Source organism: Lontra canadensis, unplaced genomic scaffold (genome assembly GCF_010015895.1).
Source record: "Lontra canadensis isolate GAN:19392208 unplaced genomic scaffold, GSC_riverotter_1.0 scaffold2, whole genome shotgun sequence".
Lineage (NCBI taxonomy): Eukaryota > Metazoa > Chordata > Mammalia > Carnivora > Mustelidae > Lontra > Lontra canadensis.
The window spans coordinates 37,912,270-38,055,576 of record NW_022630996.1 but is presented as its reverse complement, the minus strand read 5'-3'; the positions used below and the strand labels follow the sequence as shown (position 1 = coordinate 38,055,576).

Sequence of the window (143,307 nt, the reverse complement as noted above, 5' to 3'; positions counted from 1 at the left end):
AGGCAGGAGGGTAGCCAGGTCCAGAAGGGGAGGTCCTGTCTGTCTGTCCATCTGTCAAACTCTGACACAGCACCTGGCCCTCTTCTCTCTAGGGAGGTCTCACTCTTTATTGACACAGAGAAGGACTGGCATTCTCTTCCTCCAGGAAGGTTTCCTGGACTGGAAGGAAAGAGAGTCTGGGAGCTCCTTGCCTCTTTCTGGGGCCTCAGCTACTTCCTATAAGTCTCCATTATGGATTCCTCTTCTCCTCGATTGGACTGGAATCCCCAAGGAAAGACTCATCTCTTCCTCCTCCTCCTCCTCTCTCCTTGAGGCTTCCTTAACAAGGCGGCCACACCCAAGGTTTGGCCCAGGGGAGGCTGGACAATAACTTACTGAGAAAGGTCAGCCTGGTTGCAGGACTATGGATGGGGGTGTGGAGAGAGCTCTTGGGTTGCTCAGGCCTGGGGTGTGACCAGAGCAGGGGCAGGCAGGAGCCTGGGGTGAGGAGGAGTGGGGGAGGGGTTTGGGACCCTGTGAGTGGGCAGGGGTAAAGTACTTTGTCTGGGAGTGGGTAACTGTTTTCAGTTAGGCTTTGGCTCCACTATTGGCTGGCGACATGACCTTGACCAGTTCAGTTTCCCTCATTGAGCCTCATTTATCCACCTGTACTAGGAAGAGGTGGAGTAGGACTACAATAACAGTAGCAATATTAATTTATTCATTAATGAGTAAATAAAATCAGTGAAAACCTGGTATTCTTACCTAATGCTGCTGTCAAGATGGGTAGGTGTTCCCATGTACGGGTGAAGAAGCTGAGGCTCAGAGAAGTCAAGGCACTCACCCAAGCTCTCAGAGCTAGCCCTGACTCCGCGGGGACTGGAGCGCAGGCAGTCTGACTCCAGAGCAGCGTCACTGTTCAGTTGTTGTAAGCCCCCTGCCCCTTTCTAGCCATAGAGATGTTCTCCAGGGGATCATACTTGAGTTCATCCAGCCAGGCCAAAGCTGGCTGCCCTTCCCAGGCCCAGGCTATGCGGCAAAGAGTAACCCAACCACAGTCTGGACTTGCCCCGTAAGTAAGGAAGGCTTCCCGGAGGAGGAAGCACAATCTCAGACAGGGACTCCTGAGGACTCCGAAGGAAGAAGGTAGAGGGCTTTCTCACACTAGTTATCTTGGGGAGGGTGGAAAGGAGGGCAGTGTGCCCCAGGGAAGACCGGACTCTGAGCTGCGGAAGCCCGGGCGATAGAGGGGGTCGTTGCTTCCGCACCGTCCACCTAGGGGTCTCGGCCAAAGCTCTGGCTGATGTCTGTCTCCAGGCCTGGTGAACGCGGCGGGCGGGGTCCCGCTCCCCCGCACACCCCCGGCCTAACCCCTCCCCCGGGCGCCCATTGGTCTACACCCGCCCCCAACTCAGCGAAGTGCGTGGCGGAGGCGGTGGTCGGTCCCCTCCCTCCCGCCCCAGGCCGGGCTTCGCGGAGGAGGCGGCGCCTCTCCCGCAGGGCAGAACCGCCTGGGCGGCGCGCGGTGCGGGGCGGGAGAGGACAGGCGGGGGGCGCCGCGCTCGGGGGCCCGGGCGGTGACTGACGGCGGCGGCGGCGGTGGTGGCGGCTCCAGGCGAGCGCGGTCCCCGCGTGCGCACACGCACACGCCGCCGCGCAAGGACCGCGGACACCGGCCGCCGGCGGACACACGGACGCGGAGAGGCGGGCTCAGCGCGCGCTCCTCGGCGCACTCGCTCCCCATCCTCGGGCGGCGCGGGGCGCGGACTCTCCGCTGTGCACCCTCCCCGCGGAGTGTGCCCCGGGCCGCCCCGCAGCCCGTAGCCCCGCGGCGAGGCCCGGCTGTGAGCAGGTAAGGGCCGCCCAGCAGCCCCTGCACCTCCACGCCCCCCCCCCTCGCTCCCCCTCCCGATCCAGAACCCTCGTCCCCCGCCTCCTCCCACCCCAGAAGACAGCGGACCCCTTCCTCCAGCCCGGTGATCCCCGCGAGCCTCGTCCTTCACCGACGGATAGGGGGCCGGGGCCAGCGCGGGCCAACCTGCGAAATCGAAATGAAGCCCCCTCCCGCTGCTGCTCCCTTCCTGCGCGACAGTCTGACAACACTCCCTCCCCCCATCCCCCACCCCCCCCAATATCTGGGCTAGACTTGGGGCAGTCGATCCTTGCAGCCCCCAGGGAGCTATCTCTCGCCCCTCCCCGTGCCAGAGGGAGGACCAGGGGCAGGAAAGGCATTGCGGCCAGAGGGACTTGTCTCCCTACTCCCAAGGCCGGCGGACGCGCCTACGCGGATCGGGAAGGCAATCCTGGGGGGTCTCTGGGTGCTGCGGTCCTCACGGGGTATCAGGGGTGGGCAAGCGATGTGCTGGGTGGGTGGGGGTAGGGGCCAGCCTAGAATGTCCGCCTCTAGTGACATGTTCGGGATTGTTCAAGAGAGCATCGTCTCTTGGTTTCTCGCGGAGCATATGGGATGGGGTCTTGATGCCAGGGCTTAGGTGGTTTCGAAGGAAACGCCTAAGGGGACCTGTCGGAGAAGAGCTTCGGGCCCCGCAGGACCAAAGTGGGCCAGCCTGAGACCCCTGCCGGCCGCCTTAAAGGCACAGGCTCCTGCTGCAGCTGCGAGAGGTGGGGGCCACATCCTGGGCCGGTCGTTGGCGCTTTGAGCAGGTCAGAAGAGGGGGCCAGGGCTCCAGCGGATGGAGCTAGCCCCTCAGGAGGGAGCCAGGCCAGAAGCTGATTGCATTTCACACTTTGCTGGGGAATGGAACCTCACCACTGGAAGGAGTTCAAGCTCCCTTAGGAAGCTGCTGGTGGAGGGGTGGTGGACCCCTGTGACTTCTCCAGACCATTTCCATGCTTTTATTGCAGTCTCCCTGACTTTACCCCTGCCTTACAGTGTCCCATAAAGCAATGCCCTACCCCCTTAAAAAAAGAAAGACAGCGTTTAGCTTTTCTGGTGAACAGTCCTGTGTGTAGGGTGGCTGGAGAATCGGATGACAATACGCAGGGTCTTTGTGTTGGTCTTTGCCTTGGGACTGCTGTTGGGCAGAGAGAGACAAGCATCAGGTTGGGCTAGAGGCTTTTGAGTGGATGTGAACTAATGAAGGGGGTGAAAAACTATGAGCTTGGGGGGGTGGGGAGCAGCAGCACCCAGATTTTCTCAGGAGGCCCCAATCTCAGTTTGGTGCTGGCTGCAGGTGGGCTAGGCAGAGCCCACCCCCCCATGCCCTGCTGAATCTGGGGCTCCTGTTCCCCACTGACCTTGGGGAGGGCAAGCAGAGGGGCCTGTCTGGATACAAACCACTGTTGAAACAACAGCTCAGAGACAGAACATACTAGGGTGGGCCTGGGGCCAAATCTTCCAGCTAATCCATCAACAGGTGTATGGGGTTACCAGGGATGTGGACCCGGTCCCTTCCTCTGTGGATGATTCATTGGTGGGTCTGTATCTGGGCCAGGCTCCCTCTGGTCTGTTTGGCCCTGTGCGCAATGAGGATAGGTGTCTGTGGGGAGCCTCTCAAGGGACCCTTCCCTGCATACTGAGGGCTAATCAGGCTCGAGCCTCCATGGAAGTCCCCTTTGGTGTAAAGCTCAGGGTGACAGGGGGTTGATTGGAGAAATACTTTGCCCCCCCCTTTTTTTAATGTGGTCACCTCTCCCTACCATGCCTCTGCATTGGGACACTCTCTCAACTCGTGTTGACAAACCAAACACACAAAATGGGTATTTACAGATTAGTATGTACAGCTAAGAGGCCAGGAAGAACAAGAGCTCAGGCCACAGAGTGGCTTTCTTCCTGGGGAAGTGGCCTCAGACCGAGTGTCCCAGCCTCTGGCCTCCCAGGGACGAAGCCTTCACTGACCGAGGGCTGGCGCTGATTCAGTGGAGGACATTTGTGCTGTCTGCCAGAGGGCAGAACCGAGGAGTGCCAAGCACAGAGCAGGAGCTGCGCTCAGTGCCAGGAAGGCCTCGCCTCCCTGAGAGCCACCCAGGGTAGAGCCCACACTGGGAGTGACAGTGGGTTTCCTGTCTCGGGAGGTGTGTGAGCAGAGGTCTGATATCCCAAACAGGGCTGCCTGGGGGCTTTCTACACTGCTAGGGCTAAAGGCCCTGGAAACCTTAGCAGCCCCTGAACAGAGGAATCTGAGTCCGGAGACTGAACGTGCTGGGCCTAGTGGTCCAGATGCGTGGCAACATACAGGCTTGGAAACTCCTCAGCGGCGACATTTGTACTGAGCCCTGGATGCTGTCAGAGGCACATGGTGACAGCCACCCCCACAGTGACACACAAAGAGGGAGTGACACACTGCCGAGAAGGCATGGAGGTTTCCAACGACACCTGCCAGAGAGCTGGGGTGGGATCGCAACAGCAGAAAGACATAGGGACCTTGGGACACACTGTCTCACCTAGATCTGGGCACACCTGGGGACTCAGACACTTGCCTGAGGGAGACTGTGGAAGTCTCCTGTAATGAAAGTCTAGAGGCACACGGACTTGCACGGAGGAAGTGCATGCGTGGCATGAGATTCGATGGAGGGCTGACGTACTTTCTCTGTAAAGGGCTAGGTAGTAAACACTTGAGCTTTGCGGGCTGTTCTGCCTGTGGCAGCTTCTCCGTTCTGCTGTCCTGGTGGGAAAGAACCATAGATGATACGAAAACAAGTGAGCACACCTAGTTCTGATAAACTGCTTAGGGACACTGCCGTTTGAATTTCATATAGTTTTTATGTGGCATGAAACATGAGTATTTTAATTTTTTTCTGACCATTTAAAAATGTAGAAATGATTCTTAGCTCACTGGCTGGCCAGAAGTAGGTGACAGGCTGGGTCTGACCTGCTCGAAGTGTTTGCCAAACTCTAGGCCGGAAGGTTAGAGAAGAAAAGTGGTTTAACATTTGAAGGGAGGGAGGCCTTGGTCCTGGGAGCCCGAGCTGCCCTAGGGAGCCTTGGATGCTTCCCTGCACTCTGCCCGGAGCTCGGAGTGCCCATCTGTTTAGTGGGTCAGTGCCAGGAGAGGCTCCCTGCTTGGCCTCAGCACCCCACCCAGACAGGCCTTCTCTGTGTCTGTGTGGTAAATCTGCTCTATGGACACCTGGAGATAACATTCACGAACATGAAATGACATCATGTCCCTTCAGCTCACCAAATAGGTCCTGTGTCCCCTTTCCCATTCAGCCTGTGTCCAGGTCCGTGCCCTCCCGAGGAGGGAGATGCAGGGACCCCTGGACATGTCTCATGTTTCCAGCAAGATTTGAAACTCACAGTGAGCAGAACGGGACCCAAAACGACCCCAGCAGGAGGGCGGGTCTCCTTTTCTGGGGCTGGTGGCTCTCAGACAAGGGCGAGATCAGTGGAGGCAGATCTCTAGGTGGGCTTCCTAGAGATGGTGGTAGGAGATGGCTTTGACCTTGAGGAATAGCTGGATGTTCTCATCCCAGGGCAATGCATTGCCTTCACTGTCCTCAACCTCCCCCCATATCTCCTCACCCCCACCCTGCCCTAACAAATGGGCACCGCAGAGGCTTGGCTGAGAAAAAAAAAAAAAAATACGTAGCTCCTTTGTAAGCTTCTCCACATTTCCCAGCTTCTGATTTAAAGCTGTGCGGTGAACCAGGTCTTGCCTTTGTTTTCTTCCTCCCTCTCCTGTTCCCTTTTGACATTTCCTTCCTGCCGTTCCCCCCCCCCCCCCCCCCCCCCGCCCCCCCCCCATTTTTTTTTCCCCCCCCGGTGCCCCCCGCTTTTCCCTCTTTTTTTTCCTCCCCCCCCCCCTCTCCCCTTTTTCCTTTTCCCCCCCCCCCCCCCCCCCCCCCCCCCCGCCAGGTGGGCCAAGGAGAATTTCCTTTCCCATTTTCCCTGTGTTTTTAGGTTCTGTTCCCTTATTTCCATTCCAGCTGCCCTTCCTTGCCCAAGCCACCATCACCTCTACCCTGAATCCAGAAAATGGCCTCTCATTCTTGAGGGGTGGAGGCGGGCGGGTCTCTCCCTGGCATTGAACTCCCCGCACCCCTTCCAGGTCAGCTAAGCTGCCTGGACCAGTCAGCTGGAAGGCCTCTGCAGCATGACCTTGGGAAAGCCTCCTGGTTTCTCAGGACCTCAGACCCTCACAGGGAAGATGGGGTAACCCCGCCAGCATGCACTCTTGAGTTCCGGCCCAGCCCTTCCCTGCCCTGAGCTCCAGTTTCCCACATGTCCCAATGGAGGTTGTGGGTGGAATCATGAGGGATCCTTCCAGGGACCTGGGTTTTGTCACCCACTGTGCACAGGACCCCAGTGGCCAGGCTCTGGCAGGGGAAGGTTTGAACACCCAGAGGCCCATCAGTGTTAATGATTAATCCTGCCACTGACAGGATGCCTTTTACCTAGGCATTAGGCCCTGTCCCTCATCAGCTCTGACCCTGTTGAGGAGGAAAGAGGTTCTAGAGGTTTCCCTGTTCCTTCCCCCCCAAAAAAAGTGTAGTTCCCTTCCTTTGAGGAGTAAACTTGGCGGGGGTGGGGTGGGTGGGTAACGTTTTATCTTTCCGTCTCCCTTCCTGGTTTCCTGCCCTGGGAGGGAGAGGAGGAAGTGGGGGACAAGCCTGCTTAGGTGCATTAAAAAGGAGTATGTGGTGAGCAAGGGAAGCTGGTGATCCATTTCTCATGGGTCATCTGTCTCGTGTTAGGCTTGGCACTGCCTGGTGACAGGGAGTGATGCCGGGTAGCCTGAGGAGCTCAGTAGGGGGTAGCCTGGCTGGCCTCAGCCCCATGAGGGCAGAAGAAGCACCTAGAGCTATGTGGCCCAAGGGAAAGGGAAGGTGGAGTGCTATCCTCTCACTGCAGGGGCATCCAGCAAAAGCTGGCCCGGAAGGACATGGTGGAAAGATATCAGAGCTTTCCCTTGAGGGCCCTGGACCAGCCACCAGAGGGGGGTGACACCCCATCCCAGGGGCGGGACCATCCCTAGCTGGGGTGCAGCAGAAAGTGTCCTGCAGGTTGTGGAGCCTGGGGAGTGACTGGAAGGTGTCAGAGTCCCTTCCCACTCCATGGGGAAAGTTGGGAGCCCAGTGAGTCACCGCTGGCTCCGGTGTGCTGACTGATGATGCTGTCTTCCTGTCTGCTTGGTGCAGTGGCTCACAGGAGCACACGGCTGCTCTTTTCTCTTCCTGCTGCCATCAGGCACTGGGCTGGTGGGGCCCAAAGAGGACCTCCCGAGTGTCAACGGGGGAGCAGACTCCCCTCTAGACCAAGTATCTGTCACACATCCCTTCCTGCCAGGCAGGGCTCCAGTCCTTTGGGCTGTGTGACCTTGGGATCTATCTTCCCCTCTCTGGCATCAGTCTCCCCACAGGCAACTCAGTAGTAATAATGGAAGATGGCCTTGAAAGTCTATCTCAGGTTTAAAATGGTGTGTCTATAATGAACTCTTTCCAAGGAAGATATTTCAGATGTAGAAGTATGGGCAGGGGGTACCAGAAGGTCTGACCAATCCCCAAAGGTGTGAGAAGGATCACTAATAACATACAATGAGTTCTGAGCTGATCTTCCTTTTATGAGAGACAGAGAATGGCAGGAGTGTAAGGATGGAGTGTATAAGCTTTGGAGCCAGCCTGCTTGGGTTCCCTTCCCAGCTCTACCACATATTTGCTGTGTGACCTTGGAGAAGTAACTTGGGCTCTCTGTGCCTTAGTTACCTTAGCTATAGAATGAGGATAATGCTAGTAACTGCTTCAAGGTTTTGGGCAGGTGAAAGGAGTTAATGCAAATTGGTCGCTTGGAAGAGTGCCTGGCATATACTGAGTGTCTAATAAATGTTAGTCCTGAGCAAATAAAGGTGCAGCGGTCCTGCTGCTGCCATTTTGAAAGGGATACAGGGCTATGGGGATAGAGGTGATAGCAAGAGGTACAAAAACCTGAACATAGTAGTAAGAATCATAACAGTTAATCCCCACACGGCCCTACTGGGAACCAGGCTGTGCTGTGTACTCCGTAGTTTACTTCCACGACATAGACGTTCCTGTTATTTCCATTTTACAGACAGTCAAATTGAGGCACAGGAAAAACTGGCTTGTCTGAAGGGCTAAGACTTAAAACTCCAGCAGAATGGTCTCCATGCCCATCACTGTAAATGCCGGGGAGTCGAGTTTAATTGTTCTCAGATCAGTTGTAAAAGCCAGTTGCCCCAGCAGAGCCTGGACCCAAGACAGTGTGCCTAAGAATATTGGTGACAGGTCGTCCTGCGCCAGCTGCGTGGCTAGGCTGAAAGGGCCGGGCAGGCAAGAGCCCAACCACAGGCTTCAGTGGCCATGCCTAGCCTTGTCCTATGCGAGGGCCATTGGCCGTTTCGGGGGAGTGCTGAGGAGGAAGGCAGCCAGGACAAGGGGGACGAGGAGCCTCTGGCTGGGCTGCAGGCGGCAGGCCCAGGGGGCGCATTCAGGGCACTTGCCTGTAGTTCACAAGGGGAGCAGGTTCGAGGGCAGGTGGTCTCCAGCCATAAACTCTGAGCGCTGTGCAACTAGGATGGGGCCGGGAGGTGTCAGAGCATGGACAGCAGGGCGGGCAGAAATGCCAGAAGGGGCTGAGGAGACTATCGTCTTGGAGAAGCTAGAGAAGGTGACCCCTTGAGGTCCCCAGCTAGGGCGGGGGTGTGGAAAGATCAAGGCCCCAGAGCTCCCGCGCTCTCTCTCGCGGGTGAGTCCAGTGGGCCGGGGAGTGGTGGGGAGAGCAGACAAGAGGCAAGAGTGGGTTAAGGGACTAGATCTTAAGAGTTCTCATGTTGATAATCACGTTACCGTGTGGGGACGATGTTAACTTGACTTATTGTGATGATAATATATACAAATACCAAATCCTTACATTGTGTGCTTGGAACTAAGATAATGTTATATGTCAATTATATCTTAATTAAAAAAAAGGGGGGGCAGCGGTGGGCATGGGGAGCCCGGGTCTAGCTCCAGATGAGACCCTGAGCTGAGCCTACCCCAGCCCCTCCACCTGCGTCATTGGGCTGCTTCCCCTCATGGCCCAAGCAGCCTAGTGACAAAGCAGAGCTGGGGGATGGTCAGGCGGGGGCCTCTGTTTCGGCTTGTTTTTCATCAGAGCAGCGGGCCTGCTGGGAGCAGGCAGGGGCATCCCTCGAGTCTGGCGTCCCCGTGCCAGTGCGTGAGCGTGTACGTGCTCGCGTGGGTATGTGGGTATGTGTGTGTGTGCGCCCGGGCCTGAGTCCAGACGTATCTCATTGCCTCTGTGTGTCTGAATGCCTTTGCAGCTTCGGGTGTGTGTTACTACATAGATCGGGGATCGGACGAACGCAGGTGAACCCCGGCACCGCCGTCTGATTGCATCTGTACGTGTCTTTATTCTGTGTTTTGCGTGTGCGTTTGTGCTTCCGTGAAGGGCGGTGTGTGTGAGTGTGTGCGGAGTTGTCTGTCGGCCCCTGAAGGGGTCTCTACCTTTGTGTCTTCCATGCCTGTCAGGGCACTGATGCACCCTGGGGATAAATGTCTCTCTTTGACTCTGTGGGGTTGACGTTTGTTTGTGCTCTTCTCTGTGGACCTGTTTCTATGTATTTGTGTATTTGTGTGTGTGTGTGTGTGTGTGTGTGTGTATGAGAGAGAGAGAGAGAGAGGAGATAATCAGAAATCAGCCAGCTCTCAAACACAGATTCATTCTCTGCCTGCTTGCTGCTGCCACTTGCCCCTAGAGCAACCAGAGGCATGAAAGCTGCTTGCTCTCCCAGGCCAGCTCTCTGAGTTCTAATAAAGGTCAAAATGGGGATTTTAAAATCCCACTCTCCGTGAGAGTTAACTGGAGAGCCAAAACCAGCATTGATATCCGGGCCCCCACCCCAGAGGTAGTGGTTCAGTTGGGCGGGGGTATCTTTAAATGCTCCTCAGTGGTTCTGATGGGTGGTCCGGGCTGAGTGTGGGCTAAGAGGGGCCAGAGAGGGGGCGGCAAGTCTCCATTTGCGGGATCCCCGTCCTAAAGGAGGCAGGTAGTGCCATTGCCATCTCAGGGTGTTGCTGAGAGCAGGGAGCCCCGATTTCATGGCTGAGTGCTCTTGCCACATGTCCTCTCCAGGAACCTTGCTCTGTGCCCCAGGGCAGAGGTCTCCCCCAAGGGACAGAGACAGCCACTGGCCCTATTTCTGGTGGCACCTTGCTGGGAGCACAAGAGAGGTGGCCCCTGAGGAAAGAGCACTGTGTCCACTTGGTGACACAGGCTGTGTACCCATTTTCCTTCTCTGGCTCTTGTTTGGGCCCTGCTGGCCAGAAGGGAGCTGAGAGGAGGAGTCACCTTCCTCCTGGCTAAGACTGCTGAGACCCACACAAGTCAAGGGTCTAGACTGTGGCTGGGTGCCGGGGCCGGAGCCCAGGTGTCGCCCGCGGGCTGAGGCTGCTGGTGGCCCTGCCAGATGGGCTGACAAAGGTTCCAGAGCCACCCGGCATGGTCGTGGGTGGGGGCCCACCTGACTTCACATCTCACCAGCCTTTGGCCTGATATTGTCCCAGGTAGGGAGGAGTCAGCTGCCGATCTCAGGCTTTCAATGCCTTGCAGTGGCTTCTCTAAGCCCTCCGTTGGCCAAGAGAGACAGCCTGCAGGTTCTGCTGTGGGCAGGGGGCCGGGCATTCCTCTGCCCCAGCCAGGTGGGTCAGAGGGTCAGCTCCAGCCTCAGCACACAGGGCTTTAGGCTCCTCAGGGAGAGTGGGGTTGACCGAGCCCCCTGGGGACCAGCAGTGCCTGGTCATGCCAGAAGCAGCCCATGACCAGTAGAGTTGTGGAGGGTCCTGTATAGAAACCCAGGCTTGAGAGTCTGGCACAGCTGGTGCCTCGGGGTGCCGGGATGCTGGGGCCAGAGCTCCCCCAGCCTGCCCATCCTTCCTGACCCGCAGGGGAAAGCCTGCATCAGCATCCTCAGGGACCCCTGGGCTTCTCAGAGCATTTCTTGGGGACCCCCAAGGCCTTCCTCAGCATCTCTGAGTGGACCCTGAGGAGTAGAGCAACAGGTACGTAAGACAGGGTCCCCCTTTGGTGGAGCTATCCTGTGGCTCGTTTGCTTTCTCCTTTTTGGGTACTTGCTGGTCACCAAAGTGAGCTTGGAGACGCTAGGGGAGAGGGAGGGAGGACACATGGGTGGCAAAAAGCCAGGGGCACAAAAGGAATGAGGGCCACAGCAGCTCTGCCCAGGGAGTGGGGGGCATGTAGAGACTAATGGCTGGGGTGCACCCCCTGCCATGGGTCTCTGAGCCCAAGGCACCTGTGGTGGGGGCTCTGACACCGGCCGACTGAATCCTTTTAATAATAATTTAATAGGAATGCGAATAATAATTTTTAAATTACTGTGTGGAGTTCCCTTGCATAGCTGCTGGGGCCTGTTAACAGGGTCTGCTTGATGGATGCTGGGTTGCTTCTTTTTCTGCTGTGGATGCTATTTTAAGTGATGCTGCAGTGACTGCCGTTGCACGTGCTTTTTTTCGGACAAGTGCAAGTATTTCTCGATAAATACTCAGATGCGGAATTGCTGGGGTGAAGGGAATGTGTGCTAACAATCGATTTTAGAAGCAGACCAGACTCTCCCCCTCGGGAATGTGCCAGGGCCCCCACACCCTCCCCGCTGGATTCCGGTCCCCTGTCCGGTCCCCACCGGCAGCCCCCGTCCTCAGGGACCTACCCTTCTTGGAGCACGCTCTTCAGCAACCACTGCTTTCTCCTGGAGGCCCAGTGGGCCAAGGCAGAGTGGAAGGAGGTTACGTCTAAGCAGCCCTGGCCCGGCAGCTGGAATGAAGCAATGCTCTGTGGTGGGCACGGGAGTCAAGGAGCAGTTCTTTTTCACATGGCAGTTGGGAGCTAGGGTGGTCTCCCAGGCTGGTGGGGCGCTCACGGTGATCCCGTTCCTCTCAGTGTGGGGCTTCCCACAGCCCAGGGATTGGCTCTGGCATTCAGGCAGGGCAAAAGAGCAGAAGTGGAGAACGGGTGCTGCCTCGTGGACCGGGGGTCTGCGGGTGGCACCTGTCCCTCCCACCTGTATTCCGTAGGTGGGGCCTGTGTCACAATCCGGCACCTGTGAGCGGGAAGGAATGAGTTATGGTCTCTCTAGGTCTCTCTAGGTCTCTCTTTCGAATGCTGGCGAAAACTCTGTCACAGTGGAGGGAGCTGGGGGAGACAGTTGTCTGCTACAGAGAAGAAAGCCACGCAGACCCTTCTGATGGCCTGATGGGGTCCTGAGCCCTTGTGCCCTGCATTGTATCCCCAGTGCCAAGCGCTGCGTAGGTGTTCAGTGGATATTTGTTTGCTAGAGGAGTAAGGAACGCATATACCAAGGCAGGGAGGGGCTTACCTGATAGGCCGAGAGCCTTGCTGTAGATAAGGGGGGGTGTCAGGAGGAAGACCTGTCCCTGCCAGGGGACCCACAGGACTCATGGCTTCCTTTCTCTCCAGCCCATAGACACCGTGGGGCTGGCGAGTGGCTGCTCTGAGCGGGAGGCAAGCATAGCTGGCCTGAGTCTCCGTCCGGACTGAGAAGAATCATGGCCAGCATCTTGCAAGCCTCCCTGGCTGCTTTCCTCCTGCTGCCTATGGTAAGGGCCCAGGACTCTCCCCTCCAGGCATGCTTACAGACGTCCCCTCGAGGAACCGTCCCTGCCCTAGCACGAGAACACAGCTCTCATGGACTTTGAAGTTACTTGGTCCTACGCTTAAATCCAGTGCCCACCACTAACCAGCCGTGTGACCTTGGGCAGGAACGTGTGATTTTTCTGAGTCTTGGTTTCCACTTTTGTAAAATGGGGGCAGGAGGGAATGAGAGCAGCTCGTAGGTCTCGCTGAATGCAACCAGTGCTCCTCTGCCCGCAGCACCTGGGGGTGCACGCCTCCTGAGCCCCAGGAGGGGAGAGAGGATGAGCTCCCTTAGCCCCTTCTCTCTCCCACCCTTGCTTGCTCTCCTGAAGTACAGTGCTAGTCCCCTGGTCTCTGGAGCCAGACTGCCTAGGTTCTGGTCCTCGCTGCACAATCTGCTAAGCTAAGTGATCTTGAGAAAGTTACCTAACGTCTTTGTGCTTAGGGTTCACATCTGTTGAATGGAGAATGATGAAAAGCACCTACTTTGTAGAGCTCCTGAGCTATATGTATGTATATATGTGTGTGTGTGTGTGTAAGACAGAATAATGCACACGCACAGGACGGAGCTGCATGTGTGTTTGTTAATATTATTATAACACATGGAAACTGAGACCCAAGGAAGGCTGGAAGCCACTGATGACCACATGTTGAATTGGTGAAGAAGAGCCCTCATGATATTTGGGGCCTCTGTTGGCCCCGAAATCTCTCTGGCTCTATCCTCTCCCTGCTTCTGCCCCACCCCCACCCCCCACATTGCTCCGGGGCTTAGGTAGCAGGGTTTGTCTGTGAACCTCCTGCCTGCTCCTCCCATCCATCCCATGTGTCCCGCGTGTCCCTCGCAGGCCACCGCCATGCACTCTGACTGCATCTTCAAGAAGGAGCAAGCCATGTGCCTGGAGAAGATCCAGAGGGCGAATGACCTGATGGGCTTGAACGACTCCTCCCCAGGTGAGTGGGGTGCTGAGGATGTCAGCGAGTTCCCAGCACAGCCTGGCCAGGCTTTCGAAACTGGCGTCCGGGCCTCTGGCCATTTTGTAGAGAGTGGTGGAGGGTACAGGTACCTGGGTCCTTCTGGAAACCTTGCAGGGTGATGGAGTCCTGGATCTGCTCTGGGCAGTGACCTTGGGGTTGCCCTCCTCAGGGACATCCTACCCCAGATGCCTCATTCTGGAGGAGGCTGTTCTGGGCGGCTGGACATGGCCGCCTCTGATCCCCTGGGGGCTGGGAGCGGGCTGGTGTCTGGGCTGGGGAGTGGCTATTAGAGAGCTTGTTAGCAAGCAGCCTGGGCCTGGTGGCAACAGGGACACAGCTGTCGCCAGTGGCTGAGTTGGAGAGCACCTGGTTAACCCAGGGCAGGCACTGCGGGGTCATTTCCCTTTTCCTGTGCTCACCCCACCAGAAGCCAGAGAACAAGGCTGCAGCAGGGACCCCATTCCTAAGCCTGCTAGGTGCAATGTTCTCCTGGGGCTGCTGTTAGCACTCGGAGAGGGGAGGATACTGCTTCCTGGAGCTGGATGGGGCCATGCACGACAGCACACTTAGCAATCATAGCTCTCCCCATTAGATGCCCAGAACACCCCCAATCCCACTGATGACCTCAAATCCTCCGCACATTTTCCAAGTGTCCCAAGGACATGGCAGGGACCCTGGCTGAGAAGCAGAGTTCTGTGTAAGGCCTCTCCTGCAGACTCAGGCCCACAGAGTGGGGTGTGTGGGAGCTTGCAGAGTTGGGGCCGGGGCCTCCCTGGTGGCCTTGCCAACCTCAACTGTGCCTGAGTTGCTGGAGGGTGGGGCTCCCTTCCCTGACTGGAGGGCTTGATTTTTCCCTCTGGATCCTCCCCATTTCTGAGGAGCTCTTCTGAGCGCCATCTGTTTAAATACTTGATTAATCGGCAGCCCAGTTAAATGTAATGGTCCCTGCGGGCTGAGCTCCCCGTACAGTCAGTGAGCATTAACTGGTAATGAAGCTCCTGGTCATGCTGGCCTCTCCCTCTGGGCCGAGCTCTCGCTCGGTCTTAACTGAGGCCGAAAGTGGATTCTAGGTCCCACCACCCAGAGAAGCTGAAGCAGGGGGCCCAGATGGGCACACAGTGGCAGGAGACCAAAAGGGTACCTGGTCCAAACCTCTAGTCGAGGGGATGGGAAGAGGGGAGGATGAAGGAAGATCCTTCATCACGGGTCTCAGATACACTTGGGGTTGTGTAGTGAGAAGCATCCAGAAAGGAAGGGTAGAGGTGGGGTGGGGACCAGACCTGGGGAGCTGCGTGTTGGTTAATTGCACAGCAGTTTGGGGAGCCCTGGGTTGGGAGAGGACACAAGGGCCTGGCCACAGGGGTGTCCTCTCAGAGGCATGAGTGAGATGGATTTAAGGTTGGACACCCTCCCAGGAGGGGGCAGGACAGTGCGAGGTGGGAGGGGGTCCTCACCACCAGGTAATGCTCAGAAGAGGAAGAAAGGAGTTCTCTTTGGGGAAGGTGGGCAAGGATTCATGGAAAAGGTGGTATTTAAATCAGATCCTTGGTTCTCAAACCTGGCTGCGCATTAGAATCACCAGGAGCTTTTAGAAAAATGTGCTGAAGCCACAATCCAAACCCATTAAATCAGCACCACTGTCCGTTGTAGTCAGGATCTTTTAAGTCTCCCCAGGCCATTCCAATGAGAAGCTAGGCTGAAACGCTTGAGCGAAGCTTAGGGATAAGCAGGCACTTGCTGGCAGATGAGAGCTGAAGGATGGACAAGCAGGGAGAACATTCTAGGCTGAGGGAACCCCAGCAGTAAGAGGTGGGGAGGGGAAAGGGTACCTCCCTGTGTCTGGAACCCTGAATTAGGGTGGGTTGTGGTGGGCTATCAGGAGGGTCTGGCTGAGGGTCCCAGGGGCCCTGTGAGTCAAGGCTGACCACAGGTGCCCCTCAGACCTGGATTTGGGTGAGGGACCCCAGGCCTATGGAACAAATTCACTCATCTACTGACATACTCATTCATTCACTCATTCATTCATTCACTCATTCACCCACTCATTCATTCATTCCTTCACTCACTCACTCATTCATTCACCCATTTATTCATTCATTCACTCACGCATTCATTCATTCACTCACCCATCCACTCATTTACTTATTCACTCACTTAGTCACTCATCCACTTACCCACTCATTCACTCATTCACTCAGTCACTCTCATTCATTCACTCACCCACTCATTTGCTCACTCACTCATATGACACGTTGGAATCTTAGTGTCTCGCCTGGGTAGAATGGGGCAAGGCCACAGGCAGGGGACGGTAGAGACAGAGGTTTGCACCCTGCCAGCCCTGGCTACTTCAGAGACGTCATGCCCGTGGCAGAGGTGGAGCTGATGCTGTGGGAATTCAGGAGAAAGTACTTTGCGCTGGGTAGGGTGAGTGGACGTGGTGGAATCAGGGAGGGCTTCAAAGAGGAAGGGGCATTCAGGCTGGGCATGCAAGAGGCAGGGTATGGAGGGGTCTCCTGGAAGCAAGCTTTCCTCTAACTCTGAGTGCCCCAAGGAGAGAGGAGTCTACACCCTCCCATGGTCTGCCTAAAGAGGGGTTCTCCTACCTCTCCCTATCTTCCTCCTCTGAGTCATAGGGTGGGGCTCTATAGGACAAAGCTGAGATGTGATCTCTGTAGGACAAAGCCCAGCCAAAAGGCAACCAGCAGGTGGAAAAGAAGAGGAGACTGAGGGCTTAGCTGGATTGTCACCTCCATGGCCCTTTCTTTCTCTGTGCCTCAGAATCTTCTCTATTAATTAAGTGGGTGAGATGGATCATATTAATAGTCAATATTTATATAGACTTACTATGTGCCAGGCATTGTGCTAGTGCTTTTTTCTCCCACTGCAGCTCCTTAGGTGTGGGTTCTATTATCACCCCTATTTTGTAGATAAGGAAACTGCTGCCCACAGAGGTTATGCCCCTTGCTTAGAGACAGTTAAATAATATGCAGAGGTGAAACTTGTATTCGGGTACTCTGTACCCTCAACTCCTGGGATCCACTGCCTTGGAAGAAGGATATGAGACACTGAGCCCCTAGCCCCCCTCACCTGCTATATGACCTTGCAAAGGGCACTTAATCCCTTCATTTATTCTGTCTGCAAAATGGAGGATTAAAAAATAATATCTACCATGTAGGATTATTGCATTAAATTCCAGTCGTGGGAAAGGCTAAGGGTGTTATGTGGCATTTGCTAAGTACTCAACAAAGTTGTTAGAGTAACTTAGAGTTGTCGTGTTAGGGCGTGGAGTGCCTCTAGGGTCTCCGTCTTCCATTAGATCAGAACTCTGGGGACCTGTGGAGTTCTCTGCAGGAAACTGCAGTTTGGGACAATCTGGAAGGGCTTTCTGGAAGACCCGAGGAGGGGCTGGGAACCAGATCCAGGCTGCAGAGGGCAGATGGAGAAGCATGGGAAGGGGAGCAAGAGCTCCAGGTGGGAGACAACCTGATAGAGGGAGGAAGGGAGCCGTGAGTATGGGAGACGGGGACTGTAGCAGCTCACTACGGACAGTTTCTGAATCTTCCCCTCCATGGAGCTGCCCAGGGTGGCTCATGAAACCGCACTGACCTACAGGCTAGGCAGAGTTTTCCCTTCCGTCTTATAGCTGCTGCTTCTCAGACTCACAGAAATCGGGTTGCGAGCCGGTTACCTGGTAAGTCACACAGCCAGGGAGGGAGGAGCTGGGACATGCGTTTGGTGGTTCCGTAGCCCTTGCTGTTGACCACTGCACTGTGGCTCAGAGGAGGAGCAGAGCGAGACCATCCACTGCACCCTTCCCCCTTGTGCAGTGAAATATCACTTGGCAGAGGAAGTTGCAATGAGGCTGGAGAGATAAGTAGGAGCGGGGGGGGGGGGCTTCAGTGCACCCCCCAGAAGCCTGCACTTCACTTGGCTACAGAAAGGCTAAAGGGCATCTGTGTTTCTAAGGGTGTGAGGCCCCAGCTCCAGTGCTGTGGAAGGAGGCAGGGCTGGGCAGGGGGGAGGCCTGGGAGTGTCCAGTGGTCACCAGGGGCTTTTCTGTACAAGCTGAGGTTAGAAGAACCCCTTGGGGGTCTCTGAGGAGGTGGCCTCTGGGCATCTTTCCAGTGCCAAGTTCTGGGGGAGCACTGATCTTGCTGTCAGCAGACAGGGGAGAGTTTGCTAGGGCCTTTGTTTTCCCCACATGCTCCATATGAGCCTCAGGTCCTTGGGGTCATCCTTGTCATTGCAGTTGAGCCAGGCTTCTTGGCTTCGTATTAAACCTGCTTGTGAAATCCAGGCAACAGTTGAATCTCCTTGCTCTGCGAAGCATCTTAGAACCCCCAGGAGCACTTAAAGATGCTGATAGCCAGGTCCTTCCCAGACGAATGCAATCAGCATTTGGTGGGGAGGTCTGTGATAAAAGCCTTCAGATGATTCTAAAGTATATCCAAGTTTGAGAGCCATTGTTGTGGCCAGAGGACAGCAGCCACTGATGCTCATGCCATCTTGGACAAGAGAGCAGCCCCCAGCGTTCAGGTAAGCCAGGCTGGGGGCTCATTCCTAGCCAAGAGTCAAACATGAATGTCACAGAGAATTGGCGACTGGCATGGTGTTGCCGGTCTGCGCTGGGGTGACCTGGGAGATCAGCCATCCCCCTGCACCCCTTCTTTACCCCTCTCCTGCCCCTTCTGCCCTTAAGCACATGCACCACTCATGGAACTCTGGCCAGAGGTCGACTGATGCCCCCGAAGTGCACTTGAAAGAGAAAAAAGGAAAACTCTCTTCTTGCTCTAGTAACCATGAGTTATGAACCCACAGTCATGCTTTGCTGTATTTGAAAAATGTATTTCTATGTATTTCGTGTATTTCCTATAATCTTTTAAATCCAGTGAAGCAAGTGCATTGGAATGGGGACACCGATCTGCGGGGTTGAGGTGTGTCCACGCTACAGTGTGTGTGGCAGGGGCAGGCTGGTGGGGAGGGCTCCCAGGACGGTAACTGTTTCCTCCCCAACTCTTGTCTGTCACTGGAACACCCCAAAGAGAACATGGGATGATAATGCCCAGAGTGGCCTTTGGGGTGGAAGCCAAGGGGCAGGGAGATGCCGGATGGGGGCGGGGAGTGGGGCCAGCGCTCGGCAGCCAGCTGAAGAGGGTAGAAAACCCAGGTGAGGCCGGCAGAGTGAAAGCAGGCTTGCTGACTTCGGGGTTTGTTCACAACATCCTGGGTGTGTTTTAAAGCTGTTTCTCGGGACCGTTACTGAGGCAACCTGTTTGGCGGTTTTGAACCTCATCCCAAGCCCCTGAATGCTAAATGGGACTTGAGACAACACCGAGTCCAGCTCTGTCATGTGACCCAGAGAGAGATTGAGGCTGGAGGTGGCTGTCACTGGCTCAGTCACATGGAGCGCGGGAGCCAGCTCTGGGACAGGACCCAGGTCTGCCATCCCAGCCGGGGGGTGCTTTTGTGTGGCAGTGCTCTTGTGCCCAGAGAGGAGAAAGGAGTCCTGTGCGTGGGAACGGGATCTCCACTCTGAAGAGGTGCCGGGCTCACAAGTCACAGGCACGGCCCGCTTTGTTCCCTGTGCTCAGCCTGAGGGGCCTGCCTGTGCGAGGTGGGTCCGGTCAGCACCTCCGCTTTGCGGGGCTGCGGGCTTCTGTCAGCCTGGAGGTCTTCCCTGCGTTTCAGTGGGGCTGCTTGGGTGTGGTCTCCTTGGGGCTCCCCCTATTCTGGAGAAGATGAAAGAGGCCTGCGGTGGCTTTGGCTGGGGCAGGAGGGAGATTTGGCAGGAAGATGAGGAAGCCTGCTCATTGCTATTCTGCTCCAGCCTGTGAGGCCTGTCCGGGGTGCCGAGTGCTTCGCCCCAGCTCCCACCTCCACTCTCACCACACAAGGAGAGGCCTGGAGGAGGGCCGGGCCCAGGCTCCCCAGCCCTTCTTGACCACATCTCCCAGCTGCTCTGAGACAGAACAGGCATTCAACATGGGATGGGGAGAGGGTCCACGAGGACCCTCGCTTCTGACAAAAGGTTCCATTTCTGTCCGAACTGGTTTTCCTTTAGCCCTGTAGTTCTCAGACTCCAGCCTGCCTCAGAACCTCCTGGAAGGCTGTTAAAATGCAGAATTACTGGACCCAGCCCCAGAGTTTCTGACTCAGTGGGTCTGGTGGGGCCTGAACAGCTGCATCTCTGGCAAGTTCCCTGTGGTGTTCCTGGTCCGGGGTCCCCGCTTTGAGGGCCGCTGACTTCCAGAGGGGAGTCATCTTCTTCTTTCATGCATCTTCTTCCTTCCCCAACAACCTCCCCACCACCCAGCACTGAGCCCACAGCTGGTTCCCATTTTATGGATCAGAAATATTGGCTGGAAAGTCAATTACAGTAAATGGAATCATTTTTTTTTTTTTTTTACCCTTGAATTGTGCTAAAATGAGGGCTTGTTCTAACACTACCCGAGCATCCTCACAGGGAGGACTGCGTCTTTGTCTGAGTCCCTTTGGTGCCCCTGGTCTCATGGGTTTTGAACACTGTGTGGAACTGGACAAAATCATCACCATGACAACCTGCGATTAGCTTCTTATTTTGTTCCAGTCGAGGCTAATGGTCCTTGTATTCTCTCGCTGTTCAGTGTGCCCAAATGGTCTTTTCCCCTCCTGCTGTCGCAAGGCACTGCGTCTCCTTGGCTGCTTTGTGTCTTAGTGTCTTGGTATGAGCAGCAGCCCTGAAGCACCTGGATTCCTTGGACCAGGTTCCATAGAGCCTTTCAGGTTTTCGGGGGGTGGGGGTGGGGCTGGGGAACAGACTGAGCCAGGAGGGCAGAGACAGTCCTCATGTAGAACTGGGGAACTAGAGGAGAGGTGCTTGGGGATGTCCAAGCAGAGAGTTCTCCCAGAGGAGAGAGGCCATTCTGATTTTTGACTTGAAGAGAGGAGGGGAACAGGGACTGATGTACTTGACCATGTCTTCCTTGAAGCATGCTTTCCTGTCTGCTGTGTTGCTAACCTGGCCTGGGTGTCCCCGGTTTCCAGCCACCCCTCCTCAGCCTTCTTTGCCAGCCCCTCTTCTGATGTTGCATTCCTTCTTCTGTCAGGAACAGGCCGTATCCTCTTCTCTTCTCTTTGGCACACACCCTCTCACTAGACCCGTTGTCCAGGTCCGTGGCCCTACCTAGCATCCCTATGCTGGGCACTTCTTGTTCCCGGTGCTGACCACTCCTGTTCTCCTGCCCCAGTTTCCCACTCTCCGTCTGCACTCCGGACTTTTATCTAACTGCCTGTGGGAAATCCATCTCCACTTGGCTCTTGGCACCATCTCAAACTGAACATACTCCAGACGAAACCCTTGAGCTCCAGCCTGCCTCGTGCCCACTACCATTTGCTTCTCATCCAGGTTCTTTCCACTGTGGGGAATGGCTGACCCTTCCAGCCATACCAACATTTCAAGCCAGAAACCCAGGTGCCATCTCTGGTACCCGCCTCCCTTTCACTGCATCAGTCAGGTAGCTTAGATTTTGCTGCAGTAACAACAACAACAAAAGACCTTAAAGTTTCAGAGACGCAGGCCAGCAGCCCTTATTGCTTACGCGGGTCACAGGGCGGCGTGGTTGGCAGACGAGGGACTCAGAGCTTGACTCTGCACCATCATTCAGAGCCCTGGGTTCCTTCCATCTTAGAACACTGCCAGCCTCAACCTGGCGCATCCAAGGATGCTGCAGAGAGGGGAGAGGGAGAGAAAGGGCATGGAGCCTGTGAGGGATGCCTCTGAGAGCAGTCCATAACCTCCACTTACCTTTGTGCGAACTCAGTCATGTGATATCGGTGAGCCTCCGACAATCGCGGGCAGGCTTGCCGGCCACAGCTGGTCTGTCACAGGGCCCTTCAGTCCTGCCTCCAGACCTCCCTACGTGACATACCTTTCCTTCCTGGCTGTCCCGGCTCCAAATCAAGCCCCTCCGCCCTCCCCTGCACTTCTGCCTTCTGCCCTATCCTAACAGATATGTCTCCATGTTTGATTGACTGTTCTTGAAATGTTCTACCTTCCCACACGTGATCTGATTCCCATGGAATTCCTATGGAATCAGATCAGGGGACTCCTGGTCTTTTTTTTTTTTAATTATTTTTATTAACATATAATGTATTTTTTGCCCCAGGGATACAGGTCTGTGAATTGTCAGGCTTACACAATTCACAGCACTCACCATATCGCATATCCTCCCCAATGTCTATAACCCAACCACCCTATCCCTACCCCCTATCCCCCAACAATCCTCAGTTTGTTTCATGAGATTAAGAGTCTCTTATGGTTTGTCTCCCTCCCGATCCCATCTTGTTTCATTTTTTCCTTCCCTACCCCCCAAGCCCACCACCCTGCCTCTCAAATTCCTCATATCAGAGAGATCATATGATAATTATCTTTCTCTGATTGACTTACTTTGCTTAACATAATACCCTCTAGTTCCATCCACATCATTACAAATGGCAAGATTTCATTTCTTTTGATGGCTGCGTAATATTCCATTGTATATATATACCACATCTTCCTTATCCATTCATCTGTCGATGAACATCTAGTTTCTTTCCATAGTTTGGCTATTGTGGACATTGCTGCTATAAACATTCGGGTGCAAGCGCCCCTTCAGATCACTTACATTTGTATCTTTAGGGTAAATACCCAGTAGTGCAATTGCTGGCTCATAGGGTAGCTCTATTTTCAACTTTTTGAGGAACCTCCATACTGTTTTCCAGAGTGGCTGCCTCAGCTTGCATTCCCACCAACAGTGTAGGAGGATTAGGGGACACCTTGTCTTGAAACACATCTAAGGGAGGCAAAGCAGTGGTGGCCCCATCCTCATCCCCCAAACCCGAGAATATGTTACCTTACATGGCAAAATGTTCTTGGCAGGTGTAATTGGGTTAAAGATCTTGAGATGGAGAGGATCCTTGATTATTCAGGTGAATCCAGTGTAATCACAAGGGTCCTCATAAGGGAAGGATGGAGGCAGGAGGGTCAGAGAAGGAGAGAGTTGAGGATGCTGTGCTCTTGGCTTTGAAGGTGGTGAAAGGGGCCACTGGCAAAGAGTGTCTTGAATCTGGAAGAGATAAGGAAATGGATTCACGCTAGATCCTCCAGAAGAAATGCGGCCAGCAAACGTCTGGATTTAAGCCCAGGGAGGTCAGTTTCAGACTTTCTGACCTCCGGAACTGCAAAATAAGACATTGTGGCATTTAAGCCACTGAGTTGGCTTTGTTGCAATAGCAATAGGAAGGTAATTCATCATCTAAGGGCTTCTCTTAGCATTTAGCCTAAAGAGCAAGATCTTTCCCTAGACCACTGGGCTGTAAGCGCTGTACAGGCAGAGACTGGGGCTGTTTTCTTCACTCCTGTATTGCTCAGCAGCATTGGACTCATAACTGACACAGTTTCTTGAATAAATGTGTGAATAAGAAGGAGGGGAAGGGAGAGTGAGAAAAATAGGGTAAAAGGAGGAGGGGGAGGAGAAGGAGAAAAGGCGTCTTGAAATCCTCCAGTCCCAACAACACTAAGCTTTGTTGGGACTAGAGTCTGAAACAGATGGAGATAGAGGACTGGATGTGTTCTGTGGGAGTGGAAGGAAAATGAGTTGCTGTCCTCAGTTAGAGAAACCCAAGGCTCTTCCCTGTCCTTCTCATCTTCCTGGAAGGAGTTTCTGGGGGGGATTCAGAGCAGGCCCCATCAAGGAGGGGAGACAAGCTAGAGCCCATGCCACCTCTGAGAGGTGGAGCATCCTGGGAACCCCCAAGGTGGCCCTCTCGGTCTCCTGCAAACCCTGTGATGCAGGGCAGGAGGGTGGGCAGAGGGCTGTGAGCTCCCAGTGGGGTCAGGGACATTGTCCCCTAAAGGAAAGCTATTTTTCTACTCACAGCATTTCTGACATCGAACGTGTGGGTTTTCCAGGCTTCTGTGAATACTCGACTGGTGTCACTACAATTTCATTCACTTCTGACACTGTCTGCAGTTAGCACAGACCCTTTGGCTAAGAGCTCGGTCTGAAGACTCTCCCCTTAGCCACTTTAGATGCCAATTGCAAATCATGGGTCCCCATGTTATCCACGCTTCTGTCTGACTTGACTACAAATTGGAGGCTCCCATGTCCTACCTTCTCCTCAGTTTCAATAATTTGCAGTAATGGCTCCCAGAATTCAGGGAAACACGTTCACCAGTTTACTATAAAGGATATAATGAACAGCCAGATGAAGGGGGTCATAGAGTGAGGTCCAGAAGGAGCACAGGAGCTTCTGTCCTTGTGCAGTTCGGGGTTCACCTCTTTGCTAGTATGTGGATGTGTTCATCCACCTAGAAGCTCTTTGAACCCCATTGTTTAGGGTTTTTATGGAAGTTCTGTTATGTAGGTATGATCCCCTAAATCCTTAGCCTTTGGTGATTAGCCCAATTTCTAGCTCCCCGCCCATGTGGGTGGGTTTAGCTGAAAGTACCCGCTGGCAACCAGCCATCTTTGCCCCAGAGTCACCTCATTAGCATGAATTCAGGTGTGGTCGGAAGAGCCTTATGAATAACTGAAGACACTCCCCTTACCTTTATTAGGAAATTCCACAGGTTTACGTGCTTTGCCTGGAAGCTGGGACTAAGACCAAATACGTAATTCTTACCATGCGGTTCCCTAAACCCAGACACTGGGATTGGACCCTCGAGTTATGGATTTCCATTCTAGTCTTTCCACCTGCCCTAGTGCTGTAGGAATTGCCCCTGGGAACCTTAGTCCCTGGAAGGGAACCAGGCCAGGAACCTAAGGAGGGCACCAGGAAGGCTTCGATAGTGTGGCAGGCCATGGGGTAGGGTGGGGCACCATGGCGGGTAGGTCCTGGCAGATGCTTGCCCTGGTAGTGGGGCCCTGGAGGGCAGCCCCGGCCTCCCCGGCCACCCTTCTGGACACCAGCAGGTCATGAGTGAACCTCTGTTCCTAATTTGAGATCTGGTCATCCAGAGTTGGGCATACGCTCAGAGACTCTCCGCCCTGGCAGTGCACACAGGGAAATTGAGTCAGGTGGAGTGGGTAGAGACTTGCCAGCGTCATGAAGGGAGCCCTTGGCAGAAGTCAACCAAATTCGAGTCTTAAGGCTGCCTTGCAGGGGCCTTTTTGCTTCCTCTGCTCTCCCATGCAACCTTCTCAAATTTGTTTCCTGCTCCGCTGTGGCCCTGGGCCTGGTGGGTGTGAGAGGTGGGGCAGGACGAATTCCCAAACCAGGCTTCTAGGCCTCCGACCTCCAACCTGGGAGCCCCCACTGCCCCTCATGGCGTTGCTGCCTGGGGCTCTGCATCTTTCCCTGCTCTTCAACCCTCGGGAGCATGCTCTATTTATCTGAAGGGCCCTGAGATCTCAGGAGCATCAGCTGGCTGTCGCAGCTGGCTGGGCCAGGGCCTAATGTTCCACATTAAGGGAACATCTGTTGGCTGGGGCTGCTAGGGCATGGGCCAGACACAGCCGTGCTCCACGGCCGTTCCGTGATCCGCGTGGGCCATGGCAGCCAAAGATACGCCGCTGGGTCTCTTTCAAGGACATGATGTCATAACCAGCCATGTGCCGGCTGGTTTCCTGCTGTGAAGGGTGGGCAGGAATCAGCAATAACTGGCTACTGTTGTGAGACCTGGGATCCTGCTCCCCTCACATGGCCCCAGTGATCTAGTCTTTCTGGTTTGTTTCCCTCAGAATTTTCTGTGGGGCTTCCAGCTCCCAAACTTGGTCATCCCAGGAGCCAGGAGACCACAGGCCAATGTGACTGGGTGTGAATTCCAAAGTGGCCGGGTTTGGATTCTGAGAGACCAGGTTTTCTGCATTTGGAAGCTCTGGGTGCCTTCTTGTCCAAAGGCTAAGTCCGTTGTGGACCCCAACAGAGAGGCCGGGAGCCCATGAGGCCTGCCCTAGGCCCCCTTGCCCGGCCTAGTGCCTGCCCAGGTGTCCTCTGTGACACTCCACTGGAATTTCTCCTCACCTTGCGGGGCTCTGCTTCATCTCCTTGCCTGGGCCTCTCCCAGGGGAATGCTTCTCAGGGACGCCTAATTGAAATAATGAAATTAATGCCAGTAATAGCAATGAACATGCATTGAGTGGTCCTGGAGCTCCGAGAGCTTTACATGGATGAATTCATTAATCCTCACGACAGCTCCGGGCGGTGGGACACTGTCGGTCACCCTCTGACTGTCCTTGATCTGGTAAAGAAGCCCTCTCCAAAGCCCATATTTTTAGACCCCCTCAGCAGGATATGGGTCCCTTCCTGAAATTGCACTCTGCTGTCAGACCCTCAATGTGGCCGCTTCCCTCCTCCACCTTTGCTCCCCTTCTTGGGAATTACGTCACCACTCGCACTTCCTCTGCCCACCTGATAAATGTGTGGTTCCCTGGGGCTCCCTTCTTCATGCCCTTCATATTTCACCCCCTTTCCCTGGGGGAACTGCCATCCCAGGGCCTCACCCTCTCCCTGTGTGCCAGAGGGGGAAGCAAGGGCTGTGCCTTGGGGACCATGCTGAGGACTTGAGGTGGGAGGTCCTCTGAAAGGACCTCTGCGGGTGGGCTGGATGTCCTGACCAGATCTTCCTTTCAAAAAGGTCACTGTCACAGCCTTGTGGTGTCAAGTGAGGAGAACACAGTGTCAGTCAAAGGTAGCTTACCCCTTAACTCAGTGGGCTGAGAGGATGGAGAATAGGACACGAGTGTCCACATATATTTGTCAGTCAGCCCAACCGGACATGGTGGCCCTCTGGATATGGCACAAGAAGGAGGAGGAGACATAGCAAGGGCAGTCTGTTACTGAAACCCAACTTCGGCTGCCCTTTGTTTGAATAGCCAACCCTTGAGAGATGAGTTTTGATTGGAAAGCAATAGGAGCTTTATTCAGGATACCTGCCACTTGGGAAGATGGCAGTCTTGTCCAAAAGCCAACTCCGAGGTTACTGCTTGGCCCAGAGATTTATTTAAAGGGGTTTAGGGCAGTTACGGGAGGGCAGTGGTCTGTAACATTTCTTGATTGCATGCAGAAGCCAGCTGCAGACATTATCGGGGTGCCCACAGGCCATACAGCAGGGTCTGATGACTGGTGCAGAAGGGCTGCATTCTAGGAAAGAATGCATCATCTCTAGGTGTACAAAGAAAGGTTTAGTTAATCACGTGGGTTAAGGGTGCTTGCTAAAGTCTGAAGATGACTAGGTTGGCCAGACAGGCGGAAGTGGCTTCAAGTCTGTCTAGCTGGGGCTGAGACAGGAATCAGGGCTGTAGTGGGAGATGCTGAGTGGAGTCTTGGGCAGGCTGGGTTTGGATTACCTGGGGCCTTTCATGGTGGGGATATCCAACCTGTTTTCAGGGAGTGCAGGTCTCAGGATCCGGGGTTGTCTGTGTGTAGCTCTGTCCCTAAGTCCATGAGCCAGTGATCTTGTCCCAGGTGGGAGGAGTGAGGCTCCGGGGGCAGGATGGCCACCAGTATATCTGCCTTCAGTTAAGGTGGGCAAGGCGGACCCCATCAGGAGGGTGAAGACGTGGGCAGCTGGTGGCCAGAGGCACCTCATCGAAGAGGAGGGATAGCGTCAGAGGAAGGGGTGGAGCGTGAAGGGAGGTGAGGGAGCAGCCATGGGGTTGCCCAGACCTCCCAGGAAAGGCTGGCAGGGGTGGAAGGAGAGAGAGACAGAGGGTACAGGGTGGGCAGAGGGGCAGGAGGGTCCGCTGAGCTCCCAAATTAGTACCTGGTCATCAACCTTGCCATCTTTCTCTTGTTCCTGGCAGCATGTGTCCGGTGACGCACCAAGTCTGGGTGATTTCTAAACACCCCTTGGTCTGTCCTTGCTCCCCCTCCAGCCCTCAGCATTCGCCTGAGTTGGGCCTGTGCCACTACTGCACTGGCCTCTTCTGTCTTTGGGCTCTGAGTCCCTTCACAGTCCCAGGCCTTGGCCACGCAGACCTCTGCCTGGCCAGCTTTGCCCTCTTCCTTGTCAGACCTCTTGCCGCACCCCCTCCAAGTCTCAGAGCCTCGATCTCTGGAAGGCAGGGGCAGGCCTGGAGCAGCACCCTGAGGCCAGCCAGTTTCTGGAACTCCCTTAGAGGCAGGGAGGACCCACCAAGGAGGCTGAGCTAAAGCTGGACCCCATTGTGATGCTGGAGGCTGGGAGGACTAGAGGAGCTGGTGTGGAGAGATAGTGCGGTGCTCCAAGGACCCCCCAGCATCTCGTGCATGGTGATCCCACCCTGGCCTGCTATGGGCCTGCTTCTCCCTTCCCCATAGTCCTCCTGGCACCATGGGGCTGTGAGAGATGGAAAATCAGGTGAGACCTCCCTCTCCACCCCCAGAAGCCCCTGAAATGTCCCAGCTCCTCTTTGAGGGGTCTTCCAGGGAGGAGGCTGAGCCCTGCCTCACACAGTGAGCCTCACCTTCTCTCCCTGAAACTGTTTCCTTCCCCCGCAGGGGCCTGACTCACCATGGTATGTGTGTGTGTGCCCACCTGCATGAGTGTGGTGAGTGTGGTTGGTGTGGTGGGGCTGGGCCCCCTCTCACTATGGTTCTCTCCTCCATAGGCTGCCCTGGGATGTGGGACAACCTCACGTGTTGGAAGCCTGCCCACGTGGGTGAGATTGTCCTGGTCAGCTGCCCTGAATTCTTCCGAATCTTCAACCCAGACCAAGGTGAGTTTCCCCCTGGAGCTTCCCTAGGCCATGATTGTTCTAGCCTTCTCTCCACACTTGGCCCCAAGCCTTCCTGGGACGCAAGTACCCAGGACCTGGGACCCCCCTGCAGCCATGTTCCCCCTTCCAGAGCTCCCATGCTAGCAGGAATATGAGAGTACAGACCCTGGTCTGCACAGGGACATGGAAGCGCCCGCAGGCTCCCAGGATGCCCTGGAGATGGGGCCTTGTGAGTGAGGCCAGGCTGTGCTCTTGGATGTGGGCTCCGGCTCTTACCCAACTCAGACCTTGAGTGAGGCAGTTCACACCTCTGTCCCCTGTTCCCCATTCCCTGGTCTGTCAAATGGCAGTGTGACATAGTGACTGGGGAGTTGTGTGGAGAAATGCACATGGCAGCCCAGGCCTAGGAACATTGCAGTGGTCAGTAGTGCAGCTGGTGCTACTGTCCATAGCACACATACAGGGATGCTCAGAGGCCCAGAGAGACACCCAGAGATGGACACACAGTGAGACGCTCTCTGGCAGTTTGACACAAGACACTCCCCCATGTCCACACTCACATACCCACTTAGAAACTAGGTATGGTATCCCAAAGAGCTCTGCTTGGGACATGCCTGTGTTTGAGGTCTTGGGGGGGGTGTGGAGCACTGATGAGCTGTGGAGATATTCAGGGGCCCCAGACCCATTTGAGAGTCCTAGAGTTGGGCAGTGGCTGAGCTGTGTGACTCAGGATGTAGGGATGGAGGCACCAGAGAGGGGGGTGGTGCTCCTCAAAAAGGCACAAGGCTTTACAGACCGCATCTCCAAGGGGAGGGGTCTAAGATGGATTCATGCAGATCTCTTCTTTGGGTGTGAGTCCAATGGGCTCTCTAGGCCAGTTCCACCTTTCAGCTGGCACCTTGTAGACTCCTGAGAAAGGTTGCTCCTAGACAGGCTTCCCAAGCCCTGGGAAGGGCCTAGAGCCCTGCCCTGGTCCTCCACCCCACTCCTGTGGCTGTGGAGGGAAGCAGGACACCAAGTTAGGCAGGGCTGGGCTCTAGGCAGGAGATGTCCTGAGAACATGCCCACTGAATGCTGAGCCCAGGGATGGGGCCTTGTTTAGGGGAGGATGGAGGGCAGGGCCTCATGAGGGGGTTAGAGGCATCTGAGTCACTTGTGTGCTCATGCACATGACCTTGCCACCTGGCCCTCAGCCCCCTGAGGCTGCCTGCCTAAGGCTTAGGACAGGGTCCTTCTAGAACTGGAGAACCTCTGAGCTCCACTCCATTATGGAGTCCTGCCTACCTCCAACCTCTGACCCGTCTATCAGAGGCAGAGGCACATTCTATTTCACTTCCAGAACGCCAGCAACTGTGGCCCTGCCTGGAGGGGCAGGTGCTTGTGGGAGGTGGCAGAGAGGAGAGTGGCCGTATGCTGGGATGTGGGGCCCCATCTGAAGACCAAGGGAGGCAGGGTTTAGCTCCCCCTCCCCGTTACTTCCCTTTCTGGGGTGTTCCGCCACACCTCCCGCCTCCAGTCCCCCCAGTCCAGAAGGAGGACGCCCTGGCCTCTCCCATCCTGACAGCTGGGGGACTGGGTGTGCCCCAGAGCCAGACAGGAAGCGAATTTGGAATTAGAGGCAAAGCAGTGCAGGAGTGCAGGGTAGAGTGTGCACAGGGGACATTGGTGCGGTGGCAGCCGGTGACTCAGCCACATCGCTGCTGCATTCCTGTGGAAACTGCCTTCCTCACTTCCTTTGTTCATGTACTCCTCTCATTCATCATTTACCTGAGGTCTCTTGAACGTCTACTTTGGGTCAGGTACCATGGCGAGACGGCTGCTTTTCAACAACAAAAAGGCAGAATGAATCAGTGGTGAACTAAGATGCCAAGGAAAACTTCCCTTCACACTGTGTCCCCTCCCTCTGACGATTGCACCGTGAATGTGTTATTTACACCTGATTCTCAATGGCTCATTAAGGCAGGGCCCTTTAGCGTCTCTGTTCACAAACCTGGATTAGTGAGACTTGCTTAGAAAGTTGAAAATGACATTTCTTATTCTAGTTCATGGCTCCCAGAGTTGAATCTGCTCACTATAGTAGTTGTTGCTTCCTAGGCTACTGAAGATAGCGGGGGACGGATCTCTCCTTCTCTCAGACGCCTCGGCTCATCTCTCCTTCGCTGGGTCCCATTCTGAAGGGAGAGATAGAAGTCTCCTGTGTCTGGCCCACCCACAGCCTACAGTCCTCATGTCCCTGGGTCCCCAGCAGAGCTTGGGCATGGAGAGTGGGGGAGAGAGGAAATCAGCAGGACCCTGTGAGAGCAGACCCAACTTTAGCTCCCTGGTTCACCTATGGGTTCTCTCTCTTTCTCTGTTTCAGTGTGGAAGCTAGAAACCTTTGGTAAGAGGAACCTTGGAGAGGAGAGACTGCTGATCATCTGCCCATCTGTCCATCCAGTGGGAGCCCAGTTCTGACTGCTGGGAATGGGTGGGGGTGGAATGAGAGACTCCTCAGGGACCAGATTCCCCCGACCCCCACCCCCTGCCTTTAGCCATCCAAGGAGGTGGGGGACACAGGCACACGGAAGACACAGCCCTTGGTCTTGGGGCACTCAGCACTGATTTGGAAGGATGAGACACACTCGTGGAGGGGATAGAAAATGGGCATGGTACAGCCCTGAATGTGTGTGTGAGCCCATGTAGATGCAGACATCCTTGGTGGCCTTGATGTAGGAATGGAAGGCAAGCTTGAGAACAGGAGATACCTAGCTGTGCAGCATGTAGGCAGGATAATGAAAGGTCAGGAGAGGCTTCCTGGGGGTAGGGGGTGGAAGGTCAGCTATGTGTTGGAAATAGGGTTTTCAGAAGTGGAATGGAAACGAGGGTTCATTGCTTTCAGGGGCTTTGTCATGAGAAAAGGATGGAGGTGGAATAAAGAATCAGGAGAGAGGAGAAAAAATGTCTGTGGATGAAGTCCTGGGCCCCCTCGGATGAGACAGGTTTGGGGCTGAGATGGAGGCTTGTGGACCCGAAAAGAAACCCAAGCCCAGGACCCATGTTGCTGTTCCTGCTTTTTTCTGGAAAAGACCCAGTCATCCTTTTGCACTCCTCTCCCAGTCCGGAGGCCCTCCCACCTCCCTGACTCTATTCCGCTTCCACTTCCTGTGGCCCAGTGGGGAGAACTGAGTCATGGGCCATCCTTAGCATCACTGCAGTACAAAGCAAATGGGATTGATGCTGGAGGGCACGCTGTGTCGGAGAGGGGTGCAGCTGCTATGTGCACGGCAGCCTTTTGGCAGAGACCCCACCTCTGTCCTTCAGACGTGGGAGGGCCTTGACCTTCCAGGGTAGAGAGTGTACCACGCACAGCTCTGGCACACTGAGGGCCGCGCGTGCTGACTCATGCCCATTCTGTGCTTTGCAGGAGAGTTCGATTTCCCTGACAGTAACTCCTTGGATCTCTCAGGTGAGGGCATCAACTGGGGCCCACCACGGCCTGGCTGGAGGGAGGGCATGTGCTGGCACGGGAGCTTGAGGGTCCCAGGTCCAGGGCAGGTAGGGACTTCTGTGGCTGTGGGATCTTTAGTGGGTCCTTTTCCTTCCCTGTAGAAGGTGTGGATTTTCTCCACGGAAATTTGCACTCATGGGCCCAGACAGAGCATTGTGTGTATGATTTCTGGGAGCACAGATCTCTCAAAGCCACACTATGGACTCCAAATACAGACACCCTAGATTCAAGGGCCCCTGAAAGTTTGGAACTCCCTCAGGGGCAATGGTGGTTCTCCAACTTCTACTGTGACTTCAGTCACCTAGGGGGCTCATTAAAACTCTGATTCCTTGCCCCTAGAGTCTCTGATTTAGCTGTCCTGGGGCAAGGAGGTGCTGAGAATATGCATTTCCAGCCTGTCTTCCCAGTGCTGCTGAGGGGCCTGTCTGGGTAGGGTGCCCATTTTGAGAACCAGTGCCCTAAAATCCTGTGCTCCTATGAAATTGCTGGGGTAAAAGTCTAGTGAAGTGGGTGCAGTCACTGTAAGGTTTTGACAATCTAGAGAGTACTCCATCTTCTAGAGATTTCCATCAGAACAATAGCGTGACAAATTCGTGGAATAGTTCTGAACAAAAAGATTTATACAGTTCTGTGCCCACACTATCTTATAAAAAGACACGGAGAAGGGAGAAAAATAAAAGAAAGGAAATGGCTTCTACCTCTGGGACACTTTTAAATAATTGCTTTTTTAAAGCAGCTTCCCTTTCCTCTTCCCACCACCTTGCTGTGGGCAAAGCACAGAGGAGAGGAGGCCCATGGCCAAGGCCTTGACTCCCCTGGGGCATGAAGACTTTCAGAGGACTTGGAAGGAGGTCGCCAGTAACAGCTTGACATGGATTTGCTGGAAGAAGGAGGAATTTGGCATCAAAATGGGGGACGGAAGCAACTCGTCTCCCTGGGCCTGCCAGGCATCCTCCTTGTCCTATGTCATGGGACTTCGAATTCGAGAAGCGATGGAGACCAGTAGTCTCCCCACTCTGGGCAGAGCTGTCTTCTGTGGCAGGGTCACGCACCCTCTGCTTCTTCCCAGAGTCCCAGCAAGTGTGTTTTTGACTCTCTTGGCAAAAAAGAATTGGCCTCATTTCTTCCAACTCTACTGGCGAGGATGCAGGGTTGGAAAAGCAGAGGGGTTTCCTGTCTTGGCCTCTGCCCTTGCCTCCTTCCTGACCTCCGCAGAAGTGGCCTTGGCCCCAGCAGGGGGAACTGTCCAGCAACATGGGTGCTGGAGCCCCTCTTCTGTGAAAGTGTCTTATACACAAGTTTCTGGCCCCTGAATCCTATGAAAAAAGAACCGTTGCCACGTGTCGTAATATACCAGGTAAACTCCCAGGAAGCCAGTCTGGGAACCAGGGTTGGTCGTGGCCAGAGTCCAAGGCTGGAGGAATAGGGGGCTGCTGACCTTCTCCCCTCCACGGAACATCTGTGGCTCACCCTTGCAGACAATCGGGAGAGGGGAAGATGAGATGAGCAATCATTAAAGGCTAAAAGGCCCCAGGCGGGGCAAAAACCAATCTAAATTCCGCCCTGCAGACCGTAAATGACTCTTTCCCCTTTGGTGTCCTACAAAATGGCCTTTAAAGTCTATCAAAAGGAAATTAAAGTACATTAGTGAGAGGAAACAGACCTCTAAACCTGGGAAGACAAAGGTTGTTGTTTTTTTTTAAACCTGAATACATATCTTAATAAGATCTGGCGCTAGGTTAATGGAAGTCTGGTCCTTGTTAATCAAGCAAGCCATACATGGCTTGGTGCGGGAGCTCTGGAGCTGCTGTAAGGCACAGAGCTCCCAATGTCTGAGGGGCACTCCTGCCCCAAGGTCACTTGAGCTGATTCCTGGACCAGAATTCCTGGGTTGGAGAGTGGTGGCTGCTGGAGTCTGCAATGGTGATCTCATGTCATTCTTTTCTGTTCGCTGACGTTTGGCGAGTGCTGACCCATGGCCTGGGGAAGGGGCCAGGGGCACTTCCCAGGTCCAGAAGAGAGGGAGACTTGGTCCTCTTGGCCCTTGTTAAGAGATCAGCTGTGCCTTGTCCTCCCCAGTGTCCTTCATGTCCAGGCTGAGCTAGAGGTCACTAGCAAGCACTATGTTCCCTCAGACAGTGGAAAATTTCATGAACCTTCAACCACTGTGCTTCCCAGATGTGCATATGCGGTTTCTAGAAATTCCCACTTAAGAAGTAATTTTCAAGTAAGAATTGCAGGGTCTTCTTAATCATTCCATGCCTTGCTGAGTGTTTCTTCTGCTGCAGACATGAGGGTGGTGAGCCGGAACTGCACAGAGGATGGATGGTCAGAGCCCTTCCCTCATTACGTAGATGCTTGTGGGTTTGATGACTATGATGAGTATGAGCCCGGGGACCAGGTGAGTGGCTGTCCCTTTGTGGAGGTGGCAGGGGTCGGGCTGCGGAGGCTGGTGACCAGGTGTTCCCACCAAAGACCTTGGCTCCTGTTGGGCCTACAGGTCTCTCCCTAGGCAGCACGGGAGCACCTGCTGTATACCCACGCCAGACACACAGAGGGCAAGGCCTTTGTTCATTCATTCTGGGCCAAGAAGCATCTGCTTTTCTTCCTGAGTCCCCCCAGCCCCCACCACATGTCCCCTACCTCCCTGGCTACTCTTCCAGGCCTCTCATCCTTTCTGTGGCCCAGCAACTGAAGGGTTGAAGCTGGGCCCAGCAGGGGGCCTCCTGGACACTTCTCCAGGCCAAGGCTGATGCCTGTTCTGGTGGGTCAGTGCCCCTGCACTCAACAAGCATTTACTGAGTATTGACAGAGTAGAGACCTTGCGGAGGGGAGGAGGAAGCTTGTTGGGGAGAGGGTGGAGGACAGGGTAGTCGAGGACCTGGGGTGGGGGGAGAGAAGGAGATGAGATCAGCTAGAGGTGAAGAAAGGAAGGTGGAGCTGGGTGGTGGGCCCCCAGGGTAGGCAGGCCCTGGCCTGAGGGAGCTGAGGGCTGGGGCAGCTTCCATGCGGAGCCCTGGATGTTTTGTGCTTTGCTCCAGGATTATTACTACTTGTCCGTCAAGGCCCTGTACACAGTTGGTTACAGCACATCCCTTGTCACCCTCACCACTGCCATGGTCATCCTTTGTCGTTTCCGGTAAGACCCCACACCCCTGCCACCCACACACCAGCAGCATTCAGAGTAGCAGCACCATAGCTCAGAGCCCTGGCTCTGACCCACCCACCCCTACCCTCTCCTCTGGATATCAGCCCTGGAGGGCCCTTAGAAGGTGTTTCCCCCACTCTTACACTAACAGGTGGGAAACTCCATCCGAGAGAGGGCAACTGATATGTCCAGGGCCACGCAGCAAGGGGAACCTGAGCAGGAGACCCCCCATGTCTCACTTTTATCTTCCTGGTCCAAGGGACAGAGGCCACAGGAGGGGAAAGTCTGGTGTCTCAGAGTCATGGAGCAAGACAACAACGGCCTGGCTGTGAGGGAGGATGTAGAGATGTGGAAAGGTGGGGAGCCCCCGAGTCAGAGCCGTGGAGCTGGCCCAGAGCAGAGCTTGGAGTGGAGGAGGAGGTGCCATGGGGCTCCTCACTTCAAGGCCTCTTCTTCCCCCGGCCTGCTGGTGTAGGAAGCTGCACTGCACCCGCAATTTCATCCACATGAACCTGTTTGTGTCGTTCATGCTGAGGGCCATCTCTGTCTTCATCAAAGACTGGATCCTCTACGCAGAGCAGGACAGCAACCACTGCTTCATCTCCACCGTGAGTGTGTGGAACCCTGGCAGGAAAGCCCTTCCAGGGCTCCCTTCCCTGTGACCCCCCCCCACCCCCTCTGCCATCCAGGTGCTTTCCTGCTGGGACAGTGACTGTCCCCAGGGAACGCAGAAATCCAGGAAGGATCATGAGTTGCTAGCAACCAGCGAGACCCTAGCTCGATGTCATTTCCTGTCCCTCAGTCTGTATGTGTACTTGATACACAGTGTACTTGGCACACATGGCAGAGCTGATGTGGAGGGTCGGATGGAAACACAGAGTCTCGGTGGCCCAAGGAGAGAGGGTTTGCCTGGCCTCTGGTCATTTCACTAACTGGTGACAGAGCCGAGGGGCTGCTTGGTTGGGATCTCTCCAGACCATCTCCCCAGTTCTCATACCTTTGGAGGTAAGCAGAGCATATAGGTTTTGGTGGAATAAGATGGAAAGAACAGCCCAGGGCACAGGGGCTTGACCCAAGAGAGCACACTTGGAGGGGTCGGGGTGGGCCCCTCTTGTCCGAGATTTCTGGGGACCAGGAGTCTCCCCATTGATGTCTAAAAACTTCATTTGACTAAGAAGCCTCCTGCAGGGTCCTCTGTACTCCCCGACTGACAAGGATGCAGGGTTGGAAAAGCAGAGGGGCTGGAGAAGGAGCAGGAAAGTTGGGGGAGAATGAACCTGGGGAGAGGAGCGGGCCCGCTGCTCACCCTTCCCCCATCCTTTTCTGACACGCCTAGAGTTGTCTCTGTGGACAGCTTCAACTCACAATCATAGGATGCTGCCATTCTTAACTCTTCAAATCCAGGAACCTTGAGTCTTGCAGATCTGTGGGGTGCTTGAGCCCAAACATGCCTGAGCAGAAGGACCCCCAGGATTCTCCGTGCTCCTGCTGGGCTGGGTTTTCAGGGCTGGGTGGGAGCCTGCAGTGGGGGCTTCATGCCTCCCTCACCTTCCCCACCCTCTTTGCAGGTGGAATGCAAGGCTATAATGGTTTTCTTCCACTACTGTGTCGTGTCAAATTACTTCTGGCTGTTCATCGAGGGTCTGTACCTCTTCACCCTGCTAGTGGAGACCTTCTTTCCTGAGAGGAGATACTTCTACTGGTACACCATCATAGGCTGGGGTAGGTCACTGACTGTGGCCAGTGCTCAGGCCACATGGCTCAGGCCTCATGGCCAGGTATGTCCTTGGTCCTGCTGTCAGGGAATGTTAGGTCAGGGAAGGGAGGCGCTGCCCTGTCTGCAGCTGATGGTATCTCTGGTTCTTGGACCCTTTCTTGCTCTTCCTGCCCATTGAAAGCCCACTGTCTGAAAGACATGGTATGCACAGGAGTCCTTCTGAGAAGGGAGATAGACAAAGGTCTGAGGGATACATGGGCCTGCAGAGACAGAGGTGTGAGGAACAGTTAGGGTCCCCAAGACCCCAGGTCTGAAAGAGACACCTGCCCATTGGGTCAGACACCCCCTGGGAGCCCAAATCTGAGGGGACCCCAGGACCTGTTGGTTTTCTTGTCGTCACCAGGCTTCTTTTCTTGTTCTTCCAGGGACACCAACTGTGTGTGTGTCTGTGTGGGCTATGCTGAGGCTCTACTTCGATGACACAGGGTGAGTACGTGTCCAAGAGCCAGGGCCCAGAGCCCCGAGAATGTTCTTACAGATGGGCCTCAGTGGCTCCCCTGACTTCACGTTAATAGCCCCTGACTGCACCCCAATCCCCTGCCCCCGACTGTACCCTGATCGCACCACGGGTGGACCTACTCAGCCATATCTCAGCCGGATCCTAGTGAGAATGTGCAAGGTTTCAGAGGCCCTCTCCATGGCTGGGCCCAGCTCTGAGTGTCCTGTTTTCCTTTCAGGGAGGGGAGGAAGGCTGTTGAGGGTGGGGTCGCACCTTCACAATCCTGAAGGGGGAACATGGCCCTTGCCCAGGAGCCCACTGGTGATTCTAAGAGGGAAGGACCAGGACACTAGAAGAACCAGAGCTGGGCTCCAGTCTGCAACATGCCTGAAAACTCCCTTTCCAGCCAGCCCGTCCTCAGACAGCTGCAAGGGAAAAGGGCCACAGTGGGGCTGTCAGCGTTGGCTTGTAGGCATCCCAGCACTGAGCTTAATCTCTCATCTTTCTGTCTGTCTTTCAGCTGCTGGGATATGAATGACAACACAGCTCTGTGGTGGGTGATCAAAGGCCCTGTGGTTGGCTCCATAATGGTGAGTATCCTTGGGCAAGGATGGGGAAGAGACAGGGGCCTGGACAGAAGGCAGGAGAAGGGGCCAAATACAGAAGCCACTGCATAAGCCAGCCTTCTCCTTTTTCCTGGCTACATTATATTTGGCAACATGGAGACACTAGTTATGTAGCTAGTCCCCTAGTATTGGACATATATATTTTCTCATTTTTTCCTCATAATGAAAAAGTGCTACTAGGAGCAATTCTGTGCATAATTTTGAACATGAGTATTTCTTTAGACTAAATCTCTAGAAATGGAATTGTTGGGTGGGAAAGAGTACCTCTTATCTTTGTCAGTGCTTACAATATCAATCATTTAAATTTTTGCACAGGCTCCTGGGGAATATTGGTAGCTCATTGTTTTAATGTGAATTTCTCCATATTGCTAGCGCAGTGAGGTACTTTTCCCCAGACATTTATTGACAACTTGCTTTTATTCTGATCATTACCCGTTTATTTCTCTTGCTCATTTCTCTTTTGGTTGCTTTGCTCAGTTGTCTTCCTAATTGTTTCAAAGATAGTAACGCTTTATTTGTTAAGTATGTTGTAAGTATATTTCCAAGTCTGCATAATTTTATACAAACTGTCAAGTTTTGTCTTCATAAGTTTTGAAACTTGTATCTTTTTACGGGAGCCTTTCCCCATCCTAAGACATACAAGTATTCTTAGTTGTTTTATAACATTTTTATGGGTTGGATTTTTATATATTTGTCCCCAATCTAGCTGAATTTTTATTTCTTTGATCTGAAATGATATCTAATCGTCTTTAGTTTTTTTTTTCTCCCAGTGGATAGATAGTCTACCCTCTCATCTTTTTATTAAATAGACCATCGTTTTTCAATTATGTTGAAATATCCTTTTATCGTGAATATTCAGTATATTCTACTGGTATTCAGTGCTATGTTACTAATCTATTTGGCTGTGTCTGCAGTGAATGCCTCCTTGTGGTAGTTATTATAACCTGGTAGCAGGTTTTGATGTCTAAATCAAATATGTTATAATATCCTCTTCTTCATTCTTTTTTTCCTTCAAAATTTTCTTACACATTCACTCTTTCAGGTGAACTGTCAAATATCCTTGTCAAGCTGCAAAAAGAGTGTGTTGGAGACATTTAGAGAAATTGCATTAAATCTATAAATTAATTTGGAGAAGTGATTTTCTTAAAATATGGAGTCTTCCTCTCCAAGAACATGGCCTGATCCCTCTCCATTGATTCAGTCTTTCCCATGGAGTCATTTTGTCCAGCTTTTCCTATTGTCTTGTTCAGTTTAGCTCTGGAGTGTTTTCCAGGGGCGCCTGGGTGGCTCAGTGGGTTAAAGCCTCTGCCTTCAGCTCAGGTCATGATCCCAGGGTCCTGGGATCGAGTCCCGCATCGGGCTCTCTGCTCAGCAGGGAACCTGCTTCCCTCTCTCTCTCTCTGCCTGCCTCTCTGCCTACTTGTGATCTCTGTCAAATAAATAAATAAAATCTTAGCGTGTTTTCCAGTTTGGGTTTGTATTGTGTCTGGGACTCATTCTGTCATTGTATGTTCTAGTGGGTTACAGCTGGTGCGTAAGGAAGCAGTTCGTTTTGTGTATTTTTTCTTTTCTTGGCTACTTTTCTTTCTTTCTTTCTTTTTTTTTTTTTTTTAATATTTTATTTATTTATTTGACAGAGAGAGAGCAGGAACACAAGCAGGGTGAGTGAGAGAGGGAAAGCAGGCCTCCTGCCGAGCAAGGAGCCTGATGCAGAGCTCGATCCCAGGACCCCGAGATCATGACCTGAGCTGAAGGCAGATGCTTAACCGACTAAGCCATGCAGGCGCCCCTATTCCTTAGTCTGGACGAGGATGGTGTTTGCTATATAGTTTTGAGCAGTTATTCTTCATTGAATTAGGAAAGTTTTTATTTCTGGCTTATTTTAGTGTGTATTTTTAAAAAATCAGGGAATCAAAAGTGTTTTGGAAACATTTTTTAAAGTGGTCTCTTCCCTTAGTGATGGACTTTTACAGTATTCCAGTTTTTCTTCTTATGAACAATGCCACAATGGATATATTTGTGCATATCTGAGTGTGTGAATAAGTCTTTAGAGTAAATCTCCAGGAGTGGAATTTCTGGGACAAAGAGTATGTATGTTTAACATTTTCATAGATGGGGTGCCTGGGTGGCTCAGTGTGTTAAGCTTCTGCCTTCAGTTCAGGTCATGATCCCAGGGTCCTGGGATTGAGCACCTGCCTCTCTGCCTACTTGTGATCTCTCTCTCTCTCTCTCAAATAAATAAGTAAATAAATCTTAAAAAATTTTTTTTCATAGATATCAAATGAGCAGAATCCGAGATTGCTCATTTCTCATGTCTTTGTTGATGTTTTGATCATTGAACTATTCACTATCTTACGGGGGATAAGGGTAGCTTATTGTTTTAATCTGTTAATGTAAGAAATATTAGTATATTTTGACTTTTTTGGTTTTGTTTTTTGAGTTTTTTTGCATTTCTGGTATAAAAGCTTTAGGCCATGATCTGTTTGTTCTTCTAATGCAGTGATAAATTCTATTTGTTAGTATCTTATTTATAGTTTTTGAATTACTCTTTGTAAGTTCTCTGGGGCTTTGTGTTTGTGTGTGTGTGTGCATGTGTATTTGTATGCTTTCTTTGTTGTCTGGGATTTGTTTTTTTGTTTTTTTAATTTAATTTAATTTTTTATAAACATATTTTTATCCCCAGGGGTACAGGTCTGTGAATCGCCAGGTTTACACACTTCACAGCACTCACCATAGCACATACTCTCCCCAATGTCCATAACTCCACCCCCCCCACCCAGCCCCCCTCCCCCTATCAACCCTCAGTTTGTTTTGTGAGATTAAGAGTCACTTATGGTTTGTCTCCCTCCCAATGTTTTTTAAAGATTTTATGTATTTGATAGAAGGAGACACAGTGAGAGACGGAACACAGCAGGGAGAGTAGGATAGGGAGAAGCAGGCTTCCCGCTGAGCAGGGAGCCTGATGCGGGGCTCAATCCCGTGACCCTGAGATCATGACCTGAGCCGAAGTCAGATGCTTGACTACTGAGCCACTGAGGTGCCCTGTTGTCTGGGATTTGTAGTGGAGTTTTGTTAGCCTAATAAGCAACTTGTGAGGTTGTCTTTTTATTTGCTTTTAAACAATGACATAGTCTGTAAATGACATCTTCCCTAAAGGTGTTATGAAACTGGTCTGTAAAGTTAACTGGCCCCGAAGACTTTTAATGCTTATGTCTTTGATTACTTTTTAAAATTTCTCCTGAGGTCATTTCTCTACTCAGATTTTCTACACCTCCTTGATTTGATTTTGTTATTTTCTACTTTCCCATTTTGTTTGATTTTCTCTTATGATTCAAAATATTCTATACATCTGTTGTCTTGTTCTCCTTCTCATCCCTAAATTTGTTTACTTGCATTTTCTCCTTCTGGACTGACTAACCTCTGCAGGAAGCAGCAGGTTCTGTGCTGAATTCCCGGGACTGTTGGGGCCCTGGGCTTGGAGTGGGGGAGATGACTGGGAGAAATACCTTCGTGGAGAATGTAGAAACAAGCCAACAAAGCCAGACCCCCAAATAAAGTTTTTATTGATCAAGTCTACTTTTTCCCAGCTTTTTATAATGAATTTTTATCTTTCTTAATTTCCTTCTTGTAGAAGTTAAATGTGTGGCACTTTCCCCTTAGCTTTTGATTTGAATGCTTAATTATTTTATCTTCAGTATTTATTATTTTTAGTGTCAAGTTAGTGCTAAGATAGTGTGTCAAGCTCTACATTTTTAGTGTCAAGCTCTACATTTTTTTCCTCCGGCTGAAGCTGCTTTGGCCACTTTCAGAGGCTGTTGCCATGTGATCCTTTCTTTGCGACTTGTTTCCATTTATTTGCTCCCTGTCCGCCGCCCCGCCCCCTGCACCCCTTTTTCTCTGTTTAGAGAGATTTTTGTCCCTGATCTTTCTCTGAAGGTAAAGGCTATTATTGCTATTCCTGGGCATCCCTTTAATTAATAATGCTTATGGCCATCCATTCTGGTTCCCCATGTTCCATTCTTTGAACTTGGAGTTTCTCCAGAGGACAGTTCCCACCTCTGCGGGAGCCTCTTCTCTGTTGGGCATTGTTTTCCATCACCCCGATCCTGTTTGCTCTTTCTCTACCAGAAATTGCCTGCTTTTCTGGCTCACTCCGGATAATCTTTCCTATTCCTCACGATTCCTATGAAATTCTTGTTCTTTTCTCTTTTCTGTCATTTTAACACTAGTAAGTGGTGAGGTAAATGCGTGTTCTCCTGCCACCATCTTGAATTAGAAGTCGAGATGGGATTTTGACTGGATCGGGGAGGGTTGGGGCTGTAACAGGCCATGCAGAGGCAGGGCTGTGGAAGCCTTGGCCCGGAATCAGCTCTATTTTTCTTCGCTCTTCAGGTTAACTTTGTTCTCTTCATTGGCATCATCGTTATCCTTGTGCAAAAACTTCAGTCTCCGGACATGGGAGGCAATGAGTCCAGCATCTACTTGTAAGTACCTTCATGTGAATGCCATTGTCACTTCCAACAGCTGTGTGGGCCCTGCACTCGAGTCACAGGAGAAGGCCTAGGTTTCACTGACAGGGTATTTGCAAGGTTTCTTTCTGATTAAAGTGCCATTAAAATGTAGTTGCCTGCCTATCCTTCAGCCAACCCAGCTGCTAATCTGCGTGGTGGGAGGGAAGAAAGAGAGGATGAGATGGTCAGATCCTGTGTCACACGAGGAAAATCAAGGTGGAAAACACCAGATTCCTTAGGGTAGTTAGGGCCTTCATTGTTTAGCAGTTGGATTTCCTTTGGGGATCTTGGGTCTGTGGGAAGTTCATGAATGCCACTGGATGCACCGTTGCCTGATGTCCCCACCACCAGCCCAGTGTGTGCAAGTTGCTCAGGCCTAACTAGCAAGCCAGGCAGACATTTTTGCTGGTCTGGGTATTGGAAGGGGGGAGTCCTTTCTCTTCTCTACCTTCTTTCAGGGCAGCTTTATCTCTGGGTCTGGTCTTCCTCCTGCAGCTCCCCCTCCTCCTCCCTGAGCAGACATACACTGATATGTTTGAGATCCAGGGGGTTTGGGGGCAACCCTTACCATTGAGCATGGGTTTTCTCCACTTCCATGGCCATTTGACTTGCTTTCTACAAGTATTTTTGGAGTCACTAACAGCTTGTCCCACTTGTTCTGTCAGCCTTCCCCCAGCCTTCCACCTGTTCTGAGTCTAAGCATCTTCTATTTCACCCATCTTGCCTGATGATCCCAAGAATGACCAGCTGGTGGGTGTATGGGGTTTGGAGACATTTCTGATGCTGATGAGGAAGGTCAATCCCCTGTGGTTGGCTGGAAGGGCCAGATGGGCACAGAATATTGGAGGGCAGTCTAGTGGTCTGTCCATAGGCAAGGTAGAAAATGTGTTGCCTCCTCGGTTTTTTAAGAAGAGGGCAGGTTAGAAGGAGCCGTGGTCTTCTCATGGCATCGGTGGGGGATTGGTCCTGCCTTCATCAGCCACGCCAACCCCAGGCTCAGAACCCTGATGGCTACCAGTGGACAAGTGGGACAGCACAGAGAGACCCAGCAGAGGGTTCTCCACAGCTGACCATTGTACTGCATAGAAGGGGAGGGAGGAACTACCCAGAGACCAGCCCCAGATCCTTCCGCTCCTTGGGGCTTCCCCGGGGAGGTAGAGCTTGCCCTTGGTCTATAGGTTTAACTTGGGCACTTTGCTTGTGGAAGTCCTTCTTGTGGGGGTGGGGGCTCTGCCCAGGGCCTGGGGTGGTCAACCTTTTTTCCCTTGCATTGAGTATGATTACATTACATTAGAAAAGATCCTCTTTTTTTTTTTTTTTGCTATGCATTTACTGTCTTCTTTTTTTTCATGTTTTGGCCAACCCAAACATTGTTTCATGTTTTTGCTTATGTGTATGTGTTATGTCGTCAAAAATTATATATAAATCATAAAGTTTCTGAGGCCTTGTACTGGGGGGGGGTCATCCATGGGGTTGGCTCCCTGCAACTAAGTGCCCTTGAGGGGTCATCCCTGTCTTAGTCTCCAGAACCCCCAAAACAGGGCCTTCCTGCTTCCCTCACCTCCCCTCTGCCGTCGGCACTCATGCCCTCGTGTCTGCACCCATACGGTTATTTCAGACATAGGGGGCTAGCAGTAGTGAAGGAGCCCTTTTCTCTCCTTTGAGCTGTAGCTTTCATTCCCCCTACTCTTTGCTTCCTTGTAGGAAGTGTTTTCTCTTCTTTGGTTCCTGGGATCTCTTCTCTGGGAGGCTCTCCCCACTTCCCCTCACTCTGCCTGTGTAGGGAGGCACACAGGGACCCAGCTACAGCCTAAATAAGGACACTCCACGGACCCCAACCCCACACTTCAGCTCAGACATCTTGTCCCAGGCAGTAGGAAGCCCCAGGGTCTGGTGGAGAGAAGGGTGGGGCTGGGGGGGGGGGCTTTCAAGTTACCACAGACTGGGAGCTGTAGTCTTTGGGCCTTCCTGATGTGTAGATGACCATTTCTCAAAGTGGTTTCTACATTTAAGTGCCCATGTTGAAAGAACCAGCTGGTTGGTTTGCTTCCATTCTGGGAAAAAAAAAAAAAAATCATCTTGCTATCTGCATATATCCTCTTCTTAGAGAAAACCTGTACTTGTCTCCAGCCCCAGAGATGGAAAACTCAGATGTGGTCTGTAAGCCAGTGGGGAGGGCTGACGCGGGATAAGGGATCAGTTTGATCCTATGAAATTTAGCAACATTTCTGAGCATTTGCAGGGTCAGGGACACCCAGGGAGGGACAATCAAAGTGACGGTGCTGCTGGGGACTGCAGAGCTCCTAACAACACTTGCCACTCTGACCATGCACAGTTTGTGCTCACAGACACCCAGTGAATCTGATGGGCTGAGTTGCCAACTGTTCAGGATAATCCTCGTTTTACAGCTTAGGGAACTAGTTGTCAGTGAAGTGAAATGAATCCAGTAGGAACGAGTGGAGCCATGGCTCTGGGACAGCAGGGGCCCTTGGCTCTAAGCTTGACTGCACTGTCTTTCCTGTCCTCCAGGAAGTTACAGACGAGAGATGGTCCCTAAATAAGGGGATAAACAAGGATTCCTGGAAGAAGAGGCCCCAGTGGGATCCGGCCTTGTAGAGAACATCCCCACCTGGAGTGCTTTGGGCCCGGGAGGTGTCTGCTGTTGGGGAGCGGAGACTACGGGGGTGGTGGAAGGAGGGGAAGGGCCAGGACCTGGTGGGAGAGGAGATTTCAGGGCTGTGCCCGAGTCCCCTTGGTCCACCAGAGGTATGTGTGGGGCTGAGAAGCCCCTTCTGATCTGCCCACAACAGCTTTCTGGTTTTTTCCTCTGTTTCCAGAACAAATTTAAGCCTGAGAGTCCCCAAGAAAGCCCGAGAGGACCCCCTGCCTGTGCCCTCAGACCAGCATTCACTCCCTTTCCTGTAGGTTGGTTCCAGCTGCTCAGATGATAAGGGTTTGAGACACGGCTTCTGTTGGGGGCTTGGAGGCCTGCAGAGGGCGGCGACACTGAGCCACCCACACTCTCACCTGAGGCTTCTGATGGAATGAGGGGCTGGCCTCAGGCCTTGGGCAGTGGCCAGGCGTGGAGTGTGGGCCTGGGTCAGGTTTGGCATGTGCTCTGGTTCCCTTCGGTCTGGGGTTGGGGCTAGGGCTCAGCCTGAGGCTGGGGTCAGGGTTAGTCTGCCCTTTCCTGCCCTGAGCTCTGTGAGGCACCAGCTGCTCAGAAAGGGAAGGGTGAGGTCCCCGCACAGGCACCAGTTGTGCTGAGACCGCCTCCAGGAGCTGGCTGTCCTCCCAGCGGGCTCCCCAGGTCTGCTCCCAGCGGGTGTTGGAAGCTGCTTCTCAGGTCTGAGGTGGGGGAGGGAAACCCCACACGTACTTCGCTTGGGGACCTCACAGAGCCAGTCTGCATGGCCTCTTGGGGTAAAGGAAGGAGGTTGTCGCTAGTGATGTCGCTAGTCAGCAGGGCTGCGTCATACCCAGTGTCTGAAGGATGGCATTGACTCTAAAGACAGGCTCTGTCATGGCAGAAATGCAGCCAGGAAGCTGTCAGCCCAGGAACTCAGCCCACAGCCTAAGGCTCCTAGTTCACATGGAGGTCCATTTTCTACTTCCAAAGCACCCCTACCCTATCGGGGAGCACCCCTTCCCCATAATTCCTGTTAAGGATCAGCAGCGGGGAATGGTTACTCCCATTTTGCAGATGAAGAAACTGAGGCCTGAGACCACCCAGCAAGTCACTGTCTAGACAAAGCCTTGAGCTCAGGAGCCCTGCCCCCAAGGCTGGGGAGGGGGCACAGACCCTGAGTTTGTCCTCAGTGGTAGGGGAGGAGGTAGGAGCGGGCAGGGGAGCTCCAAGATCTGCTGAGCTGAGCTTCTGGCTGGAGTGCCGGTGTGGTGTGCAGTGCTTCCCCAGGTGCTGGGCCAGGGTTCCAGGGGGATATGGCATCTCAGGGCCACGAGGGACCCTATGGGGAGTGTTTGGCTCAGGCTGAGATGTTCCACGGGCCCACCCGGTGGCCCAGCACCACACTGCTGGCCAGGAGCAGCGTGGAGTAGACACGGTGCTGCCCTCCGGGGCGGGCGGGGTGGGGGGGCTCCAGCCTTCTGTGGGGTGTTCCCTGGGACCGCCTAGCCCAGGGCATGCCGCACACAAAGGCACCAGAGCTTCCATGGAGGTTAGCCTGTGACAAAAACAGGCCTCGAAAATCCATGTGCTGCCTCCCTGAGTTAGAGGCCAGGGCTCCCTGGTTTCCAGAAGGAGGCGTGGACCCTGTACCTGCTATGGGGCTCTTCAGCCTTCTGATCCATTCCCACCCAGCACCCTGGCCTGTCTCTTATCTCCCTTCAGGTCCAAATCAAAACTGAGCTCACCAGCCAGTCTGGGGTTACGTCTTCCTCTTGATTCCTTTCCCCTTTTTCACCAACTGTAGTAACTCCTGAGAGGTTGCGACATCTCTTCCTTTCTCACACCTGTCTCTGGCTTTTCTGCCACCCTTTCGTATGCTTTTCCGTATGTCCTTTTGTGCAGAGCCAGGGAGGTTTTGGGAGAAGTGGTGTTTGGGAAGAAAGACACTTAGTTTTGTCCCTAGGTTCTTCTTCTCCCGAGAGCCCTCCCAGGCATCAGGTCCCCCCACTTTATTCTGCTCCTCCCAGCAGAGACCCACATCTTGACCAGGGGTCTGAGCTCTCAGCTAACTTGCCACTAAGTGGCCTTTAGTGTTAGAAATCAGAGGAGAAGAAATCAGAGGAGTCTGTATTTACTGTGGCCAGGGCCCAGGAAGGGCAGGGATAACCCTTTGGGAGTTCAAGGAGGAGAAGTCTCAGAGGAGAGCAGCTGAAGCTTTAGAATTTGGGGTGAGGGCTTAAGACCGGCACGTAGGGGGCCACATCTGAGGTTTGGGCTCTCAGGCGCCTGGGCACCAACCAGGCTACTGGCTGTAGGAGAAAGTAGCCAGCTTTCCAATCTGGGCCAGGCAGAGATAAATCTGGAGATGAGGAGGGCTCCCATTCCTGAATGTGCAATTAAGCTCTTTTAAGTTGTGAGAAAAACATACCTTTGAGTGTCTATCCATCTCTTTGTATGTATACGAAGCAGACCTTTGACATTCACTGACACGTGAAGAAACTTCTCAAATACATAACTTCCTCACGACAGTGCTTCTCAGGCTTTGAGCTGTCTGTGGATCACCTCTGGGTCCTGTGAAAAGGTGGATTCTGAGCCAGCAGTGCTGGAGGTGGTGGGGGGCGGGCACCTAAGATTCTGCATCTCTAAGAAGCTTGCAGGTGGTGCTGATGCCACTGGTCTGGGCAGCACCAAGCATTGTGCCGTCCCTCACATCCCATGTCTGTCAGGTGAGCCAGTGGTGGTTCTCACCGTGCCATCTGGTGCGGACCGAGAGGTGCTGGTTATTAAATGAGAACCACGCACCTGATGGAGGCAAGGGTTCTGGAGCGACCTCGGCTTGCCTCATCTTTTAAGTATGTGACTCCGATTCTTGCCTCAGCAAAATGACATGTGTGCCCAGGTCAAGGACCTTTAGACTTCCTCTCAAAGAGCTGGAATCACAAATTATGAATCGGTGAATGCCCAAGGTCTGGTCTCATCGTGTGTCTCTGTTCTCATGTGCATCCGAGCCCCTCAGCTCAGGTCACCGGCAGGTACTAGGGGCTCTGTGCCATGTGGCGCCCGAGGAGGGTTTGTGGAGGAGGCCACTCTTTTGCTATATGATGAGGTGATACAGTGTTTGACCTGGGTCTTATATGTTTATCAGAGAAGGAAAAGAAGTGTCTAAGGCTTGTCCCCACCTAAGTGCCAGTGGGACCGTAAAGAGCTGGGACAGATGGAAATTCAGCCTGACCTCTCTGAGAAGGTGGAAATTCTGTGCCCTACCCAGCAGAATATAGAGCGAGCCTGACCCCCGGGGCTCCCCTCCTTTAAGATGACTTGTTTCTGCAGGCTGTGGGCAAGCACCCAAAAGATGCCCCTCCAGTCCCTGCCTGCGGAACTTTGATCAGGAAGCCTAGCCCAGCATTGTGCTGTGAAACCCTCAGCAGGAATGGACATGCCCTGGACCATGCTGTGCAGTATGGGAGGCGCTAGCTAATGTGTGGCTGTTGAGCTCTTGTGAGGTGGCTAGGGTAACTGAGGAAGGTGTATTTCTAGCTTGATTTAATTTTAATTCAAATAGCTGCAGATGGGTCATGGCTGTCCTGTTGGATAGTGCAGAGTTCGGTTAATTAGCCGTCTCTTCCATCCATCCCACTTCTGTTGACCCTGTACACCCACACCAAGCTGCCTGGGAGTTCAGAGAGGAGGAGGTCCCCGCAGAAGAGGGAGAGGTGTAGAGGAAGAAGACCAGTGGACACCCAAGCCCAGAACGGGCTTGATTTGGGCTGGGTCTGCCCAGGCTGGGCGGTGCGAGGTCCACGGCATGGGTTTCCAGCTGTCCATCTTGCTTCGAGACCTCTGGCAAGGCCGTGCTCCGGGCCTGGCGCTGACTCAGCAGACAGCTTCTGGGGTGGGGGGCCCTGCTTGAGACCCAGGCCCGCCCCTGCCTTCAGAACACCCGTGCCCTCCAGCTCCCCTCACCTGCTGCGGACCCGGTGTGAGTGCTCATTGTGTGCGTATGTCTCCATGCACACACCTGTCCACGTCTGGGCATGCCTTTCTATGTCCAGAGCTGACCACATCTTGGCCCCTGGCTTCCTCATTCTCTTCTGTGTCACTGCCCCCGCCCTGGCTCTGCACCTGGGCTCCTCTGCCCTCCCTTGAGCCACGCGTCGCTCTAGGTTCCCCTCAGTTCCTTCATTGCCCAATGCCCCCAGCTGACAGAAGTGCTGATCTTGTCACACCCAGCAGCTGCGTGCAGAAATGCTACTGCAAGCCACAGCGGGCTCAGCAGCACTCCTGCAAGATGTCAGAACTGTCCACCATAACTCTGTAAGTGTGCGAGGCGTGGCTGCGGCCGGGGGTCCCGGAGGGGAGGGGGCCGCATGCTGCCACTGCCGCCCGGAGCTTTGCACATGCTAGCTGGCCGAGGGTGGAGAGCGAGCCTGTACCTCCAGCCCAGCGGTTTCTCCGCTGTTGCATGTTGGTGTCTGTGTGTCTTGTGAATTCTCTGCAACCTCAAGCCATCGGGGTGGGGGGGTGGGGGGTGGGGGGCTGTGGGGACGGAGCTGTGGTCCCTGTGGGAGCAGCCTCCTTGCTGCTGCCACGGTGCATGGTTTTCCCTTGAATCCCCCACTCTTCTGGGCTTCAGTCTTTGCACCCGCCAAATTAGTTCTAAGAGTCTTAGAGCCTGAGTTCCTATACACTGGACCCTCACCCCCGAGGAACCTTGCTCACACTTCCTGTGCTAAGAGGCTTAATCCTCACAGTGACCCTATGAGGTGGGTCCTTGTAATAACCTCATTTTACAGATGAGAGAACTGAACACAGAGAGGGGAAATACTCACTCAAGGTCCCATCCCTGGCAGAGCGAGGATTTGAACCCAGGGAGTCCTCGGCACAAAGGCCCAGGGCATTTCTAACTGAAGATCAGTCTTCCTTTGGAAATCCCTTGACGTGGGGGAGCCCACCGTAATTTGGGCGGCTCGGACCATTGGAAATTCTTCCTTGTGTTTTTTTAGGGATCTTCTGTCCATCGATGCCCCCTTGGGGGCAGAAGGACAGAGGCTGAGGCTTGTGTCACAGTCTCTGTGGCTTAATCAGATAGGGTGATTCTGCGACTGTCTTCAGAGGGTTCCCTAGGCTCACACCATGTGTCCCCATTCCAAGGCCTTTGGTCCGCTCTGAAGTATATTGGTCCCAGAACTTTGGGCCCTCATGGCCTCCTCGTCTGCACCCCACTTCTCTGTCTGCCAAAGTGGTGACCGTCTGCTCTGACAGAAGTCCCCAACCATTCCAGGGGTGCTTCTGGGCCACCAATGTCACCCTTGCTGCCATTTGCCACCTGGCCAGGGACTGGGAAGGGCCTGAGCTCATGTCTGGAAGGTCCCTGCTTCTCACACATGGAACCATCCAACCACTGCCATGTGAAAGCTGAAGAGGTTTGGCCTTTTGGTTTCTAAGAACTTTCAAACTGCGGGGATGGATCCCTGCAAACAGGCCCAGGGAGGGAGGGAGGGAGGAAGAGGGCACAAACCACAGGCGCGTCTGAGTGCCACCTTTCCTCCCAAGCCCCTTCAGTTAAACTTTGCTTGTGAGGTAACCCCCACCTTTGGTCAGCGTCATAAAGGGGCCCACAAGTGTCCACATGCCTGAGTTTCCAGGCTACCTGCCACTTCTTTTCAGGCTTTCGTCCTTTAGCCATGCGTTGCCCCTTACCACGGGGGACACAGAGAAGAGCAGGACCCGAGCCCCGGGTCACATTCAGGTTTCAGAACTCTGAGGCTTTCCCATGGCCTGTGTGTTTGTTTGTCCCTTCCTGGGCAGGAACCTTCTGAGTGTGAGTCCCCAGCCTGGCACGAGCTGGCCAGGGAAGCTAACTGATAAGGGAAGCACCAAGAGCATCTTCAAGGATCCACAGTCTGAGAGAGGACAGCCCACTCGAGGACACCTGGGCTCAGGGTGGGACCTACTCCCATCCTTTTGGCGCCAGCTCTGGCCCAGGGCGCCCGGGCCCTGCAGAACTGGCTGCCTGTGGCCAGGGGTAGAAGGGTCGGGCATCTGCCCACGTGGTGCTGCTTGCTTCTGTGGCTCAGCCTTTGTCCACCTGAAGGTTTTCCCAGGGTACTCCAACCCCCTTCCTCTGTGTCTCCTTCTCTGCTTCTCTTTCTTCCCTTCTCTCTCTCTCCTTCCTTCTCTCTCAGTTGGGAAGCCAAGGGCCTCACACAGACCCCATGGATTCAACTCCTGAAATCTGGAGGCCCCACATTCAACAGAACATTTTCTCCCAGAAAGGCTAGGATGGGGAAGAGGGCAGGGCTCATGCAATATCCCCAAATCAAAGGGCTACCCTCCTCACCCCCCAATGTCCTCCCCCGTGGACAGGAACTGAGAGGGAGGGGAGCCAGACCTCCCATTTACCGCCCCCACTCTGATGGCTCAGAGGGCAGACCACACCTACAAGGGCAGGGCTGGGTCTTCCAGGAGATCCAGAGGGAGCCAGTATCCTGCGGTGGGCAAAGCTGGGGTCCCACTTGGAGACCCTCTGGGAACACCCCTTCCGACAGAATAGGACCCACAAGCACATGCAGTGTGGACCCTTTGGACGTCATATTGTGGCTTCTGTGCCCCTGCCCCTCAGAGCAGAGCCCCACCTCGCTGGGCCTAGTAACCAGTGGCAAGCAGAAGAATCCCAGAAGAGCAGCCTCAGGACGCAAGGAGGGCTCTTTGGCTCCATCTCTCTCTACCCCCACAAGTTCCAAGCAGGCAGCCTCATTTCCCTTGACTGTCCCCAGGTGATGGATTCCTCCAGCTTAGCTGGTGCTTGTTAATTCCCAGAGGCAGTCAGTCCTTCCTTGGATCCCTCCTGGGTCTCTCCTTCTGTGGTCCACCCCCCGGTGCCCCCCACCCCCTCCTTCATCAACACTTCCCTATCACTCCCCATGTGTGTGGCAACCCCAGGCTCAGAAAAGCCTGCTGCCTCCGTGGCCCCCCAGGGGCTGCTCTTTCCAATCACGTGGAGCTTCCATCCAGAGCAGGGGACAGTTTGCTTTGCTTGAGTGTCCATGACGTCACAAACCTTCCAAATCCTGCATTGGTCCCCATCTCCCTTTTGCCAAGGGTTTTGTACCTCCCACAAGGGGTGTCTGTAAACCCCACACTCACATATAGTGGTTCTACAGGACACTGACATGGCCTAGAGGAATGGGATGTCCACCCAGAATGTCCCAGGGGGTTCTGGAAGCCCTGATGGGTTGGCCACCCTCCCTCCAGCCCCCATGCCCTGGGAGAGAATCCTGAGTCTGTGGACAGGAGCCCCAGCTCTGGGGGAGAGCGGGGAGCTGGGACTTAGCCTCTCTGCCTTCCATGGCTCCAATGTCAAGACCTGGCCACCCTAAGAGCAAGCACTCTCTCACTCTCTCCCAACAGACGGCTAGCCCGGTCCACCCTGCTGCTCATCCCACTGTTTGGAATCCACTATACGGTATTCGCCTTCTCCCCGGAGAATGTCAGCAAGAGGGAGAGACTTGTGTTTGAGCTGGGGCTGGGCTCCTTCCAGGTAGGTGTGGTGGGTAGGGTAGGTGGGGGCTTGTGGGGAGCCAGGGCCCCAGTCTCTAATCTGCTGGTGGTTCTAAGTTCTGTAACCTAGATTCAGCCTTGTGTTTCCATGTCCGGAATAGCAGTAGAAAGAAGAGAGCTGGGAGAGCCCATTCTGCTGTCTACCGTGGGCTCCTGTGAGAACAGGTGCTGGTGTCTTCCCGTGGCTGCATCTGGGGGTTCTGAGCAAGGCCTCCCTTGGGTACCCCATCCCTCCCCTTCAGCCTGGGGGGGCGGGGAGCAGGGTGCTCTCTGGAGACCTCTGTGTCCACACCCTGACTCCAGCCTGTAGACCACGCCTCTTAGGAGCCCTGGAGCTCAGTCTTACCTACTCTGGTGTCCCCAGCACAGGACCTGGCCAAAGAGAACCAAAGAGGTGGATGAGCAAAGAGAGATACAGATGATCCAAAGAATAGTGGGAGAGGGACCATGACTCCATCCCTGAGGGCATAAGTGGTTGGGGTTGTCAAAGTGTGAGCGAGGGAGTGAGCGAGTGGGCATGAGGATGCCTAGTGAGTAAATTAATGGATGGCTGCCCAAGTGGGTCCGTGAAGGTGAGCCAGGGGCAAACTTGAGTGTCCCCCGGTAAAGTACCTCGCCCTAACCCAGCTGTTTGCCCCAGCTTCTTGAGGGTCAGGAGCTTACTCTGTAAGAGTAAGAGTAAGAGTAAGAGTAAGCTTACTCTTACTCTCCCTCCCCCAGTTTTGATTCAAGGTATTTTCCCTGTTAATGGTTCTTAGCCTGGCATGGCTGGGAGCTGTGTGGCTGCAGCCCCAGCCTCGGAGTCAGAGCCCAGGGTACTCGTCTTAGCGCAGGAATTCTAAATGCAAAGAGTACATGTAAAGGCCATATGCAGGGTAGCCGGCTGCCTCCTCTGTGTCAGGCAATTAGTCATGGTGTTTCGTGTGCTGTTAAGAGTATTTGGCCAAGGAAGTGTGGGATGGGGAGGGGGTGGGGATAAAGACATGGGTCCATTCTATCCTGGAGGGGTGCCACCCTCAGGGTCCTGCAGGCTGGTTAGGGAGCCCGAGAACATCCTGGGGAGCCATGAAAGGCTTTTTGCAGCACATGGGATGGAGTTGGCTGTTGGGAATGGGAAGGATCTGACCTAGGGGATGTGAGCTCCAAAGCCAGGTTGTAGCCACTTGGCCTCCTGAGCATGGCCATCATGGTGCAGCAGAACTTCTCCCATCTTACCGCAGATTCCTGGGCAAGGGCCCCCCATCCAGGTATGTTTCTGATTCCTGGGGTCATTCCACATTTCTGCTGCCTCCTACGCTCGCTGTGCCCAAGGTCCCTTGCTAGCATTCTCAGGTTATTTTTGCTTTCTCTCCATAGGGCTTTGTGGTAGCTGTTCTCTACTGTTTTCTGAATGGGGAGGTAAGATTCTGGCCCTCTGGCTTCTTAGCAATGGAGGTGGGAATTGCTGGGGAGCAGACGGGGCATAGCCTGCTGCCCACCAGAGCTGATGCTCCTGACCAGGGCCACGCCAGGCTCCCAGCACCTGGAGAAGGGGGAAGGCAGTGGTGCTAGAGTCTCCTGGAAGCCTGTCCTGGGCCAGAGTCTCTCTCACTTCACCTGCTATGCAAGGCATCATCTGGACTTGTAAAGGCATCCCCTGCTGAGCACAACCCTGCTTATAAGACACACCTTAGTAAAGAGAAACGGAAAGAGGAAGGCACAAAAAATGGTACCTATAGTTTATGAGGCTGTGCCAGGTAGGGGTGCCAAGTGGGGAGCTACCCAAAGTTCAGCACTGCCCCCACCAGGCCTGCCTGTCTGCCCAGACCCATCCCCTGTAGAGTGGGGACTCTGGAACTTGCGAGAAACCCTGGGAGAGGCCTGGCACCTTCTCATAGTGTGTCATTTCCAGAGCTAAGGTCTCAGGGCCTCCTGCTCCTGTTTGTTAAGGTGACGCTTTTGAACAGAGCCCAGAACAGAGGTGCTGGGCCAGGAGTGGGGGCTGAATGGGTGAGATGCGTGGGCGGAATGACCAGGAGTCATCGTACCTGTGCCTGGGTCTTGGCTCAGCACAGCAGGCTCCTTCCCTTTTTGCATCTGAGAAACACAAAGATTTGGTTCGGAGATTGCCAAGACAGCCTCCAGGCAAGGTCAGATAAGGAGAGGCGCCAGCGCCAAGCATCCAGCGGCTAGGCGAGGCGGGGGGGTGGGAGCACAGGGAGCTGGCCAGGAGACCGGTGGGGAAGGTGGGAGCTGGAACTGGAGGGCTGGGTGCTGGGACCACTCACTTGCAGGCGTGCAGTCTGTGCTCCACACAGAGGTGCTGAACCGGCGAAGGCGTAGAGAGGCTGAAGCTGGCCATGCCCTGTACATACCAGGCTAAGGGCAACATGGGGGTGTGTTCACTCAGACAGCACCTTAGCTAGCGGTTCTCGAGCCTGACTGCCTATTGGAATCCCTGGGGAACTTTACCACATACGGATGCCTTACCCCAGAGATTTTGATGTCTTTGTTTTGGGCTGTGGTCGCGGCATCCGGATTTGTAAAGCTCTCCAGGTAATTCTGATGCGCAGCCCACTGGTAATGGTCTGAGAGAGAGGGGCTCCTTCCCTGGTCTGCCTGCCCCAAGCGACTGCTTTTTAAGATTCCCCGAAAGATCCTGTGAGCCTGCGACGGCCTGGGGAATGCCAAGGCCCAGGACCAGAAGCCCGCAGAGAACAAGAAGCCATTCAAGCTCCTTGCTCAGGCCGTGCCTTGGGAAAGGAGCTCAAGTCAGCTCCTCAGAGACATTCCTTTCCCCACTGCTGGCCTGAAGGGCTGCAAGCCTTCGTCTGAGTCTGTGGGTATTGTGGGTGCCGGGGAGGGCCCCGGCAGAGCAGTCAGGTAGAAGAGGCTGTCTGGAAGTGACCGTCCCAGTTGCTCCCTGCAGGTGCAGGCGGAGATCAAGCGTAAGTGGCGGAGCTGGAAGGTGAACCGCTACTTCACCGTGGACTTCAAGCACCGGCACCCGTCCCTGGCCAGCAGCGGGGTGAACGGGGGCACCCAACTCTCCATCCTGAGCAAGAGCAGCTCCCAGATCCGCATGTCCGGACTCCCGGCTGACAACCTGGCCACATGAGCCCGTCCTCCCCTCCTTCTCTCCTCCATACACAGGCTGGGGCTGCAGGCGGGCGCCGGCCCACGCATGTTCAGCTTCTTTTCTCACTTCGGGCAGGCCCTGGGCTGGAGGCCGGGCTCCCCGAGGTGGGAGAAGGATGCAGGGCGGACCCGGGTATTGCCCCTCCCCATCTGACACTGTCCCCCCAACCCCATGGGCCCCTGGGCCCTGATCCCAACCTGTAAATACTCCACCAATTTTGAAAAGTCATCTTATCCCCACCCCTTGACCCCCTGTCCCTGCTCACCTCAGGCAAGTCCCCAGCTTCACCCTATCTTGTTTCCACCAGCCTTAGTGATCTCCTTGCCCTTGTGAATGAGGCCTTGTGAGCTGAGGCTGACCACCTTGTTTTGGGGGGAGGGGTTGGGGAGGGGCCTGCCCGAGAGCCCCCACAGTGTCTGACTTTCAGTGTGGACTCCTTGAGTCTGCTCACCACCTGAGGCTCTTCTCAGGCCAGGCCCAGTCCCTGAGGCCTGCCAGAGATCTGGCTTGGGTGCTCTGAGCATCCTTTAGTGGAGGTGAGAACTGAGCCGAGACTCCCCCATCCTCCGCCCCCAGCATCTTGGTGTCCAGGTGCCCAGCTCCTGGGTGTCAGGGCAGTGGACAGCTCCAGGACTCTTCCAATCAGAGACTCCATTTTGGGTGTGGGGCTCAGGGTTCCGGCATGTTCTGGTGCTCTTCATTTGGTAGAAGAAAAATTGCCAAGATCCAGCAATGTGGATGTGATCAGAAAGGAGATGGAAAGAGTTTGGGGGCTCGTGGAAGAAGACCTTCGCTGGCTCCATTACTTCACTCCCAACTCGAGGTGGGCGGGGGGGTTCCTCGAGTAGCCTCCCTTCTACGCTTCTCATCCCTAGGCATCAGCTGCGGGAGGTGAAAGACTCATGCCTCAGAGAGACTGCTCCCCACCCCTACCTACCACAAGGAGCCCCTAAGCCCTCCCCCTCCTCATTTCTTCTCAAGTCAAAGCCATGAATAGGATGAACCAGCCGCCTTCCTGTGATGTCAATGAATCCCAAATCACCTTACTCCTTGCGCCCGAGTCAGGGCCCTCATAACTCCCCTTCCCCCCACCCTCATGGACAATGAGGAGACCCGGCCACCAGCTCCTTGGGCTTGGGCTCAGCTACTGAACTATCTCTGAGACCTTTGCAAAGACTTCCCTCTGTGTATTCTTGACATTGAATCACCACAGATGCTAGAGTGGCCTAGGATGTTGGGAGGAGAACCACACCCACCATGCCTATTAGAAGCCACAGATGGAAGGCATGGCAGCTCCCCAGCTCCTGTTGTGGTTCTCCAGTTGCAAGTTGCTTGGCCACAGTCTTAAGAATTCAAAATGGCGTAGAACCAGATTTTGAGGGAAGGTGGGAGAAAGTGCTAGAGTGCCGTGGCCCATGTGGGGGGCCCATTTCATTCCATGTCAACTTTTGGTGTTGTTCCTGTCCAAGTGTGTTTGCAGACTTGTTTCGTGATCATGTTCTGGAATGCTTGGGGAACTTGGGTGGAGAGGGAATGTTGCTTAACTTGTTTTTATAAAGAGCACAGGGCCTGGGGGACCTGGGGGTCCGTGTTTGGAGAGATCCTCTAGATGACTGGAGAAGGACTTAGTTGCATGGTTTAGAGATGAGCCCTGTGTCCTTGGCCAGTGAAGCACTGTAGACCCCTGGGTCTTTGGCAAACCTAGAATCTGCCCCCCATTGGGCCTCTACTGCTCAGACTATAGACACAGAGCTCCCTGTTCGGGGTCTCAGTTGTTCCATATGTGAGATGCAGTGCCTTCGAAAGCTTCTCCAAGCTCTGCACTTCAGCAATTGTTGCTTTCAAAGCTAAGCAGATAAAAGGGCATGCATCATTGTTAATATGTATCATCTAAGGCTTTGAAGTGTATGTGTTGGTGTATATGTGGTGGGAGGGGAGAACGCCATTTATTTTCCCTTTCTTAGAAAGGAAACATCTGTCTCTTCCAGTGGGACACCATAGTGGAAGCTGGTGGGCTGGAGGGAGGGATCATGCCAGGGACAGTTTGACAGGGGCCTCGGGCATGATGTGTAGATCCAGCCATGTCCCTAGCCTGGTCAGGGTGCCAAGGCTACTTGGACAGTGGCTACCTCCAGATCCTTCTAGGACCTGGAGGTAGCCACTGAGTGGACCTTAGGACCACTGCCCTGAGTGGACCTCATTTCTTCGTCCCAGTCCCCACCAGCAGCTCTGTTTCACTGTGGAAAAAGAGACTTTGATTTTATACAGATATCCTCATAAAACAGCAAAGACATCATCAGCTTAGAATCCTATGCGCTGTGTTGCCACCTGAGCCCTGGGGTGCATCCTTGTAGAGGTTCCGGGTTCCTGTTGGTTTGTTGGTTTATTTTTCTATCTGAACGAAATATTGTCCATCTTGTGAACAGATGTACCCCATGTATTTTGAATGTTCCAGAAGGTTAAGTAGCTAGCCTGCAGGGTCATAGGCAGTTGGGGGGGGGTGGAGGGGGATGGATAGCACAAGGTCTGGACAAAACCTTTCCCTCTCTGAGTCTTTGTTTTCAAATCCGTAAAATGGGCAGTAGGACTAGGTGATCCGTAGAGCCCATTGCATCTCTGGAATTCTCTGTCTGAACACCAGCCATCTACTTACTGTGAATGGGCTCCAGGCAGAGTTACATTTGCCTCCCCAGGAAGGGCTAAGAAAGAGTTGTGAGCTGGGAGGGGTTTGAGGTCTTCGGGACCTCAAAAAGGTCATGCTGGAGAGGAACAGAGTTCTCCATCTTCATGACTCTAGAAGATCATTACCAGGAGGGTTTTTTTTCTAGTTTTATGCAATCCTAAAGGTCAACAGTCACCCAGAGGAGGCTGAGTTGTTCTTGGAATGAAGAGATTTTTCAGATTCTTTTATGAATGCTCCACCATGGGACAGGCCATGTTAGAAGAGAGTCTCCAACCCCGGGGGGAGTGGGAATCCAAGTTAGGGATGCTGAGGCTGCCAAGGAACCTGTGAGAGGGCAGAGAGTGCGATTTGGGGGTGGGAGGGGGTTCAGTAGCTTCTTGGTGGTCCCTGCACTGGGGGCTTCTTAATTCCCTACCATATGTGAGGCTAAGCCACGTTTTCTGTCTCAGTGGGTGGCCCTGTGACTCCCCTTGACCTGTCCAGTGGTCTGCAGTGATTCCTCTTCTTACCCTCAACCCTCCCCAAACCAGCTTCTTCGGGGAACAGGGCCAGGGGTCTGGAGCCAGGCCCAAGGCTTGAAATAAACATCATCACCCACCAAGTGTTCTGACTCACCTCTTCCCTCTGACCATTGCCCTTCCTAAAAGGAAAGCTAGCAGAAGCTTCCTTTGTGATTCTGTGAGTACCCTTGATCCCCTCAAGACCATTCCAAAGTGAAAGCAGTGAGTGCTTTGCCATCATAAATTCCTCCTTGAGCTCAGTGACCATGGAAGCCTGCCAGGAGGTCTCTGAGCAGGGAATGGGGAACCTGGACTTCTCTCAGCTTTGCCAGTGACCTGCTGTTTGGCCTTGACCCCTTCCCCATATTTCTTTAGGGAGACTTACAAAGCACTAGAGCTGGGAAGAAAAACAGAGATCTGCAGGTCAAACCTCCCCATTGGGCTGATGAGAAATCCCTTACTGACAGGCTTAGCACAGTGCCTGTACTGTGCTGGGATCCAAGATGCTTCACAAGCCTGAATGAGGCAAGGGGCCCACCAGCATGTGCCCAGCCCTGTATGTGAGCCCAAAGAGAGCATCCATACAGAAAACATTCAGTCACGTGCAAGAAAGTGGCTCTGGCTACCGAAGTGTTTAGGATTTCAAATCACAGGAAGAGCAATAGAGTCAGTGTGGGATGGGGAAAACCGTCTTCTAGCCTGGGGTTCTCTTTGAGTTTTATGCCCCAAGATTCAGCCTCTCTGAGCCTCTGCTTCCTAATCCGACAAATGGGAGGACATGATTTGCAGTCTGCTCCCCAGCCCAGAGATGAGGTTGAAGTGAGACATCCTTGTGTATAAAAGGGCTTTGGATACTACACAGGTATGGGCTGGTACTGGGGTGAAGACCCCTGAAAGGGACCCTGTGCTATTTGTCAACTGCTTTGAGCCATCCTGGGTTAACCTTTGCCCCATTTGTAAAACCACCAGCACTGGGGGCAAGAGGGAGGTCAGTGGGCTGTGAGGGACACACGGTTCCAGGCTTATCTCTGTCAATGGATTCAGTTTGCTCTTGGGCTTAGGATGGGGAGAATTTCACGTGGGTGGTGATTTCCCTGTCACCTCCTTGGGAATCCTTCAAGGTTCTGGGACATTCCTCAAGTGGGCTATGGGCTCTTTTATTCTTTCCCTAAATGTGAGGTCCTGGGATGTGTCTGTGCTTGGCCATTTGTGTCTTGTCTTATGTCTGTGTTGTGTGGTTTGCTCCTGCCGAGGGCTGAAGTTGGCCAGTCCCCAGCATCCCAGACGTGGCTCTAGGCTCACTTATGGAACCAGACCCCTGCTCCCATATTTCATCTCCCACAATAAAAATAAGCCCCAAAGACCTCACTGCTACCGCTGCCGCCGTTAACGCTGTGCTCACGATCTTGTCCGGGATTTTAAAGATGTCACCGTGCTGTAGATGACTCAATAAATGTCTTATCATTTTTCCTGGTGGCTGTAACTTGGCAGAAGTGGCGGGCAGGGAGTTGAGGAGGTGGAAGGGGAGGAAATCTGATCACCCCGAGTGATCCAGTCCACACAGTCCTATGGCCTTCTGGATTCCAAGGGAGAGGTGTGAGAACAAGCACAAATGAGCTTAGAACTACAGGCTTGGAAAAGCAAAGTCATGGCCTCAAAAGGACCTCTAAGTATCATGCAAACTGAGTGGAAACAAGGCCTGTTGGATATTTTGAGTTCCTAGAAATAGAAGTAGCTCATCCCAGGTTTTCGATGCCCTATGGCCTGATGTTGTTTATGAACATGGTTACTGGATATCTCGGAGCTGGTCTACAGTGAGAACTTCATCCCAGGTAAGCACAGATGCATCTTGGCTGCCAGAGTCCCACCCCATCACCTGGATATTCTGAGCCATCAGCGCACGCCAGACCAGTTAACCAATTCCAGGTAACCTCCATTTCCTCGAGTTTCTACTGATGGTCATATCCTCCAGTGCCCATTCTTGTATTTGTCGGAATTTACGGTTGCCAGCAACCGAAGGTAGTTTTGGCTGACAGAGCAAAGATGGGGTTTAGGGGAAAGATACTGGGCATCTCCTAGAATTCTCTCAGGGCTACAGAAACCAGCAAAGGTGGCTCAAGCCCGAGCATGCTGCAGAGCTGGTGACGAAGCTGTTGTCTGCTGCGGCCAGCAGCCCACACAAGTCCGTTAGGTTAACTGTGTTCCGGTTGCCAAGGAGGCTGCAAATTTCACGTTTCCAGATTCTACGCTGGGGAACTCAGGCTCCTAAATCTGGAGATGTTTGGAACTTAACAATAGTATTAGAAAGCCTTAAAATAACAAATGCCCGTCCCGGCAGGCCTGTTGCGGAGCCAGCTCCCACCAGTGATCAGTGGGCTATGAGGACAAAGTCAAGGCAATGAAAAGATACATCCCACCCAGATACCACGGGAGCCCCACAACTTGATAGACCACTTGCCAAAGGCACCAGGTATCTAGTGGGGGCTGTTCCCCAGGTGTTTCTGTTTCCTGAGATTGCCCCTTCTCTTTCCTCTCCAGGTCCACCTAAAGCCCTAAAGGCTATTACCACCTATATCACTCGACCCATTTAGCAGGTACCTTAAGCTGCTTCCAAAATGGAACCCACCCTCAACAGGGGGAAATCGATCTCTTTGCATGTCCGATGGCTGACTGCTCAGGCAGAAGACTTCTCTCGTGTCTAGAAAAATATCCTCACTGCTTTGACCCTGATACATTGAGGTTCCATAGGCTTCATTCTTAGAGGGAGGTCACATTAAAGAAGCAAAGATAAGGAGCCAAAAGCAAGCTGAAAGCCTTGAATTCTGTATTAGACTTGAACTTCTTGGCACCTGCAGCTATGAAAGTTATCAAACTACTCAGTCTAGGAACACTTACTAAATCCTATCTTATCCCTCCCGCCACATCTCTCAACTGTTCCAGTCCCCTGTTCTCCCAAGCCTCCTAAAAGAATGCCTTCCACCCTGGTTACTCCTGATGATGCTCTTTGCTGATGGTAGTGTGAGCCATCCCTCTTGGGTTCCCTTGTGGTTCGCAAGCATTAGGATGCGTGAGAGTCACCAGAGGTGTGGTTAAAACACAGATGGCTGGACCAGAATTTCTGGTCCAGTAGGTCTGAGGTAAGGCCTGCCTGATCATTTGCATTTCTAAAAAGTTCCCAGGCGCTGCTGCTATGGCTGTTTTTGGTCCGGAGACAGGCCACTGTAATAAATGTGCATCAGGGTCTGGTCCTTTGTTGAGCATTTCTCATGTTTCCCGTGGAAACTGGCTGGCTTCTAGGATTCCACTGCCTTCCAGATCACGATTCCCACAGCAGCATCCAAATGCTTAGGGGGCCCAGTCTCAGCAGGTGAAGCTGGATGAAATCCATTGAGGAAGGCAAGACATTGACCTCCTTTCATTCGCCAAATAACCCCAGAATCCAAAGACACGGAGTCTCCTTTCCAAAGCAGAAGCAAAGGCAAACTGAAAAAATATTCTGAGAGTCAGCTGCACATACTCATGGATGCCAGAAGACTTGTACAAAACCGTCACTTACATCTATTCCAACTCCTACAGACCTTCACAAGGGGATTTGGGAGTGAAGTCCCAGCAGCTCATTGGGAAAGGTCTTTGTTCTGGCCTTCCGGGCTTTCTCTCAGGCCACCCCTCTCAGTCATTCTCTCTTGTTCCCCTTCCTGAGAGTCCAACCCCTGATTTATTCTATTCTCTTGACTTTTCCTTCACTTGGGGTCCCTCCTCTCTGCCGTTGATCTAGATTCCGGCATGGCTTGGTGCTCAATGTTTTCCTTGACCTGATACCCTCTTGGTGTCCCTGTCCTTTGGTCCTTTGTGTTTCCTTGACACTTGAGAGTCATCTGTGGTTTCCTCCTCAACCCTCTTATTTTTAGACAATCTCTCCGTGGGCAAAAGCACTCATTCGTGTTCATTAACCATGACCTCAGTTGATAGCCCTCATTCTTCATTTCCAGGCACAATCTATTGGCATAGGCCTGTGGGGAGCAAGGGAGGGGGGCGGGGTTTGTGCAATAAGTACCTTGGGGAAAGCTGAGTGAACCTCAGGTCCAGCACCACAGACAGTTCCAACATACTATATCTACTTGAGAGCCAAATCTTTGTGTGGCCAATTTATCCAATTTGAACGAAAGCAGATCTAGGATTTATAGGGTATGAAACACACAAATAAACACACTCTTAAATAAATAAACACACACAAATAAAACACACTCTTTAATAAAAAACGCAAAGATTTTTGATGATTCACAGACCTGTACCCCTGGGGCAAATAATACATTGTATGTTAATTTAAAAAATAAAAGAGAAAAAAAATGCAAAGATTTAAATTAAAACTGGTATAAAAATGACTTTTTCTTTTGAGAATGAGAAAAGTTGACAACTATCACAAATGTTTCAAAATCCAAAAAAATTTTATAATATGTGTATTAATTACTCTATGGCCCTTCTGTCTTTTTTTTTGGGGCGGGCAATTCACTCTTTGATTCTGCCTTTATTGGATAATTTTTCTATCATTCTCTATACAGATAATTGAAATATAATTCAGTCACGTTGGTTCATCAAAATTTGTGTTTTAGTATTGATAATTTGGACTCAGTACCAATGAGAACAAAATCTCCCACTTAAAATTTTACATACCTGATAAATTGGAAGATTACTTTCATAGACTAGTGCCTGGCTCCATATATGTCAAACTTTGTTTCTCCACAATTAATCACAATGCCAGACACTTTCATATTATGATGAGATCTTTAGTCCTCTGTTTTTGCATGTAATGCTGAATGAAATATAGGAGCATTCCTAGATGACTTAGTAATAATCTATATAATGAAGCAACAATATGCTACTTAATTGTAAGCCAAGCTGAATGTATCTCTAACTTAACTTGCCTTTAGCTAGATCCCCCAAATTCTCACGGTCTCCCCAATATGTGAGATGGTGTCAGGTTTTCAGTCTCTTGTAACATATAGTATCTTTACTGTTAGAGGCACCTGATAATAGCTAGGGGAGGGGTTTGGTAAGTAAACTTTTCCAAAAGAATTGCTCTTGAGCCCAAGTACGATGAGCAAATGGCTATGAAGGGCGGGGGGGGGGGGGAGCCATTAGAAGCAGAGAAAATAGTATTAGCAAAGACTGCTTCACTTTCTTCTGAAAAGCTTCCCATGATCCCAAATCTGGTGAAATGCCTCTCTGATGTTTTCTTATAGAATTTTGTACTGAAGTCGCACTGACTTTGAGCACCCGTGCCAGAAATATTAATGGCAAGTCTGTTAAGTTCTATGTGCTTTAGATGCCTGGGATAAAACCATGAGTGAAGAAGATTTGTTTTTTTCTTGCAGGGACTACATTCTAATCAGGAAAGCAGAAAGTATATAGGCAAACAAATAATAAAATAATTTCAGGTAGTACTCTATAGAAAACAAAAGAAGGTAATGGGATAAAGAAGATTTTAATAGGATGCTCCAGATAGGCCTCTAAAGAAGGTGACAATTGAGTTGAGACCTAAAGGAGAAGGATATGATCATTCAAAGATCAAAAGAGTAATATGCTGAAAGGTGCAAAAAATCCTGATGTAGGTGCAGACTAAGTGGTGTTTCTAGAGACAGAAAAAAGACCAGTGTGGCTAGAATGTCTGGTCAAAAAGACTGTTAAGCAAATTTCAATTTCAAATACATAGAAATTCTGAATGAATTGTGTTATACACGCGCGCATACACACACACACACACACACACACGCACGCACGCACTTATGTATATGTTTAGAAATCTAGCAGAACCAATATAAGAAAAGGAGATCTCAGATGAACCATGAGAGACTATGTACTCTGAAAAACAATCTGAGGGTTTGAAGGGGCGGGGAGTGGAAGGTTGGGGGAGCCAGGTGGTGGGTATTATGGAGAGCACATATTGCATGGAGCACTGGGTGTGGTACATAAACAATAAATTCTGTTATGCTGAAAAGAAATTAAAAAAAAAAGAAAAAGAAAAGGAGATCTCCAGGTGATGGAAATAAGGAGAGATCTAAAAGATAAAGCAATGAGTGCAGCAAGTGAGGAGGAGGGTCATGCCGTTTGAGAAGCAGGCAGTGACCATGTCAAGTAGCATCTTATAGGCCATGATAAAAAAAAAAAATCTGGAATATTTCTCAAGTGCAATGGAGTGTCTTGAGAGAGTTTTAAACTGGAGAGTTAGGTTGTGCAGTTTATATGTTCAAATCACTCTGGATGCCTTGTAGAGAACAGAACGTAGGGTAATCCAGAGTCTTGCTGCCATTGTCCAGATGCAAAAGATGATCTTGTAGCTTGGAGTGGAGCTGTAGCACCGGACATGGTGAGAAATGACTGAATCGGGGGCATTCCGAGCTCAAATCGACGGGAGTTGCTTTGGGGTTGGGCATGATAAGGGAAAGACAATGATTAGGTTCTCTGCTGGAGCAATGGCTGGAGTGGGGGTGACATTCATGGAGATGAGGACAGGTGGGCAGACTGGGGAGGAGTCTTGGAAGAGTTCTTATACAGAAGGGTCAACTTTTAATGTTACTGGCCATCATTAGGGAGTCAGGAAAAGAGAAGCTATTGTGGGTATTCCAAGCATGAGGAGTTTTAACAGGGGGCATTAGAGGCTCACAGAACCATTGGAAAGGCTGGAAGAGTGAGATCCAGGCTGGACTGAGCCCTCCCAGCAACAACAGAATCCAAGACTGGGCGCTGTCCCACAGAGCGGGCAACATGGAAGCACAGAGCACAGAAGATAGGTGTCCTGGGCTCTGCAAATGACCCGGTGGGTGGCCCTCCCTCCTCATATGTCTGCATCTCGAGTAGAGAAATACTTAAAACAAGTCATGACCCAACCTGTCATTTCCTGAATGAGCAGGTGAGGCAACAGCAAATATAAAAAGTCCAGGCACTGAGAACCAACTCTTCCAGCCAAAATGGCGAGGAAAATCAGTGCGTGGGTCTGCACTGCCCTCTGCTGGTCACTCAATTATCAACAAGGCAGCACAGTGCTCCCTTTTGGAACTTGCAGGAACCCTTCCTTCCCAGCGCCTATTTCTCAGCCATCCGGGCTTGTTTCCACACAGTGACTCATAAATGAGATAATGAGGGGCAAGAGCAAGCTAAAATATTTACTATAATTAACATCAGGAGGAAAAACTTACATCTTAAATCCGCCTGTGGACAGAATGTAGCCCAAAGAAGATTTGGCAGTGGGTTTCACCCTTTGCATTTTCAGTTGTGAAGTATTAGCTTACTCCCCACGCCCCCGTCTACCCCCCCAACTCCCCGCCCACTCCCCATCATACAGAAAGTTTATTTCTGAAAACCACATAAATATAAGAAACATATGTTTGGTGTCCCTTAGGAAGTGAATATGGTCCTGAGGGTTTTCACAATCGTAAACATGAATGTACTCATTTACTCATTCATCCGTTCCTCAGATTGCCACTTGAGGTGTTTGCTACGTCCTCCCTCAAGGACACCAATGTGAAAGCGATACGGACTGACTGCTAGGAGCTTGCTAGTTGTGAGGAAGTTAATAAATCTGCCGGAGGAAGGCGCGCAGGGAGACGTGCCCTGGCGGGTGTTATTTCTGCCTACCCAGGTTCAGCGGCTGCACGTGTTGGGTACTCATGGCCCTCCTCTGTCCCCTTCCCCAGATGATCGCTGAGGGATACCCGACGGGTAACACCACCCTCCCTCCACACTGCCCATCTGGGGTGGTCTACGGTAGGAGAGCTCGGGCCCCTAACCTCTGGGTGGGACAAGCTCCGTGGGGTGAGGTACATGCCAGAGCTCCCTGCAGGGCTGGGAGGAGACCAATTTAGCTGAAAAGACATCTCTCCCCAGCCCCTTCCTCTGCTGCTCCCTGCTTTCCTCATTCCCCTACGATTTCTCCGAGGGTACCCCCTTGATAAGTTACTTGCTCCAGATTCTCCATTTTAAGTTTTTTTTTGTTTTGTTTTTTGTTTTTTGACAGAGAGAGATCACAAGTAGGCAGAGAGGCAGGCAGAGAGAGAGAGAGGAGGAAGCAGGCTCCCCCCCCAGGAGAGCCCGCTGTGGGGCTCCATCCCAGGACCCTGGGATCATGATCCCAGCAGAAGGCAGAGGCTTTAACCCACTGAGCCACCCAGGCGCCCCCAGATTCTCCATTTTAGGCTCTGCTTTTATAGACTGCAGACAAAAACAGAGGCCATCATAAAGACTCAGGAAAGACGATGTCTATTCTCTGGATCAGGAAAACGTGCCTGGAAGGTTAGGTTAAAGTCAAGCACGTTAGAGATGACCGTTCATTCTACAAACACATACAGACTTAGGAGCTAATATCTCCTACTGGCTTGGAAGCTCTCCCAGGCAGGGTGTGTTTCAATCATCTTTCTATGCCTGATGGGCACAAAACAAATCTTACTGCATAGGAATTAACCACTGACATTCGTGGAAATAAGTGACTTCCAGGACACTTTTTAATCCCTGCTTGCCTGCCTGACTCATGATTCCCAAAGGCCAGATTACAGTCCTTTCTCCATTTGACAAGTCCCATGGCCTTTCCAGCACGATGCCTTTGCTCAGCCTGTTCTGTTCAGTGGCTGTCTGGGGAATTACCTCTGGCCTGCTCTGGAATCCCAGAGCTTGTGACTTAGGGCAAATGGCTTCTACATAGGAATCTTACATAGAGTGTCCCACTATTGTCTGTATGGAGTAGATCTTGACATATTTCTTTCTCCAGCTCCCATCTTCCACCCAGTCTGCTTTTGAAATATTCTCCTCTGTTCCCAATAACCAAGAGGCACCCACCTTTCCAGTGTCCCCTCTTTCACAGAGGTTCTCATGGTCGTTGGGATGGCTGACTGATCTTAGAACTAATTGTTTTCTCGTCTTCTGTAATTTGCATGGGATAGAATCTCCCTAATGCAGCGGTTACCAATCCTATGAAATCCAACATTCTTTTCTCGTCATGCTTTGGGGGGGCTATTACGGCTTTCCTAAATAATTATTGATCCTTCTCTTTATGGAAAAGAAATTGGATGGCTTTCACCCCAGTCCTTGATGTCAGGCATGGCCATGTGACACACACTAGCCAACAATCCATGAACACAACTGAGCCGGGCCACTTTGCTGCTGAAGCATTCAAGAGCCGTGGGAGATTTGCCATGTTCTTGTTCCCTCTGCTGGAGCAAAGATCAATGTGGAAACACCCTTTGTGCCAGCCAGAAAGAAACCTTGGTTATTTTAAATCACAGAGATTGGCACAGCATTGTTGATTTCTGTGGCCTAATAAGTGCATTATGACTGATGGATGCAGTTTATTTTCCTAAAATGAAATCCATAGTATGTATGTGTCTAAAAATATATGCATCTATATTTACTTACATTTTTAAGAAGCAATAGAATGGTCTAACTGCTATATAAAGAAGAAAGAAAGGGGCATTGAAGTGTAATGATATATATTCAATAAGCAAATGCCCTTAGCTGACAACATTAGCAGTTGTACAAAAGTAGAATACAGCCATTGCAAGATTATCTAAGATTAGGAACGCATCTCAGTAGGGTTTTTGTTTTGTTTTGTTTTGTTTTAGAGAGAGATTGTGTGCTTGACAAGCACAAGCAGCGGAAGGGGCAGAGGAAGAGAAATCATCAAGCAGACTCCCAGCTGAGCACAGAGCCCGACTGGGGGCTCCTTCCCAGGGCCCCAAGATTGTGAACTGAGCTGAAATCAAGAGTCAGATGCTTAAATGACTGAGCCACCCAGGCGCCCCAGTCTCAGGAGAGTTTTTGACAAGGGTTTATTTACTTCTCCCTTGATTAAAAAAGTTTCCAGGAAATACAACGTATTTTAAAACTATACCCCTAATACTTTTCATTTAAGTATAAGTATAAACAGGTTTAGATGTCAAACTCTTTTGGCCCAGGTTTTAAGTAAAAACCTGGATGTTTTGCCTACACAAAGGTCTGTTAGGATGTTGGAAAGCTCTGCAGGGTGTGGGGCAGGGTTTCAGGGTGTGGACCGGCCCTGTATATCCCAGGATGTCCGCTGTTCTTGGCTCCTGCCCAAGGGATGCCGGTTGTACTCCAGCTCTCATCATCGTGATGATCAAAAATGTCCCCCGAAATTTCCAAAGTAGACTTGAAGACTGGGTTTTTCCTTCCTTGAAAGCTCTCCTGTCTTTCTAAAGAAGGATCCTGCTCTACACTTCTTCAGGTTACCTAATACCACCCAGCACTGAGCTATATCAAGGGTAGCTTGCTGACTCCGTTGAGTTGATTTTCTAAAGCTGATTCTGTTCAACTGAGTTTTTCTTATTAGCGCATACTGTAGGACTGCTCCTAGGGCCAGATCTTCCAGGACTCTGTCTCTGATGGCAGCACTAGGAACGGGGTCATAGGGCAGCACACTGCTGCCCAGAGGGCTGAGTACGCCATAACTTCCTGGCCAGCACCGCCAAATGCCAGGGACGTTTCTGGAACATCCGCACCTTTTACTCATTTGGTTGTTAGAGTTCATCATACAAGTCATTTCCACACCTCCCAGGAGGCTGTCTGGCATTTTTACCCCATTCCAGTGCCTTCCCAGTATTGAATGGTTCAGCCTTGGTGCAGGAGATAGTAGTACTTGGGTGGGACCGGCTGAACGGAAACTAGCTGTTCACATCCACCGCAGGCAGCACATCCTCTCAGCTCTTCTGGAAATTATGGTGCTCCCAGATTCTTGTGGTTCTCTGTGCCCTCCTTTCCCGACCCACCATTCACCATTCCCAGCTGTCCTCATCTTCACCCTGGAGGGATTTCCCTCCTGCCTTGCCTTCCATAGCTACCTTGGAAAGCAAGCTCCAGGAGCATTCTCCTCTGCCAGGGCTGCTGGGTGTCAGGAGCAAGAGAGGGAGCCAAAAGAAGGAAAGGGGGAATAGGAGATGCACCTTTTTCCCTTTCACTGTAATTAGATAGTAAATGCTTAGTCTGATGGTCTTGGGGATTAGTAATCCTTGACCCCCATTTACCAGTTTTGGGGAATTGATAAAAGGCTGATTGACCATCTGATTCTTGGAAAGGCTGTACTCTGCTCTCCAATGTCCTAAATCATGGACAATGGCCCCCACTCAGGATCTTGTGGCGTTCCTGTCTCGCAGCAAAAGCTCTCGCTCTGTGTTAGGTCTCAGCTTGGTGGCTACTTTCCTGACCTCTGTATCCAAAGGTTAGGAAATAGGTTTGTGTGTTGTAGGGGAGAGTAGAACCCATCCGTTCTAGCCTCCAGACCCCATTTCCAGCGGGTGCTCCCAGATGGCAACACGCATTACCTCAGGCGGACAAGCAGGGGGCAGGAGGGGACTGAGAATATCCTGTCCCCCATTTCTTGGATTCTTCCCTGGCCTGAATCTTTCCTTCTGCCACATTTCAACTTTCTGCCTCTGTTCAAACAGGATTTAGTACACACATGGCAAACATTTAGCTTTTGCGGTTCTACAAGGTGTGTGATTCTCTGATTCCTCTTAAAAAGGCTGAATCCTGCTTCCATTCTTATTCAGATAGGCCAGCTTGAACCAAAGTGTATAGCTTTCAAGAAGAAACTTACCAGATGAAAAGAAATAAAAGCTAAACTATAGTATCTGTGGATATACATTGGTGTAATAAAACTTTAAAGAAGTCAGGGAAACGATTATTATAAAAGTCAGGATAGTCATTCATTTGGGGAGTGGGGACAAGACCGTGATTGGAATGCCACATGGCGGTGGGGGGGCTTCTGAAGCAGCTAAGGAAAGTTCTGGGTGCTGGCAATGAGAGTTTTCACCTTATAATTTGTACATTTTTGTATCATTTCTGTATCTGTATTTATCTTAAAATAAAAAAGTTAGAATAAACCATTCCATCAAAAGGCAGAGATTATCAGATTGGATTAAAAAACATGATCCAGCTCTATTCTGCCTCCAGGAGACACTTCAGAATCTAGCAATAAGTAGATGGGAAGTAAACGATTAGCAAAGGGACATCATGTGAGCAGCTACCATGGGAAAGCTGGAGTGGCTCTGTTGATATCAGAAAACATAGACATAAAGGTTTTATAATGATACAAGGGTCTATCGATCAAGAAGATGTGCATCTAACAGTAGAGCACTAAAGGGACTGAAGTAGAATGGACTGAAATGCAGAGAGAAATATTTCAACAACAATAGTTGGAGACGTCAATACCCCTACTTTCTTTCTTTCTTTTTTTTTTTTAAAGATTTTATTTATTTATTTGACAGAGAGAGAGGTCACAAGTAGGCAGAGTGGCAGGCAGAGAGAGAGGAGGAAGCAGGCTCCCTGCTGAGCAGAAAGCCGGGATCCCGGGACTCTGGGATAATGACCCGAGTCGAAGGCAGAGGCTTTAGCCCACTGAGCCACTAAGGTGCCGAATACCCCTACTTTCAACAATGGACAGAGCAACTAGACAAGATCAATAATGGAATGGAAGCCTTGAATGACACAAGAAACCAAACTAGACCTAATATGTATAGAACCCTCCACTCCGCAAGAGAATATACATTCTCTTCAAGTGCACAGGACACCATCTTTTAGGCCATCAAATACACCTCAATAAATGTAAAAGGAGAGAAATAGTACAAGTGTGCTCTCCAGCCACTGCTGGAATGAAATTGGAAATCAATAGCCGGAAAACAATTGGGAAACTCACAGATTTGTGGAAATTTGACAGCGCACTCCTAGATAACCTATGGGTCAAAGAAGAAATCAAAGGAAGTCAGAAATTACTTCGAGATGAATGAAAACGAGGATACAAAATACCAAAAACTTATATTATGCAGCTAAACCAAGGCTTAGAGAATTTATCATTATAAATTTCTATATTGAGAAAGAACTAAGATTTAAAAAGCCTTATACAGGTATCATGCTTAGCAAAATAAGTCAATCGGAGAAAGACAACTATCATATGACCTCCCTGATATGAGGGAGAGGAGATGCAACATGGGGAGTTAAGGGGGTAGGAGAAGAGTAAATGAAGCAAGTTGGGATTGGGAGGGAGACAAACCATAAGTGACTCTTAATCTCAGAAAACAAACTGAGGGAGGATATGTGCTATGGTGAGTGCTGTGAAGTGTGTAAACCTGGCGATTCACAGACCTGTACCCCTGGGGATAAAAATATATTATATGTTTATTAAAAAAAAAGCCTTATACATGATTGTTTCTAGCAACGTTATCTACAATCACAAAAAGATGGACATCCCCCCCCAAATGTTCAGCAACTGATGAATAGGTAAACAAAATGTGGTATAGCCATATAATGGGATCTTATTTGACCTTAGAAAGGAATGAAGTACTGATACATGCTACAATGTGGATGGACCTTGAAAATATGCTCAGTGAAAGAAGCCAATCACAAAAGGCCCGGATTACCTGGCTCCATTCATATGAAATGTCCGGAACACAGAAATCTATGGAGACATAAAGGAGATGATGCTTACTTTTGGGGCTGGGGGAGGATTGCGAGCACAGAGGGACGATAGTGATAACACTTGGATGTGTCTGTTTGTTTGTTTGAAATGAGACAAATGTTCTAAAACTGTAGTGATAGTTGGAAATGTCTGTCAATACACTAAAAAAAAAATCACTGAATGGTACACTTTAAATAGGTGAATTGCTTGGTATATGCCTTACGTCTCAATAAAACTTTTTTTTTAAGTTAAAAAATGAAACACCACTAATAAAAGAGAAACATTGCTCTAAGTAGCTTCGACTACATTTGACCAGACATATTTGGGTGGATCTGTAAATTCAGGCTTAACTACTACTACTACCAATAAACGTAAATAGTAGAAAAGCTGTACTTGTTCTGTGTAAATAAATATCATCATAGATTTTTATGCTTGATCTGTCTTTAGCATTTTAAAAAAATTATTTCATATTAGCTTTCGTGATTTGTTTTTTTAAAAAGCTGTGTGCAATTTTGAGGTGCAAATATGCTGAAGGTTAGGTCATAATTCTTCCTACCCTTTGTAAGAAATCATGAAACTGTTTTCCAAAGGCTCTGTGCTCTTTTGCATAGCCAGTGGGAACTGATGGGAGTTCTAGTTGCCCTCCATCCTCACCAGCACGTGATAGGTTTTTTTCTTTTTTAAGCCTTTCTAATAGGCACGTAGGGCAACTAAAGTTGCAGTTTTAATCTGTATTTTCCTAATGAGTTATGCTGATGAATATTTTTTCATGTGTTTATTTGCCACTCGTATCATTGCTTCGGTTAAATGTCTGCTCATGTAACCCAATTTTCAAAAACAATTGGTTGATTTTTTTCCTTCCTATTGAGTTCTGAGAGTTTCTTGAAAAGTTCTTCACCAGATGTGTGTTTGACACGTATTTTCTTCTAGTCTGCAGCTCGTCTTCATTTTCTTAACAGCGTCATTAGAAGAACAGACCTTTAAAAATTTTTATAAGGTTCGATTTACCATTTTTTTAAATTTTTCAAAATTTATTTTGCTACTTCTGTTTTCAGAGACTTTATGCAATAAGAAACAAATATTTTTGAAGCATTTCAAGCAGGGGAGCGACATATAGAAAAAGATGAAAAAAACCACTTGATCTGATTGAAGACAACAATATGAATTGGAGTAGAAATAAATTTAGAGTAAGAAAAATCAGCTGTTATAATAAATTAGGTGTGAAATAAATGAGGACTTAAGCAATACGATAACAACAGGAATTGCAGTTTATTAAAATTTCACTGCTGCTTAACTAGAATGTACTAATGATGGAACAGAGTTAGTCTCAGTCCGGGTTAGATCGTCCAGGTCAGGAAGGAGATCAAGAGTCCTCTGCCTGGCAACATGAGAAGGATCAACGTCCTTAATTCCATCAGACTTGTCCCTCAAATGTACTCCCCCTCCTCCCCTTTTTTTGTATCGTGATTTCCTATGCAGTCAGGAAATATATTTTCTATATGTGTTTTAACCATGATGTTTATATCAGTTACCTATTACTGTATCACAAACCAACCCAAAACTTAGATTTTATTTAGCTCATGGTTGGGAAGACCAGCAATATGGGCTGGGATCAGCTGGGTGGTTCTTGCGGTACCTGCTGGGTCCTCTCACACCTCTGTGGCTGGCTTTGCTCATCTCGGTTGGGCTCTCCCTCATCTCTCAGTGCCTTGCTACAATGGTGTCTCTGCTCCATATGTCCTTGCATGTTCCACAAGGCTGGTTTGGGGTTGTTTGCTTAGGGTTGTTGGCAGCTGGCAGTGTTCCAAGAGACTGAGCTGAAGTATGCAAGGTCTCTTGGGATCCAGGCTCAGAATTGGTGTTTTCCATTGTGTTTTATTAGGGAAAAAACAAAAAACAAAACAAAAAAGAAAAGTCAAACCCAGGCCGGATTCAAGGAGTAAATGCAAGGAGGAGAGTAATTGTAGCCGTTTTTACAAGCTATTTCAGGGTCTGTCTTCTGACCTGGCCTAAGGTCATTTTGTGAATTTTTTTTGGAAAGAAAAGCATTTCTAGAGACCCTTTCTCTGAGAGTTGATGGTGAAGGGATTATTTCTAAGACCAACTTTCATTGGATTCATTATTGCAAAATCTGGGGCCCTTAAAAATGAGCCAGAATTACAATCTAATGTGGAAATCCCAATTCTTGTTATTTGCCTCCCATAAGGATAAGAAACAGCCGCATTATTAAGTGCTGTACTTTGCTACAAATATTAACTAACAACAATTGACCCTCTCTGGGATTTTCCATTTAGTTATTTACTGGAAGCTGTTCCTGTAATTTTCAGTAGTGCTGTTATCTATGAGATTGTCTTTCTTTTAACTGTGCTGGGTTTTCAGATGCATTAATACAGCTTAATATCTCTTCCTGTTGCTTCTCTAATTAAAAGCTTGTTGGATTTCCAAATAAGAAATACTATATCCCAGCACTAGCAATAAAGACTGCTAATAATTAGGAGAAAAACGTCAGCAAGGGACGACATTAACCAGACGTGAGGGATCTTCTGGTCAGTCCAAGAAAAGGGGCCAGGGATCGGGAGAGGATTGTAGGGGGAATGGTGTGGTTCTGAGAAGCCAGCCTCCCAGAAGAGGGGCTGCTGCACATGGAGGACCGCCAACGGGCAGCCTGAGTGTAGTTCAGATGCCCTGTTCCAAGCCGGATTTGTGATTCCTGGGTCCCAGACGGACAGCTTGCATGTGCCTTTTCAATCATTATCTCTCTCCTTCCCTTGCTTCCCTAACTCCCTCACTCCCCTCTGTCTGCCAGTGCTGGCTTCGGTCCTCACCGCAGACCATAGTTCCACACGTTATAAGAATCAGCCACTAGATGGCGCCAGCTGCTTAGATTCCAGTGCTTTCCTTCGCTAGCTCCGCCGGTCCTCGCTGAGAACGCAAGGTCTGAGGGTGGCTTCTCCGCTCTGCCACTGTCCTTCTCAGTCTCCCACTTCCCTCTCTCTCCACCTCCTCACCTATTTCCCCACCCCATGGAGAAAATTCTTTCTCCCGGCGGCAGCTTGTGCACGCGTGATTTCGAAGCAGAGGAAACGAGTGCGTGCGCGCGTGCGCGCGTGCGAGTTTGGTGTGGAATGGCGCTGAGTGGGGAGGGAGAGGGGATTTGCGGGGACCAGATCTTTGGACCGCCTCTCTGAAGGCACAGCTTTAACTCTGGGCGAGAAAGAAGGTACGGCAACTGCTTCCTCTTCTCTCTCGAGTGTCCCCCCGGGGCTGCCCCGCAGGCACCTGAGCCTACTACCATTTCAAAGTCTGAACCCATTCCTTCCTTCTCTCCCTCCTGTCGCACCCCAGCCTACTCTTTCTTTGTGGAGCCCCCTCCCCCTTCTTTACAGCCCTGTAACCCAGTCATTGCCCCGAAAAGCCGTCCAGCGGCCTCTCTAGCTTTCCCGGTCCCATCCAACCTGCCCCCGGTTAATGCGGCCCCACTTGACCGCTACCTGTGCGGTCCCAACCTTCTCGTCCCTGTGCCCTGAACAAGGCGGTGTGTTGGAACATAGCAGTGGTGTTGACACTGGGGCCACAGCAGCGACGTTTAACCCGAAATCTTAAGGGTGGGCGCCTGGATGGCTTAGCCTTTGGCTCAGGTCATGGTCCCAGGGTCCTGGGATGGAGCCCCACATCAGGCTCTCCGCTCAGCAGGAAGCCTTCTTCTCCCTCTTCCACTTCCCCCACTTGTGTTCCCTCTCTTACTGGTCTTTCTCTGTCAAATAAATAAATGAAATCTTAAAAAAAAAAAAAAAGAAAGAAAGAAAGAAAAAATAAAAAATCTTGAGGGCGAGTTGGAAGTTAGCCAGGTAAAAACCTCCATAGAACAGTGGTTCCTAACCCGGCGCCCCTGGATTTTGCCCCGCAGGGACTTTTGGCAATGTCTGTAGACATTTTTGGTTGTTACAGCCAGGGGTAGGTGTACTGGGATCCAGTGGGTAGAGTCCAGGAAGGCTGCTAAATATCCCATAACACCCAGGACAACCCCCACAATGAATTATTCAGGCCCCAAATGGCAATAGTGCTGGGCTGAGGAACTCCCAGAGGAAGCAGCACAGGGATGTGTTCTGAGGAACTAGATAGTCTTGTTATGGTGGAAAGGCATGGTGGGGAGATATGGCTAGTGACCTGAGTGTGCAGAGTTGCACTCAGGAGTGTAGACTCTGTCCTCAGGCCACCAGAGACTCCCTACAGCTACTGGAGCCACACACTTTATTCTAAGGGTCATTGAGAGCCACTGGAGCCTTGCAAATAGTGAATGAAAAGGCACAGTTTCAGTCACTGGTGTCAACAAGGCATCCTTGTCCAGACCTCTGTAGAATAAATGTTGGAATGCCATGATACTTCTGAAGAAACTGGAAGTAATTATATTCATTTATTTCACTAAACAAACAGATGAATTGAATTTATATATTAAAGCACTGTTCTAAGTTTCATAAAGGTTTTTACCTTTTATCCTCCCAACACCCTTATACAATAGGGACCTTGTAAATTTTGCTTTTAAATCCTTGCTTTTTTTCAGATGGGGACACAGAAGCTGTGAGAGGATAAATCACCTTCCAAATGTCACATAACAGGTTGGTAGTAAGTTCAAGATTTTTCACCTAGAGCTGCAAGATACAGCTCAGGTTCTTAACCAGAAGCAATGTTGTCATTGTACGATTTTGCCATATTTCCAAAGAGAAATGAGAAGTCAGTAGTCATTCACCTTTTGTATATTTCTAGTAGTCTTGAAAAATAACACACGGGTTTCACGTCCTTTCTTGGACAACTTTGCATATGTGTATTTATTTGTAAATACTATAATCCATTAATATCTTAAAAGAATTGGGAAAACATTTCACATACCCCAAACACTTATGGTCTTCAAAAATAAATGATGAGAACAAATGACTTAAGCATTGTTTCAAAAGTTAGGAAATGGGGCACCTGGGTGGCTCAGTGGGCTAAGCCTCTGCCTTCGGCTCAGGTCATGATCTCAGGGTCCTGGGATCGAGCCCCACATTGGGCTCTCTGCTCAGCAGGGAGCCTGCTTCCCTCCCTTTCTCTCTGCCTGCCTCTCTGCCTACTAATGATATCTCTCTCTCTGTGTCAAAAAAATAAATAAAATCTTAAAACAAAAGTTAGGAAATGATAAAACCCAAGAAAAGCAGAAAAAAAAGAATTAGAAGCAATTTATTAATTGGAAAACAAAAATCTTTAGAAATTCTAAATTTTGTTATTTGAAAAACTAGAGACATAGGTAAACTATTAATCTAATTTTCAAAAAGGAGAACATAAAACCACATATTAGAAAAGATAAGGTAGTACTAATTGCAAAACCAGAGGAAATTAAAAGAATCAGAAGAATACTATTTTTGCTTAATATTATGGAATTACATTTGAGCAGTGATATGAAATTAGTTGATATTCTAGAAACATATCTAGTAACAAAGCCAAACCTAGAAGGAGAATATATAGCTCAAGTACAATAGAAGAAATAGAGACATTTCCCAAAGAGGTACTATCAGTTCCCACAAAAAGCTCCAGACCCAGATGGGTTCATGGAAATAGTTTACTGTATCTTTGAAGAAATTGAAACTCCAGTGTTGTTTAAACTTCTAGAATAGGAAACAAGAAAATCTCCACATTTATTTTATGATGTGAAAAGTTTTAGTATCAAGATAAAAGTGAAAATTATAGACCGATCTTTATTTTGACTATTAGGAAACAAAAGAGTAAACAGAATTCAGTGGAAGATTAATGCCAATAATATTCAACAACTAATACAGATTTATTCCAAAAATGTTAGGATTTCTTTTTTTTACAACTAGGAAGTGTGATGATTAATGCGTGTACATGGCTGGACCACAGTGCCCAGACAGTTGGTCGTAAGATAGGTATTATGTTAAGCTTTAGGAGATGGGGCCAAAAGCTTTTCCAAAGGTACTTACTGTAGAAGTTTATGCTTCCCCTGGCATTGTATGAAATTTAAAACTGCTTTGTTTCCTCACCAAGAGTGGGAACTATCAATCTCTTAAATTTTAGTTATTCTTGTGGATGTGGAACCGTGTATTACATTATGGTTTCAGTATTTATTCCTCTATTAAATAATGACACTGAGCATCTTATAGGTTTACTAGGACATTTGGATATTCTCTTTTGTCAAGTGCCTGCTAAAATCTCTTGTCTGTTTTTCTATTGAGTTAACAGTCTTTTTTTTTGTATTGATTTGGAAATGTTTTAAAAATATTTTCTGTATACAAATCTCTTGAGAGTTATATAGATATTTGATAATATCTTCTTCTACTACCTGATTTCTAATTTTATTCTCATGATATAATCTTTTCATGAATAGAAGTCCTTAATGTTAATGGAGCCCAACTTGCCAGTCTTTTCTCCTTTAGTTAGTTCTGTTGAGGTTCTAGTTAGGAAATCGTAGTCTTTCTCAAGTTCATGAAAATGTTTTCCTATGTTAGATTTTTGATGTTCTTTTAAAAATCATTTACATTTAAGTTTTTGATTTGTCTCAAGTTTATACTTGTGTAAAAGGTGAAGTCAAGGGCTACATTCATTTTTTTCCATATGGCTATTCAGTTGACCTGGCACCATTTATTGATAAGACCATCCTTTCCCCAGTGTTCCATGGTACTTCTGTATTCATTTCCTATGGCTACTGTAACAAATTCCCACAAACTTAATGAGTTCAGGCACCAAGACAGAAATTTATTCTCTCACAGTTCTGGAGGCCAGAAATTCAAAATCACTACTGCTGGGCTGTATGTTGTATGTATACCAATATGTTGGCAGGGCGGCCCTCCCTCCAGAGACTCCAAGGGAGAAGGATTCCTTGCCCCAGCATTCCTGTTCGTGGACATATCACTGCAGTTTTGCCTCCATCTTCACATGATCTCCTGTGTGTGTGTGTGTGTGTGTGTGTGTGTGTGTGTTAGTCTCCTTTTGCCTGTCTCATATAAAGACACTGTGATGGCTTTTAGGGCCCATCTGGATGACCCAGGATCATTTCCTCATTTCAGTGATCTTAATCACATCTCCAAAAATTTTACCATGTAAAGTAACATTCATAGGTTCTAGAGACTAAGATTTGGTATCTTTGGGGGTACATTTTCAGCCCAGTAGAGTCACCAACCATCATAAATCAGGTGTTCATATATATGTGTCTGGACTTTGTGTTTTATTCCACTGATCCATTTATCTCTCTTTGTGCTGTTATCACATTATGGTGATTTTATTTTATACTGATTTTATTATATATCTTGACATCTGATGGCATCTTATGGTAATTCTTTTTATTTTTCCAGGGTTGTCTTAGCTTCTTTTCCCCCTTTTACTTTTCTTTATTAATTCTAGAATCAGCTTATCAAAAACTGGCGCTAGGATTTTTTTGACTGAAATTCCTTTGCATCTAAAAATCCATGCAGGAGGTAACTGACATCTTCAACAGTATCAAGTCATCCAGTCAATGAACGTGGTAATGTTCATCCCTTTGTTTTTTTAAAAACATATTTAAAAAATATGTGTTATAGTTTTCTGTGAAGAAATAACATCTTCTTAAAAAGCTATTCTGGTGATTAACTTTTTGATTTTTTTGAAAAGGACATTTTATTTAAAAAAATTTATTTTCCATCTTTCATTGCATGTCTAAAGAAATAAATTTTTTGCATAAAATAATCTTGTTAAATTTATTTATTAAGCATTATACATTATCTGTATTTTAAAAACATTTCTGCACACAATCATATTGTCTGCAAATCCTGACTTAATAAAATGCAACATAAAGTGGTACTTTTACCAACTTCTGTTAATGCAAAACCCCCTAGAATTACATATTTTAATTTGACGTACCTATTAATTTCTATAAACAAATATTATTTTTATACAATCAATATCAATATTTATTTAGATTCACTGTCATACGGACCTTTCTTATTTTTGCTCTTTATCTTTTTCTGCATTACCAGGATTAATCTGGAATTATTTTCCTTATGTCTTTGGCATTCTGTTTACTCTAGATCTGCTGATGAATTTTCTGTTTTCCATGGTCTGAACTGTCTTATTTTTTTAAGGATGTTTTTTCTGGGGAAGAATTCAAGTTCAGTAATTATTTTCTTTTGGTACTTGAAGATGTCATTCCATTGTCTTCTGTATTCCATTATGGAAATTGAGAAGTAGGCTGTAATTCTTATTTTGTTTCTTTGAAGAAAATGTCTTCTTTTTTCTCTAGTTACTTTCAACACATTTTTTGTTTGTTTTCAGCAGTTTTACTGTGATAAATCTAGGTGTGGCGTTTTTTGTTTGTTTTGTTTTTTTGTATTTTCCTGGTTGGGGAATTTTCTGGTTGAGGTTCATAATATTTCTCAAACCTGTGGCTTGATGTATTTCATCAATTGAAGATAATTTCTATCTGGTATTACTTTACATATTGCTTCAGTGCCTTTTGTTCTCTACGTTCCCTCCCAGACTACATATATTTTTGCCATGTCTTACATGTCTCTTACTCCATCCTTCCTTCTTTTTCAGGCTTCACTTTTGATATTTCCTTCTTATCTACTGCCAGCTAACTAATTTTTCTCTCCCTCTCCCATCTCTGTCTCCTTCTATTTTATTTTATTTTTTTTAAAGATTTTATTTATTTATTTGACAGAGAGATCACAAGTAGTCAGAGAGGCAGACAGAGAGAGAGAGAGGAGGAAGCAGGCTCTCCACCGAGCAGAGAGCCTGATGTGGGACTCGATCCCAGGACTCTGAGATCATGACCTGAGTCGAAGGCAGAGGCTTAACCTACTGAGCCACCCAGGCGCCCTCTCCATCTATTTTAGATATAGACCTAGAGCTCTATCTATATATGTACATTGCTGTTAGACACATCAGTTGAGATTTTTAATTTCAGTTTTGCATTTTTAATTCTATTTTTCTATTGTGCAATTTATATTCTCTAATGAAATCTACCATCTTGTCATCTAAGTTCTTGAACAGCAGTAATCACTTATTTTAAAGACCATATCTGATAAACCAATATTGAATCACCTGTGACTCAGGGGTTATTATCTGTTTCTTTCTTTCTTTTTTTGATTTTTTCTTTTTTTAAAAATTTTATTTATTTATTTGACACAGAGAGAAAGATCACAAGTAGGCAGAGAGGCAGGCAGAGAGAGAGGGGGGAAGCAGCCTCCCTGCTGAGCAGAGAGCCCAAAGCTGGGCTCGATCCCAGGACCCTGAGATCATGACCTGAGCTGAAGGCAGAGGCTTAACCTACTGTGCCACCCAGGTGCCCCTCTTTTTTTTTTTTTATTTTTAAAGAAGATTTTATTTATTTTTGTGAGAGAGAGAGCAAGTGAGCACACAAGCAGTGAGGAGGGGCAGAGGGAGAAGCAGACTCCCCACTGAGGGGGGAGCCTGATGAGGGACTTGATGCCAGGACCCTGGGACCATGACCTAGGCCAAAGGCAGATGCTTAACAACTGAGCCACCCAGGCACCCTGATTTACTTTCTTTCTTTCTCATGATAGAAATCATCTGGTTTTATTTCCTGATGTAACAATAATTTTTTATAATAATTTAAATTCCTTTATTGAACACAACACTTTGGAGATGCTCTGGATGGTGTTATCTAGGCCTAGAGAGGGTTTATTTTCACCTCTGGAAGGAAATTAGAGTAAGATACAATCATTTTAATCCAATCAGATATTGAGTTAATCTGAAGTCAGGCTTCGGTCTTTGTAAGGGATGTTTTATTTCTGGTTCATCCCCATTCCTGCCATGTAGGTCGTTTAGGTCTCTCAAAGGAAATCCTCGGGAGTTTACTAGGGCTCCTCCTCCACTTATTTCCCTTAAGACTTGTAAGAATGCAGGAAATCCTTGCTAAGCTTCTCTGTATCTTCATAACCACTGGTGAATCATCAAATTCCTTGATCAGAAAAGTAGTTTGAAATTAATGCCCAGCTCACCCCTTTGTAAGTTCCTTCTCTCCAGAATCTTGTTTCTTCAAGTTCTCATTGGCTTTGTAGTTCTCCAATGTCTTCAAATACATATTTAAAAACATATTCCTGAGCATTTCTAGGTGATTTTAGTGAGATAGTTGTTCTGAAACCAGCTACTCTGTCATTACCAGAAGGATTCATTTCTGATTACTTATCTTTATAGTATGCACAGTTTTCCCAGAGGAGCGTTTATAAGAGGTAGAAGAATGGTAAGTGTTCTGTGTGAAGCGAGGTGAAATTTTTCTTATGATGCAGGGTTTGGTACATAAGCTCATTTAACTTTTATTTCTTTTCTGTGAACTGGGTAAACATGTATGGGATTTTTCTTTTTCTTCACTAAAAGAAAATGTTTATGGTTTCTGTGTTTATGTTTCCCATTCTTCCTTTTACTTTACAAAGACTTTCAGGGAAATGAAGGAAAAATTCTAACTTTATAATGCTGTCTTCACATTGGAAGTCTGATCTCATTTTCATTTTAGATGTATCACTCTGGCTATTGTCTGGAACATTATTTCAAATAGTAAAAGATTGGCATGAACCTGAATGTACATGAATGCAAGATGGTTAAATAAATTATGATAAATCCATATAATGAAATATAACCATTAAAAATAATTAGGTAGCTTTCTATGTAATGATGTGGAACTATTCCAAGAGGTATTAAGTGAGAAAACCAAGATGTGGAACAATGTGTGTGCTATTACTGCTACTATCTGTGTGGGAAAAAATGTTTATGCATTTTTTGTAAGTAATTAAATTGTCTTTGGAATAATATACAAAAATTTATAAAATTTGCTACTTTCTAGAAAAAGTTACTCCTAGGGAGTGGGATGAGGCCACTAGGAGACAGGTCTCAGATGGACATTAAATTTTCAATGCATATCACTCTTTATCTTTTGAATATTGTACTATGGGCATGTGTAACCTATTCAATAATGGAAATAAAATGTTTTTGTGAATGGAAACATTCACTTTACTATACTCTAAAATAATCTTCATTTGTGGACATTATTATAACACCTATTATGCTACCTATTACCTTCCATTATTTTTCTACTAATATACATATTTTATATAATTATAACCAGAATTTTATGTTATTATTAAATATAAATTTTCATATTTTTATAATGTTCAAAATTATCTTCAAATTTAGCATGATATTTTGTTTAGTTCATGTACCATAATTTACTAATCCTTTCCCCAGTGTTGGTCATTTATATATTTACATGTTTCCTTATTATGAGTAACATGGGGTTGAGTATCTTTGTGAATGTGTATTCATTTGGATTCTATAATTAGCTCTAAAACTTTATGGTTATTTGGTAAGGCTGAGTGAAAATAAAATAAGCACTCTATGGAGTAGAAAAAAGTTTAAGAATGATTATAGATGATACTTTGACTTACCCATGATAAGCATGGCAATTTTCATTTATTCTAACATTTGTCTATATGGACAAAATAAACAGAGTTTGTTGCTCTTTAAATATACATACAGTGCAAACTGAACTCTTAGGAAATAATGCACGTAAAGAATCATTAATTATTACCTAATTACTTGCACCACTGTGGCATGGACAGAAAAGTGCTCTGCAATGATGAAGTTGTCAATTATAGTTGATAATTAAGGGGCCAGGTGCATGTTTAACTTAACAAGATAAATATCTGCCCAGATGTTGTTTGTCTGCTGCTTCATTACCAGGTAGGTTAGAAGATTTTCATAAACTAGAAAGACTATTAAATGCATAACCTTGCTACGTCAAGAAATCTTTAACAAATCTGTTACTCTAACCAATATTCACTTAGGAAGACTGTTCATCAGATTTCCTGGAGAGCTGATGTAAGAATCACTAGGTGTCTATAATACCATATTTGCAGATTCTCAATGAAATGGCTATTTGAATATAAAATAGAGAAAAAATATAGCAGTACTAGAAGTTGGAGATGATGGCTTTCCATGCCAGAAACACGAAGGAATGTATGCAGTATTTAAATACCAGCTTGCAAGAAGATAACAAAGAATCAGTTCATGTGTGGACCCTACCAAGGAACCTAAGAGCCTAGCATGTGAGAGGTGAAGATTCTGGCAGACATATAGTAAAATAAATGACTTTTTATCTGAAAAATGGAGGTCAGACCATATCACTCCTTGTATGTCTGCTCAGAACACCAGACAGATGGTGGCTCAAACAACAGGACTGTATTTTCTCAGAGATCTGGAGGCTGGAAGTTCAAGTCTAAGGTAACTGGCAGGATTGGTTTCTCCAGAGACCTCTCTCATAGGCTTGAAGATGACTGCCTTGTGCTATGTCTTCACATGGCCTTTTCTCTGTCCATGTGTATCTCTGATGTCTCTTCTTATAAGGACACAATCATATTCTCTTAGAGCAACCAGGGTGAACAACATACAGGAACTCTTTTAGTATTTTTTTTTTTTAGCAACTGTTCTGTAATTGTGAAATGATTTCAAAATAAAAAGTTAACATTTCTAAGTCCTGTATTCTTTTTTACTTTGTTAAAGGTAAGCTCTACACAGGGCTTGAACTTACAACCCCAAGATCAAGAGTTGCATGCTCTACCAACTGAGCTAGCCAGGGGCAGGGCACTGTGTCCTCTATTCTTGAGGTCAGTTTGGCCAGATATAAAACCTTTGGTTTATATTTTATTTTCTTGAATATGTAAATTTTACTGTATTATTTTCTGGTATGTCACATTACTGACAAAAATACATGATAATTTGATTTTCTTTCCCCTATCAGGGACTTAGTCCTTTCATTTGAATATCTAAAACATGTTTTCTTTTTTTTTTAAGTTTGATAGAACTAGTAGAATATGTCTTCGTTTGGCCATTCCAGGCAAATTTTTCCAACATTTGGTATGTCCTTTCAATATGAATTATACATTTTTCAATTTAGTTAATTTTATTTTAATGTTTCTGTAAAGGTTTCCCCAACTTTTTATTTTAAAAAATTTTTAGTGTCTAGAAAAATTGAAAGAATATCAGTGCAAATATCCATATACAGTTCATCAGTTGTCAAGATTTTACCAGTTGTCAAGATTTTACACTTGCTCTATGTCTGTCTATACATGTATGTGCATTATTTATTTATATTTGCCAAACTTTTGAGAATATAAAATGCATAAAAACTGCTTGGGAGCTACTACTTATTTAATAATTGGCCCTTGTGGCAAAATAAATATGAATAAGATCCATATAAAGAGGTCTAAAAAAGTTGGGCCAGCAGTTCTTAATAGTCACTGGTTATTATTCTGAGGCTATGAAATAGCCACATTTAATATTTTTTTATAATGCCATTCTCCTCCTACTCAGTCCACATAAACTTAAGTAACGGGGCAAATTTTCAATTTCTTGACTTATCAAATAATAATAATCCAGAAATTAGTAATAGCCACCATTTATTAAGCATGTACTATTTAAGTGACATTAGATTAGGAGATTTCACAGACTGAAAGATCATTTATTTTTTACAAGATGTTTGCAAGGGAAGTAGTATTCTCCCTGTTTTTACAGTGGAACACATAGAAGCAGATAAGTTAAGGAACATACAGTTGACCACATCTTAATAAGTGATAGAAAGAGGACAGTAAGATCTGTCCGAACCCAAGCCCTGATCTTTCCACAACGGAACACAGAATATTTGGAAAACTCAATGCATGGCCTGGAAAAAATGTCTAAAGGTCTGAATGACTCACATGGGCCAATCTGTACTGGTTGAGATGAAGGGCTGTTTTCTGAAGCTCATTCCTCTTTATGAGGCTCAGATATCCCCCAGTGCCCAGTTCTGTGGGTATCAGAAAAGAGAACATTTCTCATCCAGGGTGGTTCCTGTGTGAAAGGTCTCCATGCAGCTTGACTTCCCAGAGAATTCATGTTTTGCCCCTTTGGAAGTAGGTTTGGGATTTCCCTTCTTGGTGTGTGACGTTGCTAAGCTCTTGGTGTGGCAGGCAATCAGGCCAGCGTTCCAGCACCCGTGCTCCACTTCAAGTAATGGTCCTGATTGGGTAGGAGCTTGAATCCATAGTGTGACCTCCAGGAGAAAGAATATGGCTTGGGTAATTCTAATTCTGTCCTTGTTTTTGAGATCAGCAGTTCACCTACATAGTTCCTTATTTTTTTTAAAATCAGCTTTATTGAGGATTAATTTGCCTACATATATTTTGGCATTTTCTCTTTCCCCTCCTTCTTTTCTGACTTACCATAATACATATTTATTTAAAAATGCAAATAATACAGAAACAAATGATAGAACATGAAAGTTTCTTTCATTTAAAAACACAGTTTGTTGCGTACTTATGAAGTCTATATATATATATAAATAAAATCTCCTCACTCATTTCTTTTCTTTTTTTTTCCCTTTATTAACATATAAGCTATTACTGGTTTCAGAGGTACAGATGTTTGTGATTCATTGGTCTTACATAATACCCAGTTCTAATTACAACACATTCCTTCCCCAATGTTCATTACCCAGTTACCCCATCCATCTACCTCCCTCCCTTCCAGCAATACTCAGTTTGTTTCCTATGATTAAGAGTCTCTTATGGTTTGTCTCCCTCTCTGGTTTCATCTTGTTTTATTTTCCCTCCCTTCCCCTATGATCTTCTGCCTTGTTTCTCAAATTCCACATATCAGCGAGATCATATGATAATTGTACTTCTCTGATTGAATTATTTTGCTTAGCATAATGCCCTCTGGTTCCATACATATCATTGCAAATGGCAAGATTTCATTTTTGATAGCTGCATAATATTCCTGTGTGTGTGTGTGTGTGTGTGTGTGTGTGTGTGTGTGTGTATACCATATCTTTTTTATCAATTCATGTGTCAATGGATAGCTTGGCTTTTTCCATAGTTTGACTGTTGTAGACATTGCTGCTATAAACGTTGGGGTGCAGTGTCCCTTCAGATCACTACATTTGTATCTTTGGGGTAAATATCCAGTAGTGCACTTTCTGGGTCATAGGGTAGCTCTATTTTCAACTTTTTGAGGAACCTCCATACTGCTTTCCAGAGTGGCTGCGCCAGCTTGCATTCTCACCAGCAGTGTAGGAGGGTTCCCCTTTTTCCACATCCTTACCAACATCTGTCATTTCCTGACTTGTTAATTTTAGCCATTCTGACTGGTGTGTGGTGGTATCTCATTGTGGTTTTGATTTGTATTTCCCTGATGCTGAGTGATGTTGAGCATTTTTTCATGTATCCGTTGGCCATTTGGATGTCTTCTTTAGAGAAATGTCTATTCATGTCTTCTGCCCATTTCTTGATTGGATTATTCTTTGGGTGTTGAATTTGGTAAGTTCTTTATAGATTTTAAATACTAGCCCTTTATTTGATATGTCATTTGCAAATATCTTCTTTCATTCTGTCAGTTGTCTTTTGTTTTTGTCAGCGGTTTCCTTTGCTGTGTAAAAGCTTTTTATCTTAATGAAGTCCTAACAGTTCATTTTTGCCTTAGTTTCCCTTGCCTTTGGAGACGTGCCTAGTAAGAAATTGCTGTGGCCAAGGTCAAAGAGGTTGCTGCCTGTGTTCTCCTCCAGGATTTTGATGGATTCCTATCTCACATTTAGGTCTTTCAGCCATTTTGGGTCTATTTTTGTGTGTGGTGTAAGGAAATGGTCCAGTTTCATTCTTCCACATGTGGCTGTCCAATTTTCTCAAACCACTTGTTGAAGAGACTGTCCTTTTTCCATTGGATATCCTTTCCTGCTTTGTCAAAAATTAGTTGACCATAGAGTTGAAGGTCCGTTTCTGGGATCTCTATTCTGTTCCATTGATCTATGTCTGTTTTTGTGCCAGTACCATATTGTCTTGATGATTACAGCTTTGTAATAGAGCTTGAAGTCCGCAAGTGTGCCACCAGTTTTGGTTTTCTTTTTCTTTTTCAACATTACTTTGGCTATTTGGGACCTTTTCTGGTTCCGTACAAATTTTAGGATTATTTATTCCAGCTCTGTGAAAAAAGTTGATGGTATTTTGATAGGGAGTTCATTGAATGCGTAGATTGCTCTAGGTAGCATAGATATTTTAACAATATTTGTTCTTTTAATCCATGGCCATGAATGTTTTTCCAATTTTTTGTGTTCTTCTATTTCCTTCATGAGAGTTCTATAGTTTTCTGAGTACAGATCCTTTGCCTCTTGGGTTAGGTATCTTATAGTTTTGGGTATAATTGTAAATGGGATTGACTCCATAATTTCTTTGTCTTCTGTCTCATTGCTAAATTCCTGTATGAGTTCTAGTAATTTTGGAGTGGAGTCTTTTGGGTTTTCCACATAGAATATCATGTCATCTGCAAAGAGTTCTTCTTTGCCAATTCAGATAACTTTTATTTCTTTTTGTTATCTGATTGCTGAGGCTAGGACTTTTAGTACTCTGTTGAACAGCAGTGACGATAGTGGACATCCCTGCTGTGTTCTTGACCTTAAGGAAAACGTTCTCAGTTTTTCCCATTGAAAATGATATTCACTATGGGCTTTTCATAGATGGCTTTTATGAGATTGAGGTATGTTCCCTCTATCCCTACACTGTGAAGAGTTTTAATCAAGAAAGAATGCTGTACTTTGTCGAATGCTTTTTCTGTCTCTATTGAGAGGATCATATGGTTCTTATCCTTTCTTTTATTTATGTAGTGTGTCACATTGACTGATTTGCCAATGTTGAACCATCCTTGGGGCCCAGGATCAAATCCCACTTGGTCATGGTGAATAATCCTTTTAATATACTGTTGGATCCGGTTGGCTAGTATTTTGGTGATAATTTTTACATCCATGTTCATCAGGATATCACCATGGTCTGTAATTCTCCTTTTTGGTGGTGTCTTTGTCTGGTTTTGGGATTAAGGTAATTCTGGCCTCATAAAAAGAGTTTGGAAGTTTTCCTTCCATTTCTATTTTTTGAAATAGCTTCAGAAGATATATATTAATTCTTGTTTAAATGTTTGGTAGAATTCTCCTGGGAAGCCATCCAGCTCTGGTCTCTTGTTTGTTGGGAGATTTTTGATTACTGTTTCAATTTCCTTGATGGTTATGGGTCTGTTTAGGTCTTCTGTTTCCTCCTATTTCAGTTTTGATAGTTCATGCATCTCTAGGAATGCATCCATTTCTTCCACATTGCCTAACTTGTTGGCATGTAGTTGCTCATAATATGGTCTTATAATTGTTCATATTTCTTTGGTGTTGGTTGTAATCTCTCCTCTTTCATTTATGGTTGTATTTATTTGGATCCTTTCTCTTTTCTGTTGATAAGTCTGGCCAGGGGTTTATCAATCTTATTAATTCTTTCAAAGAACCAGTTCCTAGTTTTGTTGATCCATTCTACTGTTCTTTTGGTTTCTATTTCATTGATTTCTGCTCTTACCTTTATTATTTCTCTTCTCCTACTGGGTTTAGTCTTATTTCCTGTTCTTTCTCCAGCTCCTTTTGTTGTTAGGTTGTGTATTTGAGATCTTTCTTGTTTCTTGAGAAATATCCTAACTCATTTCTTGCAACAACTCTATGAACAGGCATTATTATTCCTATTTTGCAGAGAATGAAAGTGAGACACACAGATTAAGTCATCTTTCCAGAAGGCCTACCAGATAACAAAACCATCTTCTTAATCATTGCACTGAACTGCATTAATTCTTGCTTGGCTGACTCGCAAGCTTTCTCACTTCGGCTCTGTTGTGGTCTTTCTGCCACATGATCCTTTTCAGAATATTTTCTCCTCTTTGACTTCGGCGGTATCTTTTTCTGATAGCTTGTACTATGGGGAACTCACTAGCTAGTAAGCTTTTTAAGAGCAAGTAGTAGTTCTGTTTACTTACACAGCAGCAGTGCCTGTAGCACATGGAGTCCCTAAGTAGTAAATCTTCATAGAAACAGTAAGTAAACAAACAGAATTTTAACCAACAGTCCCTTTTATGCATTATCTTATTTGGTCCTATGAAAGTAAAATAAACTCTGTTTTATTTATTTATTTTTAAGATTTTATTTATTTATTTGACAGAGATCACAAGTAGGCAGAGAGGCAAGCAGAGAGAGAGAGAGAGGAGGAAGCAGGCTCCCCGCCGAGCAGAGAGCCGGATGCGGGGCTTGATCCCAGGACCCTGAGATCATGACCTGAGCCAAAGGCAGAGGCCCTAACCCACTGAGCCACGCCGGCGCCCCAATAAACTCTGTTTTAAAGGGATAATGTACACTGTTCACTGTTCAATTCAAGTCATGAATTTCATACTATCAATTGTTTATGCAAAGATTTTATAAGAATAATAACATGAAGAGTTTAGGATTTTTTACATGCTGTCTGGAGAAGTCAAATGTTCTTTTTTATATATCAATGTTGATTTGTCTTCCATCATCTTCTGTTTTTACTATTTCATGTAGGCACTTTTCTCTCGTGCCCAGGTTAAAGCTCTCTTGCCCCAGACGTCTCAGTTTGCATTCGATGCCCTCTGCCTCATGCCAGTAGTCATTGTGCCATTGGTAAATGTACTTTAAGAATCCAGTCCAGTTGGCCACTTCCCTCAGCCTCCTTTCTATTCTAAAGCCAAAACTTTCTAGGGAAAGAAAAGTTAAAATCCCACCTGAACTCTCTTCTATGTAGGTAGCCTGGCTTCATATCCCATATTTCTCCCTGCTTTGTATTTGTTTTCTGAGGAATCATGTAGGTGGGAACAGGCTGTGGGTTTGAAGAACTTTGGCAGCTTTTCCTTCAGAGGTTGCTGCGCACTTGCTGTTAGAGGACATCTTCATCTCTCTGGGGTCTTCATGTAGGCACCTTCTTTGGCCTCTGATAGATCTTCACCCAGCCCTCGGAGGTCACGCTTGCCATGCCCTATGCTCCTGTCTCACTCAGCCATGATCATCGAGGAGCCTGACTTCAAACCTGCCACTGGTTTGCAGTTTGACCTTTTAGAAGTTGGTAGACCTTCCTCAACCTCCTGGGAATCAGAACTTACTTCAGAAAGAGAATAGTGAATTGAGAGTTGTGGAATACAGGTCCTAAAAAAAATCAGTAACTAAAAAAGTTAATTATGCCGGTGTTTCTCCACCCAATTTATTGATGAAAGAGCCTCCAAAATCATTGCCTGTCAATCCCATCCTTCAGATAAAAGACTCTTCCTTTGAAAACAGTCATCACATGAAAATCTGAGAGCCAGTATCAATATTTATTAGGGGACACACACCCCTCCTGTCCTGTTGTATCATGGATTTATAGTACAACCAGTTATCCTGGGGTCCCTGAGCTCTTTCAAGGGTTGTGCTGATATTAAACCTGTCGGCTGTTCCTTGGGAGAATCACACAGTTTCAGACATTTGTGTAGCTGACTTGCCTGCAGAAGTATGAAAGTAGTTCTTTTGAATCTCTACTTGGCAAAATATTTCTTCTTTTATTTCCCCTGCCCCTGTTGTTGCTGGCACTTGGTATCTGAAGACCAAGTGCCTCTGGGAGTGGCTGACATGTTCTTCTGTGACTATATAGGTCAAAAGGGAGGTGAAGTTGTATGTTGGCCCCTGTGTGGAAAGAAGAAACAAAGATTAAAGGTCACTGAAAGATGTGCCAGAGGAATAAGAAACTTACAACTGAGAGGAAAGAAAAAATCTTTTTAAGAATTATTTTTGGAGAAAGATTAGGTCAATCAGGAATGTTAAAAAAGTTCAGTATGGAAAATAAGGAACAGCAAATGGTCCACATGAACTGAAATTAGTGCCACGAGAGATTTAGGAAGGACCCGCATGGCTCTTCCCTAGAGGTAGCTATAACCTTCCCTCAACATCAAGGGCTTTGAGTTGTGTATCGGGTATAATTCTCCTTTTTCATCTCCAAGAATTTTCTAGGAGCAAGGATCAAAGGCATTATTTGTTGAATGAGTTGATGAGGAAGTAAATGAATGAAGGGAACAAAACAAGGACAAGGATACTTCCTCTCTGACCTGGTCAGACAGCACCTGGATCATCGTGCTCAAACCGAAGGCCCGCTGAGATGGTGATGCTGTGGAAACCAGGTCAAATGAGGGATTTCAAAGAAACTGGGCAAAGTTAGCTCTCAAGAGGGGACATTTAAGGCTGTGGACATACCATAGTTGCTTCCAAGTAGTTAAAGTCTCAATGAGTTAGATTAAAAACTCAGCGGTTGCTGGGGGCCAGCACTGGGCCTGGAGCCTGGAATGTGAAGAAGATGAAGATGAATGGGTCCTGCCTTCCGGACATCTCTCGTGTGGGAAAGAAAAGGAGACTGATTCTGGCAGCTGGAAGATAAGATTTCAGTTTCATCGAAGGAAAAGGATCTTTATAAACAGACCCAAGTGACAAGGGGCTACTTACGAGACGCCAAAGCTTCCTGCTGTGGCGGTTCAGTAGCGTAGGTGATAAGGAATTGTAGATGTCCTCTGCATTCCGGTAGGGACAGGATGACCACTTACGACGGGGCTATCCTTGGACAGGATTCTCCCTTTCCTTCCATCTCTCATGAACTCTGTGTGTTTTTGAATCATAAGATTTGGGAGAGAAAAGAGGCTAAAGTAGCCAATTAATAAAGGGAGCGTAGTCTGAGTTCACAAAATCATACTGATAATAGCTAACTTCTGCTGAGAGTTTGCCAAGTCCTTGGCAGTGGTGGGCAGCACCTCTCTGATGAGGTTGAACTATTTTGTCTTCTTTTTCCAGCAGGGAAAACAGCTGAAGTAACTTGCCCAAAGAGCCACAGCAGGTCATTCGTCATGGGGACAGAGGGGACATGCTTGGACCTCCAGGCTGAGCCACCTCGCTTACTCAGACCTTGTGTCATTTCTTGACTCAAACCTGCACTTGTGTGCCTGCCAGGAATGATACCTCTAGGGATTGTGGGAGTGCGTTTAATTTTGCTACAACTTGCAGAAGCTCATGTGAGGGCACACCAACTGTATGAGACTGTGGGAATGTGAGGAGCTCTGGAAAATTACTTAGAGCGAGGGTTCTTACCTGACATTGTGTGTGTATGTGCCTGCTCACGTCCATCACTCTATGAAGAGATCTGTAGCTTTAAACATGTTCTTATAGGGATGACCCATAACCTCACAAAAGTTTAAGAAATACTAATGTAAGGCCTGCCACAGCTTCTGTGGAGAAAAGAGAGAGCCCATCGAAGTACGGACTTTTATTCACAAAAGGAGTCAGCGAGCTTGAAAAAGAAAAAACAAAACAAAACCCCAGCAATTGCAGTTATTAAACCAATTCATTCTGATTGTAGGAATCATCTAGATTTCACCTTGTGGGATTCGCTTTACTAGGTCTTTCAGACTCTGTGAGGAGGCATTTAATGGATGCTGCTCTTTCCCTAAAGGAAGTTGGGAGCGCAGGAAGAACACAGGAACTAACTGGGCTGGGGAAATGAGGATTGCTCACTGGCTTTACTTCACCACCCCTCCCCTAGGGTTTTGCAATATTCAACAGTAGAGTCTCTGAATGATCATTTTGTTTCCACAAAACTTCATTTCTCCCACCTTCGATCCTTGCCTGACACCATCAAGCATCGCATGGCAATGAAAACAAAGGCAACAAAATGGAAACCGGATAGATCAAAGGAATCAAATTTCCAAGTAGAAAATTCATCTCTGTTTCTGAGCATCTGAAGATGCTCTTAACATTGTTGCTGAATGCTTTTGATGCCAGAAGAAAACTCTCCTTGCATAATAACTGTGTGCTCATTCATGCTATCTGTGAAGACTCTTCTTTGACAGAAAACTTCTGCGAAAGCTACTGGGAGAAGAGAGGGTTTGACTTTATTAACTAGTCTTATATTAAGCACTTAATGATTCTATTCCCATATTTCTGTTGACACTACATAAGATATCAGTATCACTTGTCTTTGTGTTAACAGTCCCTTCTCTTACAGGAAATGACCCAGGAAAAAGAAAGAAAAGCAAATATTTTTCAACAAATGAAAAAGATCACTTCTGTTTTGACTTCTTTTCTTTTCTTTTCTTGCTTAATTCTCATACCTGCTTTGGAAGGATGGCCCCTTGCCTAAGTGTCCATCACCACTCTACATGAACTTGCTAACATCTCCCTTACTATGTACCCTGCTTTGGGCTTCCCAGTATAGTTTTAGCAGATTAAGGTTTTTTATTCTTTATCAAAGGTGGTTCTGGATTTGTTAGCCATGAGGCTGCAGATCAGTATATATTGGTTCTGTTGATTACATCAAGGTGCTAATAAGATGGAATAATATAATTGATGTATGAACAGTTGTCACAGTTTATAAACTGCTTTCATATGCAGATCTCTTCTAATTTTAATAAATCCTGTTATCTTGGAAAAAAGTCCAACTTTCCTAGCAAAATATATTAGGTGATTGTCTCTGGAGAATCCTGACAGATAGCTTATGATACCTATGTCCATGTCTGTGTCTCTCTCTATCATCTCTCTGTCTCTGTTTTTGAGGTCACATCTCCTTTGCTACTAGAGCAGTAATGTAGCTGGGACTTCTTTTCCACTGAGAAGAGTCAGCCCACACACTTGCTGGAGATGGGGAAAATTCTAAGTCTTGATCCTCCTCTAATTTCTATGAGCCAGAGGGTCAGCTTGTTTCTCTTGACTGTTTTTTTAAGGTTGTGTCAGTTTTACAGATGAGTGGCCATATTCATTAAATGCAGACTTAACTAGTTTAATGGAGGGGGTCTGGGGGCCAGGGAGGGAGTAGCCTATGGTTTGCTCTGTGGACCAACAATGCTAATAATGGAAGCACATAGCCACTGCTCTTAACAGTATTAGCAATTATTTTTCTTTACAAATCTGATTTATTTTTAATAGACTTTATTTTTTAGAACAGTTTTAAATTTATGAAAAAGTTGCCAATACAGTACAAAGTTCCCATATACCCCATACCTAGTTTCCCCTATTACTAACAGCTTACGTCAGTGTGTTATATTTGTTATAACTCTGAACCAATAATGGTATGTTATTATTAACTAAAGTCCCTAGTTTATTCAGTTTTCCTTCGCTTTTACCTGATGTCCTTTTTCTATTCCAGGATCCCACCCAGGTTGCCCTACTACATTTAGGCTCCTTTTTTCTGTGACAATTTCTTTCTTCTTCTTCTTCTTTTTTTTTTTTTTTTTCTGTAATAATTTCTCAGACTTTCCTTGATTTTGATGACTTGGCAGTTTTGAAGAATAGTTGTCAGGTGTTCTGCAGATGCCCACAATTGGAATTTATCTGATGTTTTTCTCAGGATTAGATGGGGGATATGGGAGAAGGTTCATGGAGGCAAAGCACCATCTTCATCACATCATTTCAAAGTGAAAGGTCCCCCAATGATAGGTCCGTGATCAAAGGAGCGAGACTGATACAAAGCGAAAGTCAAGCAAAGCTTTATTTCACGCCAAGCATCGAGAATCAAACTGACAGTTCGGGGCCGCCTCTTACAGATAGGGTGACCACCCCAGCCTCACAGACTAACTTTTATAGAGCAAAGGCCATGTGGTCGAGCTTGACCATACACAGGTGGCCAATGAGATTGCAACACACAGAGAAAGCTGCACAGTCATGCTAGGTCACACACGGGTGGCCAATTGAATTACAATTTACCCCACAGTAGCTATTTGAACTAGCCTATCACCTTGGTCAGAATTGGCGCCCAAAAGGCAGGGCCCACACTCCTTGGTAGCTAGGAAGACAGAATGCACGCCTCACTGATTGGATGCCTCCACCTGGCCCAACTCATCCCTGCATCCGGGCTCTGTTATCTCCACCTGACCTGACCCACCCTTGTATTTGGGCTCTGTTACCTGGGACTGGTCGACCATATTATACTAGTTTCCCCGGACTTGCTTTTAAGTAAGTCCCCTGGGGGGAGGCAGGGTCAGTTTAAGTTTTACTGCATAAACAACAAAATGACTGTTTAATCCAAGATGGAATTGCTCTGGCTACATAGGCCCTTACAAAAGGTATATATTATCAACATGATTCCTGACTGTAGATGTTGACCTTGATCACCTGGATGACATGGCATCTGTCAGATTCACCCCTGGAAAGTTACTTTTCCCAAAACTCACTATGTGCTGCCCACACCTGAGAAATAGGGAGTTATTTTGCCCTCCTTCAGGGTAGAGTCTCTACATAAATTATTTGTATTCTTCTGTATGGGAAATTTGTCTCTCTCCCCTCAGAAATCACTTTTCCAAAAGTTATTAAACACAATGGTATCAAAATTTTAGAAGGGAGATATACTATCATTTCTCTACAACATTACTAATCTGTCCATCCAAGGTATGTATTTTGAATCACTCCACAAACCCCCAATTCAGTTACGGCTACAGAGGTGCCAGGTATTGCAGAAAGCTCAAGGAAGCAGTAGGTACAGTTCCCAGTCCGTTGGGAAATGATAGAGGAATAGCTGGGAAATTCCTACAGGAGATCTGAGATCCCCAGGGCGGCTTCAAGCCAGGCAGGTAGAGGGCTCCACAGTCACAGGTGCTGTGATAAGGACTGATAACGCCAGTGTGGCTTAGAGTGTGCCCTGGGGCCCTAGCCTGAGCAGGAGTGCTGTCCCCTGGGGACATCTCAGTAGGTCCGAAGTGGTCAGCAGTGGAAGGATGTATCAGAAACTGGTGGTTGACCAGAGGTGCTTTTAAAAAAGCTCAAGTTGATCTTGAAGAGGAGGAGGGCAGGAGGGAGCTGATAGGATGGGGTGGCAAGGCCTGGAGGGAAGGAGTTGGAGACATTTGCCCACCCTCCTGCTCTGTCCTTTGTCTCAGCTTTGTTATCTCTGCTATAAGGATGGGAAGTAAGGACCTCAGGGGAACAGAATTGACTTAATTACTCTCCTCTGTTTAGCTTGATTTTGTTTTGTTTTGTTTTGTTTTTCCACCCTTTAATCATTCTCCCCAGTCCCATTCTCCTTGCCCTGTTTGTACTCACTCTGCTATGTTCAAGCTGAGTCCTTTCCATCTAATCTCCTAATACTCCTAGTTTTTTAGTGCTTACTGCAGTGTTGTTTTGAGTTTGTCATTTTGTTTTACTTTTTATTTACAATTTTTTTCAGTATAGCTGACACGATGTTACATTAGTTTCAGGGGTGCAACGTAGTCATTCAGCTTCTTGTATGTTATGCTGTGCTCGTCACCTGTCTCCACAGAATGCTATTACAGTATCAGTGACTCTATTCCCTATGCTGGACCTTTTATTCCTGTGACTTATTCATTCCATAATTGGAAACCTGTACCTCTTACTCCCCTTTACCGATGTGGCCTATCCATTTAAACATTTCTATGATAGTGGTGTCATGCTATACATATTACCTTTTTTTTTTTTACTTTTTAAAACTTTTTTTCTTACTTTATTTTTACTCAATATTCATTTTTAAACCTATCTATGAATTCTCCCTTACCCTGCCTTTTGTTCTATTCAGGCCTCCAGTGGATTGGATGAGGCCTGCGCACATTGGGAAAGGTGATCTACTTTATTCAGTGTTATGGATTCAAATATAAAACTCACCTGGAAATACCTCACAGACATACCTAGAATAATTATTTTAACCAAATATCTGACTCCCCCCCTCCCTATGGCACAGTCAAGTTGACACATAAAATTTACAATCAGAAAGAGAGAAGGAGGTAGGGGGCAGATAATGCATTCAGTTCTTTTCTAGAAAGGCTGTTGAATGTCCAGTAGTTAGGACATTGGGCCTATAGGAAATATATTTAAGCATCATATTCAGGACAGCTGTAAATAACATTTAAATTTAAATAAAGGTTATTGACTTTCAACTTCTAGAACCAATTTATGGACAAAGAATGGATGATGTTTGCAGCTGGAGAAATCAATGTGAATGGTAATGAAAGTAGCAATGGTTAAGTGGAAGATATAGGGTGGAAGGTGGAAGGGTAGAAGGTGGAGGGGGAAAATGTTAGAAGGTCGAAGGGGAAATTTAAGAAGGAATGGGAAGCGTGCCAGTATCCTTTTCATATTTAGAAGAGAATTAAGATACTGGGCTCATGTTGATAAAATGAAAAATGGAGTCATGATGTTGTATGGAAGCCTGGTCATTCCCTCTCCCTTTCTAAAGGACTCAATGAAATGGTCATATAGGAATAATCTTACAACATTGAAGAGAAAAGAGAGACATTAGCAGCAAACAGTGGTCTTAATAAATTTGTGTATAATGAAGATGTGGAAGCCCTTTTGGTGGTTAAATAGAGCAGGAGAGCTATAGTTGAGAATATCCAGAAGGGGGCCCGCAACACCAGTGAGCATCAGTCTGGCAGGTCAGAGACCTGGAGACCCTCCAGAATCTCATGGTGAGGAACAAGTATAGGAGTGGGGTGCCTGGGTGGCTCGGTCCGTTAAGTGTCTGTCTTCAGCTCTGTCATGATCTCAGTGTCCTGGGATGGAGCCCCAGATCGGACAGGGAGTCTGCTTCTCCCTCTCCCTCTGCCCTCCCTGCTTATGTGTGCACTGTCTCTCTCTCTCAAATAAATAAATAAAATCTTTGGGAAAAAAAAATGTTGATACGAGCACAAAGGAAAGCTGAGAGTGGTGTTGGGGAGAGGAGCATTTAACGGAAAGTCTGTCTAATACTTTCGCTGTGGAGGCACTATTGACATTTTGTGCTGAACAGATTTTATTAAATGGGACGGTCCTATGTATTGTGGGTCGTTTGATGTCCCTGGCCTCTCCCATTAAATGCTAGTACTAATGATCCCCCAGTTAGTATAACAACTAAAAATGCCCCCAGTTGTTTCTTTTTCTTTTTTTAAAGATTTTATTTATTTATTTGACAGAGAGAGATCACAAGTAGGCAGAGAGGCAGGCAGAGAGAGAGGAGAAAGCAGACTCCCTGCTGAGCAGAGTGCCCGATGTGGGGCTCGATCCCAGGACCCTGGGATCATGACCTGAGCCGAAGGCAGAGGCTTTAACCCACTGAGCCACCCAGGCGTCCCAAACCCCCCTCCCCCAGTTTTTTCTAAATAAAACGGAGGCACTGCCTCCATTTAAGATGCACAGGAAGGAATGCTAGTACTGGTTCCATGGCCCTCTTTTCCTTCTGCACAGAGGACAAGTAGTCTAGTTTTTTTCCCTCCCTCCATCCCTACACATCAGATGTCTCTCTCAAGAAATTGGGTAAAAATCTCCAAGAATTAAGGTTGCAATGTTGATGGCAGTGCCAGATTGTTACCTTCTTGTGGTAATAGAATTCTGCCAGTAGTGAGCCCCACGCCTATGTGTAACAGTAGTCAGATTTTTCTTTCTTGGAAAAGACCTAGTAATTGGGGGATGGATGGGGTGATGTACATATATGGCAGCAAAAAAATGCATCCCCCAGTTGTATAGGCAGCTATCACTGGATATAAATGAAAATAAATACCATGATACATCAAATAGGTTAATTCTCCTAGGAGAAAATGGTTAAAGCAGAGAACATAAGACATTACAAGAAATCCTCTATTTAATATCCTTGGAGAGGTTCAAGAAGGTTCTGTATCCATAAAATAAGTACAGAATACTATGAGAAAAGGAACAATCATTAATTAAGAAGGAGCTCTTGGAAATTAAGAATTTATTTCCCAAAACAAAAATTTCAAAAGAAGGATTGAAAGATAAAGTTGGAGAAATTTCCCCCAACATGAAAATAAAAAACGAAAAGAGAGAATACTTTAGATAAACCAAGCCACAAATCCTGAAAAGTACAATATTTGATGAATACAGCCTCTATAAAATGCTTCTATAAATAGATGTTTTATACATATTGATAGAAATAAATGAAGACAAATCCATTTGTGCGGAAAGAAATTTTTCATGCGGTTGTTTTGAATTTGAATAGGTTCTTCTTTCATTGTCTAGATGTTTGGGATTAGGACCTCTGATTCAGTCCCTTCCCTTTGGTGTTTTGAGTGCTCCTGAAGCCACTGTCACAACCAAAGCACTTCTGGGGTATAGACAGGGACTTTTCCCAGTAAGGAGACCACCAGGCATACCACACCTGCTTGCGGTGCCTGGATGGTCTGCTCATGGGAACAGGAGCCCACCTTCATGGTCCTGGCCCAGTGGGAGCCACTCAGACACTTCCTTCTCAGAAAATGGTCCAGGAACTTCCTTCGGGTATTCAGCTGGATGCTTCTTCCTTTCAGACAGATCTCTGCTCAATTATCCTCTCCTAAAGGAAGCCTTCCCTGATCATCTGAGCAAGAAACCACCTCTCCCACGCCATCATTCTCTGCCTGCGTAGCCAGCTTTATGTTTCTGCATCTGACCGCCTGGCTTGCTGGTATATGTTTTGGGTCTTCCCCACAGGAGTGAATGTTCCCAGAGGCCCCGACTTCTCTTTGTCATGGTGTTCCTAGCACTTGCACACTGTATATGGTTAATAGATGCTACTATTTGGCATTCTTTTTTCAGGGAGACCATAGGGAACTTCCATCGTATTTTTATGTTACAGGGAGCATCTCTTTCTGTTTTCTACTTCTGTGGTTAGCTCCTTTCCCACTGGAGTCACTGTGGGAAACAGAATGACTGGTGAGGGCAGCGAAAGTGCTGACAGAAGGGCAGGGATGCCCCGGATGTGACTGTGGGATTAGTTTAGCCCCAAATGCTGTCCTGATGGCAAGTCCGACCCACCGCCCTCCAACACGTTCAAACCACGTGGCTGTATAAAGTGCCAGAGTTCAAGCTCTTGGGAGTGGAAGTCTTTGAAGCTAAGAGAAAAATTTATAGAATTCAGATCATATGTATTATCCAGCTTCAGTAAAAAATGAGTTAGCAAAACAAAGTTTAAAGTTCCCAACTGAGCATTTAAAATAAAAATAGAATTTTACAGGGAGCATAACACCTTTCATTTCAAGAAAGGGTAAGCAAACAATGAGCCTTTTCTGAAAAATGACATGACAGAAAAATCCAAGGTCATTGTTCTAGGTGACCAGAAATTTGTAAAGGAAACTAGAATATCTTAGCTATCAATAACCTCCTTGCTCTTGCAGTACTAAGAGAGATGGTCAGCAAAGCCTGTACTGGGCTACAAATACCCACTAAGTTCTAATGTGTCTAAGGGCTGAGTGGAAGGGGCTTTTAAAAAAGTGGCTATTTTAGCTCCATATCTTGCAAGTTGATTTCCTTGTACTTTTGTAGGTTCAAGGGAGGCCTTATTTTTCTACCATCTTACTCATTCCATCACTGACACATAAATGAGCAATTATAAAAGTTAACAGTAACAAAACAAATCTTGTGAGTGACCTAAATCATACATTTGGGAGGGACAACAATCAGAGCTATAAATCACCTGATATGCAACGTTCTGAAGCCATAACCAGAGGCTGAAGACTCTTTCTTCTGTTATCAAACTTGCTGCACCTTTGCACGTGTCACTCCCATTCCTGGAAATGACATTGCCCTCAACCTGCTGAAGCAATCTCATGTGGCGTCCACTCCGATGTCACTTCCATTGTGCAGCCTTCCTGACCATTGCCTCCCTGCAGACGGACTCACGTTCTCCTCTAAGTTCCCATAGTACTTTCTTCCATGCCTCTATTGCAAACATGCCACATATTGTAAATAAGTGTTCATCTGTTTGTACCCTTCATTGGATCATCAAGTCATCGGGGTAGGGAACCAAGTCCTCTTTATTCCTCTTCTCTAGTGTTTTAAGCAAGTGACTGGCCCAGAGAGTGGACACAGGAGTGGTGTTAGTCATCTGTAATGCAAATTGATCAACCCCCAGTCCAGTTTTATGACCAAATTCTCCCATGGCACAATGTGCTAACCTTGGTCTGATGTTGCCATCCTGTACTTGGGTGGGGTTGTGGCCTCAGGAGTCCTAATCTCCAGATCTCTGGGATAAGATTGCACAGAGCAGCCAAGGTGTCAGAGGCCATACTGGCTCCTACTGGTTCAACTGATCATCGCCCCTAGGTACACTGCTGCGTGCTTCCTTCCCATTTTGGCAACTTCCCAGCAGACCCCAAAGGCTTACTCTTCAATCTGCTCCAGATGCTGAATCATGGTTTGGCAGGAAGCTTGGATCCATTTCTTGGTGCACTCTGCCTGTCTTGGATGACACATGCGTTCTGCTGAGATCCACCACCAGCAGAATGGAGCTGCTCATCCTGCTCCTTTAAATTAATTTTCCCTGCTGTTTGGAGTCTCTGTCTTCTCAAAAGAGTGACCAGATGTCTTTGAGTGCCTCTGGCAGGCTTGGCACCAGAAGACACTGCCACTTCTCCCAGCGTACCTCCATCAGGATGCCAGGCCAAGATGCTGGAGCAGCTCTCCTGCCTGCCTGAGTACAGGGACTTTTCCAACACTGAGTTCTTAGATGTCTGCCTAGGGCCTAGTAAATCTGCACTCGTTAATTTATCAACAAGCCTTTAAAGTAAACAAACAAAACCTGGCTAAGATCGTCATGTCATGGAGTAGAGATATAAGGAAGTCAAGTTCATTTTTTCAGAACCACATACCATGTGCTCACCAAATCGCTGTAGAATATATCCATGCAAATCTGGTGTTGTGCCCGGGACCAAAGGCTAAGGCGCCCTCCCTAGAGGAATGCCAATTAACATGTTCATTCCTGGTAAAATTGTAAAGTCCAGTTACTTATCAACCAAGTCAGCAGACTGGTAACCTTGGCTGCTGAGCTGGCTTCTGATTTTTGGTTTCTTAATCTGAAAAATGTGAGAGATTAGTAGCTCACTGGAGAAATTATTAAGAGTGTTTTTATTGGGCTCAGTGGGTTAAGCCTCTGCCTTCAGCTCAGGTCATGATCTCAGGGTCCTGGGATCGAGGCCCACATCGGGCTCTCTGCTCAGTGGGGAGCCTGCTTTCTCCTCTCTCTCTCTATGCCTGCCTCTCTGCATACTTGTCATCTCTCTCTCTCTGTTTCAAATAAATAAATAAAATAAAATCTTAAAAAAAAAAAAAAGAGTGTTTTTATTGCCCCAGAGGTGCTGTGTTTTAGAAACCTGACCTCTAAGCCTGCCTCTTGCCAACATCTAGCTGTGAGACTTTGGACCAGTCACCTCTCTCTTCTGGGCTTCACGCTCATTTCACAGGAGCTGAGAATTCCTTCCATCTCTAATAAATCAAGCATGGAGAGATTACTGGGGGATCAGAGATTCAATTTTTTGCCAGCACAGGAAAGTTCTTCCTGTCCCTGAGGAACTTTTTAATCTCTTCCTCAACAAACAAGCTCCAGGTGGTCTGGCTGTTTTGTCCAGATCTGTCCAGAAGGCCCTGTGCTCCGGAGAGCTCCATTTTCACAACTAGAATCCAAGAGTGCCCCTGCCATTGTGAGACACAAGAGTCCAGCAAAGTCTGCCTTTTTTTTTTCCTTGAAAAGATGTGTCTATTTTCAGTCTCATAGCTGCAATTAAATCAATAATGGTATATAAATCATGGGGCAAAGCATCGTTTTGTAAAATGTCATCTGAATATACCTCACAGCAAAAAAAAAACTGTGCACCCAAGCATAGCTCCATCGAATATAATAGCATATCTGCCCTTTTCCCAGCCTGCACCCAGTGAGGTTAAAAGAATTCTCTCTAGATACCCTCCTAACTTCAGTGCTCTCTTTCTGGTCATTTAAATCCAATCTGCTGTTGGATCCTTCTGTGTTCTTCCTCTCTTCATTTCTGGTATCCGTCTATTTTCTGTCTCATTCCTTCATGCGATGTCTCCAGCTCTCATCTAGACAATGACAGTATCTTTCGGTTTCCCCACCTGCACTCTCCCTTCCAAGCCATCACCTGTGCTCTTGCTGGATGCAGTGGTGAAGCGCGGGTGGGGGCTGCATAATCAGATGCTGCTTTGGATCCGAGCTCCTCAGCTTGCTAAGCGTGCACCTGCATAGGCTACCCACCTCCTGTAAGCGTGACTTTCTTCTTCCATAAAATGGATCTAATTATTGATCTAACACTAAAGAGTGAGGAGACACTATGTTTGCCACATTGTAATTGTCAAAAAAAAATGTTAGCTGCTCTTTTTATTCTTGGTATTTGTGGCTCGTCATAATCAAAGCTTACTATTTCTGCCCAAACTTACGTGTTTCTGCTTTGCTTTACATAACATGTGAGAGTCTGCACGGCTCCTGGTTTCTTACAGATTGCCTGGAAGTTCCCATCTATACATCTGAACACGTGAGCGTTCTTTCACTTATTTATCCATGGTGAGATCAGTCACTCAAAGCAGATATTATGGAAAATTTCATCTGTATCACTAAAAGAGAATAATGAAATTAAATGAACCCTCCTGTGCCCATCACATCCGCAATGAACAAACACATGACTAACCTTGTTTCAACTTTATCCCTGAAAAGGTTATTTTATTTTTTATTTTTTATAAACATATATTTTTATCCCCAGGGGTACAGGTCTGTGAATCGCCAGGTTTACACACTTCACAGCACTCACCATAGCACATACCCTTCCCAATGTCCATAACCCCATCTCCCTTCTCCCAACCCCCCTCCCTCCAGCAACCCTCAGTTTGTTTTGTGAGATTAAGAGTCACTTATGGTTTGTCTCCCTCCCAATCCCATCTTGTTTCATTTATTCTTCTCCTACCCCCTTAAGCCCCCATGTTGCGTCTCTACTTCCTCATATCAGGGAGATCATATGATAGTTGTCTTTCTCCGATTGACTTATTTCGCTAAGCATGATACCCTCTAGTTCCATCCACGTCGTCGCAAATGGCAAGATTTCATTTCTTTTGATGGCTGCATAGTATTCCATTGTGTATATATACCACATCTTCTTTATCCATTCATTTGTTGATGGACATCTAGGTTCTTTCCATAGTTTGGCTATTGTAGACATTGCTGCTATAAACATTCGGGTGCACGTGCCCCTTCAGATCACTACGTTTGTATCTTTAGGGTAAATACCCAGTAGTGCGATTGCTGGGTCATAGGGTAGTTCTATTTTCAACATTTTGAGGAACCTCCATGCTGTTTTCCAGAGTGGTTGCACCGGCTTGCATTCCCACCAACAGTGTAGGAGGGTTCCCCTTTCTCCGCATCCTCGCCAGCATCTGTCCTTTCCTGACTTGTTAATTTTAGCCATTCTGACTGGTGTGAGGTGGTATCTCATTGTGGTTTTGATTTGTATTTCCCTGATGGTGAGTGATATGGAGCACTTTTTCATGTGTCTTTTGGCCATCTGGATGTCTTCTTTGCAGAAATGTCTGTTCATGTCTTCTGCCCATTTCTTGATTGGATTATTTGTTCGAAAAGGTTATTTTAAAGCAGTTGCCATACATCATACCGTTTTGTTCATGAGTACCTCAGTGAGTATCTTTAAAAGTCAAGGACTCTTTTTAAGCTCAATGCCATCTGCTTAAACCGCATTGCTTTAGCCACAATACCATGATCAATCTAACAAATGAACAGCTTTTCTTTAATATCAAGTATCTAGTTAATTTTTAAATTTCCCCAATTGTCTCATAAATGTTTGTTAATTTGTTTTATAGTTGGTTATTCAGATCAGGATTCAAAGTCCACCCATTGAACTTTGTTGATATATCTTTTAAATGTCTTTTAGTCTATATATGCCCTTTTCTTTTCATGTAACTGATTTGTTACAGAAATTAGATTATTTGTCTTGTAGAATTGACCACAATCTGCTTTTTGCCAATTGCATTCCTAGAGCATGGTTCAGTGCATTCTTCTCTCTCCCATATTATCATTGGCATTTGGGTCTACAGGCTTGATGAGACTCAGGTTTCAAATTTTGGGCAAGAATATTTCATGGACAGTGCCAGCAATCATTTCTTAGCCCCTGAGCCCTGGGCGCAGTTCTGGGTGTACAGGGCATGAAGCATATTTTCCACATCAGTTTGCAGACTTCTCCTTCAGGGCCCACCTCTACAATATTCTCTTGTACTTATATTTTTGCCTGGTATTAGGGTTTTCAGGTATGAATCTTCCTTTTCCCTTCTCTGTAGTGCTCTTTCCAAGGGAACCCTCCATGTGAAAGTCAACTTCATGAACATCTCTTTCTCCACCACCCTGACCTGACCATGCATAATCAGGTTTCCTGAGTGTTTACCCTTTACCAGGCACTCTTAATGCTCTTAACATGAATCGTCTCATACGATTTCCCAAGAATCTTCTGACAAATAGTATTTGCATTCTTGAGATGAGGAAACCGAGGGCAAGAATTTCAGAATCTCCCACAAAGGAACTTCTAAGTGATGTCCCAAATAACTGGGATGGTCTTCAGTGTTGAGTCCTTGCCTTTGGCGGTGATTCAGCCCTGTGGATAACCTGTTTCTTTTCCTCTTTTGAGAGAAGCCATAACTCTTCCTTGTGAAGTGGAGGTGCTGGGTTACCTGAGTGTCAGCAGGATTTTGCTAATTATATAGGAAGTCATTGAGAGTATAAACGGGTTTGAAATGCCTCTAAGCTGCAGCTTTAGAAGGGGTTGCAGTATAGTAAGTTAGAGAAGGGTGTGGACTGGAATCCTAACTCTTCAACCTAGAGCTGTGTGACATTGGCCAGGTCACTAAACCTCTCTGTGCCTTAGTTGTGTCATAATAAAATGTGTATGCCAAATACAAGTACTTAGAAAGGTACCTAGCATATAGCAAGTGCTCAGTGAATGTTACTTGTTACTGTTGCTATTGTAGCCATTATCCAAAGTGTTTGAATAACGACCAGAAAGAAACAAAAAAAAAAAAAAGCTTTAAAACCTTATTTTGTATCTTGTGTTGCGAAAAGGCCACCTGCCTTTTCCATTAACTAGTTATTTCCCATAGAAGAATGAGAAAGAAGTACGGAGGTCTCCCCTCCTTCTTTCCCCCCACCACACACATTTTAATTAAGGTATCTTTTGAGAAGGAATACTTTAATCCAAAGTGATCACTTTGATACTCGAAGAGACACATTTGGAGGCTACTTGGCTAGGGGGAATTAAAGACGGAGAAGCTGAATAAATAGCAAGCAAAATGTTAATGTTTTGGCTTTGTGGTCTCTGCATCTGAGAGCACTCCTCGCAGATTTTTTGGCCGGCTCCAGCTGGAAGCTCCGGGGGCTTCTTTTGTGTGCGCGGGAGCCCTGGCTGCGGAGTGCCCCGCGGCCCCTAGGGGTCAGTGTGGTGCAGGGATTGTCAGGATCTGCACGGCTCTTGGACGCGCTGGGGAGCTGGCGCCGGGGACCCGCGGCTTCCCAGAGCCTGCGGGTGGCAGGCCCCCCAGGGGGTGGGGTTGCGCAGATTGCTGGCCCTCGGCCATCCCCATGACTCCTCCTCTGCCCTGCCGGCACCTGCCGCTCCCACCTCCGTTCTCCTCCCTCCGAACACGACTGTTTAGCCAGGGTCAGAAGAGGTGGAATTGTTCTTTAACTTCATAAACGACTGGGGTTAGCCTCACTTCTTAATGGTAAAGAGAAAATAAAATAAAGAAACAAGAGATGGATATAGATGGCATAGTAATTTTATGATAACCTCTAATTTTTGCTGGTGCTACATTCAATCTATTGCATCCAGAGCTGTAAAATGTTAGAGGTGTGAGAGGGCCAACACCCGTCCTGATAGCTCTTTATCTTACAAAGAAACAGGCCCAGAGAAGAAAACCAAACAAGCAGCCCGGAAACAAGCAGCCCGGATATCACACCGGAAGTCTGAGCTGAGGGTTATTTCTATTAGCTGTAACCTTATTCATTATTTAAGAAAATGATGAATGATGATTAGTTTTAAAAGTCATGAACTGATACAAAAATCAGTTTTAAGGTGGTTAGCTGGCAAAATAGCACCGTGGCTGAGGTGGTGGGCTTCAGAGAGAGATTCTCTGAGTGCAAATGGTGGGTGGGACAGGGGAGCCATGGTGGCCACTGTCTGGGAGTTCCTGGGGCCTTACCTGTCTTTTTGCCTCAGTTCTACTCTGTGAAATGAGCATAAAATGAAACGGTTCATTAAAAAGAAATCCTATGGAATAATTTGGTAAACTCAATGGATGTCGACTGGCATCAATTATTACAATTAGAAGCATAACAAAGGAAATTTTTGAAGTTAGAGGAAGGCGGGTACCCCATATTTCATCTTGGGAAGCCCAGTTTTACTCCTTCAGTTTGTCCTTTGCATGGTTCCCAGAGCGAAATTTAAACATGTTTTATGAGTTCCTTCCCTTATCTCAATACAAAGAGCAGAAAGAATGAATGTCCCTTGGGAATTTGGTGAAAGAATCAGAGGTGGGTGACAACTTTTAAGTTGACAGGTCTTAGCAAGAATCTGTTCTCAGAGACATTTACAAGGATGAATTCCTCACATTTAGAACCTTCCTCAAGTTCAAATTGCAGAAGAAAAGGACCTTCTGGAGACTTCGGATATTTTATTTCTTTTTCTGTGGCTCAGTTGGCTGTGTGCTGTTCAAGCTCAGGTCATCCAAATGCAACTTCCTAGAGAACACACCTCACCCCTTGGCTTACTCCTTTGGACTATCTTCAGTACCATTCTTTCTCTGCAGACACCCCTACAAGAGACGTGATAAGAAGGGCAATCCAACCACAGACCACTGCCTTTAGGCTTTTCTGTCTTCTTTCCATTGACTTTGCTGCACTGGTGGTGTTTGAAGGTCTTGCCACGAACTCTCTTCCCATTAGTACTTTTTCTGCTCTCTGAGAAGAGCTGGCATTGAATTCACCTTTCACCTGGCAACTCTGGAGATATTTGGATTTCAGGAAGCTTTGTTGAAGGCCTTGTTAAAATCAAGATGAATTATACCCAAGGCATTCCTGATAATCAAATGTAATAACTGAGCACAGGAAATAAGGTCAGTATATCACCACTTGAGTTTTAGAGATTTGTTGCTTTCTTAGGCAAATTGTTACCCCTCTCAGTGGTACTGCCTCTTTTAAGAAATATGGATAAAATAGTGCTATATTATTAGGTTGTTGTATGGAGAGCACAATACCCCATATAGACAGAGCATTTAGCATGATGTCTGGCACACGGTGTATGCTTTAAAATGCTAACTACTCTTTCTCATTATTACTTTTATTTGGCCAGCTATGAGCCCACTCAACTGGATTAGTATCCAATAAATTGTGCATTCATTCAATCAAGTCTGTTTTGATTTTTGAAATTAGTTTAACCAGTTTGGTGTTCTATAGCCAGAAACCATGGTTGGCTCAATTTTTATCATATCAACCTTTTTTGTTTACTTGTTTGTTTTGTTTCTTTGCCTGGAAGAGACGAAGACCTGAATGTGTTCCCTATGAGCAGATGCACGTGTTTGTTTAAGCTGGTGACACAGGGCTGGGAAGGGAACGAGGTAGAATGGCCAAGAGAGAACCTTGTAAATACGGGTCAGGCCAATGCAAAGAAAGTTTGTTGGCGAAATCATTTGAGTCTCAGTGATTTATGAAAATAAAATGCACGGAGTTTTCTCCATCTCTCAGCAGGGTAGTTTAAGCATATGGGAAATGGTTTAGCATGTTTCATGCAGCTGTATAAATTAATAAAATCTAAAATCCACTACTGAATGAGGTGTGGTCACTTGCCTCTGCGTGGTTTGATCTGTGGAGTTTTAGTGTGTGAAGGATTTTTGTTGCTTCAGTTGAATGCACATCTTGATATCCTCGTCTGTCACAGGTGATAGTTCTAGGTAATTGTTAAGATCTACCTGTTGTGGGGCACCTGGGTGGCTCAGTTGGTTAAGCGTCTGCCTTCAGCTCAAGTCATGATCCCATGGTACTGAGATAGAGCCCCTGCAATGGGCCCCCTGGTCAGGCTCCCTGCTAAATAGGGAGCCTGCTTCTTCTTCTCCCTCTGCTGTTCCCCCTGCTTGTGCCCTCTCTCTCTGTCAAAAAAAAAAAAGAATAAAATCTTAAAAAAAAAAAAAAGGTCTACTGGTTGTGTGGTTGTGACCATGCCATTGTCTTAGATTTTTCCTAAATTGCCTTTACAGTCATGATATTATTTAATCCTCAAAACATTCTTATGTGTTAAATATAATTATCCCAACTTCCTAAACAGGGTAAATAATTTGTTTAAGGTCACACAGCTAGTAAGGGACACAAGTTCTGTTTAACAGTTATTAATTTTTAATTATTGTGCACTATCAGCCCCTCCATGACATACTTCTGTCTTTTGGGAGATCTCAGTGGCCTCTTCAGCTTATATGGTGAGCTCTGAGAATGCTTTATGGTAGCAGGAGTAATGTATATATTATTTTTAAAAACAAAAGGACCACATAACTTCTTGTTTTAATCTCTGGGAGAAGTAGAACCAAAGGAGAAGTTGGTTATAAATTATTCATAAGCAGCCATTAATTACTTTCTTTGACTTTTGAAGTTTGATTCTCAGTTACTCAATTCAGAATTTATTAATTAATAATTTAATTAATGCAACAAATATTCATGAAGCACATATCGTTTGCCTGGCACTGTCCGCAGTGCTGAGGATCTGTGCTGCTCCAAAAGCTTTCTACAGAATTAGATAGTGCCCTAAACTCAATACTCGCTTTTTAGAAAACTTAGATTCTAAGCATCATTGCATCTTAAGTCCCCAGGGATTGCATTATTCTTTATCCTTCTAGTATAATTTGTATGTAGCTACACTTACTGCTGAGCCCAGGCCTCTGCTCAGCTCTTTTAAACACTTAGCCAAACCCTATGTGTAGGCCCCTTCAAGGGGCTAGGGCCCACCTTCCCTTTGACAACTTCCCTGACCACAGGCTGCAGCCTACCGGTTCTTCCTCCTCTAAACCTCACATGTATGTGGTGTGTGTCACACTCTTTTGTCCCTTAAAAGCATAACTGTTGGACTCTTATAGTTCAAGTGTTCTTCACCTGAGATGAGCCCACAATCACCCAGGGAATTTTGTCAAGTTCATGTGCCTGGCCGTCATCTCACTGACTATTTTCTGATTCAATATTTCTGGAGCTAGACCTTGATTTTGTATGATTTGAAATAGCTGCTTGAGTGATTCTGAAAGCTGGAGCAGGTCAAGAAACTGTAGTCTTCTATTGTCATCAGGCATTACTACTGACTCCCTCCATTTTATATTCAGTTCTGCATGCCAAATATATTATCCCCCCAGCTAGATTTAAGCACCTGGAAACATTGTGATTATAATTCTTTGTATTTTCCTAATTCCTAGCATGATGCTGAAAAAATACTCAATAGTTAATCACTGAGTGAATCATCAATTAATGAGATTGATTCCATTTCCTCTTTCCTCATGACATACTCAGAAAATTTCAGGAATGAATTATACAGTCTGAAACTTTAGGGACAAACTCCCTGGCCTCAGCCTGTGGGGTAAACACGAGGATGGTTCACTTACATGCTGGTATGCTTCCTTCCAGACTCAGTAGAACTGTGCTTCCCCAAACCCCTGAAGTTACCTGTGTGGCCACGTGACTCTGTCCCAAGACTTGTGTGTGGAAGGGATGGTATCTCTATGGGTGCAGTTCAAACTGGGTTCTGTTCTGCCTGGGTAGCCAGCAATGTTGTGTATATGGAGGCTGTAGCCCATTGAGTTCCCTTGGGTCTCCTTTTAGGAGAGACATGAAGCAGACCCTCCAGCCGACCCATGTGGGATATGAAGCATGAGTAAGAAATAACCCCCTGTGGTGATTAAACCACACAAATTTGGGGGATTTTTGTTACTGTATTTTAATCTTTCCTGACTGACTCATTGTGGGTCAAATCTATATTAAATTATTTGTCATATGCATTATATAAGACTTTCCAATTAAAATAAAAAGTGTGAAGAGTTGAACTATTTCTGGGAATGACAGTAGAAACAAAGCCAAAAACTAAAGTCTAGCATAGAAAGGTAATGAATTTGGGACTTTTGTTCATATGGACACTAAGATAATGTGTTTCCCATATATGTGCTTATTAAAAAATCGGTAGTTTTCTCACTGGGCTGGTAACAGAATAAAGGATTCTTTGGTAAAAGAGGTAGATGCCATCTTCAGTCCTCAAATGTATAGGACTGGGAATTGGACAAAAGGCAATCATCCAATGAAAGAGTTAGTACCTTGGTTACACCCTTAATTAGTGATCTGGGATCAATTCTGCTAAATGAGATGAATGGGTGACAGGTGTGTCACTTTTCAAGGTTTTGATACTTACTAAAATGTACCAGTAAGGTAGTTCTGCTTTCTGTAAAAACCAGTGATTTATAAAAAGCTGCATTTCTTTAAACTCTCCCCAGTCATGGGTATATTTTTTCTCTCAGGGTTAGGTAGTTTGATAGGTGAAAAACTATACCTTCCTTACTTTGCATTTCTTTGGCGGATAGTGAGGTTGTCCTACACTACAGGTGCTGTTGAATATTTATTTCTTCTTTTGTGAATTGCCTCTTTGGGTCTTTGCTAAGAGAAGTCTTTATGGAAGTGATGTCTCCAAGTCAAAAAACAAGGCCCCTTGGGCTCTCTGCTCACCTCAGGGCCTCAGTACTGTCTCTAGGTGGCCCTGCCAGCATCCTGGCACACTGGCTGGCAGGACAGGGGAAGCCAGCAGTGCAGCCCCTCCCAGAATCCCTGCCTCCCAGCTCTGATCTATGAATTTCCTGCTCACTGGACTCCCAAAGCTCCAGGGTCTGATCTGTTTTGTTTGTTTGTTTTTTGGAATGGGAAGGAAGATTAAAGAGGTTATGAGATGAGGGCAGCTCAGAAACCCAAAGACCTTCACTTTCAAAAATGCATCTTTTTCCCCCATCTTTTCCTTTTCCAACCTCTCCCTTCTCCTTCTTTTTCTACCAGAGCTGCCACAGCAGTGGAGACTGACCCTTTGCTTCCTTGGGAGCTTGTAGCAGCTTGTTTCATGCCACACACCTCTCCGCAGGTGGGTGGGATCGCTCATAGGCCCTCCTGACCTTGTGGAAAGCCATATTCCAAAGAAGATGTGGGACCTTCTCCTCCCCACCTCTCCACCCTGCCTCTGCTCAGGCTACTCCATCTGGTCTTCTGCCACACTGACATCTGTGTGATCTTTTGTTGTCCTCATCTTCTCTTCTTTATTGTGAGGTCCTCTCACCTACAAAGCAGATGAAGACCCCCCCAACTTGATTACCTAACCCAACATTTGACCAGGACTATTGGCCATACCTGGCAGGATAGACTGAGGCCAGATTCTGATGGAATTTGAACTCCAGGCCAAGGAGCTCAGATAGAATCCTTTAGACAAGTAGGTACCTTATGATCAGAGGTGTGCCTTATGAGAAGATCAGGTGACCCACTGCCCCCTCTTTTGTTTAGCACCTGATGAGAAGCAAGTTGTCACCTTCCTGCATTAGGGTCAAACTCTCTGGTTAAAGAGTCTCACAGATCAGATTGGTCTTTCTCACAAGTGTGGGAGGGCTGGTACCTTGACATTACCTTTGTCTTGGCAATAAGCACAAGGACAAGTGACCCAGGTGAGAGCAGTGATTGGGCTTTCATAGCTCCAGAGGAATAGGAAACAGTTGGCCGGACCTTGCTGCCAATCCAGGAGAGAGGGCTTGGAGTAGCAGGCATTTGGTGACTCCCTAGGGATAGGGTTCCTGTTCAAAGGCAGTGGTATTGCCTCCAAATCCATGATTGTTTTTTGTCTTCCCTGTGTATCTGTGAGGGTTCTGGTGAGAAAGCACATCCAAACTGGGTACTTTGAATATATGACTATGTCCAAAGATGGAGCAGGGTAAAGGAAAATTCAAGAGGTGCTTGCAGCGCTTGGGGATGGTGAGGTCTCTATCACCCCTAGACCACAAGGAATAAGGGGAGGAAGAAGTTTCCAGAACCAGGAGCCAGAGAATTTGTGTGGAACAGGATGTTTTACAAGATCAAGGACTTTGAGTTGATGGACAGTGCCCCTAGTGACCCCGCAGTGATGAGGGATTTGGGGAAATATAAATACCATGACTTCATTCTTCTTTCTCTGAGCTCTTTCAGATTCTCTCCAGTGGCCAAGCCCCACTGGAAACCAGAGGACAAGGGAAGCTGTTGAGCAGTCCATACAGCAAATCTCTTTAGGCAAAGAAAAAGGCAGAAGGGTAGAGGAGGTCTGAAGGGCCAAGTGGAAAACATCCAGCATATGCTGACCCCACTATAGAGGAAGAAAATCTTTTCCTCTATCCTGTTAGCTTCAGAATGTGGGGATTTGTGAATTAGCCTGACACAGGACAGACTAGCGGGAGAAAAGACAGATTTAATCACATACTTCAGGTAGTTCACAGAAAACTGTGGCAGTTAGAATTTGGGGCTTATATACCATTTTAATAGGGGAACAGAAAGGGGAGAAGGGCATTTATGGGAAAACAAATGACTTTTTGAAGGTAAATGGTCCTTGGGAGAAAAGATGGAAGACATGACAGTTTTATGACAATGTCCCCTTTCCAGTGATGAGTTAATGTTCTCTGGTTGCAAAAACTCCTGAGTAGAGAATATATGACATTTGAGTTCTTTTGATTTCTTTTGAGGAATTCTGCTTTTTGGCAGATAGGGGATTTTAGGTACTCAAATACCTTCTGCTCAAAATAATTTTTATGATGCTGTGGCATCTTCTGGACTCCTCTACCACCAGAGGAAGCAGGGTCTATGAAGGACTGCAAGGAGACTAAAGTTTCCTATTTTCCTTCGCACAAAGAAATGACAAGGGGACCTGCTTCAAGGGTGTGCTGTCCTGACCAGTCCTAGGCTATTCTGCATTATGGCTGAAGGACATCACACACCATTTCTACATAGCCCATGGAATATGACACATGGCCTTCCCCTTACTAGAAAGTCAGGGTCCTATTTGGGAATCTCAGGAAAGTTTACAGTGTCCAGGCCAGACTCTGGCTGGAGTAGAGAATTCTAGACCTCATTTTCTTCAGGGCTTGGGGAAGAAGTATGCAGAAATATGCAGAGCCCTTCTGCGTACTAAGGAGAAAATTCTAGGCACACTCATAAAAGTTTCTGGAATTCAAGAAGAAAGTGAACTTCCCAGGTGGGGATGTTGTGTGTGTTCTCCAGATGGGAGGAAGAGTAAAACAGTTAAGGTGATAGAATTTCCATTGTTAGATGCCTCTTGTTTGTCTATGAAATACACATGAAGGAGCTATACTGAGCCACGAATAGTGAAAACACTTGAGTGTTTTTCCACGTGTGAAAACGTTACCCTTTGAAAAATCCAGGGCCCCTCCCTGCACCACACATGTCGAATCCGGAGCTCAGCTGTTAGGAGCTCCTCACCTGCGCCAACAGCAAAAACAAAAGTGGTCCGGCACAGACATTGTTTAAAATGGGTGCGTTAAAAATACCATCTTGATTTCACAGATTGCTGGAACTGTGAGGCGGCGTCCTCATTTATGTACTCTGATGAAGGTACGTCTGGGAGAAATGCACAAGCCAGTTAAAAGAGGTTCTCTAATTGGGTTATGCAACAGCAGCTTTAGAATCTCAGTGCTTTAAATTTCAAAGAACCAGCAACTTCTCTGAGCTCAAAGTACAACCAGGAAAAAGGCTTTAGGGCATCAAAAATGGAAGGGGCTGGCAGCTCCATCGAGGTGTGATTTTGATGGTGGCTTCCTCTGTAAGATGTGGTTTTAACAGGGCTGCTATGGGGAGGCAGAGAGATCTGTTTATGGGTAAGTTTATCCTAAGTGCTGAGGAAAAAAGAAGCTTTCAGCATGTTGAAGAGAGGGATGCAAAGTCTCCAGAAGAAGACCTGGCCCTGGGGATCTGTTCCCAGTTAAAGAAGTTGGTGATAGTCTTGGTTCAGGTTTATTTTAGAAACCAGGTGGGCTCTGCTCTAAAGCTGAACATGGCTCTTGCTTAGTCAAGTCCCAAAAACCTAAATCAGCTTCAAGAGCTTAGTCTTCTTTTTCAGAACACAATCATTTTATGTCCTCAGGCAAACATTTACCAAAGCCCCTTTTACCTCAATCTTAGCAGTAATCTTAACTGCAATCTTAGCAGCCCACCAGCCATCTTCCCACTTGTTTGGCACAAGGTTGGCCTGGCCGGGTTCCATTCCAAGGCACAAGGCTAATAAGCTTGTCTAGGACTCACAGACCTTCTGAAATGGAAGACCGTGGCTGTAAACACAGTGGTACATCTGGCTCCAAACCAAACTCTTTCTTGTCTCTATTACTTATTTCTCTTACTACTTTCTACTTTAGTCTCCCAACTGGCCTTCAAGAACTAGTCAGAGCTGTCAGTGTTTCTGAAGTGGTGGAGATTGGTGCTGAGGCGAGAGGGAAAAGGAAAGGTGTAAGAAAGATGGCCAATGTGGTGACCCCATAGGAAGAGAACCTTTTGCATATACTTCTGAAAAGTGGAACAGTTGGCAAACCACCCAGAAGTCAGGGAAAAGGATTGTAAAAAACAGAAGAAAGAGGAAAAATACTCAACATGTGTTGATTATGAATTTTAATTACTGAGTTATCTGTTCAGTCAAACAGACTGGGAAAGAAATGTGGGCAGGAAGAGCTCTATGAATGTTACAGATGATACAATTCTGTTTTTAGGAAATGCACAATTAGACTGTGTCTATACAACCCAAAGTAAAAGCAGATGTATCCGTCATCAGACTATTTTGATTAATGGGGAAATCTGGAGCTTAAATTATCTGGTTCCGCCAGCTATGTTGATCAAATGAACTGGATCATTGCCAGATCTCCATTTTCCTCAGTGGGGTGTAGACACAACTTTTTGGGTGAGGCTGTTTCAGAGACAGGACTCATTGTGTGAAGTAGCAGAATCAAAGTAGGGAGGAAAAAGTACCACAAAGCAAGTGATAATGATATTCTTACATTTGGATAACTGATATGAGAGGTCATAGACTTAGTTTACTTCCAAATCACACAGCCAACTCAGCAGGCCTCATGATCTCTGGTGTGCAGTCACACTCGCATAATCTTCCTGAGAGATTGTTCTCCAATTAGGAAAAAGGCCTTCATGTCATTGGTCTGTGATGAGGGGACTGAGTGGTTGGGCAGAAATAAAGGAGGAGATAAAAGGTCCTTCGACACCCAGGGTAGAACTCTTTCATGATAGCTCACTCCAGACAGGGGACTAGGGCCATAAGGATGGACCACTCTGCGATCTTATTGACTGGACAAAAGTTCTCTCTTGATATGACAGATCACATCATCTGCCTTCCTAAGTTCCCATGGAACCACTCTGGTTTTTTTTTTTTTTCTTTTCCCCTTCTCTAGTACATATTTGTTGTTTATGTATGTTGGTCACTGCAGATTATGAGGTCGGGGTATTCTCTTACACACCAGGGCTCTTTTTAGGGCACACATCTTAAATGGCACCACTCTCTGAGAAAAGAGAATTATTTGAGTTATGGGGGATGCTGTTGAGCCAAATATCTTTTGAAATAAGGTCCTATTAGAATGTGGTTCCTTTAACATTAACTGACATATTGAACAGAGTGAGATATGTATTATTGTAAAACAAGAGAGGCAAATTAAAAACAAAAAGGGGTAACCACAGTAGAAATCATTATGGATCATGCGTGATAAGAAATGGCTATGACAACCCAAATGATCATTATGTATTAAAGGATGAACAAACCATGGTCAAGGCATTCTATGGAATATCACTTCACCATAAAACAGAATGAAATGCAGATATTTGCTACAGCAGAGAGGAACCTCAAAAACATGCTAAGTGAAAGAAGCCAGACCCAAAATATTACATAGTGTATGATTCCATTTATATGAAATATCCACAACAGGTAAATCCATAGAGACAGGAAACATTGGTCATTCTAGGGAGCAGGGGGAGGAGATATGGGGATTGACTACTTAATGAGTAGGAGAAATGTTCTGGAACTATATAGAGGTGCTGGTTGTACAACATTATGAATGTACTAGATGCTACTGAATTGTACACTTTAAAATGGCTAATTTTATATTATATAAATTTCACCTAAAAAAGTGGCTAGAAAGCAAACATGTTTGAATCATGCTATTTCCACCCATTCCCTCTCCTGATGAAGAGATACAGAGAGCTTAGGATCATTTTGGAGATGGTTCTTACAGCCGAACTAGGTCAGTGCTTTAAAGAACCTGAGAGACCATTTCCTCCCACCCTTCATCTTGTGGATGAGAAATGATGTGGTAGTTTCTCTGAAAGTTAGGAAGAGGGCCAGGCTGGTATCCAAGCTGCTTGATTCTTATGTCTGTGTCTAATCTAGGAACTCACACTGTGTCCTAAGAGTAGGTGATATAATAGTCTGAGATACCCACTCAAAGTGGTACAGAAAGTTTTACTAGCTTCTTTCCTGCTATGATTTGGACCGATGTATTAATAGGAATAATACTAGCAATAATAATAATAATAAACCAATACAACATAAGTTTTGAGCTCTTATTAGATTCCAGATACTGGGTGAAAGAAACACTTTCTACTGAATATCTCATTTAATTTGCCCCAAACCCTAGGAAGTCACTGAGGAAACTGAGCTCCCAGGAAGGGTAAATAAATTTCCTCCAGATATTAGTGGTGGAGTTGGGGTTAGAACTATCTCTAGGTCTTACAGTGTTGATAACCAATATACTAGTGGGTTCTAAACTTTGTCTTTCACAAACTAATAAAATTCCCAGAAATGAACAGAAGGTAGTCATATTGTATTTTGCCAAGTATAAACATTGAGTAACAAATAATAAAGGAAACAAACCCTAGTATTTCTTACCATTATGTAATCAAATAAAAAATGTTTTCATCTTAAAAAGTAGAGGTGGGGTGAGCCTGGTGGTGGGTATCATGGAGGGCACATATTGCATGGAGCACTGGGTGTGATGCATAAACCATGAATTCTGAAACACTGAAAAGAAATTAAAAAATAAATAAAAATCAAAGTAGAAGGACCTAATCACAGAATAGAGAATGTCTTATAAAGTAGATCTATTTAGTTTTATGATAAGTTCTTCAGCACAGTCCGAGAAGCAAGTACTATGGGAGTCTGAGTGACCTGTCTGTGCTCTTCCCCTGTTCTTTCAGACTTGCTTGGGCCTAGTCTTATGCAAACCATTTCCACTTGACAATGGGGTGCTGCTGTGTACATCCATTTTTTTCTGATTTGGTCAATCAAATAATACCCAGTGCATGACAGGTAATCACTTGATGTCCCATGGTCAGGTGTTTGGTCTCTACTAGGCTCAGTAGCATGTCTGAATCTGCCTTTCTAATGGAGAATCATTGTTTCCAGAACATGGCATGGCTGTACCCCAAGCAACCCCCAAGGGACATGTTCTGCTCTGTTTGTAGTGGGCTTTCCAGAGACTCCACTGAGCATCCCTATCTGCCACAGATACTCCGGTCCAGTTGGATATGATTGGTCATAAAGTCCAAGTGCGTAAGTAGTTTGCATGGCAGCCTAGCTTTAACAGAAATTGACAGCCTCACAGGAGATTCAGAACTTGGGTCAGAGCAGCACACACCTATGTTGTTTCTAGAACCCAAAGAGGCCCAGCAAACCTTATGCCTCTTTGTGGACAGTGGGTCAGTTAAAACATCTGTCTCATACTATAGAAGAGACACCCTGCCATGTCCCAGACTATGTATCCTTGGAATCGTACCAATGTGGTAGACCCCTGAAATACTGTAGAGATTTTCTACCATACTCTGGCATGCTTATGTCTTTCTAAGACATCTGGGGTTCTAGCTACATCCTGTTCTCAAGATCCAATTCACATAATGTCATTGATGAACTGGACCAGTGTGCTCTTCTGCAGAATATCAAGGCATTCAAGATCCCTCTGGACTGTTTTATGACAGAGGGCAAGAGAATGAGAAGAACCCTTACAAAGTATACAGTTGTCCCTTCCACTTGAAGGCAGTCTCTTCCTACTTAGCTTTTTTGAACTCTTCCTTGGCTTACTGGGGGTAATTTCATATGATTAAGCACTGCCATATGATTCCTACCACCCTGAGATTCCATTATTTCCATTGAAATCAGGAAGTTCAATGCCAGCTTCTACCCCTACCTCCTAATAATAACACCTCAGAGACTTTCAAAGATGTGGGTGCTTCTCTTGCCAATGGATTTCTAAGTGCCTTCACAAAGCATCATCCAGGTCTTCTTATGCAAATGTTTAGGGGATGATGATAATTTGAGCATTCATGATGGCAGCACATGTCATGAACTACTATGTATTAGTCAAGATCCTGGCAAGAAACCGATGACACCCTTAAATGGGATAAATTGAAAAGTTTAATAAAGGGAAGCAATCCTCAGGGGGCCTGAGTGGGCAAGAGGAGAAACTGTAGCTAGAAAGTGGAAAGTGCTACATTTATGGGAAAAGGAGGCCTGGCAAGAACTGTGACCTTAGGCAGAGAAACGCAGCCGTTTCTCTGGTGCCAAAATGGTGCCAAAACCATATTCTGGCAGTGAAGGATAGGTGGCTCTCTCTTCCCCCACATTTCAGTTAAGGTCCTCATCAGGACCTTTTGGGATTTCCCTTTGGTTAAACCCAACTAGAAGCCAGAGAGCAAGAGCCCCTCTGTGGAGGTGAGACTGCTGGACAGAGCAGAGTAGAGAGTGGATCTAGAGGGGCAAATGAAGAAGACCCAGCACTTAGGCTAAGGATTCTGCATTCTAGAGTCACTGAGAGTTAATGAAAACTTTCTTTCTTCCAAGTTTTTATTTAAAGTCTAGTTAGTTAACATACTATGTAATATTTCAGTGTAAAGTTTCAGGTGTAGAATTTAGTGATTCAACATTTAACATACAACACTGAAACACCCAGTACTCATCACAAGTGCCCTCCTTAATCCCCATCACCTATTTCACCCATTCCCCTACTCACCTCCCCTCTGGCAACCATTAGTTGGTTTTCTATCACTACAAATCTATTTCCTGGTTTTCCTCTCTTTCCCCCACCCCCGCCATGTTCATTTGTTTTCTTTCTTAAATTCTACATGTGAGTGAACCATATGGTGTTTGTCTTTCTTCTCTGACTTATTTCACTTAGCATGGTATACTCCAGCTCCATTCACAACACTGCAAATGGCAAAAATTCATTTGTTTTGATGGCTGAGTAATATTCCATTGTATATATATACCACATCTTTATCCATTCATCAGTCGGTGGACATTTGGGCCTGAAAACCAATAGTTTGGCTATTGTTGCTTATGCTCCTATAAACATTGGGATGCATGCATCCCTTTGGATCAGTATTTTTCTATCCTTTGGGTAAATATTGAGTAGTACAATTGCTGGATCATAAAGTAATTCTATTTTTTAACTTTTTGAGAAAACTCTGTACTGTTTTCCAGAGTGGCTGCTGTAGCCATGCAGGGAAATTTGTATTTCTCTGATGCTGTGTAATGTTGAGCATCTTTTCATGTGTCTATTGACCATCTGTATATCTTCTTTGGAAAAATGTCTATTCATGTCTTCTGCCTATTTTTTAACTGGATTATTTTTTGGGGGGGGGTGTTGAGTTTTATAGGTTCTTTATATATACTAACCCTTTATCAGATATGTAATTTGCAAATATCTTCTCCTGTCCTGAAGGTTGCCTTTTAGTTTTGTTGATTATTTCCTTTGCTGTGCAGAAGCTTTTTATTTTTTTATTTTTTAAGGTTTTATTTATTTATTTATTTTAGAGAGAGAAAGCGAGAGAGTGAGTGGGGGGGGCAGATAGAAGGGGAGGCAGAGGGAGGGGAAAAGAATCTCAAGTAGACTCCACACTGAGTGCAAATCCCCAAGCATAGCTCCATCTCACGACCCGGAATAGGACCTGAGCCAACACCAAGAGTTAGATGCTCAACTGCTTGAGCCACCCAGGTGCCCTGAAGCTTTTTATTTCAATGACGTTCTAATACTTTGTTTTTGCTTTTGTTTCCCTTGCTTCAAGAGACATGTGAGAAGTTGCTATGGCCAATGTCAAAGAGGTTACCAAATGGTGACTTTTTGAGTTGAGACATAATGTTTTTGGACTATGTTTCAGGGTAATGGTAACATGTGATTGAATTTTGGATAGTTTTAAGAAGGAATATCTGCTGGAGTCCGACAGTTGGAATGCTCATGACACTCAGGTGTTGCAAGGAGAATGGAAAGGATGGGAAAGATGCTTGGAAAGAAAATATTTAATGTATACAAGTCTTTCATGCCAATCAGGTGATGCAGAGTTGCTGTGTGAATACTAGAGCTTCCATCTGACGCTATATTAATGAACCCAGTCAGGAGGCTGTGAGGACTGCATGCAGCAGCAGATTGCCTCCGAGTTCTGCTTTTGAAGTTAGAAAGCCAAATAGATGTGAAGAGCATTTGGTCTATCCTCATTTCTATGCACATAGAGAGCTCATATTAATATCAAAGGAAGTCAGTTGTGTATGTGAAGGAGAAATAATTTACTTTGGGGTTCTTATTTGTCAAACCCCATCAGGATTTTCTTCTTCTTGCTCATGAAAATGACAGAATTCAATTTAAAAGCTTTGACAGCCTGTGATGAAATTTGGTTCCAGGAGTGGTAGCAATAATAATAATAATATCTAATATTTATGGAGTACTTAGAATGATCTAGGCAATGCACTTTGCCTTATTAGTCACTGACAACAAACCTAGGAGATGGTATTCTTTATCATCCCCATGTCTCAGATGAGGAAACAGAGACTTAGCTAAATAAAATATAAGCTCACACAGTGAGGAAGAAACAAAGTTGGTTCTCTAAGGCAGAACTGGTTAGCTCTGAAGGCTTTACTCTTAATAACTCTTATTCTCTGTCATATCTTGATAAAATTTACCCTGATCTTTATCTGTTGCCTTTTAATTGTGTATCCTTGTGCAGGTGTGTATTCAGTACCTTTAAAACTTTGGCTATCCGGGGTGCCTGGGTGGCTCAGTGGTTAAAGCCTCTGCCTCAGCTCAGGTCATGATCTCAGGGTCCTGGGATCGAGTGCCGCATCGGGCTCTCTGTTCAGCAGGGAGCCTGCCTCCTCCTCCTGTCTCCCTCTGCCTGCCTTTCTGCCTACTTGTGATCTGTCAAATAAATTAAAAAAAAAAATCTTTAAAAAAAAAATAAACTTTGGCTATCCAATGCTGCCATTAAATTCAGGTTTTAAAAAATTAATAATTAATATAATTAATTTTCTATGGGATGAGAAATTGACCAGACTCTGTCTGAGTTATTTGTCATAGCAAACAAAATAATTATTGCCGATATTAACCAAGCACTTACTTTGGACCCGGCACTGTTTTAAGTGCTTTACATGTATTATCTCATTTTATCCTCACAACGAATTCTAGGAGAGAGATACTAATAGGGTCTTCTGATATTTAACAATAATTAACAAGGTGGGAAAATTGCCTTCAGATGGAAAGACCGTATTAACACTTATTTTACTATTTTCACATAAAATGACTGTTTGAAAGCAGAATTTTGTCAGGATCAGTCAATTCCCTATTCATACTTTCAGATCCATTCATTCATCCATTCATTCATTCAAAAAGTACTGGCAGCTAATATTTATTCTTTATAACAGGTCTATTCTCAGTAATGGGACACACTCATGGGTAAGACGACCTCCGCTTTGGAGATGCCTCCTTCTTAGCAGGGTAAGAACTGAGGCCCATCTACATGCCACCAAACTCCCAGTCCTGGAGAAAAGTGAGTGAGAGAAACTGGATGAATCCAATCTTGACTGAGGAAGAGATACAATAACATTTTCTTAACCTTTGAGATTAAATTGTTAATTGAGTTTAGGTTGATCACACAGCACTCTGAGTATGCTGCATTGTCCTAATAAAGTACAGGATTTTGGCTCTCCTGATCTCTAGCTCTAATAAAATTCCAGCTTTCCTGCCCCACTCAGAGGTCCAGAAAATGAACCCCATTCAAATGTGATCTTTAAATGGGACTACTTTTGCTGGAAAGAAGTTACTTTTCTTTGAGAAGAAAATAATATTATTATATACCAATGTCTATTCTACCATTTAATGTGAGAACTACATATAATTATTTGAATAATCATTGGGGAGTGGCAAATGCCATTATGTCACCCCCATGAGCAGGGAACACTAGGTAACACTATGAAAATACTTCTGTTGTTTTCCTCCTTTAGGAAGAAACAGAAAGAAATGAAAAGAAGTGAAAATCTCTTCTACACATTGGATTAATATATTTTAATACTCAATGTGGGTCAGAACGTGTGACCCATCATACTGATTATAAAATGTCAATGGCCAGGAAAAGTTTAGCTTGGAAAACTTGCTACATCTATAATGTACGCTGCAAACTATTTGTGCAAATCATTGCTTTGATACAGCATCAAACTTATCCAGGAAGAAGTCACAGTTCGTCAGAGAACAGGTTTTCCATCTGATTTGTGCCCAGAACATGTAAAAAACATAGCAGATTGCATGCTGCATTGACTAGGGAACATACATATGCATTTAAATCACTTATGTTTTACTTTTTTTATGGGGCATTGGTGAATTGTATTCCTTTTGCATTTGTAATTAGAAGGCGGAACAGATGTGATGGCTTTGTTTAAAGGGATATGTCCATTAAAATAACCTATATTATCAAGTAATTGTTTCTTTCGCAAGGGAGTCTGTCCATTGTGATACCATTTTTGAGCCATTTAAATAGATGATGGAGAAAATATGGTATCTTCAGGAAATGCTGATTGATTATGGATGTCAGAAATTTTTGTGATAAGGTTCAACTATTTTTATAAATTTGTTCGTTTTATTTTCTTCTTTCTATCTAGAGATGCAACATCATCAAAGAAACATTCATTCTTTCCAACCTCACTTTTTGTCCTCAAACTGAGATGAATTATCAAACCTATCTGTATTTCAAAAGACACCAAGACTTTTATTTTAAAAAGCTGTGGTACAGTAAAACTGAATATTCAACTAGCACACACTTGGTGATCAAATATAGTTGATATTAGCCTTGGCTCTTTGTTTGAACCTAAATAAAATGTGGATTTTTATTTTGGTCAATAATAGCGTTCTGGAGATCTACAGTTATGCTTGATTTAGGCAGACTGTGACAGCCCATGCAATAGCCGGCAGAAAATTCTTTAATATATGAACTCGACTGACCCAATTACCCACTTCCCACCACCAATGCAAATGGCATCTCCAGCAAACCTTTTTGCCATTTTATTCTTGTAACATCAGTGCACTTATGATAAAAATTTAACTTAGTCTTTGTAGAACAGATGCATGTTAATTTCTTGTACCACTATAATTAAACACCTCTGTCTTCAAGTCACCAATTCTGGTAGACACATCCTCAAGTTCAAAGTTGCCATTTGTTTTTAAAAGGAGAATTAAAATCAGAAACACTGTATGGCCTGTACACTGCTGAAAAAGATAGTATGGTTTCACACAAATTCCATTTAGGATATATTATTGCCAAAAATATTCCTCATTGATATAAAACATTCAGAAAGGCTTCATAGAGGAAGAAATGGTGGTATCGATCATGGTATGATTATGATGTTCAATCTAATAACTTGCACTTTCATCTCTGAGCCCCAGGGGCACCAGTATTATGCCCTATGAGGCGGATGGAGAGAAAATCCTTTCAAACTCCTGTAACCAGATCCTGGAGATGGTCAGCATGGTTATATAATTGAACACTAGCAAGTGTATTTTGAGGCTTTTTTCTCTTGGCTTGGTGGTTTTGTAGGGGGGAAATTTTTTTCCTCAGCCCTTTTAGATCCATCCCTGGATGGATCTGAAAATGAAATTGACAAGGACAGATTAACAGAAGAAAAGCACACAAATTTATTAAATCCAAGTTTTGTGTGACACAGGAACTTTCATAAGGAAATGACGACCCAAGAAAGAGTTGGGCCTGAGTATATTTATGCTAGGTTGGATGAAGAGTGGACAGCCATGTAGGAATATAGGTTAAGGAATACAAGGGGAGTATAGTAAGCTGGGGGGAAATTTAACAAGGCCTATTTGTTAAGATGGCGTTTTCAACGATAAGGTGCTTCTTTCATCCAGGTGTAGAGAGGTCTCCTTTCCTATGAAGGTTTTATGACCTGATTGGTGAGAAGGGTGGAGAAAGACCAAAATGACTTTCCGGCATCTGCTGTTTCCTCAGATTCCTTCAGCTTAAAATATTCAGTATGCCAAGGTGCCAAATTTAGGGGGAACATGCCCTAAACCCCACTGGTTTGGATTTATTAAAAAACAGAACAGCTAGCTTTTTGGTTTTGCTGTTGAGATTTATCTCCATTCCATTTTTCCTTGTTATACTCAGTCCTGGCTCTGGTTTTCTATTTCTGTAATAAACTTATTGAATTTACACTGTTGACTGTACCTTTCATATCTTATTTGGAAGGAGATACATAGACATAAATAGGTCAATGATTGTGAATTGATTTGACCAAACAAATAAAATCTTTATTTTTTTTTACTAGCCAATGATTTTCCATTTACAAAAGAGAAATACTGATAAATTTTCTTCAGCTGCATTATATAATCTGTGTTTCCTATAAATCCATATTTCATAAGTGCTTTAAAGGTTTATTCAAAAATTCCAATTAAGTGGTTGTTGGAAAATGATTGATAGATACAATTAGCAAAGATGGTACAATAGGAATAATAAACTCAATTTATTAAATTGATATTCTATTGGTTAGTTAATTATTTCTGGATATCAGATAAACAAACACTCAGGAAGGATGTTAGAAAGCCTCTTTGTGGAATAGCTTTCAGTATGAGAGAAATCCATCTGTTTGAGTTTATTTAGGTATAATCCTATCTGAATCTTTGACTTTTAAGGGTCATTTCTAAAGCTTTTATTTGATTGTTTACTTAGACTAGTTTCATGTTAAAATTTAACATTCATTAGAAAGTAAAGTAGATGTCATTACTATGATCTTCAAAATAAAAAAGTTGAACTCTCCCAGATTTGTAAGTTAATTTTAAACTAATTGATATTAAGTGTAAATTGCCTTTATTCTATAATAGCCAAAAATGCACAGAAGGCTCAGTATGCTATAAAGCTTACAACTGCTCATAAATCCCCTCCTATAAAATATCATTATCTCTTTCAAGCCCAGGGGTTTGGGGAATGACAAGGAAGAGTTTAAAGACAGTTCTCTAATCAATGGGAAAACTCTCTTTTGGGGGCTGTGAGTTCTCAGCACACCTCTTCATGTGCATCACCTTCACACTGTGAGCCCCTAACAACTATGTTCGTAGCATGGGGCAGATTCTGTCCCTTTGCCCATTGCAGATTGGATGGACACTAGGCAGTCCCTGAATATGGTTATAAGTGGGGATATATTTCTAAATGTAAGTGCCCTGGGCAATCTTATTCAGAAAAAAAATCAGAGAAGAGGCCAGACAATGTGCCAGAGAGAGGAGTTTTATAACCTTTGATATTTATATCAAAGTTCTATCTTTGATGGAATGAACATATGACAAGCCAATGTTTAGTAACGTAAACTCCATGGAGTTCTTTGATTTAAGTTCTGCCGCTTGGGAGAAAGAGGTAAGGTTGGATTGCTTCTAAGATAAATATTCTATGAGCCAGTATTTGAATATATGTTTCTTCAAATTTTATGAAAACACATTTATTCCATTAAAGGAAATTTTGAGATAAGTAATAGCTGGTAGTCATGAGATAGCTTGATTTTTTATATTTCTATTTAGATTTACTATAGCTGAGAAGAAATTGAGATTCCTGTTTTCTGATGATGCAAGTAAAAATGGATCTACTTTATTATTTACAACCAGAGAAACACTTTCATCTGTTCCATTGAAAATTTTAATCATTTAAAAAAGAGGATACGAGAAGAGGATTTTTTTTTTTTTCAAGGTTCTAGAACAACTACCATAGCTAAGTAGAGGTTTTCTGCCAGGTAGAAGCCCTCCTTCTAGCTCTCCAAAGAATGCATCATTTGCTTCTCTTTTCACTTGTCTTCTGTAAAGGCCCTCTGTGGGCTTTGCCCAAATTTCTCTTCTCTTTTTCTATTATTTCACTGGCAATTTAATCTCTTCTCATGGCTTTAGTGATGATCCAAACTTCCAAACTTATAGCTTCACCCTTACTTTTAGGACTGTAAAAGTCTCAAGCATACATAGAAGCAAACTTTTCCAAAAGGGAATATGTTATACATTTCCAAACAAATACTGTGTGTCGATAGGACATGTGTGTGTACATATATATATGTCTATTCATTGTGTATTTCCGACCCATTTCAAATTGCTGGTCCTCAGTAGTTATAAAGCTGCACTGGTCATCAACCTCCCTATACCTGTTTTGCCACTCTCTTCCTACTTCCGTAGTTATGCATCATCCCATCCCTCCAGACCATAAAAATCAGAACCCTCCAGTCATCACTCAATTCTTCAGTTCTTCTTCCTCCCCCTGCCTCCCACTGAAAATCCATCTCTTGGGTCCTGATTATTTTACCTGTTCTGTGTTTGTCTCTTCTGAGCCTTCTCTACCCCCTCACTGTACTCTGTTGCCTTGGGTTGCCAGCTTGTCGGCCCCAACTCAAAACGCCTCCCTCTTGCAACTGACCATCACATCACATCCAGGTTAACCATTTTCAAGCACAACTGTGATTTTGTTACAGTGCTTTCCTTTGCATTCAGCCTAAAAATCCAAGCTTGTTATGTTGGTTCTAACCTGCATTCGGTCTTTCTTCCCCTGTCCAGCTGGCACCTCTACTTTTCCACAGTCCTGTGCTTGACATGTGAAAAGCAGCCAGCTCCTCCAGCTCTGTGTGCCCATCTTCTACTCCAAAGGCCATTATCAAGTCACCTCGATAGAGCTTTCTCCACGGCTTCCAGCTGGAAGGATACTTCTAGTGCTCTGGTCAAGGCAACATGCTTTTTTCTTTTACCTATTATATTACTTTACTCCAAAGACAAGGCAGCTCAAATAACAGAAATATATTTTCTCACAGACTTGGAGGCTAGATGTACCAGATCAAAGTGCAGGCAGGGTTGGTTTCCTCTGAGGCTTCTCAACTGGGCTTGCAAGTGGCTGTCTCTTCCCTGCATCTTCACGTCTTCACCTGCTCTTCCTTCTGTGTGTGTCTCTGTCCTAATACCTTCTTCTTAAAAGGATATCCATCATATTGGATTAAGTCCTATCCTAATGACCTCATTTTAACTTAATTACCTCTCCAGAGAGCCTATATCTAAACACAGTCACATTCTTAGGTACTGGGGGTTTGGGCTTCAACATATGAAGTTTAGGGGGATGCAGTTCAGCCCCTAACATGGGGGCTTTTGCAGCCTGTCTCACTTTAGACACTGCATTCTAGCTTTTTTGTGTGTACACATCATAAATTTCCTAATGTATTTCTCGTATGAGGGGGCAGTCCACATTTTCTCCATGACATATATGTGTGTGTGTGTGTTTGTGTGTGTGTAAATAAATATATATTTTTTGAATAGAGAAGACAATGCACAGCATTTTATTCAAGTTAATCCATTTCATTATAACTTGCCATATCGTTGGTGTCACTATTAATATTACTGTTATTACTATTTCTCTTTTGAGAAGACCATGCTTTTAAAAAAGTCTGGGTTGGATTTCCATGATGTTTAGCTCTATGATTAAAAATCTTTTTCCTTACCAAAAGGCAACCCTTCATCATAAGAGAAACAGAAAAGACTGAGATTTAGTTGTATAAATTGATCTCCCCCAGAAAGAATTCATAGTCCATAATCTTTCAGGGTTATATTTCTACTTGGGGCTTCTTTTTTGGGAGAGGGGACTGTCTCTTATAGATGTTTGTTTAAAACAGAGAACATCATCTACTGCATCATAGAAGGAAAATAAGGTCTATTCCCTAGATAACATGCAGATGGTCCTCCAGAAAAGGAATCTGTAAGGGCTCCTAGGTGACAGTCATTCTGCCAAGGTCAGGGGACAGAGTCAGAGACCCTCCTGCTCTGGCAAGTCAGTAGCAAAAAAGTCTAACCAGGTGAGTGGGAGAGGTAGTAACTAGCTTCCAGTTAGAATCTCTATCCAGGAACATCTGTGTTTGAGTAAGCCGGAGCTTGAGGGAAACATTACAAATTCTGGAGAAAATGACTAAAAATAGGCATGTGTGAAAAAGATGCAGCTTTCCTCCCAGGGGACCCACAGAAATGGGGACAACCAGTCAAGGGCAGCCCTGTGCTTTTCTTTGAGAGAAGAATAAACTAAGTGGGTTCTGAAGTTTTCACTGAACAACTGGAATGATACTGAACAAGTGGAAAGTTTATTCAGAGTTTCCGTCCATGGTTCAGAAAACACTGAGAGAATGCCTGTGTGCCCAGCAAAGGGACAGGTGCTGGAAAACCATCAAACTGTCTAAGATGTGATCTTGACTGGAAGGAGCCATCTAGCAGTGGCCATCAGACCCCTGCACACCACAGAATGCTGTCCTTGGGGCCGCATGGAGGAAAGACGGCTTCTGGCTGGCCCCATCAAGGAAGGCATTCCTCCATCCTCTCTTCTTGGTACTCCGCGTGTCCTCTGTGCCTCTAGGTTACTGCTCAGCCTGGCCCATTCCAGGCACTTGCTTATCTTCCTTATCTTTCTTGGTGGTGGAGGTGGAGAAATGGAAGTTTGAGAGAATAAGATCCTGTCTCAGAGGTGCCTGGTGTGGAACTGATGTGTCTTGGAAGTGTCATTCTGCCTTGGTTCAGAAAGGTGGAAAAAATTGGGGGAAAGGAGGGCTAAGATGGGGTGTAAGGGTATGGTGTCTTAGTCAGAAGGTAGGAGCAAAGTTATACCAACAAGCAGTTTAAGTACACAGTTTAAACCAGGTGATAGAAAGAGCACCAACACTGCCAAGTACTTCAAGAAGGTAGCTGGAAGCTTTTGGACAAGTAGGTGAGTCTGCAGAACTGGGAAGGTTAAATCCTTTCTTGTCATCTAGTCAAGCTCATCCAGAATGCATGAAAGAATAACGAATAACTAGAGGGTCTTCAATTTCTGGAAACTAGAAAGATCAAGTAAACTCAGCATCTCCCCTGCTCCCAAAACAGTGAAGTCAAATGTCAAAAGTGTAGAGAAAGCTTTTAGATATCTTCTTTAAGTGTGTTTTTGGTATTTTTGGTCAGTAAGCAATCAAGATGGAGAGAGATGCTATCCCAAAGACGAAAGTTGGTAGAACAAGAAGTAGTTGAGCCCAAGCATTCGTGATGCCTTTAGACTTACACAAAACCATGGCTAACGCCCATATGAATCAGCCAGGCAAGCCAGTGGCCTCTGTGCAGAAGTGTGTTGGTGATGGTCTACTTATCCTGAGTGAAGGGGCCCAGGGACCCTAGGCTCTGATCAGGGATACCCTAAGGCCAGAAGATAACACACTATAATACCCGAAGAAAATGCCCCTCTTGGAAGTATGTCTTACCACCTGCCACTCTCCCAACTGTTGTAGCACATGCCCAAGAAAGCTCCATGACATATTTCTATATAAACCCCAGAAACACTGAATACAGTACCTTGCATATAGGAGATATGTGATACATTTTTAAGATGATTTTAAAAATTAGAATTTTTGAAGATACATCTGGTATGTAAGCAAGAACTACAGCAGACAAATAGATTTGGTTAGGTGTCAATTATTTGGATAATTCTTGCAAATACAGCTACTAAGAAATAGGAAGAATTTTAGCCAGGATTTTGCACATTGTTAGCATTAATTATACTAACTAACTAACTAATGTCTGCGTATTCTGCCAATGGGGCAGAAGGAGTTCCCTAAAAGAAACTATTTCAGGGGCACCTGGGTGGCTCAGTCAGCTAAGTGTCTGACTCTTGATTTTGGCTCAGGTCATGATCTTGGAGTTTGAGATTGAGCCCCACATTGGGCTCTGCACTGGGCATGGAGTCTGCTTAAGATTCTCTCTCTCTCTCTTCCTCTCCTTTTGCCCCTCTCCCACCTATAAAAAAACTATTAGTAAATTAAAAACTCAATAATAAGAAGACTTCATTTTTCCTGAGCCTAGCTTATGTACCAGAGACTGTTTCAAGAACTTTTCAATGATTAACTCCATAAACAATCACAACAACTCTGTGGAGTAGAAACTATTATTGTCCTCATTTTGAACATGACAAAACCGAGGAACAAAATGCTGAAGCAATGTGCCCAAAGTCACATCAATGACAGTAAGTGGTAGAACCAGGCTTTCAACCTTTATAAATCTGTTATCGGAATGCAGGTTCTGAGATCCTCTAGTATGTTAACTTAGTCTTTTGATCAATTGTAAGTTTCTCTAAATTATTACCAAAAAATCGTTCAAATATCTCTGACTGAGAACATTAACTCCCAAGGGTACAGTAGAGTTCCAGGCCCTTCTTAAGACTTTGTAAGTATGTATACAACATAAAGACTTTTTAAAAAAAGTTACATTCATTAGCATAGGCAAGCAAATTAAGCAAGTCAGGCCTGGGAGTGGATTCTTTGGTCTCAATTATCTGGATAGCATTTCATAATGATCATTGCCAAATGTCATATTCAAAGTGTTACCAAACAGGCCCAGACTATAAAAAGACTCAGTTTTGTCTCATGGCCAATCTTTCTAGTATAGAAACTCAACTCTAGCGTATAATTACAAATTGATACATTGCTATGATGGATGGAGGATTCCTCATAACTACTGAAATATTTGATAAATACAGATCAGTGACTAAAGTGACACAGATAATTAAAGATGGGCTGGTGGACAACCCTTTTAAGATCAACATATATGAATCTTCTTAGATATTGATCCACTTTGCCCTTGTAAAATTTGAATAAAAATACTACAGAATGAAGAAATGTCAATTGGTGCATACTATTCCTTCTGACTCTTGCAGATGTCTATATTAGGACAATTATCCAAGTCAAAATAGTGAGACACAGAGAGAGAGGGAGAGTAAGAGAGGGAGAGAGAGAACTTTTAGGCTCCTGTCAGTGAGAAGTCCTAGATAAGTTGACCTGATACCAACTTTCTGATTCTTTCTTCCTCTTTCTCTCTCCCTCTTTCTCCTCTGCTTCCCTCTATGTCGGTTTCTCTCAGAAAAATCTCGCTGCTCACAGCAGTCAAGATCCATAGACCCTCCCTATTCATCATTTTAGAAGGAGAAAGAACCTTTTCCCTCTGACATATTTAACCCTCTCTCAGGACTCCAGGCACCCACCGCCCCATGAAAAGGACAGGGTGGGGAGATGCAGCCTCCCCAGGAGAGCCGCATGGCAGGTGGGGAGGAAGTGCAGATCCAAAGAAGGAGAAGCACAGGTGAAGCAGAAGAGGAACAGATGCCTCCTGCAACTGCTCAACTATTTACAAACAAAATCTATTTAACCTCCTTCTTGGGAGTATTCCCCACTTTTTTAAAACTCAAAACACATCCAAGTAGAAAAGGTAATCCTCTTAAAAGATAGGAAGTCCATCCTTAATACCCTGTAATACAATACAATGAAATCAAACTGAGAGGGCCGGGTCGTACTTGGTGACGAAAGTAAATCCTGAGATCTTACAAGAATATTAAGTGTTGCGTATATTTTGGCCTTCCAAAGATGAGTTTTTGAAAAGTAGTAGTGGTAGTCGGGTATATTAGAACACTTGAAAGCTTTGGGGTAAAACAAACAATTTGGATATGTTTTCTGGCTCCAATCTTGCTCCTGCTGCTCGCTTATTGGAAATTTTCACTTCTTTCTTTTTTATGGAGCAAGGGGCTTAAATTCTTTGGATGTTGCTTTGTTCACTTGTCAAGTGAGGATAATTATACCTTTCTTGGTTGACAGATGCAAAGATTAAGGAGATGATGCCCATGAAACACAATGATGTAGTAGATCCTCAATAAATGGCAGTTTTCCAGCACAATATATCTCCTCAGCACAGTGAGATTTGAGTCCCTGTTTTCCTTATTAGCCATTTTTTTCTGACTTAAAAGCATACAACACAAATACAAATGGAAACAAAAGTAGTTTGCTCAGGTAGTATGAAATAGGAGCAGAATTAATAATAAATTACACTCACTGTATCTCTGGTAATGAAAAAGACAAGCGTATAAAAAAAAATTAATTACATCTTGTTATATGTCAGAAATCCCGTAGAAAGGAAAGACAGAGCTGGACACCCACTGAGTCACAATCATGGTATGGCAAGCGTTTTGAAAAGAGAGAATATTATACGTCACATTGTCACCATCGTTCTGTCAGTCATCGGTGACTGCGGCCATATGAGGCCCAGAACCTTGCCCAGCTGCTCAGCACAGCATCCAAACCAAAGAACAGAGCAAGATCTCATGTTTGACCCATTATTTTAAAGATCGAAATAATAGTTTCCTTTCATAGTGCAGAAATGGGTTGAATACTTTGTAGCTTTGGATTTTGTGTTCAAATTTTAAAGATGACACAACCTGTCATCTCTTATTTATGCTCTTATTTCTGAAAAATAGGTTACCGGTAGCTGAAATATGTTTTTTGATATATCTGAAAAATAGTCCCTTCTACTTGCAAAATGGCAAGCCTCTCTTATAATCCTATGAAAGAATAGTTAAGGGAAAGTTCAATAGTGTTAGTTTTATGTAGCTGTCACTCCTTTGGGCCCATAATTGAGGTTAAACGACAGGTATGGGATTTTCAACAGAAGAAATCTCTGGAAGTTTGATGAAAAACAGGAAAAAAAAAACCCTGAATTAATTTACACAGCCTAACATATGATCATAATTTGGGGGGGATGTGACTTGCTGCTGGTAAAATTTAGAAAAATCCACACATATTATTTTAACTGAAATATAGTCTCATGAATGTACGTGGCTGTGTGGTTAAGTGTTTACGGGAACTTCTCAGTTTTTGCTATTCCGCCTGCTTTCAAAATATTCAAATATATTTGGCTTTTGTAACTTTGCTAATTAAACCTTCTAAAACAGATGGAATTATAGAAATTACAGGGTTTAAAATATCATTTTAATTGGTTTACGATCTATGTGACACACAGTGCCATTCATACTGTATAAAATATATACGGATGGCTCGAAAGAGATAGCATACCAATTAATTTTTCTTTAACTCTCAATTAAATCATGTTGTCTTCCTTATTGAATCCCCTTTCCATTAGCTGGGCTCTAGGCTGGCCTGATCGACCCTAACTGAAGATATAGGTTATAACCTGCAACAGTATCAGTGAGTTCTTTTAGGATGACTGATGGTGGTGTGTGTGGGGGTAGAATCTGAATTTACCTTCTTTCCAAAGAAAATAAATGACCTTAAGAGAGACCTTTAAAATGCATATGGCAGTCCCCTGAGTGACGCATTGGTCAATCTTTCTTCTTTTAATATGACTGTCTAATGTACGCAGGCAACCATAGTCCTCTGATTTTCTGCAAGTCTTGATTTCAAGTATTCTATTCTACTGTCTCACTACAAACACTTGCATTTATCAGATTTATCAGATTTACACGTCCAGATTTTTGAGTTGAGATGGAAGTAATAATTGCTGCACATAGATTTTTGAAAGATTTCTATAGGCTGCTTCGTACGTGTCTATGCGCTTTAAGATCAAAAATCTGGTTGAATAAAGCTCACTCCGACTCACAAAGATTCTAATTTTGAGGCCCATAACAAAAGTCTCAATTAAATAAGCCTGCTTTGCCCAACAAAATAATGTGCAGATTTGAAAAATACTACGCTACAATTTTTTTGGCTGCTGTTGGCTAACAAAATTAAACCCAACCGTTTCTTTCAAATATCTCAATTTGCCATTTAGATGTGATTTTAAACACACTATTCCCCTTTGTTGCCATGGTTACAGGTTTGGGCCCTCATGGGTGACAGAAAAGTCTCACAGTACTGGTTCCTGTTTGAACACACATGTTCGCTGTGTCTCGCCTTGCAGTGGGAGGACAGAGAAGGCTGGAATCACCGCATTCCCATAGCAAGGTAAACCCATGTATCAAATGACACTCAGAGCTGGGGAAATCGCCCACAGCAGGGACAGATTACCTCTTACAGTCACTATGGAGAACGATTCGAATTCTGGCTTTAATGATCCCAGATAGAGCCCTTCTCCTCCCCACCAATGTGACACTTTGCAGACATTTTATATATCAAGGATATATTTAACTGAAATGTGCTTCCAAGGATGCCTACCGAGCTGGCTCTAGGCATCTTCCACCGTTGCAGGGGTCAATTAAAAGAACCAATCAACTGTTTTTAAAACTTTAAAATATTAAAAAAAAAAAAGTGGGGGGAAAAGAAAGTGGACAAAAAGTAATGTTAAATAGCATGGAGCATGACTAATGGCGCTAGCATGTTAAAATCATTGGGAAAATGTCCTTGGAAGACAAATGAATTTTCAGCAGAATAATTAACTTAATTAACAAATTTGCATGCATATTCATCAGGCTATTGAAGTCTTTCCAGCCCAGCTTGATGAGCGTTGGTGTAATAATTGTCTCATTTACATTCTGCAATCTACTACAATTTAGGGCATGCAAAAAAAGCCGACCTCTTCCCTTTGACTTTCTTTAGGACCCACATACTCCTAATAACACAACCATCACCCACTCAGTGGCCTTAAGTTCTGGCCTTTGGAGAGAACCCCCAGAGAGAGTTGACAGTGGGTTTCCCCATCCCCCAGGCTTCCTCCTCTTTCTTCTTTTATTTTTTTTTCCTTTTGGCCCAGGTTCTCTGTTTTTGCCTCTGCTTGCTCTCCTGGGTAAATCTTGGCACCAGTTCTGACTTCAAATCTCCTGGGTCGCCAGACTGCATCATGTAAAAATTGCCATTTCCCTCTATCTCTGCAGGGCAATCTTTAAAGGCAGTAAGGTGTGACGCTCCAGACTGGCAGCTTGGCAAGACGGAGCCCATGGATACCAGCACACGGGAATCTGGACCGTTCACTCTGACAGCAGTCAGCACTGGGAACAAAAGGAATGGGGGAAAAAAAGCGCAAATGTATTTTTACATATTGTAGGCATATGGCCACAAGACCAGCAGAAATATATTTAATTACCAATTGCGTGCATTGAGGAGAAAAACACTAGGAAGGAGAAAAAAACCCAAAAAACTGTGTACACAGCAATATTATTCTACTTTAACTTTTCACCTCCTTTTTTTTTTTTTAAATTGAAGATAAAAGGGATGTGGATTAAATGGAAAAGGGTTATCTGTTGGAATCCTATGAAAGGTGATGAGGGTTTTTCATGCGCCTTCCTCAATAGCGTAACATTGTGGTGGGAAATGTAAGTTTTCTTGTAATGATTTTAGTTATAAAATAATTTTACTAAGGCATTTTTTGAGGGAAGGCCTGGGGGGAGACCTAATTTTAACTGTAACAATTAGACAATTTTACCATTCTGTTGAAACTATACTTCCAATGTTACACATTAGTTTAGGCCTTCACCATGAACAAACAACCCTTGCATAATTATAGTCCCGTTCCTTCCTATGAAATCAGAGCAGTTCAACCCACATGTATTGCCTGCTTCCTATCTGTCAGGCACTGTGCTAGCCAATGGAGGGAAAGGGATGAATCAGATATAGTCCCTGTACTCCAGAAGCTCACAATCTAAGATAGGAGACAAATACATAGATGCATAATTATAATAGTAAATTATTGAAATTATAACTATAATTATAATACACATAATAAAATAGCTGTAATGTGATGAGGTAGGTATACTGATCCAGGGGCCACAGAGACCTATTCTCAGGTCAGCCTGGGAGTCAGTCACCCAGAAAGTCCAGGGAGGTGACTTCCTCTTGGAGGAGTTAATGAAAAGGAGATTTTGGCCTGGGTAAAGTGTAGGTAAGTGGTCCCACGGTATCCCCCATACTGTCGATCCTGTTCCATCAGTCACAAACCTGGTGCAAAACTGTATCTGAGTCAGTCAGAACATCCCGCTCCCCTAATCTCCACCATCTGGGGCTGGAGTTCAGAGCTATGTCCCCTGAGAGTCTGTGCCCAGTGGGTCACAAGTATGCTCTGAGAAATGCTGGAGAGTGACAACCATAGCAGGTAGTAACGGTAGCAGCCCCAGGATTGGAGTTGTGCTGGGGGACTTGGCTGAATGACCCATTGGTGGCCATGGACTCTAGTCAGGAAGAGAGAGCTCAAGGATCAGAGCAGGTAAATTTGTCCAACAAACTAGTGGTCAGGCATCGAGTCTCCCAGCCATGACCGATGATACCTGGCAGGTGTGCCCATCAGGCTGACATTTTCTCCCTGGTCTCTGAGGCGTTCATTGGAAAGACCGGTATAGAAAGGGCTCCAACCCTGAGGAGTGTATAGTTGCAATAATTATCAGAAGCTAGACCCACTTTCACTGGAGCAAGTTTGGTTTATTTTGGGAATTGGCCTTGGAGAGGTTAACACTTAAGGAAAAGGCCAAGGTCACTACATGGCTCAAATGGATCCATTTTCTTGTACAGGAGTTGTACTTAGTTATTTGTGAGCTCAAGTGGCACTAAGTGGCAGAGTCTAGAGTTTTTCAAAAGCCAAACTCAATGTTTTTAATCACTCTGCCCCACCATCTATATTGAAATTATTATTTAAGAGGCCAAATACTGGCCACAAACCCATAGCGTACCAGACTGCGGATTTGGCTGCTTTATTCACCATGTGGGGTTTGGGGCTTCAATTTCTTATCCAGTAGGAAAACAACAACAACAACAACAAAAACTAGTCCAAACAATTAGGTAGTACAGGGAGCTAGCTAGATCTACCTGCACAATACAGATTTTGACTGTACCCGGAATAACATATTCCAAATAACCTTCCCATTGCCTAAGTAAGTCCACACTACTGTTTCTTAATTTGGTTGAAATAGGCAGGTTTCATTGATTCCATGAACCTTAAAGTGAAGTTACCACCAGGTTGTGTAGACAATACATGGTAACTTTTAACATTTGCAGAGTAAAGTAAGAATGACACTACCACAAGTCTAGAACAATGCCTTGGTAAATTAGACACCTACTTTTAAGTTCATAAAATTCATGGCACCAAATATGTTTATATTCCATCTCCCAGAAACATATGGAATGTTCTTTAAGGAAACATAATTCTTTAAAATTAAGAGATAAAGGGATTTTTTTAAACAAAAGAAATTAAATTTGAATAGAAATACATATAAAATTGGTTTCTGGGCTTGCTAGAAACCAGTACAGAAAGAGAAATATGGAAAATGGCATGCATAATTTTTCATTGTCAAAAAGGAGGAAACATATTAGTTTCTCAGGAGGAAAAGCATCCACTAAGGCACAAGCATTAAAAGTAATCTAACATAGATTAACCTTTGAAAGAAAGAAAGAACAGTTTAAAGTCTTTGTAATGAGGTAGATGGTAGTACAGTTCAAGAATTGTAATGAAATACACTCTTTAAAACTAGCATAAAGAAAGTATTTCTAAAGGCATTGAGTCAGAGGGTCACTAGGGCCTGATGCACAGATCTCAGCCCACAAGGCAGCACTACTCTGGTTACGTATTCATAAGGCAAACATTTGTTGATTACCTGATCTGTGCCACTCACATTTCTAGGACTGGAAATGAGTGATAAAAAAGAAAAAAAAAATCCCTGTTCACAGTCCAAATTAAAATGATTCCAGCACATTAATATAAAATTTTATAGTTTCAATTGTTACAATGATGTGTGATGAATGAATTATGGGTTAATCAACTTACATGATGCTTTATGGTTTACAAAATGTTTTCATACATCATTACAACCCAAGTATCCTTATGGAAGCATTGGGACATGCCAGGTATTGGACTGATGTTCCTGGCCATAGAGCCTTGATATGTCATGAAAGTGATGCTCATGATTATGTTTTATTTCCATTAGAAAGAATATGCTTGAGAGCCCGTGGCAGAACTTAGCAAGAAAATCAGCTAGTTAATGCCACAAGAGACCTTAACATACCTTGATGTGTTTAAGAGTTGAACACTACACTTAGTGACACTTAGTTTAATGAACATCTTTGCTTTTTCACATCCCATGAAATATTGCAGGACTTTTGGCAAAATGTGAGATCCCTGTGCTAGGCACAGCGAGGAGCTATGGATAACTTTTAGATGATAACCACTCGTCCCTATCTCAAGGCAACGATTGCAAGTCTTTTGGTCCACTCAGGCTCTCGGGCCCTTTATTCTCCTTCCTCAGCATCCCTATTGTGCACGATGGGTGAAGAATTCTGCTTCTTTTCCAGCTAATTAACCCACATGCTAATGATACTGTTCCGTCCTTGGTTGATTCAGAGCAACCTCCAGCTGTCTGCCTCCCGTCTGTTCAGAAGCTTTTGGTGATGAAGGTAGAGCCCATAAGAAGGAAACTGCTGCATGAACTCACCAGCACAGGCAGGCAATCTGCAGGTAGGGTGATCATCTCATCCCAGTTTGCCCAGAACTTACTTGATTTCAGCACTGCAAGTCCCGAGTCCTGGTAATCCCTTAAGTCCTATGCAAATAGGACCAGGATTGGTCACTCCCAGTGCTGGGAACCATCTGTGTAATCAATAATAACAAGTTAATATCTCCATCGTTGAGTAAAATACAAGGGCGGAAGTGACATTTGGGGTCTTGGTTTGGATTCCCTTGGAAGTAAGCCATGAGTCAAAGATTCCTAGTGAAAGTAGTTTACTGGGAAGTAATCCTAGGAAACAGTGGTAGGAGAGTGGAGAAATGAGGCAGGAAAGCAAGTTGCCACCTGGAACTTAATCTTATTACATTAAACTGGGGAATGGTATAGAATACGTCCCTCAGAGTCATGCCACCCATGGGGCAGAAGGGTGGAATAAGCACAGTAATTAGTTGAAGTCTGTTCCTACTCGTGTGGGATGAGGTCACTAATTTGGTCTGCTGAGCCTGGGCAGAGTGGACCTCAGCAGTCAGAGAAAGCCCTCTGACAAAGAGATACAGGTATTGCAGGAGGAAGCTGTGCCATTGTCCACTAAAACGGTAAGGGACAAAGGGATACGGGGAGGCCACTGACAGTGCTGTTACAGTGGGTCTACTTTGCTTTCCAGGTTAACACATTCCACAGCATTGAGCCCCTGTGAGGACCCAGGCTCAGAGATGGATGCTTGCTTGGTAAGGGGAGAAAGAAATGTGCTGGATATGGGGAAGTTCAGAATGTGGGTGCACGTGTAAAAGGCATGGGACTTTGATGCCTCTGCGTAATACTTGGTACATATTCTACTCATTAATAATTATCATATGACCAAACTATAGATATATGGGATTAGTTGGAATCCTACAAGGTAGGCTTCAATAATGTCACTCAGACAGTCACTGATTTTTAGGGACAAGACTTTTGAACACCCCTTAGGGTCTCATCGTATGGCTTATCAGGTCTCATTATTATGAAGAATTTGTTTCTTTTTCACTTACATCTTCCCCTTAGCCATTAAAAACTATTTTTGTATTTCTATCTTTGAGCTGGACAAAGTTTGTCTCTGGTGTCCCTTAAAAACACCTAAAACAGGACCTCTTTCTGAAGACTGTACAGTGTTCAGAGTGGAATGCAAAGGAGAGCTCTGTATCCAGGAATCTTGGCCAGGTGCCCAGGGTTGGTGACCTAGCCACCCCAGCCATCTAGGCTGATCAGTCACCCAGGTGACCTGACAAATACCTCTGCCAAATGGAGATGCTTGAATCTGGTTAGAAGCTGAAGATTCAGTCAGCCATTGTTCAAGATTAACAAAGATAGTAGGTGACCAAAATCCATGAGTCATCAGAAACCTTGAGGCAGAGACTACAGGAAGAGTCTGTTGGTAGTGGAGACATCTTAGCAAATAGCAGCTATGTGAGGCTGTGTGGCCATAATGGCAGGTCACTGGAAGGAGCACCAGAAGTTTACCTGCCATGGAGAGGAAAGGGAAACCAGGTGACTCAACCTGGCTTGTGTCTTAAAAGTTGATCCAGGGTCCATGGGTGTGAATTGGAGGCTGTTTTCAGCATTCTTCAGTCCCTGCGTTCAACCTTATAAGAAACCCTGTTTGTTTATTTATTTATTTATTTATTTATTTAAATGTTAATAATGTATTTTATTTACCCCAACATATCTAAAAGAGTCATTTCAATATAAATGTAACTTCAATACTACCATTTTTTTAAATTTATTTTCAGCATAACAGTATTCATTGTTTTTACACCACACCCAGTGCTCCATGCAACCCGTGCCCTCTCCAATACCCACCACCTGGATCCCCCAACCTCCCAACCCCCTCCCCTTCAAAACCCTCAGATTGTTTTTCAGAGTCCATAGTCTCTCATGATTCACCTCCCTTTCCAATTTCCCTCAACTCCCTTCTCCTCTCCATCTCCCCTTGTCCTCCATGCTATTTGTTATGCTCCACAAATAAGTGAAACCATATGATAATTGGCTTTCTCTGCTTAACTTATTTCACTCAGCATAATCTCTTCCAGTCCTGTCCATGTTGCTACAAAAGTTGGGTATTCATCCTTTCTGATGGAGGCATAATACTCCATAGTGTATATGGACCACATCTTCCTTATTGAAGTAAACTGGAAAACCCTCATCTACCTAAAAGAGCCCAACAAACATATATTTTATATGCTTGAAATCACTTTTCACTTTTCTTTGATTTAGGCTAAATAATTTCAATTCTGTTAGTATTTTTTATTCTCACAATTTTTTTTTTGATAAATTTTCATTAGCCATGCTCTTTCTCATCCTGTCATTATGCCTTTTGGAATTATTCTATTTATTTTTATTTTTAAAAATGTTTTCACTTTTACTGAGGTATAATTGTCAAATAAAGTTGTTAGATATTTAAAGTATGATGTGATGATTTTATACATGTATATGTTGTGTAAACGGACAGTTTTCTCTCTTTTTTAAATGTTTTATTTACTTACTTTACAGAGAGAGAGAGAGCACAAGTAGGGAGAGTGGCAGGCAGAGGGAGAGGGAGAAGCAGGCTCTCCGCTGAGCAGAGAGCCTGACATGGGGCTCGATCCCAGACCCTGGGATCATGATCTGAGCTGAAGGCAGATGCCTAACTGTCTGAGCCACCCAGGTGCCCCTGACAGATTTAAGTAAACTCTATGCCCAGCGTGGGGCTCAAACTAACTATCCTGAGATCTAGTTGCATGCTCTACTGACTGAGCCAGCTAGGTACCCCTTTATAATTTCAGTAATATTCTCACTTTAAATTGAGTTTAAAACCTCATAGATTCAATTCACCCTCTTCAAGTTCTCCTGCCTATGAGGCATAGTGTAAATAGGCATAGAGTAGAATAGGGTAAGATTGGGGTCAAAGACATAGATTAATTCATTTATTATTATTATTATTTTTAAAGATTTTATTTATTTATTTATTTATTTATTTA

General features: G+C 46.1%; 1 protein-coding gene and 1 long non-coding RNA gene across 8 annotated transcripts; both read left to right on the top strand.

Annotated features, from left to right (window-relative positions):
• Positions 1-1,534: 1,534 nt before the first annotated feature.
• ADCYAP1R1 (ADCYAP receptor type I) lies at positions 1,535-55,866 on the top strand. Of its 7 annotated transcripts, none has more exons than XM_032872184.1 (19): positions 1,535-1,831; positions 11,333-11,448; positions 12,389-12,528; positions 13,411-13,516; positions 28,090-28,197; positions 30,557-30,577; positions 31,601-31,642; positions 33,973-34,085; positions 34,726-34,823; positions 35,308-35,440; positions 36,401-36,554; positions 36,975-37,035; positions 37,569-37,638; positions 42,067-42,158; positions 45,023-45,106; positions 49,048-49,128; positions 52,225-52,354; positions 53,731-53,772; positions 55,283-55,866. In XM_032872184.1, exons 3-19 carry the CDS (start codon positions 12,478-12,480, stop codon positions 55,469-55,471), a joined length of 1,575 nt encoding a protein of 524 aa, XP_032728075.1. In that variant the 5' UTR covers positions 1,535-1,831; positions 11,333-11,448; positions 12,389-12,477; the 3' UTR covers positions 55,472-55,866. The 7 variants fall into 7 exon arrangements, with proteins under 7 accessions (XP_032728075.1, XP_032728062.1, XP_032728067.1 ...); XM_032872171.1 differs by having other exon boundaries at positions 49,045-49,128; XM_032872176.1 differs by lacking the exon at positions 11,333-11,448 and having other exon boundaries at positions 49,045-49,128.
• Positions 55,867-76,709: 20,843 nt separating this feature from the next.
• Positions 76,710-137,001, top strand: LOC116876169. The gene is made up of 3 exons (XR_004384356.1): positions 76,710-76,747; positions 135,769-135,896; positions 136,763-137,001. It is a non-coding gene; the product is annotated as an uncharacterized LOC116876169 (long non-coding RNA).
• The last annotated feature ends 6,306 nt before the right edge of the window (positions 137,002-143,307 follow it).

What these genes read in the sequence shown, in the direction of transcription:
- ADCYAP1R1 (XM_032872176.1), top strand. Translation starts at nt 12,478, where the DNA reads ATGGCCAGCATCTTGCAAGCCTCCCTGGCTGCTTTCCTCCTGCTGCCT. An exon ending in CTGTGGTTGGCTCCATAATG is followed by an intron (nt 37,639 to 42,066) that starts GTGAGTATCCTT and finishes TTCGCTCTTCAG; the next exon opens with GTTAACTTTGTTCTCTTCAT. An exon ending in CAGCATTCACTCCCTTTCCT is followed by an intron (nt 45,107 to 49,044) that starts GTAGGTTGGTTC and finishes TGTCACACCCAG; the next exon opens with CAGCTGCGTGCAGAAATGCT.